Raw genomic sequence first — 144,179 nt, 5'->3', positions numbered from 1 at the left:
TTTGGTGATAATATTTTCAGACACGCCTGTTTGCTGTTGTCTTGTTTTATTGTGCAGCTCATATGTATGCTGCTTACTATAAAGAAACCTATTTCAGCATAGCTTTAACAAAATAAAGATATCTGTTAATTTTTCTTTGCGAAATTACAATCCCTCAAGTGAAGAAGTCATCTGGCTTTTTGTCTACTCATCAGGTCGCTTTTTTTTGTTCCGGTAATATTTGTTGTATCAATGTTTAAGCTGCATAGCTTCTTGCCATGGCTCAGTAGCAAGCCAGCACAGCTACATGATGAACAATTAACTTTGTTGAATTTCAATTCTTTTTGCAATTTGCTTCTTATTTAGCACCCGTTGCAAGGAATTATATAGCTGTGCATGATGAAGGGTTTGTCAGAGCATGTCGTTGTGGCTTTAATTAGACTTGGGCTGGTTTGGGTCACGCAAGGATTTGATGAAAGACCATAGGAGTTGCACGTAATTCGTCACTTTTTGTAGCACTGTCTTCAAAGTACAATCTGGCTGGCGGAGCTGAAGTGAAGCAATGTGAAAATGTGCCATTTGTGACGCCACAACTGCAGGTTAGCCTCTTCCAAATTGGCTGCCAGTTATCTTTGTAGCTTGGTAAGAAACTGCATGAAGAGTCATGTTATCACAGGTTTATCTGCAGAGAATGCCTGTGTCGGACAGTGGGGACATGTCACTTGATTGAGGACAGCATCATTTTTTCTTAGCTGTTCAAAGCTGCTAACACTGTGGGCACGGAAGTAGGGAGGGGCTGCAGGTCTATGTAAAGTGTAGTGTTTTCTTGGGACTGCTGCCTGTGTAAGTTGGCCAGAACTGAAAAAGCTTACAGACCACTAGAACCATAAAAAAAAAAATGGTTTTCTTGAAGGTAAAGTGTCCAGTCTGGTGGCTAGACATGCAAGTCAACATTTAGTTCCTTGCTGATTTCTCTTTGGTTCTCTGTGGTCTGTAGGCCTAGGCAGCTGACAGTGCATTAACCAAAACCACTTGCTCAGGCATGTACCTCACTGATGGTACCCTCTGGTTTCAGAACTATTCTTGTGAACCTCTTCTCATGCTTGAGATTTTCGAGGGAAGATTACAAGGTGCCCTTCTTTTGCTTTCTTTTATCTTTTCATCTAAAGCAGTGCCATGTTACACGCACAACACTAAAAGATTTGGAACAAAATTCGACCGGCATTTTTTAATGCTTCAGTCTCTTACCATTCTGTTGCTTGTTGGCATTGCACTAAATGACAGAACCGGCAAGGCCATTAGATGAAGTGGAGCTGAGGCCGTGAAATGGCTTGTTGCCCATAACCTAATTCTGAACCATTGGGGTTGTCATGGAAAGAGGGATCCAAGGAGAACTGTGTAACATTGTATAGAAGCTCAAGTTTGTGTGTATCCCTCAGTAACAGGCCAGTCTGCACTCTGCACTGGGTCAGGAGATCAGTGCAGCAATTTCGTTTGTGTTGTTTTTGTTATAGTCATTTAACCACCCTCTGGGTCTGGCAAACTGGTTTAAAGCTAGAAGTTGGCTCTCAGTGCTGTGCATACCTGAGCAGTGCCACCTCAACACTGACTGCTTGGCCTAACAACAGTAAACTAGGGAAAAATCTATTTTAGTGATCAACAGATTCTATTTAGATAGATAATGCCAGAAAGAAAACAACAAACACCAAGCTGTTCCAGAAACTAGTTTTTGAAATGTTGTTGAACTAGTTATTCAAAAGAGGACAGTAAGCTCAAGTGTATCACGTTTATTTTGAAAGCAACTCCCTCACTGCACAACTGCACAATACCAGTACCTTCTCGAAGTCAAACAATAAAAGAAAAGAGTTACAGGTGAAGCAATGTTCTACATTTCAGTGGGGGGGCTTTGGTTTCTGGTTTGAATGATATCACTCACAGAAGTTTGTTTACCTTTTCGAAACAAGCTGCAGTATCTGCCTCCTTCATGATTCCAGTGGTTTGTTGCATTCGCTTGGCTTTTCAAAGTCTGTCATGTTTGTTTTCTGCCTCAAATTGAATACTGATAAATAAGCACGGATCCCTTGTAAATAAAAGAACAAATTTTTCCTAGTGTAGTTTAGCTAGATGGCAGGCGTGTCACTTGACAGCCCTAGTTATCCATGTCACATGTAACCAGCACACAAGTTAAGAAAAACACACGGCATGCATGTTTTGCTACGCGTACTGCATGTGTTGAGCATATGCTAACATGATGTTTGTGTATCTGCAGTTTCAATGTGAATCCTCATAGTCCTATGGCAAATTTTGTGCGCAAATATTTCTGGCAGAAAGTTTTAATTGCTTCGTGTCACTGGCCTGTTTTTTATAATCTAATGCCTCTCAGTCTCTTCAGCATCCACCTTCTTTTTTTTAGTGAACTTTTAGTGAAGTGGACGATGGAAGTGTCTCCCAGCTTAAGTATGAAGCTTTTTGCAAACACGGCTCTGGCTCAACTGAGCTCACTTGTACTCTCACCAAGAAACCTGTTAAGACTTGTCTAGCTGCGTCTAGGGACACTAGGGATAGTTGTTTTCAACATTGTACATATGTAATAAACAATGTATTAAGCAGCAGCACACAACTGTTTTCTCACCATTGCTGAAGTGTGCCTGTGTGTGAGTGTTTTTTCTTTCAGGACAGTGTGTGTTTTTGCAGTGTTTAAAGAGTTTCAGTTGTATTTCGGAAAGTTACCGCGGGTAGATTGACTTGGCGCGTTAACTTCAACCCTGGTTTGCAAAAGCAAGAAAAGGAGCTGTATGGTTTGCGGCAGTTTGGTTGTTAGTTGCTGTTACATGTATGTTGGGGACGAAACAGGCCATGTTGAATTTTCAAGTTTTAGAGGTTGCTAATAGTGCTGGGTATCAGCCAGCTGGTATCGGCAAGAGGCAACAGAAAAATGCCATCGGGAGTGCTTTAGTTATGTGTTTACGCACGCTGCTTGGCAGGGCTGGTACGACTTGCAAGAAAACAGTGTAATGCATTGAAAGTCTCTTTCGGAGCTTAAACACATTGCTTGTGTGTGGTAATGTGCCCTGGTTTGCAGTTGTCATTTAACAATAGGTTTGCTGCTTTGTCGGAAGAGGTGCTGTGTGTGCCATCTTCTGTGCAGACAGGCTCAAGCAGCATTTAGTCTAATCTCATTACAACCTTTTATGGGTTTTTTGGCATTTTGTACACGATGTGCAAAATGATATGTGATATGAATCGGACCAAAATTCTGTACAGCCTTCGGCTTTTGTGAAAGCAAATATTTTGTATGTTTGGAGTTTTTAGTTGTGCTTTCGCTGTGGAAGCCACTGTGGATTTTTTTTTTCGCTTGTATCACTTGCAGAGTGTTTGGCTAAACTGGGACTGATTGGTTCTGTTATTAGGAACATTCTCATCTCAGCAGACAGCACCTGCCATACAGGCTTGTTGTTTGAAATCGGCCAGCACTGATTAGGTCTCTTAAATGTGCTTGTGAAATAATACTTGCTAAAGGCTTTTGAAGCTGCAACATTGCTGTAGTTATACTCTGTGCTTGTTACTTTCTTTTGCTGCAGCTTGCGGCAAAATTCTGAAAAATTGCGACTCATGTCATTTCATGAGGGTTGCTGTGTTTGAATCTTTCTGTACTACATGTATGTGTGTGCATGTGTGTACAGTTTGCTAGCTGTGATGTTAGGATTGCTACATTATGGACCTTTCTTAAGTTTTTTATTTTTGAACCCACATATTTTTCAAAGCCCCTGTTGAATGGTGGTGTGAGGAGCCTAAGAGTGGTGTAATAATAAATGAACGCTGAATACAAGCATGAGGTTAAGCTCATGTACACTCTCCTTTGCACTGTCGTTCTTTCTATTTCTTAGGTATGCATGCACACTCTGAAACAGCAGATTCTTGCGGTTTTCATATCACTGGAGCAATCGTACATGTTTGGTTGTGCATGTGTTCATGTAGTCTTGCACGCTGGGCACCTGCAATACTAATGGCAAACAAAACAGTACATCATCTGATTTAAAGCACTGACAACCTGGAATGGATGCAGGTGTTCATATTGCTTGAGAGGCAATTTTTATGTTTGTAAACAAGCTTCCGGCTGAGGAACTTTAGGTGTTGTCGGTGCAACCTCAAGTTGTACCAGTGCAGACAAGGCAGCGTGTGAGGACTTCACAATTTATTTCTTCATCATGTTTGCCCCACTGCCAGGCCCACAAATACATCTGAAAGTTTCCACTGCAAATAAACACTATAGTGCGCACCAGGAGCACAGAGCAGGGGGTGGCACAGCTTTAATCTTGTAGGTCAGCATGCAGCAGTTGTGTGCTGCAAGGTAAACATGGTTTCATTGGGACCAAAAATTTATGCTGAATTTGCCAGTGTAAAATTGCTGCTTTATGTAGGGTAGAGTGGAGCAAAACGAGACGCCAATTAAATGAGACTCAAGTGTCGGAAAATATTACATTTATTTCCTCTTTGTTCGTGTATTGCACTGAACAAGCATGGAAAAGCCAGCTTAAATGATTTACGGTAAAATTTTATGATACAGTAAAACCTGTGTAAGTGGTAGCTCTGCTTAAGACCGCATGAAATCCTCTAATGTGCTTCCGCGAAACCTCATGCACTTGGTACCCGTTTACGGCGCAGTGACTTAATTATTGCAAACGTCTTGGTTGGCTGCTATCGCGTACAGTGCTGAAGCGGTATCTCCTAATGTAACCATGGACTGCGCATCGCAAGGAAGTTTCTTGTAGATTGTGGCGATACATCGACACTGATATGCCGCAGTGCGCGACGTGCTGCTGACGCCTGGAGAGCATCCTTGCAGAACTTGCTCTGGACGTCAGCGTACCCCTTCCACTGCCACCACCCCTTTCACAGGCGCCCATGTCCGAGCGGTCCGACACTGAGCCGCACGGATGTGCCCATGTCACCACAGCTGTTTTATTGACACGTGTCTCAGCTTCTGCGCAGTAACCGCGCAACAAACGTTTGTTACGGCGGTAGCCGTTATACGGAGCCCACCTCGAGAGGTCGTGCGGATGAAGCCTGTCCAAGTTCACTTATCGAAGCGGCCAAAAGATAAAGGTGAGAACGAATTGAGGGGCGGCGATGGGAGAAGGCCGTCACTGTTGCCGACAAACAGAATAAAAGAAAAACGCAGCAATACCACCTGCTGCGAAGGCCATCGGCCACATGAGCCAGTCTGTAGTCGGATACAACTCAATAATGAAGTGGCTTTTCCCTGTGAGCTGCAGCCGCTACTGGAGAGGGGACAACACAGACCGGACTATATCGAATGCAAATTAACAAAGAAGCTTTTCCCCATCAAGGGACCCCTTTCCAGTCAACAGCGTCGGCCGATTCTCGTGACCCTGATATATTGTGAAAATGCAGGGAGGCGACTGAATCCCCTTTCATCTGCCACTCCCTGCTTTGTCGCGCAGCATGGTCATGACGATCGGCTTACGCCATTGGCTGAAAGGAGGCCCCTTGACGGGGAAAAGCTTCTTTGTTAATTTGCATTCGATATAGTCCGGTCTGTGTTGCCCCCTCTACAGTAGCGCCTGCAGCTCAGTGAGAGCTCAGCCAAGATTACCTGTGCGAGCGGCCGCAGAAACAGTCAAATACCAGCTGCTGATAGTGCAGCCTCTGCCCTTTTATTAGTCTTCTCAAGAGAAGAAAGAGAAGCAGAGCAGACCTGCATGAAAAGGACGCTCGCCGCATAGCGCGAAGCCGATCGGTGGCTTAGCCAGACGCAGGAACGGGGGGCGACGAAGACCTCGCAGCAGCGAGAGCGTTCAACTTCCGGAACTGCCATCCAGGACAAGGCTCGTGCCAGGAGGTCTGCTTTGGAAGCCTAAGAGCGGAGCAGCCGCTGCTGGCTCGCGCTGATTGTTTAACTGTGCCCTTGCCTAGTTTGGCATTTTTTTTTAAGTTTATTTATGTGCCCCAGCCGCCATTAAGGCGCGTTTATACTCCGACGTGCTCGGCTCGCGGGCGAACGCCGCTCACGGTCAGTCACGTCAGGCTGGTTACGCCGCGCCAGGCGCAAATCCGGCCTTCCTACAGTCCAACAGCACCGACGCGGCGCAATGGCTGCGCCTGGAGTAGCGCATGCGCAGAGGGTGCCTGGGATGCCTCGATGCGCGCGCTTCCCTCCCTCGCCAAGCAGGAGGGCGCGCGGGCATCGAGGCACCCTAGGCGAAGCAGCGCCACTCGGAGATGCTCCGGAAGGAGGTGTTGGACTGGGATGGCCGTGGAGTCCTCAGTCCAAGACTTCAGTGGCCAGGGCTAATTAACTCGGTTGCGATGGTGATGAGCGCCTACTGGGTCCATGGCGTCGCTGGTCAGCTATACCTCCATGCTGCAATTCCTCGTTGGGCGGTTTTTTTTTATTGCCGTGATTTGCGGGGATTAATGGTCATGCGTGCATGTTGAAGTAGATATGTCTCCGCACGATGGGCATGTGTCCGAATATTGGGTTGAATGCGATGTTAGGTAGAGACTGCCAAGCGCTGCGACTGGCATCAGGATTTCGTATTACCCCAGCTGTTGCTAAAATTCTCATTACCGTGAGGGAAAGCGTTCGTTTTTCTGAACCCTTTTGTATTTATACCTCTGTAACGCTTTGATGCGCTTCTCCGTATTTAATTCATTTTTGTAGCGAGAGCTGCACTGGGCTACCAGTCGAGCATTTCGCGGTACATGGGACAGGAAAGTTGTGCGCATGCGCCATAAACATGGCAACCGAAGAGGAGCAAAGTGCGGCGAGCGCTTTCTGCCTGCTATCCTTTATTTCCACTGCCCCAGCTCAGGTGCTTCAGTATCGGTGGCAGATACCGGGGCTAGCAAGTATCTTTTCCTTCATTTTTATTATTATTTTAAATAAAACCACTTACTACTACGCTTTGGCGTCGCCGCGGCCGCTCCACCGTCAAAGCCGATTGTGACGACACGCAGATGAGCAGTTGTGCGCATGCCTCGATACTATATGGTATCGGGGCATGCGCACAACTGCTCATGGTAACCAGAGATACCCCACAGGTGCACCGCGTTCTTCGTCGGCGCCTCGCCGCTCTGTTACCCGTACCCCGCGTCGCATGCGCAGCATTGCGTATAAAAGGCGAAGATGTAGTGGGCGTCTGTATCGCAACGTTTGACATGGATGCACAAAAGGAGAGTCCAGTAACTGCTAAATGGCGGTATAGACAAGCGAACATTAACTCTTCCGATCCTGAGGCTGTCGCCAGCTGGCACTTGGCTTGAACCAAGAAAGAACGCTGAAGTGTGTGTACGTGAAACAAGGTATCACCGCCGTCAGACATCTCCCTTCGATCGCGGTGAATGGTGAGGCTTGCTGCATGTGTTCGGCTCCTGGAGAGCGGCGTTATCATCCAAGGAGTCTACGTGGCACCGGGAACATCTGTCAAGCAGACGATTGACGTGGTTGGTTGCAGCATGTATCCCAGCCTACGGCACGGTTTCACAGTTGTGTGTGACTTTGGGTGATTTCAACTGAGAACAGTGTTATCTTAGTCAGTATATGAAAGAAAAGTTTGACTTTAATTTAGCTTCGGACCCTCACGTTCAGACTACACAATGGGGAACTATACTATAGAGCTTGTATACTAAAGAGGTTTTACCAAATCGAAATACTGTATTGACAAAATTAAAACCGCTGTATGCTACTTCACAGATCGCCGGGCAGTCTTCGTCTCTGTCAAGCAAAACGAATGTGTACCCAATGTTTCTCATTGCTAAACATACAGTGACGACAACAAGCCCAGCCAGGGAAACGTACCTCTCGCTACGTATATCCTGGCGTAGCCGAGCTAAGCCACTGCAAATTTTTTCGCTCACTATGAGCCCCTTGTACTTCACTGGCGAGGGCTTCCTTCGATTACTTTTGGTTTGTTTTCATAGGATTGGGAGACCATTTATTCGGAAACATATACACTGCTGCGTGCGAGCACAAAGTTTGAAACGCTTTAAGCGCTAACTCGATGGACACTTGCGGCGGGCGTCTAACCGGTCTGCGCATGTGCGCGGCGCGAGCTGCAACGGTCCGATCTGTCCCCGCCAGATATTTGGCGCTCGCGTGCAGTGGGAAGCGGGGCCCGTTTTACAACAATCGGAGGACCGCGGGGCTCTCGGGGACTCTTCGGGGCTTGGAGCTCTTTCAGGTTCCCCCAGATTTTCTTGGGTATCTTTTCAGCTCCCCAACTTCTTTTATTCAGGGCTTGACATTCTTTCAGTCTGCTCGAAAGATGCATGCCCCTTTTCGACGTCCGTCGCGGCGCGGAGCTTGGCGCTCTTAAAATCAAGGGGCTTTTGGAGTTCCTAGGAGCCTCCATACCAACGCGCCCTAGACAGCTGCGCGCGCGCCTGCAGCATCGGGACCATGATATCAGCGTGTGCTCAGCGGCTGTGGGCGGGCTATCGGTACTCCAGTAACGGTAACATATGGTACACGGTACGCTGAAGGTGTTCGACAGCAAGCAGCTTCGGTGGGTGCAGGTGTAATGCACTTCAATAATCGAAGAAAAATGAAAGTAGCTTGAAATGAGTGGCGGCATTACGGTGCAGATGAAGATAATTTAGTAGGCCAAGCTGCAGCTGATAGCCCATTTTAAGAACCGTACTGACGTCACGCATTGACGTCCCAAAAGTACTGCTTTCTACGAACGGCCGAGCACTGAAGTACCCTTCCCGCCGACATCGTTGCAATGCGATGACGAACCCTTTCCACAAGTTGGAAGTGAACAGAAATATTCAGTGATTAATTAACCGTGTGATTCTCCACCTGTAACCTATACATGGTGGAAAACGTGAATAATTTACACGTCTTCTAGCAGAACTGGCTGAATGGCTAGCAGAATCTCAGAAGCAGTATTTTGCTAGATATTTATTAAAGAGAAGTCAAAATGCCAGCTGCCAGGGATGCCTGCTGAAAGGTGAATTCTTGCCAAAGCTAGCCCTAAGATCAAAGCAGCCCAAAATACCTGTAATGCCGCATTGGCAGATTATGGGGAAATTTTAAATTCGATCTTGATTTACTGTCTGCGTCTGCATGTTTCCCCGCGGTGCTATTACCAATTAAAATCGTCAGTATCACGATCATGAGCAGACTGCGCCCACTTCAGGACAAATATCGACCCCTCTATTATCCCTGTCCTGTGCCAGCCGTGGGCGCCCATCTCTGCAAACTTCTTAATCTCATTTGCCCACCTAGCCTTCTGCCGCCCCCTGCTACGCTTGCCTTCTCTTGGAATTCATTCCGTTACTCTTACGGACCATCTGTTATCTTGCCTTCGCATTACATGCACTGCCCAAGCCCATTTCTTCCCTTTGATTCCGACTAGGGTGACATTTACCCGCGTTTGTTCCTCACCCACACTGCTATCTTCCTTCCTCATTAAGATAAAGTTAGGTAAATTTAATATTGGCCTAATGATTGCTTTCATAATAATTTATTATGGGGGGGGGGGGGGGGGGTAACGTCCCAAAGCGACAGAGGCTATGAGGGACGCCATAGTGAAGGGCTCCGGAACTTTCGATCACCTGGGGTTCTTTAACGTGCAGTGACATCGCACAGTACACGGGCCTCTAGAATTTCGCCTCCATCGAAATTCGACCGCCGCGGCCTGTAAATCTGTCAATTTATTTTACATTTTTGCAGCGGAGGGATCTTCGCTAATGAAGGTCATGATTATTTAGTCGCTCGTGGCAGTAAATTATTTGTGTAGCTCTAATTTCGATAATAACCCTTCATGCAATTCCCAATGACGAAGATTTTGTCTGCTAATTAAAAAAATAAATAAAATTCCACAATGGCTGAACACTGTTATGGCACTACTTGGCGCAAAATTTCCAGCGAAAAGCTGTGCTGGTAGCATTGTAGGCTTTGCTTTTCATGAGTGCTTTCGTATGCTTTCATCCTGTTCTTCATTATTCTTTTGTTGTTTCCATTGATTGCTTTCTATTTAAAAATATTTGTTTAGTTTAAAATTTTTATTTCTTGATTTTGCTTTTAAACCTTTACTTCGTTTTGAAATCTAAGGTTTGACGAAATCTCGTCTGGTCGGGTGAATACATGTGTGAAATTAAAGAAGCGCCGACCAAAAAGATATAGTCAAGGATTGGCGCTGCAAGCAGCCGTCTCGAACTGACGCACGTTCGCATCGCTCCGACTTTTCGAAGCTTTTTGGCCCGGACGTTTTTGGGCTAGGCTCGCCATCGTGTTCCTTGTCACCTGTGGACAACAGTTTCAACGCTTCCATGTCGAAGACTACCACAGGAAACCATCCGGATACATCCGATACGCCCACCGCCGATGCCGCCAACATGGCTCCCGGGGAGCCGCAGCAAGCCGCCGAGGCAACATCGCTTCGTAGCGGCACAGATTACGCGGCGCAATCTGTCGCTGTGCTTGACGCCGACGCAAGCATGACGGACGACGAATCCAGACAAGTGGTTGCGGCGATACCTGTCTCCAATCCCTTCTCTGTTCTTTCCACGGAAAACATGCCTGGAAATAACCATTCTCAGGTAGGATCTTGCACTTTTCCATTTTCGAAATTTGCCAAGCAGCCTAGGATGAGGTTAGGCACTTCTCAGATAACTCAAGAAAACGCTCGCTTGGTGAACAAACGACACGGCGTAAAATTTGGCCGCTCGCAGACAGCAATAAATGGTTGCTACGCGGATACGCATTTTCAATCGCGGGGCCCTTCCTCGGCTCCCACGGTCACCACATTCGGCAGAACCGATCACTCGGCTGATAATGACCACTCTGAACAGGATGACTGGCGGCCTGTTAGGCGAAAGAACAAAGCTACAGCTGCCGATCCAACCTGTGTTAAACATACTGTGATAATGAAGCTAACTTCACCTGGACAACTAGGCTCACTCCCCGCACACTGGCTGCACAGAGCCATTGCCGATGAGCTTCAAAAAATCCATTTTCACTCAGGCTTTCAAGTACGGCCTCTTGAAAGAAGCAATCAGTTAGCGGTCGACGTATCGCATACGCATGCCAGGGACCATCTTCTCGGACTGCAGTCTGTCTTAATTTCTGGAAAGCCTACATCTATACAAGCCTATGAAACCATTCGCTCCGGCCAGATCCGCGGGGTCATATATCGGGCCAACGGGTTAACAAGCGAACAGCTCATGGCCAACCTCACGTGCTACTCGTGCAAGGTAATCAGTGCCAGGCCAATTGGCAAGTGTGACGGCCCCAATGAGGGGTCAAAATTCGCAACCCGGTGGGTTGCCGTCTGGGATTCGTGCAGAGGGCGGGAGTGAACGAGTCAACATCACAACTGACTGGTAAGGAAAATCTTTAATCGTCAGCTGTGGTTGCCTGAAGGGGTTCGGCGATCTGCTCACCCGGTGACGAGACGGGGCTTCTTGTGGAGTCGAGGGGCGGCATCAGCTCCACCACGGGACCATGGGAGGGCTCAGCAGCTCAGGGTCGATCGCGACCACCCGGACGGAACTCTCCTCTCCTCCCACTGCCCTCTGGTTTTTGTTCCCTTCGTCTTCCCTAGGCACCTAGCCAGGGAACCCCCGGTCGCTGGTCGAGTCCAAAGTCTTGGGCTTCTTCCTAGGCTCCGCCCTCAGCACGTGACTGCGCACACACCACCGAAACACCCCCCAGGCAAGGGGGGATCATGGCGTCTTTCAGTCGCGAATTCTTTGGCATGCCGCGGGCCTCTCAGGTGCATGCGGGCGGTGGGTTGGCGCCGTCATCCTTCCGCCGTCGCCGCCACTCGGTGTTTCTTCCGTCGGTCCACAGGAATGCGCTGTTCGGGGAATTTCGCCGCACTCAGCTTCCCCGGCAAAGTCGTCACGCCAGTCCCATTCTCGTGAGGCGCATGCCGGCTCCCTACGTTGGGTGCGCTGACCTGTGTTGGGGAGAAGTCTGCAGGCGCGTCAGGGGCAGCGACGGTGCATGCGCTGTTCGGGGAATTTCGCCGCACTCAGCTTCCCCGGCAAAGTCGTCACGCCTGTCCCATTCTCGTGAGGCGCATGCCGGCTCCCTACGTTGGGTGCGCTGACCTGTGTTGGGGAGAAGTCAGCAGGCGCGTCAGGGGCAGCGACGGTGCATGCGCTGTTCGGGGAATTTCGCCGCACTCAGCTTCCCCGGCAAAGTCGTCACGCCTGTCCCATTATCGTGAGGCGCATGCCGGCTCCCTACGTTGGGTGCGCTGACCTGTGTTGGGGAGAAGTCTGCAGGCGCGTCAGGGGCAGCGACGGTGCATGCGCTGTGCGGGGAATTTCGCCGCACTCAGCTTCCCCGGCAAAGTCGTCACGCCTGTCCCATTCTCGTGAGGCACATGCCGGCTCCCTACGTTGGGTGCGCTGACCTGTGTTGGGGAGAAGTCTGCAGGCGCGTCAGGGGCAGCGACGGTGCATGCGCTGTTCGGGGAATTTCGCCGCACTCAGCTTCCCCGGCAAAGTCGTCACGCCTGTCCCATTCTCGTGAGGCGCATGCCGGCTCCCTACGTTGGGTGCGCTGACCTGTGTTGGGGAGAAGTCTGCAGGCGCGTCAGGGGCAGCGACGGTGCATGCGCTGTTCGAGGAATTTCGCCGCACTCAGCTTCCCCGGCAAAGTCGTCACGCCTGTCCCATTCTCGTGAGGCGCATGCCGGCTCCCTACGTTGGGTGCGCTGACCTGTATTGGGGAGAAGTCTGCAGGCGCGTCAGGGGCAGCGACGGTGCATGCGCTGTTCGGGGAATTTCGCCGCACTCAGCTTCCCCGGCAAAGTCGTCACGCCTGTCCCATTCTCGTGAGGCGCATGCCGGCTCCCTACGTTGGGTGCGCTGACCTGTGTTGGGGAGAAGTCTGCAGGCGCGTCAGGGGCAGCGACGGTGCATGCGCTGTTCGGGGAATTTCGCCGCACTCAGCTTCCCCGGCAAAGTCGTCACGCCTGTCCCATTCTCGTGAGGCGCATGCCGGCTCCCTACGTTGGGTGCGCTGACCTGTGTTGGGGAGAAGTCTGCAGGCGTGTCAGGGGCAGCGACGGTGCATGCGCTGTTCGGGGAATTTCGCCGCACTCAGCTTCCCCGGCAAAGTCGTCACGCCTGTCCCATTCTCGTGAGGCGCATGCCGGCTCCCTACGTTGGGTGCGCTGACCTGTGTTGGGGAGAAGTCTGCAGGCGCGTCAGGGGCAGCGACGGTGCATGCGCTGTGCGGGGAATTTCGCCGCACTCAGCTTCCCCGGCAAAGTCGTCACGCCTGTCCCATTCTCGTGAGGCGCATGCCGGCTCCCTACGTTGGGTGCGCTGACCTGTGTTGGGGAGAAGTCTGCAGGCGCGTCAGGGGCAGCGACGGTGCATGCGCTGTTCGGGGAATTTCGCCGCACTCAGCTTCCCCGGCAAAGTCGTCACGCCTGTCCCATTCTCGTGAGGCGCATGCCGGCTCCCTACGTTGGGTGCGCTGACCTGTGTTGGGGAGAAGTCTGCAGGCGCGTCAGGGGCAGCGACGGTGCATGCGCTGTTCGGGGAATTTCGCCGCACTCAGCTTCCCCGGCAAAGTCGTCACGCCTGTCCCATTCTCGTGAGGCGCATGCCGGCTCCCTACGTTGGGTGCGCTGACCTGTGTTGGGGAGAAGTCTGCAGGCGCGTCAGGGGCAGCGACGGTGCATGCGCTGTTCGGGGAATTTCGCCGCACTCAGCTTCCCCGGCAAAGTCGTCACGCCTGTCCCATTCTCGTGAGGCGCATGCCGGCTCCCTACGTTGGGTGCGCTGACCTGTGTTGGGGAGAAGTCTGCAGGCGCGTCAGGGGCAGCGACGGTGCATGCGCTGTTCGGGGAATTTCGCCGCACTCAGCTTCCCCGGCAAAGTCGTCACGCCTGTCCCATTCTCGTGAGGCGCATGCCGGCTCCCTACGTTGGGTGCGCTGACCTGTGTTGGGGAGAAGTCTGCAGGCGCGTCAGGGGCAGCGACGGTGCATGCGCTGTTCGGGGAATTTCGCCGCACTCAGCTTCCCCGGCAAAGTCGTCACGCCTGTCCCATTCTCGTGAGGCGCATGCCGGCTCCCTACGTTGGGTGCGCTGACCTGTGTTGGGGAGAAGTCTGCAGGCGCGTCAGGGGCAGCGACGGTGCATGCGCTGTGCGGGGAATTTCGCCGCACTCAGCTTCCCCGGCAAAGTCGTCACGCCTGTCCCATTCTCGTGAGGCGCATGCCGGCTCCCTACGTTGGGTTAGCTGACCTGTGTTGGGGAGAAGTCTGCAGGCGCGTCAGGGGCAGCGACGGTGCATGCGCTGTTCGGGGAATTTCGCCGCACTCATCTTCCCCGGCAAAGTCGTCACGCCTGTCCCATTCTCGTGAGGCGCATGCCGGCTCCCTACGTTGGGTGCGCTGACCTGTGTTGTGGAGAAGTCTGCAGGCGCGTCAGGGGCAGCGACGGTGCATGCGCTGTTCGGGGAATTTCGCCGCACTCATCTTCCCCGGCAAAGTCGTCACGCCTGTCCCATTCTCGTGAGGCGCATGCCGGCTCCCTACGTTGGGTGCGCTGACCTGTGTTGGGGAGAAGTCTGCAGGCGCGTCAGGGGCAGCGACGGTGCATGCGCTGTTCGGGGAATTTCGCCGCACTCATCTTCCCCGGCAAAGTCGTCACGCCTGTCCCATTCTCGTGAGGCGCATGCCGGCTCCCTACGTTGGGTGCGCTGACCTGTGTTGTGGAGAAGTCTGCAGGCGCGTCAGGGGCAGCGACAGTGCATGCGCTGTTCGGGGAATTTCGCCGCACTCATCTTCCCCGGCAAAGTCGTCACGCCTGTCCCATTCTCGTGAGGCGCATGCCGGCTCCCTACGTTGGGTGCGCTGACCTGTGTTGTGGAGAAGTCTGCAGGCGCGTCAGGGGCAGCGACGGTGCATGCGCTGTTCGGGGAATTTCGCCACACTCATCTTCCCCGGCAAAGTCGTCACGCCTGTCCCATTCTCGTGAGGCGCATGCCGGCTCCCTACGTTGGGTGCGCTGACCTGTGTTGGGGAGAAGTCTGCAGGCGCGTCAGGGGCAGCGACGGTGCATGCGCTGTTCGGCGAATTTCGCCGCACTCATCTTCCCCGGCAAAGTCGTCACGCCTGTCCCATTCTCGTGAGGCGCATGCCGGCTCCCTACGTTGGGTGCGCTGACCTGTGTTGTGGAGAAGTCTGCAGGCGCGTCAGGAGCAGCGACGGTGCATGCGCTGTTCGGGGAATTTCGCCGCACTCATCTTCCCCGGCAAAGTCGTCACGCCTGTCCCATTCTCGTGAGGCGCATGCCGGCTCCCTACGTTGGGTGCGCTGACCTGTGTTGGGGAGAAGTCTGCAGGCGCGTCAGGGGCAGCGACGGTGCATGCGCTGTTCGGCGAATTTCGCCGCACTCATCTTCCCCGGCAAAGTCGTCACGCCTGTCCCATTCTCGTGAGGCGCATGCCGGCTCCCTACGTTGGGTGCGCTGACCTGTGTTGTGGAGAAGTCTGCAGGCGCGTCAGGGGCAGCGACGGTGCATGCGCTGTTCGGGGAATTTCGCCGCACTCATCTTCCCCGGCAAAGTCGTCACGCCTGTCCCATTCTCGTGAGGCGCATGCCGGCTCCCTACGTTGGGTGCGCTGACCTGTGTTGGGGAGAAGTCTGCAGGCGCGTCAGGGGCAGCGACGGTGCATGCGCTGTTCGGGGAATTTCGCCGCACTCATCTTCCCCGGCAAAGTCGTCACGCCTGTCCCATTCTCGTGAGGCGCATGCCGGCTCCCTACGTTGGGTGCGCTGACCTGTGTTGTGGAGAAGTCTGCAGGCGCGTCAGGGGCAGCGACGGTGCATGCGCTGTTCGGGGAATTTCGCCGCACTCATCTTCCCCGGAAAAGTCGTCACGCCTGTCCCATTCTCGTGAGGCGCATGCCGGCTCCCTACGTTGGGTGCGCTGACCTGTGTTGGGGAGAAGTCTGCAGGCGCGTCAGGGGCAGCGACGGTGCATGCGCTGTTCGGGGAATTTCGCCGCACTCATCTTCCCCGGCAAAGTCGTCACGCCTGTCCCATTCTCGTGAGGCGCATGCCGGCTCCCTACGTTGGGTGCGCTGACCTGTGTTGTGGAGAAGTCTGCAGGCGCGTCAGGGGCAGCGACGGTGCATGCGCTGTTCGGGGAATTTCGCCGCACTCATCTTCCCCGGCAAAGTCGTCACGCCTGTCCCATTCTCGTGAGGCGCATGCCGGCTCCCTACGTTGGGTGCGCTGACCTGTGTTGGGGAGAAGTCTGCAGGCGCGTCAGGGGCAGCGACGGTGCATGCGCAGTTCGGGGAATTTCGCCGCACTCATCTTCCCCGGCAAAGTCGTCACGCCTGTCCCATTCTCGTGAGGCGCATGCCGACTCCCTACGTTGGGTGCGCTGACCTGTGTTGGGGAGAAGTCTGCAGGCGCGTCAGGGGCAGCGACGGTGCATGCGCTGTTCGGGGAATTTCGCCGCACTCAGCTTCCCCGGCAAAGTCGTCACGCCTGTCCCATTCTCGTGAGGCGCATGCCGGCTCCCTACGTTGGGTGCGCTGACCTGTGTTGGGGAGAAGTCTGCAGGCGCGTCAGGGGCAGCGACGGTGCATGCGCTGTTCGGGGAATTTCGCCGCACTCAGCTTCCCCGGCAAAGTCGTCACGCCTGTCCCATTCTCGTGAGGCGCATGCCGGCTCCCTACGTTGGGTGCGCTGACCTGTGTTGTGGAGAAGTCTGCAGGCGCGTCAGGGGCAGCGACGGTGCATGCGCTGTTCGGGGAATTTCGCCGCACTCATCTTCCCCGGCAAAGTCGTCACGCCTGTCCCATTCTCGTGAGGCGCATGCCGGCTCCGTACGTTGGGTGCGCTGACCTGTGTTGTGGAGAAGTCTGCAGGCGCGTCAGGGGCAGCGACGGTGCATGCGCTGTTCGGGGAATTTCGCCGCACTCATCTTCCCCGGCAAAGTCGTCACGCCTGTCCCATTCTCGTGAGGCGCATGCCGGCTCCGTACGTTGGGTGCGCTGACCTGTGTTGGGGAGAAGTCTGCAGGCGCGTCAGGGGCAGCGACGGTGCATGCGCTGTTCGGGGAATTTCGCCGCACTCAGCTTCCCCGGCAAAGTCGTCACGCCTGTCCCATTCTCGTGAGGCGCATGCCGGCTCCCTACGTTGGGTGCGCTGACCTGTGTTGGGGAGAAGTCTGCAGGCGCGTCAGGGGCAGCGACGGTGCATGCGCTGTTCGGGGAATTTCGCCGCACTCAGCTTCCCCGGCAAAGTCGTCACGCCTGTCCCATTCTCGTGAGGCGCATGCTGGCTCCCTACGTTGGGTGCGCTGACCTGTGTTGGGGAGAAGTCTGCAGGCGCGTCAGGGGCAGCGACGGTGCATGCGCTGTTCGGGGAATTTCGCCGCACTCAGCTTCCCCGGCAAAGTCGTCACGCCTGTCCCATTCTCGTGAGGCGCATGCCGGCTCCCTACGTTGGGTGCGCTGACCTGTGTTGGGGAGAAGTCTGCAGGCGCGTCAGGGGCAGCGACGGTGCATGCGCTGTTCGGGGAATTTCGCCGCACTCATCTTCCCCGGCAAAGTCGTCACGCCTGTCCCATTCTCGTGAGGCGCATGCCGGCTCCCTACGTTGGGTGCGCTGACCTGTGTTGGGGAGAAGTCTGCAGGCGCGTCAGGGGCAGCGACGGTGCATGCGCTGTTCGGGGAATTTCGCCGCACTCATCTTCCCCGGCAAAGTCGTCACGCCTGTCCCATTCTCGTGAGGCGCATGCCGGCTCCCTACGTTGGGTGCGCTGACCTGTGTTGGGGAGAAGTCTGCAGGCGCGTCAGGGGCAGCGACGGTGCATGCGCTGTTCGGGGAATTTCGCCGCACTCAGCTTCCCCGGCAAAGTCGTCACGCCTGTCCCATTCTCGTGAGGCGCATGCCGGCTCCCTACGTTGGGTGCGCTGACCTGTGTTGGGGAGAAGTCTGCAGGCGCGTCAGGGGCAGCGACGGTGCATGCGCTGTTCGGGGAATTTCGCCGCACTCAGCTTCCCCGGCAAAGTCGTCACGCCTGTCCCATTCTCGTGAGGCGCATGCCGGCTCCCTACGTTGGGTGCGCTGACCTGTGTTGGGGAGAAGTCTGCAGGCGCGTCAGGGGCAGCGACGGTGCATGCGCTGTTCGGGGAATTTCGCCGCACTCAGCTTCCCCGGCAAAGTCGTCACGCCTGTCCCATTCTCGTGAGGCGCATGCCGGCTCCCTACGTTGGGTGCGCTGACCTGTGTTGGGGAGAAGTCTGCAGGCGCGTCAGGGGCAGCGACGGTGCATGCGCTGTTCGGGGAATTTCGCCGCACTCAGCTTCCCCGGCAAAGTCGTCACGCCTGTCCCATTCTCGTGAGGCGCATGCCGGCTCCCTACGTTGGGTGCGCTGACCTGTGTTGGGGAGAAGTCTGCAGGCGCGTCAGGGGCAGCGACGGTGCATGCGCTGTTCGGGGAATTTCGCCGCACTCAGCTTCCCCGGCAAAGTCGTCACGCCTGTCCCATTCTCGTGAGGCGCATGCCGGCTCCCTACGTTGGGTGCGCTGACCTGTGTTGAGGAGAAGTCTGCAGGCGCGTCAGGGGCAGCGACGGTGCATGCGCTGTTCGGGGAATTTCGCCGCACTCATCTTCCCCGGCAAAGTCGTCACGCCTGTCCCATTCTCGTGAGGCGCATGCCGGCTCCCTACGTTGGGTGCGCTGACCTGTGTTGGGGAGAAGTCTGCAGGCGCGTCAGGGGCAGCGACGGTGCTTGCCAGCCGGGTCGGAACACTGCCGCCGGAGGCAAGGCTACAAAGCGTAAGCCATAGCGCGCACATCACACAAGAACGGAGCTGCTCTCATCACATTTGAGGGCTCCAGACTTCCCCGCAAAATCCATCTATACAGCATACTCCTGCCGGTCATACCTTATCACCCGTAATCTGTCATATGTGAGACCTGTCATAAAATCGGACATATGACAAATTCGTGTCCACTTGTCGACCAACGTCGATGCTTGTTCTGCGGTCGCCCCGCACATGGCAACCTCGAGGTATGCCCGACAGAACCACTATGCCGTAATTGCGGAGGTCACCACGTAGCTACAGACCCGAAGTGCCCTGTTCGGCGACAGGCTACCAAAACCCTGAGGAACGGCATTGTCCGCCGAATCCGAGTATCGCGACGAAAGGAGCGCAAGCAACAAGCCGAGCTTCTACATGGCAACGAAACGTTTTCGACGGCTGCGCACAAGAGCCCTGCCAGCGCACAGCGATCACCCTCGGAGCAAATTGTGCTTGTTTAGGAGGACTTCCCTCCAATACAAAGTCAGCCGTTACCAAAGGAACGAGGCAGTGAACATAGAACTAGAGCGAAAAAATGGCCTGGCTTAGCTTATGGTTAAGCCTAGGATGCGAAGCATACGTCGCTTGGCAAGCCGTACTTCTCGTTCTTCTCCCGTTTCCGTGGCTCTTTGTAACTTGCGCTTTGCGGTCTGGCGAGCCGCCCTCTCCCTGGCCGACATCTCGCTGCTCAACTGACTCAACGAGTGCGTCGCCTTTTATACAATTGCGTGACGTCAGTATCTCCTAGCGGTAGGAGCGGGAGTTAGGCCGCCGGCGGAGGCTGCGCGTCCGCAAGCGAGCGCACGAGTTGAGCCCTAGCTTTCACAGCTGTTGTGACGTCATATCACGTGGTGCGCCGATGTAGGTCAAGTGGTAGCTACGCGGCCGCGCGCGGCGCAGCAAGGAAGAGCTCGGTTGTGCGGCTAGTATGCTTCGCATAAAATGCGCACGGCCGCTCTACACAAACTGAGAGCACTAGTCTAAGGAATGTCACACCTCCATCCCTAACGAGATCTCTTGAGCATTCCGCGACGGCGCCAAAGCAAGCACACATACACCGTGCTTATGCTGAAACTCTTCGTGCTACACAGCGCGGCGCAAGATCGCTCACGCACGGTGCACTTAGATGAAGACCAACTCAAGCACATTATCGAAATGGTCACTGCTGAGGTAATCAAGCGCATGCTTCCACTCTTAGGACTGTCGCAGGCTTCTACGAATCAAGAGCCCGGAATCGGGCACACATCATCTTCTCTTCCGCGCACCTTCAGTTTCGAAACGGCGGGCACTAGCCCGAAACCTCACGACATTTTTGCTTCGGACTCTCCTATATGGTTCTTACAATGTAACTGCCGGGGAATCCGTCGTAAACAAGCAGAACTTCAAAGGAGACTGTCCATCACGCCGACGCTTCCTCTAGCTATCCTGCTTCAGGAGACTGGTACTAATAGGCCCAATCTAATAGGGTACAAACCTTACTGCAGCCCTTCCATAGAGCACCGACGTCCTGGGCCAGGATCGCGATCCGCGAATCCAGTAGCCTATGAGCAGGCATGCGTACTTGTTCTCTCTCGCGCTGCCCACACCGAGCTTGATACGTCCGCGTGGTGCACGCAGACGCAAGAGGTAGCGGGAGTGCGCCTTACATTAGAAGGGGACCAACAAGCATTGGTTTTTTCGGTTTATGCCAGATCCTTCGGTACTACGACATATCGAGTAGATATATCTTTTATAGAACACTTCTTAAGGATATATCCCCAGGATCGTGTTATAGTTGGGGGTGATTTTAATGCCATGCACACCAGCTGGGGATATCATCGCTCAGATGCTAGGGGAAGGCATCTATGGCAGCACATTGTCAAAGACAAACTGACCATCGTTAGCGACCTTACGTTGCCCAGTCGCTTTGGCCAGCACAGAGGTCAACAAGATACTTCTCCAGACCTGACACTTGTTTCCCATCCTAATGAGATCATACGGTCACGGGCTGATGATGTCATGGGCAGTGATCACTATCCCGTGGTGGTGTCATGGGCCCCTCGAGGGCGAAAGTCACTAAAGCGGCAACAACGCCATCGAATAGAGGAGCACGTCTCATGGGACGATTTTCGCAGAATGCTCGCTGAGGTGAACGTTCCCACAGAATTTGATTTCATTTCATTTCATTTATTCTGCCCTCAAGGCCCGAGGGCATTGAAGAGGGGAGTGGTTGTATACAAGGGTTTAGTACAAGGCGTTTGATTTCTAATTATACAATGATAGCTAAGGCGGAACAAAAACGCTGATGGTCGATGATGGAGGCTGTACTTCCGGGAAGGTGGTTCCAGTCCTTTGCTGTTCGTGGAAGGAAAGACTCAGCTGCGCATTTTGTTGTAAAGAAAGGAATGCCGACTTTATGCGCATGATCAACTCGTGATGAAACATATGATGGAGGAAGTATAAGATCGCGGTGCAGTCTGGGGTTATGATACATTATTTTATGCATTAGGCAAAGGCGAGCGTGCTTTCGACGGCTAGCAAGAGATGGTAACTGTAATGTATTCTTCATAGAGGTTACGCTAGCGGTACGGTTATATTTCTGAAGGATGAAACGTGCCGAGTTATTCTGAATTAATTCGAGGGAACTGATCAAGTTTTCCGTGAATGGATCCCAAATGGACGCAGCATATTCCAACTTACTACGAACGACAGATTTATAGAGGAGAAGTTTCAAGGAAGTGGGGGCAGAGAGAAAGTTACGGCGAAGGTAGCCGAGGGCACGGTTGGCGTTGTTAATCATTGAATTGATGTGAAAAGACCAAGTTAGATCACTTGCTATGTGAATGCCTAAATAGCGGTATGAAGACACTTGTTCTAGTTCGATGTTATCTAGATGATAAGAGGTGGGGTGTAAAGAAATGCGTGACACACGTAGTACTTTACATTTGGTTTTGTTTAGTTCCATTGACCACGTATTACACCACTCAAGAATTCCATTAATGTCTTTTTGCAAAAGAAGAGAGTCGTTAGGGTCGTTAATTTCACGAAATATTACACAGTCATCTGCAAATAAATGAATGTGGGAGGTAACGGAAATAGGAAGGTCATTAATATATATCAGGAACAAAAGGGGCCGAAGGACAGACCCCTGTGGGACCCCAGAATGCACGGAAGTGAATGGAGAACAAATGGTATTAGCCATTACAAACTGTGTTCTATCACAAAGGAAATATTCTAACCATGCTAAAACATTTGGGAGAAGATTTAGCTTGCTAAGTTTAAAAAGAAGTAATTTGTGACTAACCTTCTCGAAAGCCTTGAAGAAGTCTAGAAAGATACACAGTCCGCGCATGAACGACGATCCAGAATAGCGTGAAGTTTGTGCGTGAAGGTAAGTAACTGCGTCTCGCACGAGAATGATTTGCGAAAGCCGTGTTGAGCGTCAGTGAAGAAGGAGTTATATTCGAGAAAGGTAACTAAGTTAGTGTATAGGATGGGCTCAAAAATTTTGCATGGTATGCTGATTAGTGATATTGGGCGGTAATTAAGAGGGGAATTAGTACTACCTGACTTGTGCAACGGAACCACCTTCCCGATCGTCCAGTCCGCTGGAAGCACTGACGTCTCAAGTGACTGCTGGAAAATTTTGGAAAGGATGATTGAGGAATAAAGTTTAGTACTCTTCAAGAACTTCGCGTTAATTAAATCTGTTCCAGGGCTTGTATAGGTCTTAAGATTTTCTATTAATTTTTCTATTCCTAGGGGCTCGATGGATATTGCATCCATGATTGAGAATTGGCAGTCCTCCACTGCAGGAAACGTGACGTTGGAAGAAAGAACAAAATTGCGACAAAATGTTTCATTTAGAATTTTAGGACAATCAGTATCAGCGATAGTTGAACCGTTTTCATCTAACAATTTAATTGAATAATTTCTATTGGGATTAATGGCACGCCAAAATTTTTTGGGATCATTTGTGAGCATGTTGGGCAGTGTGTGCTGTAGAAAATGATCTTTGGCGTTTTTCATTGCCGACACATACACGCTATTTGCCGCATGATAAGCTTCCCATTTAGAAACGGAGTTACATTTTTTTTGCGTTTCGGTAAAAGCGTTTTTTCCTGTTACAAAGCCTTCTTATGTGAGCGTTGTACCACAGTGCATTTCTATGAGTTGTAATGGTGCGTAGGGGGATATATCTTTCCGTTAGTTCGTTAACCTTAGCAACGAAAATGTTCCAGTTCACCTGCGCCTGCCGGCTATCAAAATCTGTTAAAAATGCATCGAGAAATGAAAATAGTTCTTCTTTGACAGCCTGAAAGTCAGCTCTGCTATAATCACGGATACGCTTGACTTTCTTGTCAGCGTTATTGGAGGGAATGCAGAAATTAAACGAGACTAGGGAGTGGTCACTTATGCCGGGCATGCAGGTCAAGTCTGAAACGAGATCAGAATGGGATGTCAACACTAAGTCTAATATGTTAGCAGTGGTGTCTGATAGACGGGTTGGTAGGGATACTAGCTGAGAGAGGGAAAAGAGTGAACAAAGGTTCAAGAACTCATTGCCTTGCGACGATGGGCATGATTTAGGAGTTATTTCCGAAGACCATGTCAGCTCAGGAAAGCTAAAATCGCCTAACAAAGTAATGGGCGCTGCAGGGTGCCGCGTAACAACAAGGTCAAGCACATCATGCAATTCTGATGTGAACGTGGAAGGATAATTGGGAGGTCGATAACATACACCAAAAACGTATTTGTGATGGTTTAGTTCTACGCAGGCCCAAATGGATTCTAGATTAGTTTGTACAGGAATGTGATAGGACTGTATTGTTTTCGATATAGCAAGCAAGACACCACCGCCTGGTCGCTGAGTGCGATCGCGTCTGTAAACTGAAAAGCGGGATGAATCGTCAAATATCTCACTAACGTGTACGTTAGGATGAAGCCAGGTTTCTGTTATTGCGATGATATCAGCCTCGCACGTGTCGACAGCGGAGTGAAACGATTCGCGTTTATTAAGAATGCTTCTAGCGTTGGCCAGTAGAACGGATGTGCGAGGAGGTGATAAAGCCAGACCACTTCCCCTCGTTCCATGCTATGGATTATCTTCTTCGCTTTCCGAAATATTGCTTACCTCAAGGGGAGCGGGACGGCTCTGCTCGCTTTCGACAAAATATTGGACTTGCAGCTCCTCGATGGTATCGGTATCAGCGTTAAAGATGTAGCACTTGCGATTAACGACCAACTTGTTATATCGCAGGCGGTACTTGGGAGATCGCGGTAGTTTTTTCGCGAATTCTGTTAGTTTTTGCGGGCAAAACGAGTGGCGGGGGAAAAATCTTCAGACACGGAAAGTTGTATGCCACTTAGTTTAGTACGGAGGTCTAACACTTTCATTCTGTCTTTGAAAGAGGAAAATTTGATGATAATAGGGCGATTTTTTGAGGGTGAAAAAGTGCCGAGACGATGAGCACGTTCAATGCTTAGCTGTGTGGAATCGTCGTCAAGTACTTCAGACAACGCAGCAAGCGTTTTCTTTTCAGTCTCATTCCATGATTCGCTTTCATCAGGAATGCCATGCAGGATCAGATTATTCCTTCTCGACAGGTCTTCAGGCTATCTAGACGAGACTGCAGTGCCGCCTGGTGCGATTTTACTCATTACTCAGATCAACGGTGCCAAGAAGAAAGCCACAACGAAGCTTTTAGTTAGATACGATGCCCCGAAGCCGTACTCCCACCTTTTGAGCCTGTGGAATCGTAGGCTTCGTGCTCTCAAGGCGTACCGCCGCTCTGGTCGGACATCCCACCGTAGGCTCGCCCTCACCCGCATTACTCAAGAGGTCGAGCAGTATACTATGCAGCTCGCTCTCCAAGATTGGCAGCTGCTGTGCCACTCGCTCAATGGAACAGTTAACTTGTCGAAGGTCTGGCACATATTTCGAGCTGTCCTTGGACGCAAAAGGCCGATTCCCCCTTCCCAAGGCATGGCCCTGAAATTGAACATCTCCCCGGCTGATCTAGCTATACAAGCAGGGAAGGTCTTTTTCCCCAACCTGAAAAGGTGGATGCCTTGCCTGCGGACCCCGTCTCAGATACATCGAATGATTACGACGTTCCCTTCACATTAGACAAACTGGAGGCAGCCTTGTATGACTCAAACCATAAAAGTGCCCCGGGACCGGATGGTGTACGCTATTCAACACTTCTTAACCTTCCCAAATCACATAAACTTGCCCTGTTGAAAGTATTCAACGAATGTTGGACCAACGGTGCTCTTCCCCCTGCCTGGAAGGAATCAGTTGTCATACCAATTCCAAAACCCGGTAAGCCAAGTCGGACATTACAAGACCTCAGGCCGATATCGCTGACGTCCAACCTTTGTAAAGTCATGTAACGTATGGCTCTGAGAAGACTTGAATGGTACTTAGATAAGTTCAGCGTCCTGTCTCCTATGCAAGTAGGTTTTCGACGAGGACTCTGCGCGCAAGATATTCTCAGAAGGCTTCATAACGACGTTCTCGCATACCCTAGCAGCGCACAGCTCCGGGTGGTTGTTGGGGTTGACGTCAAAAAGGCTTTTGATTCCGTGCCCCACTCTACCATACTTCAACGGCTCCAGGAAGTGGGGATAGGCGGGAACCTCTACCGCTTCGTGAAAGCGTTTCTTGCGGACAGAACTTTCTCGGCAACCTAACCGAACCGGCGTACCCCAAGGCGCCGTCATATCTCCGGCTCTTTTTAATATCGCGATGTCAGGTCTTCCGCCAATTCTCACGTCGATAACCGGTCTTAATTTTGCCGTGTATGCGGACGATATAACGCTCTGGACCAATTCTGGGTCCCCTGCGGAGCAGGAATTAGCCTTGCAGACAGGAATGCCGTCCACGACTACATCAAGAAATGTGGCATGAAAACCTCTCCAGAAAAAACCGAGTACGTGGCTGTCATAAACGGTCCGCGGCTGCGAGCCGAGGCCGAACGAAATCTTATCTCTCTTCATTTAGGGGACTCGGTTATTTGCCGGAAACAAACAATCCGTATACTCGGAATGCTTATTGACGAGGATGGAGCAGCCAAAAGCTGGATTCATAACACGGTGCTTAGTTGCCATCAGGCTTTACATCTTATGCGCCGCGTCTCTGCGCGTGGGTGGGGAATCAAAGAGGTGGGACTCCGTCAGATAGCCCTGGCACTCATAACATCAAAAATACTGTATGCATATTCCTACATGCGGCTTAACGCGACCCAACGCCTTCAGCTTGAGCGAATCAATCGGAAGGCGATGCGCCTTGTTACTGGCCTACCACAGTTCTGCCCAGTAGAGGACCTACACGCATGCAGCAAAATCAATGCCCTACAGGATGTGGCAGAGCAGCAATTGCAAGCCCAGCGTGTCCGTCTCTCCACAACGGCGGCTGGCCGTCAGATCCTGCGGGCATTAGGCTACAACACTGACAAATTAGAGCTGATGTCGTCTCCTGCCCCACCATGGGAACTATCGATTTAGTAGAGGGTATGCCACTACCAAAGAACATGAGTTCAGCTAATCCCCAAAGGCGCAAAGCTGCCGCTAAACGTCACGAGAAGGTGTCATACAAGCTAGCCCAGGAAGGGGCTATCCAACTATATACAGACGCCGCTCAGTTTCAACTTGGCGCCGCAATAGCTTGTCACGACTCTGAGTCAGATACCACAATAGTTGAACGGCTCTCCGAGGAACACACTGTCACTAATCTCGAGCTCATTGCCATACGCCTTGCCATTACTCGAATAGTAGATCGACAGGATCCGGCTCCATGCACCTACCATGTTTACACTGATTCACAAGCAGCGTACACCGCATGCCGCGCGGGGGGAGCAGACTATGCCGTTCTTAGCGCAATTCGAACGGAAGCCCGACGCCTGCGAGAGGAGGGCTACACTATTGTTATTAGATGGATTCCTGCACACGAAGGAATCACTGGAAACGAAAAGGCACACCAGGCAGCGCGCGCTGCAGCTCTTTCCGCCCCTTTGCCTGGATGCACACTCGTTTCCGCTTCTTGGGCCCGTGATGACGTTGCACATCCGTCGTCACCTCTTATGGATAGGGCCGAGACATGGCATCGCGCACAATGCTATCGCCGCCACATCCTCCAGCACGTGGCGAACCCTGAGCAATTATACCGCCGCCCACCTAGAACTTTACGAAGGGTAGAGGCGGTACTCCTCCGCCGCGCCCAGACTGGCCAGCTTCTGTCGCCAACACAGCTCAACCTCATCAACCCGCACTCATACCCGACTCCTCAATGCCCGGCATGTCCGGCCAGGGGCACGGCCGAACACCTTTTGTGGCGCTGCCCTGCTTTTGACGTGGTGCGGGAGCGAGCACTTCAGTCCCTGGGCGGGCACCGACCTGGCACCTTGCAGGAATGGGTCGATCCACCATCACACATCGGATCATCGGACGCACTCCGGCTCTGGCGGGCTTTTCTCCTATACTTCAACCAACTAGCCAGTCACTATGTTTTAAGAAGAAAGGCCTGGCCGTTTCTTCGCAGAGCCGACCACAGGACCGTGAACCCCACTTCGAAGAAGAAGTATAGAGACCGGCCCTCCTCCCCCTCCACCCCCATGAAGCCCCTCATTTCTGCCGCAAGGCTAGGCCTATTTTATGCAGAAATAAAGACGTATAAAAAAAAAGATATAGTCAAGATGACAGAGACGTTTCGACTTCCACACGGAAGCCTTGTTCATTGAAGGAAAGAAATTTCGCACACAAAGCTTAAGTATATTGTACTAATCGTCGCAGGCATCTAGCGTACGAGGGCGGCATAGATTGCCGAAGTTACGGTTGAGCGTGTGATCTTTTGTCTGGATAATCAGACTCCAGATATTGGCGTGGCATCCAGTTTTTCTCACGGTCGGTAATTACCGCTTCTTCCCAAGCGATATCGTGCTTCGCGTTTTCAACGTGTGTAGCAAGTGCATTGGAAGCTGCCTTCTTGTTTCTGACATCATTCTTGTGCTCTTTCAGCAGTCTGTCAAAGTTTCCGCTTTCCCCTACGCAGGATGTGATCGCAGTCTGAGCAAATTACACCGGAAAAATTTTCCTTTTTTTTTAGCTTGTCCCTTACGGCCACCGCCTCGTGACGATCGCTTGCACGCTATATGCGTACAAGCGAAAAACGCGGGCCAATGACTCGCTCACGCCTGGCACATAAGGTATTGCAGCTCGTGCACGCCAAGGTGGGCGAACCGGCTGAGATGCTCTCGCTGCCTGTTGTATTACAGCGTCCACGAAGTGCTTTGGGTGGCCGCATTTGTTGATCTCGCGGCGCACTTGTCGTACGTCAGAGACTTTGTCTTCACGTTTCGAGCATATTCTTTCCGCACGTCGGACGAGGGTAGAAACGACGGAGCGCTTATTGTGGCACGTAGGATGGACCGAATTAAAATGAAGGTACCAGCCTGTGTGCGTGTCCTTTCTGTACAGCTTTAATGATAGGCGGTCATCACGTCGCTCCACCATGACGTCCAGAAAAGGAAGACGGCCAGAAATCTCCTCCTCGATGGTGAACTGGATGGAATCTTCCATGCGCTGTTCAAATGATTCGTGAGAGCAGCCAAGGCATTCTTTTTGATTACACAAAAGCAGTCATCAATGTACCGCAGAAATACCTTCGGGCGCGGCTCGAACGAAGCCAGAGCGAGCTTTCCAGTGCTTCCATTGTCAAGTTTGCGGTTGTGACCGAGATAGATGCTCCCATGGCAGTGCCGTGAACCTGTTTATAAAGAGTGCCCCGAAAGATGAAGCAGGTGTTTTTCGGGCGAAACTGCAGAAGCTTCAAAAGGTTCGGTGGATCGACACCTGACCTGGCACTCAGTCCTTCGTCGTCCTGCAGCGCTGATCGGCATACCTCCACCGCCAGATCCATGGGGCGCTGGTAGTTAGTGATCTGACCTCAAACGACACCATGATCTCGTCGCTGTCAATCGTGACTTTGCGTACTTTCTCAATAAAATCGAAGAAGTTACGTACGAAAGTCGATCCCTTGCCCACGAGTGGCGAAAAAACCTTGTGCAAGTAGCCTGAAAGCCGGTACAAGCGAGAGCGGATAAAATCCACTATTGGTCGCATTGGGACGCTTGGCTTGTGGATCTTCGGGAGGCCATATAAAGCAGGTGCAGATCCAGCAATCTGGTAAACTTCTCTTTGTGTGTGCATGCGCTCACGCTGGCGGGACTGTAGACTATAGCTGCGAAGTTCGCGTGCAACTGGATGCTGGCGAGCTCGTTCGGGCCCTGATATTCAATGTGGCGACGGGCAAGAAAGGCTTGGTTTTGCAGGTACCTTGTTGAGTCCTTGCACTCGAGGATTCTGCATTGAAGCAACTGTCGTTCTGCTCTTGACAGCACGCTGTGACCGAAGGGCGTGTCGACCGGTCGAAGCAAGCGGAGGGATCGCGGGGTTAGGTTCCTGGCTTTGCATATGAGGCTGAATTGCAGATGAGCCTTGAACGCAGAAAGCCGGATGGTTAGCGAAACATACTGGCGCACTTGAGTGATGAAATTGTGGCCATGCGACCGTCGTAGCATGATGAAATCTATAAGGTTTGACGAAATCTCGTCTGGTCGGGTGAATACATGTGCAAAAATAAAGAAGCGCCGACCAAAAAGGTGTAGTCAAGATGACAGAGACGTTTCGACTTCTACGCGGAAGCCTTGTTCAACCTGAGTGAACAATGCTTCCGTGTGCAAATCGAAACGTCTATGTCATCTTGACTACACTTTTTGTAGCGAGAGCTACACTGGGCTACCAGTCGAGCATTTCGCTGTACATGGTCCTGAGAGGCCAGTTGTGCGCATGCGCCGTTACCAAGGCAACCAAAGAGGAGCTAAGTGCGGTGTGCGCTTTGCCGTCGCCGAGCGCCCGCTCCACCGTCAAAGCTGAGCGTGACGTCACGCAGATGAGCACTTGTGCGCATGCGCCGATACCATGGTAATCAGAGCGACTCCACAGGTGCGCCGAGTTCTTCGTCGCCGCCTCGCCTCTCTAACACCCGAACCCCTCGTCGCGTGCGCAGGATTGCGTCTCTCGCCGCCCGTCTCCGAAGGCAGTCCGTCCGTTACCAGCGTCCGCGTCCGGCACCATGGCTCGCACGAAGCACGCCTAGGCCTGTCGTGGAGGTGGTGAGTGAGAGGTGCAGGCATGCCACCGCCTGCACAGCGACTTAGACCGCACACGTTTTTCGGCCGCGTGCCGCAAGGCGTGTGCAATGTCGACATTTGTAAAGTGTTAGTGACTAAGTTTTCGAAGAATGAGCTGAGCGGCGTGCAGGACTTTGGGGGTGGCCGATTCGAGGTCACTTTCAAGTCCAAGCCTGCCGTTCAACGATTTCTGTCGGACCCTGTAATCGAGGTGCGAGGCACCGCGGTGCACTTTGCGTACCGCGGGACGCTGAGCACCGTCGTTCGAGTTTTTGGTTTTCCAGTGGACATCGACGTCGCCGAGCTGCGCGGAGCCCTGGAGAAGTATGGACCCGTGGAGAGCATCGCCCTCGAATACGTGCCTGGTTTTGATGGTGTGCCGAGTGGAACCAGGCGCGTGCGGATGGAAATGAAGTCCGCGCTGCCCAATTTCCTGCAGGTGGCCGAGTTCACGGTGCAGTGCGAGTACGAGGGTGTCGCACGTGTCTGCCGGCGCTGTGGTTCTCGCGACCACGTGCGGGCGGCGTGCGACGTGCCTTTGTGCGCGCGCTGCGGCGTGTTCGGCCACGCCACGTGCGAGCTGCCTTGTCCCCAGTGCGGCGGCGACCACGCTGTCGCGAAATGCGCGACGCGCACCTTCGCGTCTGTTGCGAAGCGCGCGATGGTTGCCGCTGCAGCTTCCGCTGCATCGCAGGTTCCTGTCGCGCCAGAAAAGACTTCGGACCCTGTTCCCGCCACCGAGGATGCTGTCTCCAGCGGCCCAGCAGCTGCAGAGAACAGCCAGGATGATATCGAGGAGCCGACCGGCCTGCCTGAGCCAGCCGGCCTGCCGGGGCAGCACGGGGACGAGGAGAACGAGCCAACGACCCCGCCGGGCGAGGAGGAGGGCTTCACCGTCGTGGCGCGGAGGAAACGACGACGAGGAGGACGTGGAACCAGTCCGGCCGGCGGGACCGCCGCGCCATCTGAGGGCAGCTCCGCGCACTGTGGTGCGCCCGCGAAACTCAAACGGCGCGCCCCGCAGCGCGTCTCTTCTCCTCTCACAGGGGACGATTCCGGGCAGTCCGAGGGCGAGGCGAGCCGTTGGTGCGAGTCCTGCAGTGCCATCACCAACTGCGACTGCAGCATCCTGAGCGACAACACGTACAGCTCGGACTCGGATGAAGACGGGGATAGCGGGGCAACCGCCCCGCGACCGTAACCGCCTTCGTGGCGCGTTGCGGCCCTTGTCCGGGTAGGACCTTCGCCCCAAAACAAAAAACTCTCCCCCCCATTTATGGAGGGGGAGGGGGCCTTGCCGGGGGTGTCGGATGGATGATGATGAGTTGATGGGTTATGTGTGACCCTGGGACGAGGCACTGTACTGTGCCAACTCCCCTTCTCATCTGACAACGGCAAGAAGCGGATATGTGGTCGGCGTCTGTATCACAACGTTTGACGTGCATGCAGAGAAGGAGAGTCCAGCTGCTGCTAAACGGCAGTATAGACAAGAGGAGATTAACTCTTCCGATCCTGATGTTGTCGCATGGCACTTGGCTTGAACCAAGAAAGAACGCTGAAGTCTGTGTGCGTTCGTGAAACAAGTTATCACCGCCGTCAGACATCTCCCTTCGATCGCGGTGAATGGTGAGGCTTGCTGCATGTGTTCGGCTTCTGGAAAGCGGCATATATCATCCAAGGAATCTACGTGGCACCGGGAACATCTGTCAAGCGGACGATTGACGTGGTTGGTTGCCACGTGTATACCAGCCTGCGACACGGTTTCACAGTTGTGTGTGACTTTGGGTGATTTCAACAGGAAACAGGACTCTCTGAGTCAGTGTATGAAAGAAAAGTTTGACTTTAATTTAGCTTCGGACCCTCACGTCCAGACTACACAATGGGGAACTACTAGCTTGTTTACTATAAAGAGGCTTTACCAAATCGAAATACTGTATCGATAAAATTGAAACCGCTGCATGCTACTTCACAGATCAATGGGCAGTCTACGTCTCTGTCAAGCAAAATGAATAAAAGATGTGTATACCCAATGTCTCTCATTGCTAAGCATACAGTGACGACAACAAGCTCAGCCAGGGAAACGTATACCTCTCGCTACGTACGTATATCCTGGCATATCCGAGTTAAGCCACTGCAAATTTTTTGGTCGGCGCTGCTTTATTTTGACGCATGTATTCACACGACCAGACGAGATTTCGTCAAGCCTTATAGATTTCATCATGCTACGACGGTCGCATGGCCACAATTTCATCATTCAAGTGCGGCAGTACGTTTCGCTAACCGCCCGGCTTTCTGCGTTCAAGGTTCATCTGCAATTCAACCTCGTATGCAAAGCCAGGAACCTAACGCCGCGATCCCTCCGCTTGCTTCGACCGGTCGACACGCCCTTCGGTCACAGCGTGCTGTCAAGAGCAGAACGACAGTTGCTTCAATGCAGAATCCTCGAGTGCAAGGACTCAACAAGGTACCTGCAAAACCAAGCCTTTCTTGCCCGTCGCCACATTGAATATCAGGGCCCGAACGAGCTCGCCAGCATCCAGTTGCACGCGAACTTCGCAGCTATAGTCTACAGTCCCGCCAGCGTGAGCGCATGCACACACAAAGAGAAGTTTACCAGATTGCTGGATCTGCACCTGCTTTATATGGCCTCCCGAAGATCCACAAGCCAAGCGTCCCAATGCGACCAATAGTGGATTTTATCCGCTCTCGCTTGTACCGGCTTTCAGGCTACTTGCACAAGGTTTTTTCGCCACTCGTGGGCAAGGGATCGACTTTCGTACGTAACTTCTTCGATTTTATTGAGAAAGTACGCAAAGTCACGATTGACAGCGACGAGATAATGCTGCCGTTTGACGTCGGATCACTGGTTACCAGCGTCCCCGTGGATCTGGCGCTGGAGGTATGCCGATCGGCGCTGCTGGACGACGACGGACAGAGTGCAAGGACACCTATCGATCCACCGGACCTGTTGAAGCTTCTTCAGTTTTGCCTCCAAAACACCTGCTTCATCTTTCGGGGCACTCTTTATAAACAGGTTCACGGCACTGCCATGGGGGCATCTATCTCTGTCACAAGCGCAAACCTGACAATGGAAGCACTATAGAAAGCCGCGCTCTGACTTCGTTCGAGCCGCGCCCGAAGGTCTTTCTGCGGTACATTGATGACTGCTTTTGTGTAATCAAGAAGAATGCCTTGGCTGCTTTCACGAACCATTTGAACAGCGCATGGAAGATTCCATCCAGTTCACCGTCGAGGAGGAGATTTCTGGCCGTCTTCCTTTTCTGGACGTCATGGTGGAGCGACGTACGTGATGACCGCCTATCATTCAAGCTGTACAGAAATGACACGCACACAGGCTGGTACCTTCATTTTAATTCGGTCCATCCTACGGGCCACAATAAGCGCTCCGTCGTTTCTACCGTCGTCCGACGTTCGGAAAGAATATGCTCGATACCTGAAGACAAAGCCTCTGACGCACGCGAAGTGCGCCGCGAGCTCAACAAATGCGGCTACCCAAAGCACTTCGTGGACGCTGTAATACAACAGGCAGCGAGAGCATCTCAGCCGGTTCGCCCACCTTGGCGTGCACGAGCTGCAATACCTTATGTGCCAGGCGTGAGCGAGTCATTGGCCCGCGTTTTTCGCTTGTACGATGTGCATATAGCTCATGTTCCTGCGTGCAAGCTTCGTCACGAGGCGGTGGCCGTAAAGGACAAGCTAAAAAAAAAGGAAAATTTTTCCGCTGTAATTTGCTCAGACTGCGATCACTCCTGCATAGGGGAAAGCGGAAACTTTGAAAGACGGTTTAAGTACCACAAGAATGATGTCAGAAACAAGAAGGCAGCTTCCAATGCACTTGCTGCAAACGTTGAAAACGCGAAGCACGATATCGCTTGGGAAGAAGCGGTAATTACCGGCCGTGAGAAAAACTGGATGTCACGCCAATATCTGGAGTCTGATTATCCAGACAACAGATCACACGCTCAACCGTGGCTTCGGCAATCTATACCGCCCTCGTACGCTAGATGCCTGCGACGATTAGTACAATGTACTTAAGCTTTGTGTGCGAAATTTTTTCCTTCAGTGAACAAGACTTCCGTGTGAAAGTCGTAACGTGTCTGTCATCTTGACTACAGCTTTTTGGTCGGCGCTCCTTCATTTTCACACTTTACCTCGTTTCTTTTTATTTTCATTTGCTTTCTTAAACTGGGTATTACCACTCGCTGCTCGATCCTTGCGTTCGACGTGCCAGCATGTGGCTGGGTACTATTTGCTGGCTACGGCGGTTACATACAAGCTCTCTACAAGCGGTTTTCGGTGTAAACCAGAGAGCACTGCAGAGACTGCATAGGATAAATGTTATAATGACCAATGACTAATGTCTCAATCGATATTGTTTAATCACTGACTGAACGGCCCTGATACTAACGAAATAAACAAATAAATATACTTCACCACACCACTCTTGGTTTTCCATTTTGCGGACAGTCCCGGTGCCGACATAGCCTATAGTAACGCTTTCGCACCAATAAAACACCTGCACACGGCTTTGCCACAGTGTTTGTGGCGAGCGGCGCACAGACACGCTTTTGCAAAGCGAGCGCACGCAGAGAAAGAGGGAGAATTTATTCACAAAACAAATAATGTTCCTCTGGCGCATGTAACTCAACACAGAGCTGTGCGGTATCGCCGCCACTGCGCCAGGCTGTGGTGGCAGAGGTGAGGGTCAACAGAAGGGGAGGGTAACGCGTGAGGGGAGGGGGCGCAAGGCATCGCATGAGCAGTAGGGCTCCTGGTCGGCGGACACGCACTGCATGGACTCCGTAGCGTACCGCGGCGTCTCAAAGTGATCGGCGCGCCGCCGCCGTTTTCACTCGGCGCGCCATAATATATTTTTCTCCGCAAATCTATCTGCGTGTGGGATTTGGTTTTGTCTTGTTTAATTCTTTCCGCTGTTTGAGGCATATAACCACGTCAAGGAGTCATCACGTCAAGTGTGTTTCAATGAATCAACACAAAACAAACAAAAGCAACCCTGCTCTCCGGGCATCTACGCATGCGCATCGTCACCAGACAACAATAACGTGGCACTCCGAAACTTTTTCAAAAGCGCAACGAGAAGAAACAACGGTTTCGGAACGTCGAAAACACGACTTAAGGGTCGCGGGCAATGTGGCTGCGGGTGGAATCAACGACATGTCCCAAAACGGCGTCAACGCATCGTAACGTATCTCAGCTAGAAAAATGTTCACCTGCTGCAAAAAAAAAAAAAGTATTTTTTTTTGCACTTCGGGAAAAGGCCCTTATAAGAGAAGTTACTTTAAACATATGGGGATTAATATTCAGAACAAGTGATTTCACAAACTGTCCAGATGGAAATGTTTGTGTTGTAACATCTACTGTTTGGGTGACACGTAAAGGGCTGAACCAAGCAAAAGTTGGTCATAAAGGTTATGGTTTATGGGGGTTTAACGTCCCAAAGCGACTCAGGCTTTACATGAGAGACGCCGTAGTGAAGGGCTCCGGTCATAGAAAAGGTCTGTTTATTTTTACGTAAAGAATATTGTATAACCACAATCTAATTTAGAACCAGTGGAAGTATGATTAACATATCGAGTGCCACGTGCGTCGGTGCCGGCTTAACGATTCTAGACGAATTGGAAAAATACCTGTTAATCGAAGGATATAGCAAAAAGAAAACAATTGCGACTACGACGCAGAAAACAAGAAAGGTTCTGCACGTTGGTGAGCAAGAAATATATAAGCACAATCAACGTACGCGCTTGTGATATGTGCTTAATTTTTAAAAAATATGGCGCCTAAAAAACAAAAGATTTACAGAACATTTTGCATTTCTTTCACCCTTCAACCAATCTGTATTCAGAGCCCCGAAAAGGCATAGCGAAACAGCTTGGTAAATTTGTGGTTTAGCTTTCCACGCCGCCGTTGAAAAATGGCCTTGCACCACCGCCGATGATTACCAGGCGCCGCGCCGCCGCTAGAAACGACCGCCACGCCGCCGCCGTTCGAAACCGACACGGCGCGCCCCTCCAGTGAAGCGCCTGAGAAGCGACGCACCGGCCACGGCGGCGCAGACATGCGCGCTTCTCGGGAGCTCGACATCGTGGTGTTCGGTGCCACGGGCGTAACGGGCGCGTTCGTGGTCGAGGAGCTGCAGCGGGACTCCGAGGATCTGCGATGGGGCGTCGCCGGCCGGAACGCGGACAGGCTGCGTCAGACGCTACGCATGGCAGCCACCAACCTCGGGCTCGAAGGTGAGTATTCAAGCCTGTGTGTGTATGCGTGATTGTTGCAAGTGTACTCCAGCGGTGGCGCTGGAGTGCGGAAGTGGTTAGGGAGCCTACATGTCAGGCGCCTCCGTCTTTTAGGCCATCGGTCATACCATGCTGAATACGCCGGTTCTCGTCCGATCACCGAAGCTAGGGTGGTGTCGCCTTTTGATCTTCCTCGTGCCGCCGCCAACGTTTGTAGATAAGGACAGCTGGAAAACTTCCCTATAACTTGGCCCCGGGAATCGGCCCCACTTCCGTTGCCGCTTTCATCTCAAAGAGACGTGAGCGCCATCTCTGGGATTTTGACAGTGCCACGTTAGTTTTCTTTGTTTTATCCAACGTTGTCTAAAAACGCTGCACAACGTTTTTAGATAAAAGCAGTTGGGAAAACTGCGGCGGCGCGCCAGGGCGCAGAGCGAACCCAAAACTTGTGCGGCCTAGGCAGTGGCGCTGCGCGCGTCGTCTGCTACTTCCAGCTTGAGGAGCGTCAGCAGACGGTTTCTCGTGTGCGTACGGAAACGGCGTACAGAAACAGAAGGGCTTTAAGTTTCGGCCGAGATCTACGGACAGAAGCTCAACCCCGAGCATCCTGCCTTCTCGTACCGCAGGCGTAGAGTGCACGCGCACTCAGCAATACGTGGAAGCCGCGCCCGGCGCAGACGACGCGACGTGCGAGCTAGCGTAGACCAGGCTTTTATGCTGAAAACTCACTACGTGACCAAGCGCAGCCAATGGGCGTAGCGGCGGCGAAGATAAAACCAAGAAAACTAACGTGGTACTGTCAAAACCCTAGAGATGGCGCTCGCGTCTCTTTGAGATTAAAGCCCCGCAATAGAAAGTAACGACGGTGGCGCCGATCGTGGCGTCACCTAGGCAGGGGGATGCTAGCAGACGCTCCCAACGCTCGCCTTTTGGCGCGCAGCAGACCGCGCGCCCGAATGAAGTTTGTGTGGCGTTTTTTGCCTTGGCTTCGGTCGAAATGACATGATGACAAGGAAGATCGAGAAATAAGTTTCATAAATAACTACCGCGACCGACGTTGCGCTGCTTTATAGAAACTTTTTGTCCTGCGATAGCTTTGATTTCGGAGCATACCTTGGAAGTGGCGTGCGCGAGCGAGTTCGCGGCACTATAGTGAATATACAGTATTGTGCGTTTTTATCGTGAATACTTTCAAATGTTTTCCCGCCTCAACCGCTGGCTCATTTGCGATGAAACTGCACGCAAAGCTTGCGTATTACGGTAACTTTTGTATCGTAGCAAGTCTGACAACGGTACTTACTTAGTTGAGCCATGCATGATGCGAAAACGCAATCGCCTACGTAGAGATCGGCGAACCAAAATAAAAATAATAACCAAAACACGCAAACGACGTTTTTTCGCTGAATGGCGGCAGTGGCGCAATCTGTTTTCGGCTGTCGAAAGCGCCACAAGGCCGCCGAGGCGAGCATTGCAAGAAGCGCGGGCCGTTTCGTCTGCTTCAACTGAAGCGCTTACAAGATTTTCGGCTAATTGAGCGAAAAAAAATCAGAACAACTGATTCAACGAATACCTTTCAAAGAATATTGTTTGCAACGCTCGTCTCGGCGGCCTTTTCGTGACGCTTTGAACTGCCGAAAACAGATAGCGCCACTGCCGCCCTTCGAAAAAACGTCGTCTGTGGGTGTGTGTTCGTCGATCTCTACGTAGACGATTACGTTTTCGCATCATGCACAACTCAACTCAGTAAGTACCGTTGTCAAACTTGCTGCGATACAAAAGTTACCATAATACGCAAGCTCTGTAGGCAGATTCACCGCAAATGAGCCAGCGGTTGAGGCGGGGAAATTTTTGAAAGTCTTCACGATAAAAACGCACAACACTGTACTGTACTCAGCGCGTTGTGTTCCGAACGCTCGCGCTTTGGCGCGCAGCGGACCGCGTCCGAATGAATTTGTTGTTGGATTTTCTTCCTCTTATTCGGCCGCATGGCATGGGAGGTACAAAAATTAGTTGCCCAAATAACTGCCCCGACCCACGTTGCACTGCTTTATCGGATCTTTTCGTACTGTGATCGCTTCGAACGCGGTGCACACGGTGGAAGTGGAGTGAGCGAGCGAGTTCGCGGCACTGTAGTGAATGACCCGCCGCGGTGGCTCAGTGGTTAGGGCGCTCGACTACTGAGCCGGAGTTCCCGGGTTCGAACCCGACCGCGGCGGCTGCGTTTTTATGGAGGAAAAACGCTAAGGCGCCCGTGTGCTGTGCGATGTCAGTGCACGTTAAAGATCCCCAGGTGGTCGAAATTAATCCGGAGCCCTCCACTACGGCACCTATTTCTTCCTTTCTTTCACTCCCTCCCTTATCCCTTCCCATACGGCGCGGTTCAGGTGTCCAACGATATATGAGACAGATACTGCGCCACTTCCTTTCCCCCAAAAACCAATTAAAAAAAAACTGTAGTGAATATCTCGGAGTCGTGTTTTTCAACCGGCGTCTTTTGCCCAATCTTATTAAAAATTTAACTCCGTAAAGAGGAAGTGGACCGACATGCGACTAGATGCGTGGCCTAGGCTTTATTTGAACGGATGACAGTTTAATGCTCCTATAATATATATTCTCTCAAACGCGTGTTCGCTCGTGAAACGGGCTGTGCTATTCAGTGAGTAGGTGATTACTCGTCTGAATTTCAATTATTTTAGCGCAGGAAAGCTTGGAGATTATAATATACCTCGGACATCTCGCAGGTATATTATACCGTCAAAAATTTCCGACTGACGGCAGCCACGTAATGTTTGTTTGTAAATATAGGCGAATACGAAGCCCTAGAGTTGCACACTGTAACACGGTTGTGATCAGAATTTTGATGTAGGGTTAATAGTTTGGGTTGATTAATAGCAACCAAAAAAGGCATTTAAACGCTGTTTCGTGAGCAACTACAGTGCTGCATGAGTCATTCGAATGCTGCTTGTTTAGGTGATTATCATCTTGGGCCACCATATGAATAATGGCTTGTAAGAGAACATTGCCTTCCCTTTTGTAATCTCCATGCCTAACGCGCAGTAGCCAGGACTGCCGCAGTTAATCGCTTTCGGTCGAAGTAGCGTGCAACAGAAAAAAATCCCAAAAACTGAAAATCAAAACTCGAATTTACTCAGTTCTCTCTGAAGCAAACACGTTGGTTCGTTTAGGAATCGCGAGCAGCACGAATTGCGGGGGCTTCAACAGCGATAACCACCCCTTTGGCGTGGAGTTCGCGTGAGCGACAGAGTCCAACTGCAACAAAACAAATATGTCCAGCGATGCGCCAAACATGAAAGATGGACCTGCACCGCGTGCAGCAGGAACAGCGTAGGCTCAAACGCCAAGAACCACCCTTTTATAATCGAATTCATGAGTGAAGGAGCCCATCTGTAACGACCCAAATACGGCAAGCAATGCGCGCAACATAAAAGCTACACATATATTGCGAGCAGCATGTACAGCGGGTATCAGACAGCGGGAACCGCCCCTTTATCATGGGGTTCGTAAGCGAAGGAGTCCAACTGCGACGAAGGTTCAAGCAGCAGTGCGCAAGATGAAAGCTAGACCTCCAACGCGAGCGACGTAAACATGGGAGCTTAAATAATATGAAGCGTAATTAACTTTCGAGTCGAGCCTGCGAACGAGTCTGACTGGTACCAAGTCGACACGCCACGAAATGCGCGCAACATCAAAGCTGCACCTGCAGAATCTAGCAGAGCTGGCACGGTGGGCATAAGAGAACAAGAAGCACAGCTTTCGTAGCCTACGAGTGAACGAATCCATCTACAGCTATGCCAAACAGCATTTACTGCGAAGAAAGGCGGCAGTCGCTCGCGCTTCGCACCAAATCAACCGAAAAAAAAAACACGACTGACAACTGATGAACGGCCACTCAGCTCACAAATAAGTGGCGGATCCAGCACATTATCGAAGTTTGCCCGGCCGATCCTGTGCATCCAAACCTTTCGGCGAGCCGCTTTGCTTTTTCCGGGCGGAATTACAAAAAAATCTTTTCCCGCTGCCTCCTCGGTTGTTGCATCCATACGCGTAACAGAAGCTCGGTATCGCTGCAATGCTAGACGCCGTCAAAGATGGAAAAGCACTTCCCGCCAAAACTGTTGCACAAAAAGAAAACGAAGCGTGACTCCCACCCCCTGCAATGGCGCCGGCGTCTGCTGCGGAGTAAAGCCCTTACTGCGGAGCAAAAAAGCGCGCTAACACGTGACCACGGCGCCTCGGCCAATGGAAGGCTCGATTATCCGGCGGCGCGCTAGGAGATGAGGGAAGCTGGCAAGTTCAAAGCTTTGTGTTACTTTTGCTTCATTGAGGGGCTTTATTTGAGATTAGTGTTCCCTATTTGAGGTGAAAGTGGCAACGGAAGTGGGGCCTATTCCCGGGGGCAAGTTTTCCAACTGTCCTTATATAAAAACTACAGTGCTCTAGAAGGTGTTGTAGTGGCAAGAGCGAAGTGGGTTTCGATGGGAGGCGCTGAAGCAAAAAAAGCGGCCGGCTGCGCGCGGCGCTGCTGTCGAATACTGGAGAGCAAAAGCTGGCCGTCTGCGTTGCTGCGTCTCTGCATTCAGCGAGTTTGAGCATTGTCGTTGGGAAAGGGTGGCGCTTTAAGCTCATTGGGATAATAAAAGCGGATAAGCGCATCCCTCGGAGACGCAAAAATATGCAAGAAGTCTACAAAGCGCGGGTACTACTCCACACCCAGCCAACCGCGAACATGTCGCCTGAACGGGGCACGCTGAGGATGCATGGCCAACCATAGGCACACAGAGCAAAAAACCACCTGGGGCAGGGAAAGTGCACTGCAGAGCAAGTAGGCGGCCAGCGAAAGCGGGCAAAGTTGACGAACAATTACAAGGGGTGAGCAGTGAAGCTCGAGGATGAGGTGGAAGAAGATTGGCTAAATGAAATGGTGGGGAAACCACTCGGAAAAAGTACGAGATGACCGTAAAGCAAGAATGAAAGGCTGTGGACGAAGAGTAAAAGGAACGAACGGAGGTGTTGGAAATGCTAGTTAAGCGTTTGGATCGATTTTATGGGGTTCAACCTGGGGTTCAACCTCGTAACCTAAGTCGCTTTGGGACAATTAAAGTGACTCGGGTTACGAAGGACGCCGTAGCCACTCTGGATAATTTTGAACCCCTGGTGTACATTCTTTAATGTGCTCTGACATCGCACAGTACACGCGTGCCTTTAGAGCACTTCGCCTAAATGCGACCGCTGTGGCTGGGATCCAACCCGAATCTTTCGGGCCAGCAGCCGAGCGCGCACTACAACAACTGATCAGGCATCACGGCGGCGAAAGAAAAGGGAAGCGGATAACAAAATACAATAAAGCAATGCTCATGAAGCAGGAAAAGGAAGACAACAAATAAAACTATGGGAAGAGACAGAGACCTAGATCTACGCCCGCCGACGCGGACAGAAACGACATTTACCTTTCTGTGAGAATGATAGTGGGCTCGCTGATGCGGCAGAAGTAATTTGAACGGTTTCAATTATTTCTTTGGTAAGGCGGCCACTATTTGTGATCACTGAGCAGCTCTCAAAAGACTGGCAGGCAGATCAGTCCCTGCAGTGACACCATTGAGGCGTCCGCCACGGTCCCTCTGAATCACTCTTTCCATCGCTTGAGCACCAGTACAAAGTGGAAACGGGGCAGTTTTCTGCATATATGTACCATATGAACATAACATCTGTTATTTTATTAGTGAATATGTCCCATCTGAGAATGTGCGTCCAAGCTCGAAATGAATGCTCTATTAAAAGCGGAAGTTCGTTGCGTTGTCAACTGTATGCATCAGAATTAGCATTTTATAATTCTAAAATTGCATTTATTTGGCTTGTGGTTACGTTAACGTTAAACTGAAATTTTGAAAAACAGTCATTTCTAAACCCAGGCAGGAGCGACATGGAACTCCATTATAAGGTCAGGATTAATTAATTAGTAGTTAAAACTTAACATTTGAGAGGCGAGTATTAGAAGAACCAGTAACAGTATGGGTTGGTCATTATAATTAATGATGCAACCAATTTAAGTGAAATTGAACACAGAATAAGCACTGACATCATCAGTAGAAAATGGTGCACTGTAAGGCGATTTGCATGAATGGCCTTCATTAAATAGTGGGCGTCCTACTCTCATGCAGCTGATGCTACATCTTCCCATTCCATCAGCCATGAAATGTCCAACAATGGAAGGGTAGCTGTGAAATCTCCTACTAGCGTTATATGAACGCCTTGAGCGCATGCTATTTTAATAGCATTATAAAATTTTCACGAATAAAACTACAATAAGAACGGTGGTGAATTATTGCATAAGAAAAAAAATAAAGGATCCAGTGTCCTGTGCTCTGAACATCAATGACTGTAGCGAAACAGTAGACGGCACTTGTGGATTCATCGTTCAAGCGCTATCCTATTTTGTCGGGAAGATATTTCACCTGATTTTCTTGAAAAAGCAATAACGAAACAAAACCCCGGAAAAACCAAGATAGGCAGTTGCTATTTTTTTCAAATAGACCAAACTTGCAGCCAAAAGTTGTAGGTTATTGTTTTACCATTCCTAGGGCTGCCCAGGATATCCTGCGGGTGTGGCATACGTCGAAGGGGGAGTTAATTTTCGGGCATTGTTCTTCTTCAAGACAAAATAAAAAGAACAAATTGCGGCATTGAGAGAGCAATATATTCGTTGCGCATAACGCAACGCAAGGATTAAGCCACTTGGTGCTTGTGAGCGAACAAAATCAATTCCTCCAGAGACAGAAAGGAGCGCAGGGCAAATTTTCGAGGTAGCGGCCGCCATCTCTTGCCTCCCGTTGGCGCCGTACGTTACTGAAACACGAGCCACTGATTTTCCTTTTAAAAATAATCATCCATTCGTTTTGTGCATATTCATTGGCAGCTAAGTGGGGATGCATTAAAAAAAGTGGGATACTTATGTGATAACGCCATAACAAACAGCATGACTGTCCTGTCGGCCCCTCGTAGCTGCGCGCCGCGCGTACCGACGACGCGCTGTTTCTGCTCCAGCTCTACCCATATTCATGTTTGTAGATTCCCTTACTCCCCCAAAGCAACGCAAGTTTCCTGTGGTGCAGTATCGGCGTATAAACCAGGCCACATTAAATTCCTTTCGGGCAGCACTTGCCGGCGTGGGCTGGCATCTCGTGCTCAGCAATAATGATCCAGAGGACGCATATGGTGCCTTCATTACTACATTTAAGTCTGTCTATGACCAAACATTTCCACTTGTGACTTATAAAAAAACCCCGCAAGGCCCGCAAGCCCTGGATAACAAAAGAATGCCTTGAAATGATAAAACAAAAAATGAATCTTTACAACTGCTTTACCAAAAGCCTATCCCTTGATGACCTAGCGCCTTTTAAGGCGCATCGAAATCAAGTCACTTCTTTTGTTCGCCAAACAAAGCAAGAGTATATGGAAAAATTATTTAATCCAGAAATAATTAACAAGAGTGATCTTGTATGGAAAAAATAACTGAAGTTTTGAACCGAGGTGGACATGCCAGCGGCATGTTTGAGGTGTTGGGTGATAACACACCAGTCAGTGGGAAACTTTTGGCGGAAAAATTTAATGATTTCTTCGCGTCACTGGTAGATGGCAACCATGGCCCCCAGAATATCAAATGCCTCGACTCGCGGGTTTCTTCCACGGCACTCTTGATGCTAACGGACGCCAATGAAATCAAAACTTGCCTTTTGACTCTCCATAACAGCAGGTCACGAGACATAGGCGATCTTAAACTCCAACCAATAAAATATGTAGTCCATGTAATTAGCCGAGTTTTAGAGCGCATTTTTAATTGCTGCCTTGAACATGCGGTGTTTCCCCGACGATTGCAGATTGCCAAAGTAGCCATTGTTCATAAGGGTGGAGATTAAAATGACCTGTCGAATTATCACCCAATTTCTATCCTCCCCATTTTCTCGAAGTGTTTTGAAAAAATATTATAGAAGCGAATGTCCAGTTTCTGCGAAAAATGTAACATACTAATGCCTAGCCAGCATGGCTTCAGGAAGAACTTTTCTACAGAAACTGCACTTCTAACCCAAAAATAACTAATTCTAGAGTCCTTTGAACAAAAACTTTTCTCTCTCGGCATTTTTATTGACTTTTCGAAAGCGTTCGATCGCATCGATCACAACACAATGTTTGCAAAACTCGAACACTATAGTTTTCGCGGAAATTTTCATCAAATAATTATATCATACTTTAGTTGCCATGTCCAACAAGTAACAGTAGACAATGAGTCATCAAATTTTATATACCTGTCTTCTGGTGGGCCAAAACGCAGTATATTGGGACCGCTGCTTTTCCTTCTCTATGCAAATGACATAGTCTGTATAAGTAAACTTGCAACTTTTGTCATATATGCAGATGACACCACTCTATTCTTCCGAGCAGCACATGTGCGAGATCTTGAACAGCAAGCTACAGATTGTTTGCAGAAACTTCACGAATGGTCTGAGTCCAATTCACTGATCATAAAAACAGGAAAAAACAAAGCTGTACTTTTTAGACCTTGTACTAAGGATCCTGCTATCTTACAAATTCATTTAAAAATGGGTTCCTCATTTATTCAAATAGTTCCTACGGTCAAAGGCCTAGGAGTGCTTTTTAATGAAAATTTATTATGGGATGAAAACGTTGAAAAAGTCAGGGACAAATTGTCCAAGGTTGCTGGTATTGTGTCCCAGGTGCGATACCTCTTCCTCCCTGTTGCTAACTATTGTATTTTGGTCTGGGGAACAACATCATTTATGAATATTAAACGGTTTTGATTTACGGCAAAAGAATATTGTTCGAAATGTTGTTAATGCTTCACGTTTTGAACATACATAATCGATTTTAGCACCGCTTCGCATCAACCCCCCCCCCCCCCCCCTTTTCCCCAAGTCTTTGAATCTATACTACTGAGGCGGTATAAAACAAGTATTAGAAAAAATAATCCATTTATGGTGCACCTGTCGAGCTTAAAATGTAAAGAACTGAAGTATGCTGCCCGTACTGGTTTCACATGGTTCGTGCCAAAAACTCGAACGAATTATGGTCGCCAAATGCTTTCATACTCTTCCGTGCTCAGTAAATAAGGCATTTAAATTGATGTACACTTAGGTACCGTCGGCACTTCGTGCAACTGAGATTTGTATTCATTATTTTGTATTTTCTTTCCTGTGTGCTTACTTGCCGTTTTATTTTATGTCCATATTCCCGTAGTGATCCTGTTATGAATGTATGTGACACGCGGTATGCCATTCTGATGCTGCTGTCAAGTCATTGTAGGGTGCCATGCGTCGACCCCTGTCAAGCCTTTTTCCTGGCTTTTTGTCAACACACCCAACATCGTCAAGGTGTCGAATAAATTGAATTGAATTGAATTCATATGAGTGAGTAGCCCTCCACTGTTTCGTTCCTCGAGGAGGTGGGGTGGGGGGGGAGAAGAGGCGGCGCAGCAAGGAGGGTCAAAGAACGCCAACAAGGTAGGTAGGTAAACTCTTTTATTGCGCCCAAAAACAGGGGACCAGTCAAAGGACCGGTTGCGCTGACTTAGAGGAGGTCGGCGGGGATCCTTTGGGATGCCGCAGCCTCCACCGCGCGCTGGATAAGCCAGCGTTGGTCTGCTGGCTTGGAAGTACACAGGAGAGACTCCCACGTCTCTGGGGTGTTTGCGTTGTCTCTGTTGTAATGTGTACAAGTCCACACCATGTGTATGAGTGTGGCCGGAGTTGAGCAGTGTTTACACATGGGGGCTATCCATTCCGGAAAGATCCTGCTGTATAAGAGGGGGTGTGGGAATCTGCCAGTTTGTAGTTTGCGCCATTGGACGGCCTCGCGTCTTGTTAGATCGCGGTGTGCGGGAGGATATGTGCACCTTTGGAGTCTGTAGTGCTGGAGTATGTCCGTGTAAGTGGTGAGTAGAGATAGTGAAGCGCGTGGGATATTAGTGTCAGCGGAAGCAGGGTGGCTGATCATACTCTCGGCTCGGCAGCTGAGATCTCGAGCGAGAGTGTGTGCCTGGGCGTTTCCGCTGAGCGACTCGTGGGCTGGAGCCCAAAGAAGTAAGCGAGATGTGGAAGAGGGTGCTGTAGAACGTAGAATGTGTAACGCCTGGCAAGAGATACGGCCAGCATCGTAATTGCGAATAGCCTGTTGAGAGTCACTGATGACGACTTTGGTATTAGGGTCGGCTAGCGCGAGCGCAATGGCAACCTCCTCAGCTGCGGTGACTGTTTCTGCATTGCGAATGCTGCAGGCTGTGTACCAGCTGCGGTGAGGGGCGAGAGCTACCGCCACCATCGCTGGCCTCGATGGATGGTAAGAGGCGTCCGTATACGTGACGTCTGGACGTCCGCTGAAGCGTTTCGCGAACTGACGAGCCCGGTCGGCCCGTCTCTCGGCGTGGTGTTCCGGGTGCATCCGTTTGGGAATGGGAGGAATGCGGAGATTTAGGCGATATTCCGATGTAAGTTCAGCGTAACTTGGGGCCGATCTCGGCGGGGAGATCCCAACTTGCTGCAGTACCGCTCGGCCAGCGTGTGTGAGTGAGAGCCGCTCATACTGGGCGGTGAGGGTTGCTTCGATCAGTTCGCTCACGGTATTGGAGATTCCGAGAGCCATGAGCTTATGGGTAGCTGTGGACATGGGAAGACCTAGGGCCGGCTTGTATGCTTTTCGAAGTGACGCGTCTAGCCGTTCGCTTTCGGCACGAGTGAGACGTAAGTAGGGTCCAGAGTAGGTGATGCGGGAGCAGACGAAAGCTTGAACGAGGCGCAGGAGGTTGGACTCTCGCATGCCATGATGCTTGTTGGAGATTCGCTTAAGGAGGCGTCCGATCTGAACAACCAACTGGTCGATGCGTTGGATCGTGATGTTGTTGCTGCCGTTGGCCTGTAGATGCAAGCCCAGGATCCTGATGTTGTCTGTTCGAGGAATCGGGTTTCCTTGCACCTGGAGGTTGATGTCCGGAAGTATCTTTGAAGGGCGTCGTCCCGGGGAAGGAATGATGATATACTCGGACTTTGTCGCCGAGCACGTGAGGCCAACTGTACTTAGATAATCTCCGATCCGTTCGATCGCGGTCTGTAAAGTCTCTTCAATCTGGCCGTCACTGCCGCGCGTGATCCAAAGTGTGAGGTCGTCAGCATAAATGCTGTGATGCAGGTGGGGGATGTCGGCCAGTAGCTTCGGCAGGCCTATCAGTGCGACGTTAAAAAGCATCGGCGAAAGTACGGCGCCTTGCGGCGTGCCATGGTTTCCCGGAGAGATGATGGAAGGATCTCCCGTGCCGGCTTTAAGTTGCACTGTGCGGTCGGTGAGAAAGTTTCGGATGTACGCATACATGCGATGTCCGACACCGAGAGCTTGAAGTTGTTGAAGAATCGCTTCATGGAGGACGTTGTCGAATGCCTTGGCAACATCGAGGCCGACGATGACTTTCGTGTCTAGTGTACGTCTCATGACTACCTGATGATGGAGAAGAAGCATAATGTCCGGGGCTGCTAAATGAGGGCGGAAGCCGAACATAGTGTCTGGTAGAAGATGGTTGTCTTCAAGGTATCGTGAGAGTCTGGTCTGGATAACGTGTTCCATCAGCTTCCCAACGCAGGACGTGAGAGAGATGGGACGGAGGTTGGCCAAGGTTGGTGGTTTGCCTGGCTTGGGGATGAGGACTAGATTGGCGCATTTCCACTCTTGAGGGATGGTACCGCTGGCCCAACATTCTTGAAAATAGTCGGTAAGAGCATGAATGGATGCGTCGTCTAGATTCCTAAGCATTTTATTTGAAACGCCAACAAGGACAACGCCCCAGCGCTTTCTTCGGTTAGGACTAGCCTGGAAACAATACATTCGTATGCCCTTCCTGCAGTGGTTCGTGCATTGTGGAACGCAACACTCGGGCATTTTCGGTGCTCACACAACTGTGAACGTGCTCACAGTGCTAGCATGGTGCCATTAAAGGCTTCCTATCGAGAGTGAAAATCACAGTCACTCAACAGCAGCAAGACGACAGCCTTACGCGCACTGCGACGGCAGAGAGATGGCATGCCGACTGGGGACCAAGATGGCGCAGCAACGTCTGCTGGCAACACTGCGGCCAACGTTTCTATTAGTGTTCTAGAAGGTTTTGTAGCGGCAAAAGCGGCGCTCTCCCCGTGAGGCTATAGAAGCGGCTGCCGCGGCGCGGCGCTGGCGTAGACTCGTAGGTCACTTATTTGGGCAATAATGACTCCTCAATTAAGACAGTCATCTAGATAGTTACTAGTGAAGATGTCAATTGCCGCCGCTGCCTGCGGTTGTGTGGGGTTAATTATGACATTAGTAAATCCGTTGCTGTGCAATATGTAGTCAATCTCACGTTTATTTGTAGATTGAGATGGAAAGTCTATGTTAATATCACCGCCTAAAATGAGATTAAGGTTGTTTGCTGTGATCCATTACAGATATTCATCAAGAAAGCCTATGAATTTAGAAATGCTGCCTTTAGAAGGGCAATATATAACGGAAAAGACACTACTTCCGCTTTGCAACGATAGCATTTCGTAGTCCTCGTGGGTTATAGTAAAGTCGGTAAGAATGGTGCATTTGAAAGTTTTTTTTCCGTTGCTATCAGGACACCATCGCCTCGTTTGCCAGTACGATTTTGCACATGCGTGTTGTAGTCAAGTAGGTGCAAAGCTTCGTTACTACTTTCATACCAAGTTTCTGTAATCATTATTACATTGAAACAGAAGCTCAGTGTGCAAAAAAAGTGCTTGTAATTCATCGCCCTTGCTTCACAAAGATTGAGCGTCCAGATGAAAGGACACAGCATTCTTTTTCTGTGCAGATATAAATGAAATGAGATGCTAGGCTGACGCGCTAACTTGCAGAATAACGAGTGCCCTCTACTATTTTTAAACCTACAAACCCTTGTTCGCAAATGGCAATCTCGCATTCTTGTTCGAAAGGGGAGGGGGAGGTGTCCCTTTATCTGTTTGAGATGGAAAGACACAACAGAACAGGGGTGCGAACGCTAGGAGCTGGTCGAGACAGGTATTCGTCAAGAGAATGCAACATTGGAAGCTTTCGACAACTTTTCTTTGCACTCTATCTAGAAAGCTGCTGGTGACCGGCGGGGCTTCAGGTGCACGCAGATTAGGGGGCACCCCCTTCCCCCCCTCACCTCCTCGAAGGAAGATACAGTGGAGGGCTACTCACTCATCTCCCCTCGCGCTAACCCCTTCAGTCAGCAGACATGGAAGAAGGAAAATTGGTTCTTGGTTTTACGTCACCTTGTCACGTGACTCTCTTTTCCATTTTTATTTTCCTAATTAACACCAATTTGCTTTCTTGATTAGCATGAACTAATAAACGATATGACGTGATCATTTTTATCACATATTACATCACTCTATTTTTCATTTTTGTGAATTATCTTTGCTTAATTATCTTAATCAGCATTGACTAATTACATGTCATCATGTTCTTCATCACGACATATTACACCACTCATTAATTTTTTCCGGTCGCTGCGGTCGAATTACAATCGAGGAGAAATTCTAGAGGCTCGTGTACTGTGCGATGCCAGTGCACGTTAAAGGACCCCAGGTGGTTGAAGTATCCAGAGCTCTTCGCTACTAGACTACCTATTCACTACGGTGTCCCTCATAGCCTGAGTCGCTTTGGGATGTTAAACTTCCATAAACCAATTCGTAAACCAAATAATTAATTTACAACTCAATTACATAACACTCATACACAATCAGTCATCTCGTGTGACGTCATCGTGCGGGCACATTTTGCGGGCAGGTTTTACCGACAGGTTTTGCCGACACGACCTTGGCACTGAGCTATATAATGCTTTTGCATCAAAAATTGAAGCACAATTTATGCGCTATTAAAACCTCTATCTCGAAATTGCAGGTCATAAATCCTGTTTCCGTAAAGCTCATTTATTCATTCTGTTAATTTCTACCATACCTATGTTATTTTTCTTCAATCTCCTCCTTGTGTCCATTCCTTGTTGTCCTCATCCTCCTCTTCAACAGAGGCCGACAACAGCAACTCTGTATGCTGGGTCATTATAAAGAGTCGACGTGCGAGAACTGCGCATTTTCTTCTTTATTTTGTAACGTCAGTTGTTAACACGGAAGTTGTGCCCTGATCACGTTGCCCGCGCAAAAAATTCTCAATGCGTTCTTCTGACGGCATAATTACGGCATTCTACAAAAGCGGCGTTTTGACAACACTTACGCCATACTACCCTTACGAATTAGTCCTCTGTTTACGAACACACGCACACATGCAAAGGTAGAGAGACTCCCCTGCTTAATGGCATCGTTCTCATTGCTGATCATGCGAACGCCGGGGTTGTTTTCCCTTTCGTACTGCGATAAGCTGTTTATCTCGGACAATGCTCCATATGGATGCGGTGGTCGTTGTAGAAGAGGAACAGCTTTCGGTGTTTTCATCAAACTCACTTCAGGTATCTCATATCCTGTGGTTTCTTATCAGTTTGGGAAACATGTAGGGTTATTTTTATAATGCGATGAAATTCGAAGCAGTGTTTCTGTATGCGGGTAATTAATTCTACTGACTACAGCCACGCTGGCATTTCCTTTTGCCCTCGCCCAGTGATTGCTTATAGCAAAGAGCACACCGTTAAGGCAGCACGCTGAAGGGTGTTGACGTTGGGATCACTTGTCTCCTGTAATTGTAACTGTATCTTCACATAAATAATAATAATAATAATAATAATAATAATAATAATAATAATAATAATAATAATAATAATAATAATAATAATAATAATAATACGTGGTTTTTGGGGAAAGGAGATGGCGCAGTATATCTGTCTCGTATATTGCGCCGTAAGGGAATGGATAAAGGAGCGAGTGAAAGAAGAAAGGAAGAAAGGGATGCCGTAGTGGAGAGCTCTGGAATAATTTCGACCACCTGGGGATCTTTAACGTGCACTGACATCGCACAGCACATGGGCGCCTTAAGGTTTTGCCTCCATAAAAACGCAGCCGCCGCGGTCGGGTTCGAACCCGGGTGCTCCGGATCAGTGGCCGAGCGTCCTAACCACTGAGCCACCGCGGCGGGTTATTCACATAAACAACAGTTCACTTTAAGGGCCTGCCAAAACCGAACAGGGGCTTGAGCGGCAGTTCCCGGCAGAAAGGAGAGTAATTTTGGTAATAGAAAAATAAAAAAAAATTCGTACCTGCATTAAAGTGTAAAGAACAACTGAACAACATAGTTCATCAAGCTTTCGGCATTAGGCTCTGCAATGAAATATGTAAATGAAACAACATTTCTATGATTTGTTCACATGAATAGGAAGAGAGGTGTCTCAGCCGGCACTTTAGTAAGTGTTAGTGACACGCAGAATGATTCGGAGTGTTCAACGCGCACCCAGTGTACGCAAACCACTCGTGTGCACGTATAGCCAGAAATACTTGAAGCACAACAATCTTTACACCGCACAATATTGAGTACAACAGTGTCAATAAATTAAGCAAATCTGCCAATTCTAGATGCGAACAGAAGTCAGCATTATTGTTTCGTGCCATGCTGTGCAAGACAGAGGCTAAACTAAATTTTAGAGTGCTATAAACTGTGTTCGACCTAAAAAGAATAAGAATGAGAACTTCTGATGATCTCTCCGTTGCGTGTTTTAACACTGTTTTGATAGAATACATTAGACAGTCAGTTTTATGGATATTTTTTTACAAGAAACGCAGCGTGGGTGTACCTAAGCCAGTCAGAAGTACAATGCGTACCTAAATGCTTAATGGGGAAAACATTCAAGAAGAGAACAACTGAAATTATTGCCCAGATAGCACTGAAACATTACAAAAATGTTACCTTTTTGTTTCGGCCGAACGTTAATTAAATGTTCCTAATTTTGCTAGCATTTTTGCAATGTTACAAGCATACACTGGAACAACTGTTTTGTACCATTGCTTAAATATTAACAACTTAGGGGCACTCGTAACCATATTCTTAAAAAAGCAAAGCGACAGATCACACCTCAAAATTACAAAGGACCCCAATTTACCCGCCGTGTTGGCTCGGTGGTTAGCGCGCTCGGATACTGATCCGGAGTACAAGCATACACTGGAACAACTGTTTTGTACCATTGCTTAAATATTAACAACTTAGGGGCACTTGTAACCATATTCTTAACAAAGCAAAGCGACAGATCACACCTCAAAATTCCAAAGGACCCCAATTTACCCGCCGTGTTGGCTCGGTGGTTAGGGCGCTCGGATACTGATCCGGAGTACAAGCATACACTGGAACAACTGTTTTGTACCATTGCTTAAATATTAACAACTTAGGGGCACTCGTAACCATATTCTTAACAAAGCAAAGCGACAGATCACACCTCAAAATTCCAAAGGACCCCAATTTACCCGCCGTGTTGGCTCGGTGGTTAGCGCGCTCGGATACTGATCCGGAGTACAAGCATACACTGGAACAACTGTTTTGTACCATTGCTTAAATATTAACAACTTAGGGGCACTTGTAACCATATTCTTAACAAAGCAAAGCGACAGATCACACCTCAAAATTCCAAAGGACCCCAATTTACCCGCCGTGTTGGCTCGGTGGTTAGGGCGCTCGGGTACTGATCCGGAGTACAAGCATACACTGGAACAACTGTTTTGTACCATTGCTTAAATATTAACAACTTAGGGGCACTCGTAACCATATTCTTAACAAAGCAAAGCGACAGATCACACCTCAAAATTCCAAGGGACCCCAATTTACCTGCCGTGTTGGCTCGGTGGTTAGGGCGCTCGGATACTGATCCGGAGTACAAGCATACACTGGAACAATTGTTTTGTACCATTGCTTAAATATTAACAACTTAGGGGCACTCGTAACCATATTCTTAACAAAGCAAAGCGACAGATCACACCTCAAAATTCCAAAGGACCCCAATTTACCCGCCGTGTTGGCTTGGTGGTTAGGGCGCTCAAATACTGATCCGGAGTACCCGGGTTCGAACCAGACCATGGTGGCCGCGTTTTGATGGAGGCGAAACGCAAAAGGCGCCCGTGTGCTGTTCGATGTCAGTGCACGTCAAATATCTCCATGTGGTCGAAATTATTCCGGAGCCCTCCACTATGGCACCTCCTTCTCTGTCTTCTCTCAGTCCCTCGATATTTATTTATTTATTTATTTATACTTAAAGGACCCCATTATGGGGTATTACATGAGGAGTGGGCGTGGAGTACGGCAATAAAGGCTACAGGTGAGTTTACAGGAGATTTTCGATGGGGGGCTTCCCTTGCGGCGTAGTTCAGGTGTCCGCCAAGATGTGAGGGAGATACTGCTCCATTTCTTTTCCCCAAAAATTTTGGAACTAGGCCCACTCCAGATAATGGATAGATGGATTAGTGGGAGTAGATAGAGCAGATTAGTGGGTCAGATTATTGCTCTCATGATAATCCAATGTAATGTACCCGAACACTCTAGTCCTCAGATTTTCAAATTTGCCGGTGCTGATGACTTCACGATTCTCTAGAACAATCAGGGAATTTCGTGACAGCGAAACCAGACATTCATGGATGAAGACAACCTAAATGTTGTCATATTAGAACAACATAAATGCAACGCTCTAGAAAATGATGGAGCAACTGTGCACGAGCGTGCAGGCCCATGAATTGTGGAGGCATCCAAATTAATGCTTTGCAAAAACCAACGAGGGCTACGCTTGAGCTTCATAGTCCTGCACAACATGCAAGTGATGGGCTCACCTCCGAACAGATACGTTGCGGTCAATCTTGTGTAGCCATTACTGATGAGTGTCCCGTTACTGAGTGTGGCGAATGTGTAACAAGGAAATTTTTCGAACAAAATAATGAGGCTGTGCATGTAGTCGATGGCAAGCACAATTTATTAGTTATCAGTCCATGGCAAGCACAATTTACTAGCAAGCACAAGATTTAGTTGCGAATTACTGCTATATGAGAAACATCTTGCCTGCCGGAATAATGGAGGAAGTTCTTAGATCCAGTGCCTGAAAAGTATTTTGTAATATTGTATTACGCCTGGAATTAAAACACAAAAAAAATGATGGTTGATTTGCCTAGTTAGGCCAAATGTGAATTGGTGAGCTAGCAGTTCGGTTTTCACCTAGGTTCTGTTGTTCAGATCCATTGTTCACGGATCGCAGTCCAGATAGCGATAACGGATTTATGTCTGTATATGCGAAATTGGTCATTGTCTCCATTCATAGGTGTCTGGGTGTCTTGCTACCACTCTTGCAGTGGTGCCCACCACTCGGTGGGAAGGTAAGCAGCCTGCCACGAAACCGGTTTCAGACAAGCAGACAAATAGGCAAACAGACAGACGAACATACAACGGCTAAGTGCGAGGAACAGCCGCTATAGTTGCTAGTGCACTAAGAATGATGTTTTTAGAAAGCTATATGTAAATAAAGTGTGCTCACAATCTTGCACTAGTGTTTATGAAATATAACGTTATATGTTAATAGTTAAAATTACATTAACATTTCAATGTCCTCATTAAAATAATTTTTACTTTGAATGTTAGACTAATGTTTTTCATATAACTTACAACATACTTGTAAATTTTTAACATTAACGTTACTGCAATTTACGTACCATTTTTATAACATTTTAATGTTTGGGGCTACAAGTGTGTAAGTAGGTGAATGAAGCCACAATGAGATGGCAGCTTCAATCTATTTATGATGGTTATTGAAGCATGCCATTTCATTTCAGTAAAACTAAAGCGCCTTGCTGATTATAGTCCTGATGATGTTACACCAACAGCGCGACATCAGTGTAGTTAGAAAACATGACGAGGGATATACAGCTTCCGAGCTCGTAGATGTACTACTTGAATAATAACGGCGCTAAAACTGAACTCTGTGGATCATTACTGCAGAACATTGAAGAATAGAAAAATTGCTGGTGAACCTCTTATGTATCGCTAGTAATTTTGTTGAGCGTTACAGTTTGCGTGCAGTTACTTAAACAGTTGCATAAAAATGGGTGGAAAGAGCCACGAAATCCGCAGTGGTGAGTTTATAGCCTAAACCTTAATCACTCACTGAGTGCAATGTTTTTGTCTAAAAATAAGCCAAATATATATCCTATTTTGATATAATGTACTGTTTGCTAAATCGCAAATGTTATTTATTGCTTGTAAGGCCCCTGCGGGCAGTGTTAAAATCATACGGATTTTTGAAGAATGGTAAGCATAACCTTGCACAGTTGTCTTCTGATATTAGTGCAGTACTCGGCAGTATTGTTTTGTTTGCTTTTTCCCCGTTTTTTTTACAGAGGAATAACGTACACATTTTTTTTCAAACCATGAAGGAGCCACAATTTATGTGGAGATGCTATTATTTATAATAACTAGGAAAACACCTTAACAGTGCTCAGAATCAAAGCAGGATGTCGACGGATATTCTACCAATATCAGGAGGCTTACCTCTGGTAAAACTAACTAAAATGACCTGAATTTCATCCTGGGTGCAGTAGTCAGCCAAAAGTGCGAAATCGAAGACACTCTGAATGCAGGGGATTGAGGAATGGTCGCCTAATTGTAACATCCAGCAGAGGAGACAAGGAACGTACTAAACTGGTAAGCAAGTGCAAAAGAGGAAAGCCAAGAATTTTCAATGATTATCGTAATTTTGGGACTATAGCCCATGCATACTAGATTGTCCGCACTCAGTACACAATCCTCAGGGGCAAGGCTTTCAACTGAAGCATAAAAAGTTGTGTGCAAGTGTTTGTTGCGTTGCACTAACATGAAAAAAAAGTGCGTCATTATCACTCACCTTCATTCGCCATCCACAAGGAAGCATAGAAGCTTATTGTGTATGTCATAGAAGTCAGGTCTCGGTTGATCCTGCATGCTTTATTTGCTTTTAAGGGGGCAGGTAAGAGAGCAATATTTTTTAAAACCGAGATAGCAGTTATCGTCAGGGAACCTCTGGATTGCCACAGAAGCACAACGCAAGTATGAAAAAAAAGTTTTTAGTAATAGTGTTGTGCAAAAGCTGAACGCTCTGAGGCTGCCAGATTTCGCGTTTGCTTACTCGGGACGTGAAAACAGGTGTTTTAGGCCCGTACTCTGACTCACTCTTCGTTGTCACTGCAGCTGGCGAAGCCATCGAAGGACCAAATTCTTACAGTGCCTTGTACTATTGCTTCCCTACTACTTGGGCTCCTACAGCAACCACTACTACAAGTACTCATTCAACAATATTACTACTTCTGATATCTTCTACTACTACTCCTGGCACTGCTAATAAGGGAGTAATTATTCGTTAGCACGTGCTGTTACCCGAAGCAGAAGCAGCAGTAGGTTGTACTGTTGCTAATACTTACTTAGTCCTCTGGCTACTAGAACGTTTGGTTTCTGCAGTCAACTATTTAACAACGCTATTAATACTGCCTTGTGCGTAAAAATGCCGTTTTCGGCTGTCTCGCTTCCGTGACGTAAGGCGGATTCAAAGTGGCGAGTCCCGGAAGTCGCGCGACAGGTTTAAATCGTCTTGCTACGCTCCCTCCCCGCTTTCCTAGTGCTTCCTTCGGAAGCCGGAACTAATTGCTCGAAATCGATCGCACGAGATTTGCGACTCACCAGTGTGAACCCGCCTTTAGGCTTGTGTAACATCAAAACATTTTAAAACATTAAAACAGCACATTTTAAAGCAGCGAAAAGCTCGATGAACAGTGACAGCAACTCTCTCAATTTTCTGAAGCCATCAACAGGTTACGCATGAGTATCAACAAAGAGCGTAAGACAAAATACCTTCCTATAAGCTGCATCTACTCTGAAACCTTGGAAAGTCTTTCAAACGGTACTTTCAGTTTCCGTATATGGTATGAATTTGTTTGATCATCAGTGTTGACTTAGTAACTGCCTAGAAAAACTGACTGGCATGAAAGTTGTGCGAATTCCGTGTGCAAACAGCAACTGACACTTCTCTGACATCAAAAAAGCTGATAGGTCAAGAACCTTTTCGCTTTGGGACTACTAATACGTCGATGATAAAGGCTGGCCCATTACAAAACTTTGCCCTGGAGTATGTAAACGTTCTTGCGAGGCCTGTTGACCAGCGTAAGAGAGAATTTCATCCTGAAGGAAAACCTCACGGTAAACGAAATACGTTTAGTAAACCTCCTTTCGTATTCGTGGAGTACAGAAATAATTAAGTGCCAGCCTTTCCCAAAGTTCTCTCAACATACATTATCCAGGAGGCAGACATCCGTCCCAGCAGTCTCATTCACTTCTAAACACGGAACGGCTTGCAAACCAAAGCTGTTCATTGTAATCCCTGCGCCGGAAAGTTCAAATTGTCTCTCTTCTTATTCGTAAACTTCAGTATCGCATTCATTGCGTTGTGGTATCGGACGACTGCGCAGCATACGCTTGTGCTTGGTTATTTCGCTTTTTTTCATTTTATTTGCGCCGAGTGTTCAAGGCTACAAGGACATACGTTGTCTGGGGATTAAAAAACAGCTTGATTCTTTTCTTTAACGGCCGTTATAGAGACCGCTGAAGCTCTTGGAATGTGGCTGTATAGGGGTGTGCTCCAAGGCTCCACTAATCCGTGACTTTCTCTGGCCCGCAGAAAATGCGCTGGACGGTGTGCCGGTGATTGTGGCCGACGCGGCAGACGAGTCATCCCTGCTGGCAATGGCGCAGAGGACCCGGCTCGTTCTGAACACTGTGGGGCCGGTGAGTGTAGCACTGTGTCCGCTGGTTTCTGTCCACGCCCAATTGCGCGGCAGTTTCCCGGAAAACTGTGCTGCTGTGGTGGTTCCAGCGCAGTTAGCATGTCGCGTATGTTTGGCTTCTGCCCGCCTTTTAGTATAATGCACTAAATACTAATAAACGACTGACACGGTCTCACCTAATTGGCATGCGCGAAGCGAAATTTGTGGGGTAAAAAGCATTCTCAAGATCCATATCTGTTTTATTTTTCTCACCGGCTATGGTAATGACAGCTGTACATAGTTTGACTCCACCACAAGTTCAATGTGTATTAACTCTTTGGATGAACGCAGCGAACGCCCTTAGCAGTGACATTAGACCTTATAACCAGCCAGTACATCTTTTTTCTTCCATAATTCCTGCTACAGGATGTTTCAGGGAAGACTTTAAGCAATTCTCAAAAATAGGTCTTTTGAGGTAAAAATATGGCCTTTTCAACGTAGTGTTATCATTGTTGGCGGACACCAGAAAACCGGTGAATCGTTTTAAGTATAGTAAGCTGGCTAACTAATTTTTGATAATTAACTTTTTAACTATTGCACCTAGGCAGCTGGTTTCAATTAGAGATTTGTGCGTGTTGTTAGTAATAACCATATCAGTTTTTAGAATTTCGAAAACGCGATTATCCTCAGAGTTGTGGCTCGACAAAATAACGCTACATTCTGCCAAAATACATGCGCTTTCGAAAAGCATGCAGGCAAAGCAACCTTTCCAGTGCACGTAACTAGTCAAAAAAAGCCAAACTTTGTCAAGCCACAGGGCCAAGGGCAATCGCGTTTTCGGAATTCTGAAAATTGATATGGCTATTACTAACGACCAGCTACAAATCTCTAATTGCAACTAGGCACCTAACTCTACTAGTCAAAAAGTTAATTATCAAAAATTAGTTAGCCAGCTTACTATACTTAAAACGATTCACCGGTTTTCTGGTGTCCGCCAACAGGATTTAGTTAACCAGCTTTACTTCTTAACACAATTCGCCGGCTGCTGCCAATGCTATGGCACAAAAGGCATTTTTTACCCAAAAAAGCCTATTTTTTAAACATTACTTAGTCTTCCTTGAAACACCCTCTATAGGCTTTTCATGCGGATTGTTCGCTATCGCGATCGATGTTGTCCCTTTTCTACTCCAGTACAGCTTCTATGGGCGCCAGGTGGTGCAGGCGTGCGTAGACAGCGGCACGCATCACATCGACATCAGCGCAGAACCGCAGGTATGTGGCATTTCGTCTTCCACTCTGCGCAGGAAAGAGGGCCGCCGTTTTAATAATAATAATAGTTGGTTTTTTTGTGGGAAAGAAAATGGTGCAGTATCTGTCTCATATATCGTTGGACACCTGAATGGCGCCGTAAGGGAAGGGATAAAGGAGGGAGTGAAAGAAATGAAGAACGAGGTGCCGTAGTGGAGGGCTCCGGAACAATTTTGACCACCTGAGAATCTTTAACGTGCACTGACATCGCACAGCACACGGGCGCCTTAGCGTTTTTCCTCCGCCGTTTTCCTGAATTGTTTTTTTTTTCGTGTGTGATAACTGTGCGTTCCAGTCAGTATACCTAGAAAACATTACATATGGATAGAAATCTAACGACAGGTCGAACCTACGGTGCAGTTACTTTTAATGCACAGTGGAGCATTTGTTCTATACGGAACCTTATTTGTGCAAATTGATCGCAAGTAGACTAAGTCTAATGTGTCTGGCACGCAAATACTGAAATCATAAAACGTGAAATTGAAGACGCCGACCACAAGAAAGAAAAGAACACACAAAAGATCTTTCGGCTCCCATATGGGAGCCTTGTTCACAGTAAAAAACGAGAAGCGGGTGCGCGAGCTTATGTATGCTTGAAAAGGGGGTGCAGGGAGCGTGCGGAAGCAGTTGTCAGATTTCCGCGGTTTTGGTTCAAGGTGTGACAGGCCGTTTGTATAATCAAAGGTTCCAGGTAAAGACGAGGGAATTTCCTCTTTTCTGCCGCAAGAACTTGTACCTTGCCCCAGTCGATAATGGGCTGCTTCGATGTGCAGTATTCAGCGATAGCACTGGAATCCGCTTTTCTGTTTTTAACGTCGTTTCAGTGATCTTTTAGGCGCCTTTCATTAGGCACCTTTCGTGTGTTCTTTTCTTTGTTGTGGTCAGCGTCTTCAATGTCACGTTTTATGATGCAACCTGACAGGACGAGTTTTCGTCACTCTTGATTTCAAATACTGAAATCAAATCCTCGCCGCCAACGGGATGCGAATAAATAGAAAAGTAGCGCTTGACACTCGATTAACTTTTGCATCACGTCTACTACATCTGCCTTGCTCAAGATGTGATACGTTATGGTTCACGGCAGACATCCGTCTCTTACTTTGTTTCTCACAACATTTTTTCTGACTCGGTGCATGCAATTTTTTTTATCCTCTTCGCAAAAAAATACACCAGTGTTGGGAGCCGGGCATCATTAGTTTCTCTTGGCTTGCTCATGATGACGAAGAAATTTTTTTTGATTTCAGTATAATTAAACGACAACATAGGTTGCCTTTCAGTGTTTTCGATAAGGTTGTAGATGAGCGCAGCAGCAAAGTAACTCAAAATACTGCGCACTAAAGATTACATTGAAATTACTCAGTATGAAAGAATATTTTAAGATTTTTATTTGGAAAATAATTTTTTATGCCACTACTTCTCGCATGCGCCCAATTTCACGACAAATGCAGCGATGAAAACTGAAAACAATGCCTGTTTAACTTCACCCTAAACTAGTGCTGACAACGCTCTAACGATTGTGCCGAACATTAGCGATATTCAAATCTAGGGTACAACGAAATCTCTTCTGGTCAGGGAATGGGTTCATTTTGCACCATGAAAGGTTAACGCCGACCAAACCAAAGGTTTGGGTCATTAGATGACGACATTTCGGCTTTCGTGCAGAAGCCGAAATGTCATTAGCCATCTTCAGGGCTACACAACTGCCACGCTTCACACCTTTCATGCTCTTGAGCTGGTCTCAAGTCATCCTTTTCATTCCAAAATGCTGCACGTAACTACAAATTTTTGTGGTTATTGAAAAACTCAGGATGCTGGAAATTGCTTTCGTTTCTCCATTTTTCTCTCCTCATAGTGCCAGCTACGAAAGTGCCCATTGCAAGATCTTCCGTTAGAGACTACGCCCTTACTTGATTGTCATGAATGAATGAATTAATGCATTAGTTTATTTTCCCTCAAGGTGGAGGGGGCTCGAAAAAAGCAGAAATCTTTCTACATGATGGGGTTCGAGCCCCCTTGGTACAACAGCAGACAGTGCGTATTTGCAATAAGCGGTACATTATTCAGGAAGGCACTAATTATACAATATTTATGTGTATGTCACTATCAACCACAGAAAAGTCCTTCAATATGTTATTGCTCACATTTACAAGATAAATATTAAAATCATTGAGTTGATTAAGTTAAGTCGGAAGGCAGCAATGAAGCATTTGTTGACCGTATGAAGACAGATAGAAAGGTACGTTTCAAATTGCAGGCGAACGCGTAGGGTAATCACCTGTCTTCGGCGACAGATTTGCCATCGAATGCAGTAGGTGCTCAGAAGGGATCGTGTTTGTATCTTTTTGCTAAATTAAACAAATAAAGATTGCGCACAGAAAAAAAAATTGAAAATTGATTTTTGGGGAAAGGAAATGGCGCAGTAATTGTCTCACCTATTGGTGGATACCCCAACTGCACCGTAACAGAAGGGACAGAAACCAAACCTAAATTTGGGAAAAACTGACTAGTATGCGCGTTTGCTTCCTTACCACTCCACTCCAGCCTGATCCGTGCAAAGGTTGCATAACATATGCATAGCCAAATGTGCTGTAGGCGTAGGCTGCCAATTGGGTTATGCTCATTGTCGCTGTAAACCTTTTCTTTTTACAGCGAGAGCTGTTAGATGCCCGCTCCTGGGTGTTGCGTCGGTGTAGTAACAGTCAGCGTAACCGCAGGGTGGAAGGATGGCTGCCGCGGAAACCATCCGACGAGTTGTTACTGTAGAAGGAGGTGGGAGAGTATGCCAAGGGCAGAAGAATGTAGTGCGGTCCATCTGCGGTGGCTGCTGCCAAACGGGCTGCCCGAGGACAGGGTCATCGATGGCGCGGCGCGCTTGTATAACGGCGTGCTGTTGATGCGTGCTGGTAGGGGAACAAATGTGTATGGAAAACTATACAGAGTGGTTTATAAATACAAAGATAGATATGAAGTCGCCCTCATATTAACATATTAAATATAATATATCGTGAAATATACTTTAACAGCTGTCGCAGAATCTCGCGTTACAAAGTGGTAGCCGTCCTGTGAGTTTTTTACTCGAGGGTAAGGATACTGGAGTAGCTAAGCACATGGGAAGAGCACGTAAAGTGGTGAGACGCAGGTGTACAGACGAGATCAGGAAGTTAGTGGTAACAAGGTGGCCCCTACTGGTGCTGGACAGTGTTAATCGGAGAGATATTGGATAGTTCTTTGTCTTTAAATCTATGTAGTTGAGGCTGGTGATGGCAGTGAAGAATTTCCAGGAGTGCTTAAAGAGTCAGGACTTCTTAAATTTTGTGTACTTAATTTTGTTACAGCACACTGATCACTGCGACACTTATGCTGTAGTGACCTTGTACTTCGGCGCAATTAATTTTTTTTGCTGTTTGAAGTAAATTTATAAACATAAGTAAGCATCATAGGCACTATGAAGCCAAACTGCTACTGATAAGGTTCGTGGACAGCATTTATTCTTTAGCTATCACCTTCTGCAGCATTGTCATGTTTGCGAATGCTTGATACGCCACCATCTTCGCGGCTCGTACATCCTGTTGGTTGCCTGAATAATGATGCTGCTTAGCGTAGTGATGGCTCAGCGCGTTGGGTTGCTCTGCAAAACAAATGGTGACGCATCGCTTCCTGTGCTGTGCAGTTCATGAAGGAGATTGAAGCCGACTTCGACGACGTGGCTCGCGAGAAGGGCGTCTTGGTCCTGCGCGCGTGCGGCTTCGCTAGCATTCCTGCCGAGATGTGCCTCTCCTTTTTGCGGCAGCACTTCCAAGGTATACTTCTACGCCCGCTGTTGCTGCCGGAAGGCGTCTTGCTTGTGGGAACAAGCACCTTAAAGGGACCCAGAAAGGAGGTCTCAATAAAGGTGCGATATGTCTGGGATGTTAAAAGACTACGGTTCATAATTACCCTACAGCAAGAATTATTTTAATGCGTTTTGTAGAAGCTGAGCTATATGCAGACGAAATCTGAACTTCCGCGTCTTCGCGCCTTTCCCTCTCCTCTCGCACGCCAAAACGGCGGCGCTCCTCCATCGGCCCCACTCATTTGGCCCTTCCATACCTCCGCCGGCTGCGGCGCGCGCGGAGTGGCCGCGGTAGCGCGTGACTTCTTTAAGAAATTGGCGCTGTGAACCAAAGATAAGCCCCGGCTGCTGATGTCATTTGCAAGACATGACTCGTCTGCCAGGTTTTCGTGCCAAAACCCGGCACCGCGTGTCGCCGCGAGGTGCGAAAGCGGGAGTTTTTAAAAATGTATTGTAAATTTCCCGCTCACTTTTGAGGTCTCGTACGCGGCATGGACGCTTGGTGGCCTGTACTCTACATAGTGCATGCGTTTTAAAGCCAAGCTCAGACACCCCTTTCTGTGGCCCTTTAAGGCAGAATACTGTGGGGAGCGGCTTTTTTGTGGTTATGTCGCATTATCATCAGTTAGAAAGTCTCCTCCTTTCCTCTCGGGATAAAAACATCACCCATAACAAAAATAGCCCCTTATGATTTATAACTAGAAAAAGCGGTATGTTCTCTTCTATTCTTCTTTATTTATTTGACATATGAAGTGCCTTCTGCGTGAGGTCTTTGCACTTGGGTGGGCTTACAGTGCGTTATTAATAGAGTGATTCGATGGCTCCAGTAACGAGCTGTTTATGTAAGAAAGGAGTTAAGGTGGCTCATGGTGCAAGTTCCAGGTGGGTTGAATGATGAGCGGGTTGAATAGGAAAGCTTTGAGAAAAAAATCGCTGGTGTTCAACTTGGCTTGAACCTAGTTATACGAGTGAAAGCTGTCAGGCATGGTCTCCACTGTCTCAAATCAAATGTCAAGCTCAGGTGCCCACGGTATCAAATCAAAGGTAAGTTCAAGGTCAGTGGTCAAAGGTCAAGGTCAGGCAATGGGCATTGTCATATGATCGCGTGGTCATACTACCGCTCTGACCATATATACCACCACGCAGTTAATTCGGTTTGACCTTGTGAGGCATTGAAGGTGATCGTCGCATCCATATAGAAACTGCAAGCTGTACCTCAAGGAGGTTAGCTATCGCTCTAAAAACATGATGTATAATGATTGTGGCAGAGCTTTGTGATTTTACTGTGCTTCAGAAGCTTAGACAACCCTGCTCCATTATTAAGGCAAGGAACACTGGTGGAGTATGAGTAATTCGAGGGGATGAAACCTACGGTACGGTTTTGGAACGTTTTAAACAGGATTAGCAATGTTATTTTGAGCAGGATCCCAAGTGGCAGATGCATATTTTATCTTGGGTCGGATGAGTGTTTCATAAGCAAGTAGTTGGGCTGATGGGGCCCTAGATTTTAATTATGCCAAAGGCAGCCAAGAACAAACTTGCATTACCTATCGGCCAGCATAGATAGCCGCTTGTTGGTGAGTCGGCAGCAGCAAGAAGATGGGCTCCATGCGGACAGTTTTCTTTCACGTGCTACAATTAGGTCGTGTGGCAGCTTCGCGTTGTTCGAAACCGCACTTTTTCAAGTAAGCATCACATGACGCGTATCATGTGAACATGCTGTCATGCTTGCTATCGTGGCAGAAAAGATGGGTCACCAGAAGCAGTGTCTGCAAGGAGAACCTCACGGACTCCTCCGCAAACTCGGTAGCAAGCGGCTATTGTGAAGATTCCTGACGTGAAGAGGAGCGGAACCGGACGCGCAAACTTGCAATAGCATAGAGTTGAGGAAACGGCGCCCCAAACAGGAAGTGGGCGCCCGCTAACCTGAGGCCTCCGGACTGCAAAAGACAAGCGAACCACGATGGTGCCACTCTGGAGACTCAGCGTCAGTAGAGGGCCAACCCATCCGAACTGGCGTGTTTCTTCTACGGCGGGCTCAGCAAGATGCTGCGAATTAATGCAATAGCGAGGCCGGGCTAGGCGACTTAGTAGCACTGGAAACGACAGCATCTTTGAAGATGGTCTTGTAATTGTTTTGTTCCGGCGGGATACTTCCTTCCTGTTTTACGTGCCGGAAGTGCAATGATTGCAGTATATTTGCAATTTCGAGCGACTTTATCTCGTGGCCTACATGCACCCAGTCACATAGAAATGTCCCCCGCTTATGTCCTTTCTTCGCATCCGTGCTCTGTGGCCAGGGATTAGGCAGTGAGACATAAATCTTGATCAGACGGGAGGGAGGTGTACATCAACGCAGCTTCGTTTATTTCCACGGCTACGAGAATAGAGCTGAGCACAGGTTGCGCGTCATCCCCGTTTTTCGAGAAGCGTTGTTAGTTGACAGGCACAGCATTAATGCCACGTTTTTTGCCAGCGCCCACTTAATGATCACATTACAACGACGATTACGCTGCCGATACATACAGCGTAGCTATCCTACATACTGTATGATAGCGTAAAAGCCTAAAAGATTGATTGCTTAGTCAAAAATTTATCGGTTGAGTTTTTTTTTTAATGTAATGTCTCTTGATTACTCTTCATGGTGTGTGCTTATTTACCAAAACAATTCATGAATTTTATGGTGTTTAGCACACACGCAGTGGTTACAAACGCTGGATACCGTCTATAAAATTGATTGGACGCTTCTTTGCAGGTGACCTGGACCAAGTGGAGTCCTTCTTGAATATAAATGAAGGTCCGCAGGTAGGTAGTGCTTGCATTCAGAGCACAACTGGCGTGCTGTGGCAAGCCGGAACGTGTTTTTTTTTCTAGAAAAAGGTTATTAGCATGGCTTGAACCATGCCTAGTATCCCAGAAACCTCATCCGAAGCAAGTCGTAATGGGGCATCTCTTATGGCGCCGAAAACCAGGGTGACATTCGAACTCTGGTTCCTTTCCAGAGTTTGTTCGCAGCTGAGGCTTTAGTTATTCACACAGCAGAATTTTTAGATCGCTTTCTCACTTTTTGGTAACATGTTTATAAGAGAGCTGCATGCTACCGAAGTAACGAGCGTAATCTCATTTATTTTTGCTGAGTTATTTGCAGGGAAATTGACAAAATATGCTTCAGGCTCACTGACATATACATATACATATGCTAATGAGGAAAGCTTTGAAATGAATGCTGATAGGAAAAAGATTGATTCATTGCAGGTCTACAGAGAAGCAGTGTGGTAATTAGTATCGATATGCCTACAACTTGCAACCTGGTATACACAGTGCCTTATAGCCTCAAGTTGCTCCAAAACATAGAAGAATGCTATCATTAACTTCTACTGTCATATACATAATGCATTATATGGTTAATTTTTTCCAAATTTTGAGCACGGTTGTTTTGCTGAAAAAAAAGCTCTCCAAATAACTAAATCCGCTGTCTTATGAAAAAAAATGAACCGTGGATAAATCTCTTACATCTAACTGTGGTGACAAGAAAAAAAAATTATGCATGAATCTTGTACGTCTGATTAAGACTCATCACAAAAATAACAGAAAAAAATGGTAATTCTTTTATCAGAACTCGTGAAGCCAGTATATATGTAGCATTAAAAGTATGAAAAGGGAATTGTTAAAAATTAGCCAGAAAACTGCAGCCCTATGAGACATTATTGAATCGCGTCTCAAAGATCCCTAGAAAAATTTGTCCAGACCCATGCCAAAATTAGTCAGGTTATTTCTCTTAGTGACTACATATAGAGTTACCCCGGCACTTATACCCCTTTCATGCACAATAGGATATACACTCCCTCTAGACTGGAGCCCAAACCTGCGAGGGAAAATAGTTTCCTAATATCGCTCAGTATGAGACAGTAATCGAATATAGTTAGAGTGTAATGAAGACAACGGGCATATGCGCGAGCCACATGGCCATCGCCTGGTACACGCTCCTGGCTGGACTAGCTGACCTCGCACTGCTGTTGGGCATGCACCTCCTTAGTTCCCCGCTGAAGCACATTTGACCTTTTCTTTGTAACGAAAGCTGGTGTGGTGACTCAGTGGCTGTGGTGCTCAACTGCTGATCCCGAAACACGCGGGTTCGATACCGGCCGCACCAGTAGCATTTCTATGGAGGCGAAATGCTATAGTCCCGTGTACTGTCGATGTCAGAGCACGTTAAGGAACCCCAGGGGGTCGAAGTTATCCGGGGCTCTCCACTACGGTGTCCTTCATAGCATGAGCCGCTTTGGAACGTTAAACCCCATAAACCATAAACCAATCTTTACAATGTAAGTCGCTTGATCTGAATTTCTCGGCTTGCAACTTTGGCTCTTGCTGAGTTGCATTTGACGGTTCAGGCAGATATTGATCATTGACGCTACCAAATATCTATCGTTTGTGACTTCGGTCAAACAAGCAGTGAGCGTATGGTCTAAAAATACATATGGCGCTCTTTATTAGCACTGCCTAGGGTGCCTTGATGATCGCGCCCCCCTTCACCTCCGAGCAGGGTGGTGACAACCGCGTGGTCTGCTACGGCGTCCGCCATTATGATGCCCACTCTGCAGGCAGCCAGGGCGGCATAGGGGAGTGCGCGCATCGAAGCTTCCTTCCAACGGGCATCGGGCAGCGACACGTAGAGTTTGTTGTGATAAAACTTGCTCCTGTAGCGGCATGACGAGAGCACAAATTTTTCTCATCGGCAGTGCGATCTCAGATTGATATCCTGTAATTTAGCACTCGCCACCTCCTCCGGCTGCCGACGAGCGCGAACCAATGCTAGGAGTCCGCTGCTGACGTAACGAGCTCTATACATGATGTAACGAGCGCGGATGATGACGTAACGAGCGCGGATTCTGGCGAAAGCCCATCACCGCAGGTCGCCGCTATCCGCAGCAGAGGTAGTTTTGAAAATTGAATTGTTAATTATCGCACACCCTGTCTTCAAATCTTGTTTTCAAATCAATCATCTGCCAGCCAATTTACGGAATGAATGCTGCAATGCTGAGTAGCAGGCAATGATCGTGATAAAGAATTACTCTGGTTTAGTGGAGGCTGTGTGTAAGTGACGTTTTACCAATGTTGAATGGCTGTTTCCGGGGTCACGGAAATGCAGTGAAGGTGGCAGTTTATCGTTTGAGGCTGCGTTACCTGCCTTGCATGCTGATTTTTAAACGCGAAGAGTGAGTTGGGATATCTTATTATTAGCCTTCAAGTATGAGGCATGTCGCGAAATACATACAGACACAACGAATATCATTGTTTTTCATTGCGTCTGTGTGTTTCGTGCCTTCAACCAAAGCGTAAAGACCGTATGGTTGCCGGCTGAAAGCCGAATTTGATTAAAGGGCCCCTGAAAAAGGTGTTTGAGGTTGTCTATAAAATGCTCGCATTACGTAGAGTGCAGGCCAACGAGCGTTCATGCCGCGTACAAAACCTCCAAAGCGAGCCGATAATTCTCATTCCAATTTTCAAAACTACCGCTGCTGCGCCTAGCGGCGACCTGCGGTGATGAGTTTTCGCCTGAATCCGCGCTCGTTACGTCATGTATAGCGCTCGTTACGTCAGCAGCGGACTGCTAGCATTGGTTCGCGCTCGTCGGCAGCCGGAGGAGGGGGCGAGCGCGAGGGGCCGGTGGAGGAGCGCCGACATTTCAGCGTGCGAAAAGTGACGAGAGGCGAGGGATAGGTGCGAAGACGGTAGTCAAGTTGTTTTCAAATCAATCATCTGCTAGCCCATTTACGGAATGAATGCTGCAACGCTTAGTAGAAGGCAATGATCGTGATAAAGAATTACTCTGTGGTTTAGTGGAGGCCGCGTATAAGTGACGTTTTACCAATGTTGAATAGCTGTTTCCAGGGTCACGGAAATGCAGTGAAGGTGGCAGTTTCTCATTTGAGGCTGCGTTACCTGCATTGTATGCTGATTTTTAAATGCGAAGAGTGAGTTTGGACATCTTATTAGTAGCCTTCGAGTATGAGGCATGTCACAAACACACCTGCTTACTTTTCTTTTTTCACTTTTAGCTCTACTCGATACTGACTGTGAAGCTCTGCACTGCTCACATTTGAGCTATCTTTAATACTGCATATATCAGCTGATATCACATTCACGGTCCTTCTTTGTGATTTCGCAATTGTGTATGATTTCGCAATTGTGATGGAGGGCATCGGAAATTTCGGCCACCTGACGTTTTATTAACTTGCACCGATATCAAACTAGAATCACAAGAATATTAACGCCGGAAAAAATGCTTCAACGTGCTCCTTATCTTATCACACGAAAGGCAAGCTTAGAGCTCACCTTATGTTCTGCAGCACCTTGCACATGCTCCTTCCACTGGGCACAAAAATAAACTGCACAAGGCGCCAGTAGCAAAGAGCCAACAATGTACGCGTACATCTTTACGCACTCGCAGCCTGTGTACAAGAGATTAGGAAAAAGCATTTCGTGCTTTCAGAAATAAACGAGTTAAACATGCAAGCATATGTGCCAGAAATCAAGGATACAGGACCGACAAATGCTGCAGGAAAAAGCATGCGAATGAATGACTAACTTTACGAATGCAGAAATTACGAACTTACGCTGCATATACACGAATGGTCCGTGGGTTTCCACTTGTCGCGCGTGATCTTTACGAGCCAGAGAAGTTGTTTTTTCGGTTATTTCGGAAATCGGAACACCTTCCAGTCATTTCATGAGTGTTTCGTGCACTGGGGCACGCAACACCTGGGTATTTTTTCCCGGAAAACGTCATGCACGTGTCTCTCTCAACCAGTCGCATCGAAGCGTGGGGAGCGCAATGGCGGCCGCCGGTTGGAAGGCGGCGCTCACGTGACCCTTCGCAGAATGACTACACCCTGCGAGAGGGCGCGCGCATCGAGACACCCTAGGCTCTGCCACACACCATACTCCATCTGTCGGTGACGTGGTAATGCTCATGGACCTGTCGAAAAAGCAACCCACTCTGATCTTGTTCGCAGGGACTGAAAATCAACTTCGGCACCATGCAGAGCATCATGCACTGGCTGCGACACTCGACTGAGGTGGCGGCGGTGCTCAGAGATGTTCGAGACGTGTTGTTCTCCGGGCCGCGTGCACCATGCTACTGGCGACTGCCTGAAAGGTACACTGCTCTTTCACTGTGCTGACTTGCAGGTGCACCACTTTCTTGGCGCTTGCTTTCACTCTACGGCACACGGTGCTCTTATGCATATGTGTTACGCAAAGCCGCAGGTGGAAGATATCGCAGGTGGAAGATACTGTGTTTGCTCTCCACGAAGACTGCAGGGTTGATCATGGTCATGTCTCGCTCATCAAAAACTTCAGAGCCGAAATCAATGTTTTAATTATGCCGAAATGAATTTATATTTATTTATATATTTAAAACATACCGCATTCATTGAAGACCGAACAAGGAGGAAAATACAGGTCACAAGAAAATTCATTTCAGCGCCACCATTGGCAAGCAATCACAAAATATAGAATGGACAGGGTTCAGTGCAATCACATGGTATACTTAAGCGAAAATAGCACTAAAGACAAAGTGAATCAGCAAGAAGTGAAGCAGAAAATCAACCCAGGGCTTTTCATACACCTTCTTCAAAAACTGTTACATTATCATCGGGAGGGGGGGAAACATCTCTTGGAAATGCATTCCACTGGGTGACAGTGCGTGGGAAAAAAGAATTCTTAAATTTGTTAGTACGTGGAAAGATTAGTTTCAGGTTGTGATGGTGGGAGTGGCGAGTTTGACGACCCATGACGACCCAACGTGGATAAATGAAGAATTGTGAATTGATACCAAGTTGGTGATTGTTGAGCAGGTACAGAAACCGCAGCCTGGAAATAATTCTGCTTTCTAACGTCAAAATGTTGCTAGCACTCATAGAGACGATGGTGAATCTCTAATCTGTCATATGAATTGAGTACAAAACGAACTGCTTTTCTCTGTATCATTTCTAGTTTGGTTACGTCTTTTTTGAAGCAAGGGTCCCATACCACACAACCATACTCCAGCCGAGGTTTGATAAGGGTATTGAATGCAAGCAGCTTAACATGGGAAGGGATTGACGTTAATTTAAAACGAAGAAAACCTAGTTTCTTAAAGGCTGATGCACACGTTTTTTTAATGTGGCTGGTCCAGTTCAAGTTATTAGCTATCGTGACAGCTAGGTATTTATACTCGTCGACCTCAACCATTGGATATCCGTTCATTTTGTACAAGAACTTAAACGGAGTTTTCTTGTCAGTTACACGAAGAAGGACAGATTTTTCTCTGTTTAATTCTATATACCAAAGGCTACACCACTGGTGTACAGCATTAAGATTATTGTTTAAAGCAATTTGGTCATCGGTACAACAAATAACTTTGAATAGAAGACAGTCGTCTGCAAATAGCCTTATACTAACAGATGCGATGTCAACTGGGGATATAACCACAGTTCTGCAATACCGTATACCATTGACATGAAGCTTCCACGAACCGCTAAGTGAGAGCTTTGTAGGCTTCCAGTGGTCATCGCGCCGCGGCGCTAGCGGTCGCATGGGGCCAGTAGGGAAGGCGCCGGCCATTGGGAGTGATCTGACACGCTGGGATCTTGACAGATTTACACGCAATTTCTACAGTCAATTCGGTGTAGTACATGGGAAATACTACGGCGGACCATAACAACATACGTTGCAGGTTTGCTATGTGCCACGCGGCCCTGTCAGCTGCACTGGAATAGACAAAAACGTGTCGTTGTTCGCCTCGCCGAGTGACTGCGAACAGCGTGGAGTGCCGTGATAGGCTATACGCTCTCCGAACGCATCTCTCCCGCATCTACAAAATCATTTAGATGTTAGTTATATCATTCGTATCTTCTGGGGTGCCATCTCGTCGCCTCTCTCCAAGAGAAGGTGCAACGCGCTGCTTCCGCTTAGAATACACGACCGACCGATGGTACTATGACTTCTCCGGCCTGTAATCGGAATTTTACAGCTGCATTGCTGACGGTGCTAACACTACGAATACTTCCATCGAGAGCTGTCACCTCACCAAGACACGGTGGAAAGTTTTGCCTATCCTTTGGTTTAGAGTCTCCAACACAGCTGATGTAAACAACGGCTAGTTCGTAGCAGGGGGATAGCAGCTGCGTGCTTCATTGCTCGCCTATCTAATGATTAGCATTGCGCTCTGGAGAAGTGTACTATGTGTGCTTGAGCTTTGCTTTTGTAGCGTGAGCTACACTGGCCGACGTTGAGCAGTTTCGCGTGGCTCCTGGAAAGCCGTGCTGTGCATGCGCGAGGAGTAGTGACGTCACACGGCGCACAGCTGGCATGCCGGAGCCGCCGCCGCCACCGTGCGCGCCTCGCTGGACACAGCTGCGTCATAGCCACGGCAGACGCACTGGTGCCGGCGCGTGCCCAGCTGTGCGCCTCCGTTGCGCAGTAGCCAAGCCTGATGCTGCGCCGAAGCCACTTGATAGCGCCTCTCATTTTGTGCACATGTGCAGAGGTATCAGTGGGGGTATGCATATAGCGGGGCGTTTGCCGGTGTGGTATAGCCATGGAGAAGGGGAGCGAAATTGCTGCTCGGTGGCAGTTGATGCTCAGCGGCTCTGCCTAGGTCACGCTACATATATCCTTGCATAGCCGAGCTAAGCCACTGCTAATTTTTATTGTTGCGGTTATGTACAGGTGAGCACAAGCAGAAATGTAGGCATGGTTTGCAAAATGAAGAAGGCCATGTGCTGGGCCTCGGCACAGCAAAAAGGTATAATGCAACTCTAAACCTGCTATTTTCAATAACAGTGTGCAAGAAGACTCGGGAAAATAGCACGCCTATGTCTGTCACTTCCTCTCCATGGGGGAAGAGCGACGAGTGAGTGGATGAAAACAAATGATTGACTGGCATTTCGTGCATGCGTGCTTGTTTATTTGATAGCCTGTCTCTATTTTTCCAATGGCTGTGTGCTGTGGTGCTGTGGGAGTAAATAATGATTTCCGGTTAGATATAAACTCGCTTGCTTCGCATTTACTGCCAACATTAGCCATGGAACGCTCAAAGAGTGCTCCAGTAACTTCGCTTATACATGCGAGAAAGGAGTTCGAAGCTCGCTGGTAAAATGCTGTTATCCTGGAGGTGGCTCAGCCTGTTTCTGCCTGACTTATTTTCTGTAAGAAACACTTTACAGAGATGAAAAACATGCGAAGCAGTGACCGCTGCGTTTCGCAGCCGCTTTAAGTTATCTCTGACTTCTATGTGCTGGTGGCGTGAGCAGTCGTCTCGTCTATGGTCAGGATCGATACACATTTTCCGGCGAGAGCCGTTTAACGGAGCCAGCCCTCAGCGTAACTCGACGACAGAGCTGGCGTGGCGCCCAACCTATAGCACGATAAGATAGGCTATAACTAAGGCAGAACTAAGACAGAACTAAGCTGAGATAAGACAGAAGTAAGCAGTATCAGGTAGTGGGAGCCAGACTTGGCGCGACGCAAAAAAACATTCGCCCGGCCTTGTGCCAAGGCCACCATGCAGCCTAAGACAAGAAAAAGGAGAATAGTGGGAGCCAGAAATGGCGCCACCCCAGAGCCATCACATGGCTTATGTTAGAAAGGAGGTATGGTAGGGTGCTATGGTAAAGCTGCGATGTCAGAGATAAGAAGCGGAGGCGTTTGCGCCGAGCGTGCATGCTCGCGTGCCAGCTCTATTTCTGTTACTGGTATCTATGGCTGACAAAGAAGACCGCGGCCGCGCATAACAGCTTGAAAGTCGTCGTCTCCGTAGAGGAGACCCTCTCGTGCGCTCAGCGGGAAGACGATCGGCGCGGGAACAAACTGAAGATCGGCATCAGATGAACACTTCCTGTGTCCGCGAATGGCGCAGGCGACAGTGAGAGGAGGCGACGCCGGGGCCTTGAACGACCCCTGGTGGCGGTCTGCCCGCAGCCAAGCGTCTGCAGCCGTACGTGTACGATATGACTTTAAGATAAAAGCAACGTATGAGCACTTCGTAGAAAAGATGCTCGCCTTCGGTCTTGCAGCTCCTTTCAGACACAGCAATGTCAACAGCAAACAGAAGGAGTAATTCTGTCGACTTGGTCTTTCATACTGTCACCAAGTGGTGACTGCGATTCGGAGAGCAGAAAGACTGAACAAAACTATTTATTTGGCCTGACTTGAGCCCACAATGTACTGAATCACTCCGGAGCGGCGTAGCAACAAGCGTGCTCGGCGGTCGTCGAACAGAATGCCCGCCGCTGTCGGCCGCGCTCAATTCAAAGCTGATAGCGAACTTTCGAGATTCGGCGTGCAAAGTTACTAGAACATTCTAGAACGAGGTAGAATCGGCTCTGCCTGGATGCGATCAGTCGAGATAAATCTGGTTGCGTCATGCATCCACAAAGTGATAAAGCGGTGTGGCGGCAGCTTTGAAGAATGAACAAACACTACAAAGGTTCGCGGCAATATTCACTGTTTGTACGGGACATGAAGCTGATTAGTATGCACTTTAACAACCACAAGGCCATACTTGCGCATTGTGAAAAAGCTGTGCAGAAAAAAAAAGAAGCTGCAAATTATCGCCTGACTTTTTGTACGTGTTTCCCATAGCACACCACGCCTTATTTTACGCCAGCTTTTCTGCACTGTGTATGCAATAAACCAAAGCAGTACAGCACAGCGCGCATTAAGCTGGCTCTCACCGGAAATTTATTCGGTAATCAATGAAGTTTAGTGCTGCCTGGTGTTTTTTTTAAAAATCGCACTCTTTTTCCAGCAGCTTAACGCCTTCTCCTTTCAACTTGAGTGCGTAACTCCTGCAACTTGATTATGCACTTTATTAACACCCAAGTCATGCACACCATTTTTACAGCCTGACATTTGGTGAACTCTGAAAGTTTGCTTCCGTGCTTTGTGCATTTGCTGCCCGATTCTTGTTCTACCGGTACTGCGGCGCCAGAACTGTGTTCTGCAATGTATGTTGTCTAAAGTGAGATAACAGTCAATTAGTGTTACTCAAATAGTCGACAGAGAGCTCTTATATGTGACACCCTCATAATTACTGCCAGTTTGCCTAATAGTTACGTGAAATTATTAGATCAAATAATTTTGTTTATTTAGCATGGTAGCTATACCGCATCATTTTATAGTCTGCAATTTTTATTTTAAAAATTGTCAGATTCATCGGTACAGTCTGTACAAGTGGGTTGTACAACAAGGCGTCCGTATACACTTGTCTGGAGGGCTGGAACAATGCACTGGGGTGTACACTTATGTCATTTACGAATGGCCTGGGGCTTGAAGCAACTTATCCTGCATTAACATCGGTACAGTCATCAACCAGAAATTGCTTATCACGTCTCAAAAACTTCTGTCCAGCCTGGCAGGCAGCGGCGAATGTCACAAACAAACAGAGCGCGCTGTTCGAACGCTGTAGACAGCTATGTGGAAGTCTCTATGGGATAAAGTTCAAAGACGATTAGCTCACTTACATTAACTAGTGAACATTAAAAGTTTTGGTTTTATGGCTCTAAATTATACTGGCTAATTGTAGCTCGTCAGCGATCAATGTGAGCCCAGTTTTCGAGTTTTCTGGGTCGCACAGTGGTTAGAAATATTCAGCGTCAAAGGTGTGCTTTCGAAAACTTGTTGAGTTATCTTTACTGCATTGTCCATTAATAAAATGGCGTCACTGCGCACGGTATCGTCGCCGAAATGTTATTTCCTTTGCAACAAAAACTGCGTGTGCATTTCCTGCCTTATAAATTCCAGCGACGCCATTTTATCAATGATCAGCGCTGGAAGGCCAAATAAACGGGCATTCAAAGCCGCATTTTTCACCTTCTATATTTCGAAGCGCTATGCTGATTCATGAAATTTGAAGCCTGGCCTTGCCTTTGAAGCTGATGACCTTCAATTTCGCATTATAACTTTGCGTCGTAATCTAAACTCTTTGACGTACAGAATTTAACCTTGCTGTATATTTCACACCCACAGACCGCGTCGACGCATCTCTCACGGTTCTCAAAATAAAAATATGTATAGAGCAACAACATCGCCCGGTATTCTTTAAAAAATCGTTGATACCGTAGCTTATTGGTCATTGTCTGGAAGACGTTCACAAAGGCAATTTTCAGTGGAGCTGAAGAAGCTTTAGACTTCAGTCAACCAAGGGAATAAGACAGTTTTTGCTAAGTTACTCGATAAATTTAGCCGGTTGTGGCACGCGTTTCAGGTGCATCCTGTTCCGGAGCGAGGTGGCGGGGGGCTGGTGCCTGCCATACCCGTGCTGCGACCGATACGTGATGCATCGCGGCGATATGCTCCGACAGCACCTTTTCGACATCAAGCCCGTAGGTGCCTTTGCTTTCCGCGCAGTCATCGTAGAAAACTGCTGTCAGATAGTAGCTTTCAGTGTTGCTGTGACTGTCTCATGTAGACCCTATTGATTCCTTTTCACCTTCGGGTGGCAAAATCCCAATTGCCTTCGGGCCTAATCTCATATATTACAATTGGGATTATACCCGCAATACAGCAGTGATTCGGGCGAAGCACCTTTCTTTATTCTTTTAAAAGCCTCAAATGATGTCCTGCCCTGTCATGTCTCATGTGGAGCGAGGAGTACTTCTCCATCGGACTCTACTGTGTGTCTGCCAGGGAACATTCATTACTTGCTATCGCAGAGCTTTTGGCAAAACCTTAATGCTTCGGTTTCTGGTGAAAAGCCACTCAGGTTTCATAACTTCATGTCCATCACCCTTTTCCTTTTTATTTTCTCATTCAGCGGTGAGCTAGAGGTCTCGCGATTCACCGGTTACTTACAGCTGTATGAAAAAAAAGGGCGGGGTGTTCTGGTCGTGTTCGTTACTTGGCACTCCTATAAAAATGAAAGCTGCCAACTTCCCCGGGGGCTGTATTTGGTGGAGATTCTTTTAACAGTAAATCTTTTCTCTTTGCCAGCTACTCCGCCCTGCAAGTTATGTAACTGTGTGACTGACTCCTGTCCCTTGCTGGTTGTCACCAGGTTGACCGCCTCGTTTGCCAACGCAAAAGTTGTTCAGCGCTCCGTCCTGTCGCCCTTCTTGTTCTTTTGCTTCGTTTTTTGCGCTGAGTGCTGCAAGCATGTCACCAGCTAACTGTGGCTAGAAAGCAACTGTGGCTAGAAAGCACCATAGCCGAGAAAGTTAACTGGAGCGGCATTCGACCTGAAATATCCGGTACGCACAGTTCCAGTAATATTATAAGATCCCGAAAATGTTGCTCCACTCTTTTTAGGAACATGTGGATCACAGTTCCAGCTACATAGGTGGAACTTTTTGCAAAAAGTGTCAGCTACTATGTGGGTCCATAGGCAGAACTAGACTAAGAGTGTACCATTGTAAAAGGGGATGAACAACTGAGTCAGCAAAATAACTTTGCCCAGATGCAGTTTCATGGCACTTATCATCGTCATCATCTGCAGCAGTCTAACTACATCTACTGAAGGCTAAAGGCCCCTATTATACCCCTCCAGTTAATCCTGTCCTGTGCCAGCTGCAGTCACAATATTGCCGCAAACTTTGCAATCTTATCTGCTCACCCTCCCAACGTTCTGTCTAACCCTGCTGGGCTTGCGCACTCTCAGATTCCACTCCGTTACATCAAGGGAGCAGCGATTATTTCACCTTCGCATTACATGCCCCTCTAATGTGAATTTCACCTTCTTCATTCGAACATGGACATCATTAACTCGCGCTAGTTCCCCGGACCACTCTGCTCTATTTTTTCTTTCACTCGCTACTCTTTTAATAAGCACACTCTAGGTCAAAATTCTTTAGGTCACACGCTTTAAATGTCAAGCATGTAGCTGCAAGTTTCTGCATCCTTCCAGTTGTAAATCTCTCTAGGGCGAGAACGGTCACCCTCAGCTCTTTTAGCTTCAGGACTGTAGCGATAGCTCAACTACTGTGCCCAGAAGCAAACCGTGTGGTCCGAAGACATTTCGCGAAGGCTGTACCTTCCCTCACACAGTTAAGCGGGACACTATGGACGAATAAACGTTCGCCACTATCGATAAGGTACCGTGTTCGAATCAGAAACAGACGGCTATCACAGATAATGGAGCTTTTACAAGCTAGAAAAGCAAAACAAAAGAGAGGTAAACACGTGCCACCATTACCGGTCCATTTTGCAAGTGAAATATGTGCATCGATACCGATTTTTAGCGCGAATCACGGAGCCTTCGCTATACTGCCATTCACTTTAAAACACTGGCGGCCCGTTTTTTTTTTTGGCAATGACGTCAAAAAGTTTAATCGACGGAAAGGGAGGTTTTTAAATATAATTTACCCGCCTATAAATGAGTCTTTTGTATAAATGCGTTAAGAGAGGCCGAAAGAGCTTGATAATCAATTTTTACTGCGAATAACAATTGAGTAGAGTTGCCCTAAGTGTCCCTTTAATGTCTGGATAGATGAGATAAGCTGCACATGTAAAATGAATGCATGGTTATCCATCACGCTGTCTGCATAGTTATGGCTTATGATTTATGGTGTTTAACTTCCCAAAGTGACTCAGACTATCAGTTCAGAAGCGTTGCATTTTGGTCGAGTTGGTACTTGACACTTTTGAAAAGAATTGTGCACACACAAGACAGGACACGCGCCTGCGTGTGTTCCTTTTCATGTCCTGTCCTGTGTGTGCGTAATTGTTTCCAAAAGTATCAAGCTTGTGGAAAACCTGTTCCCCCCTCTGTGTCGCCGTGCATCAGGACAGCGCCGGCTGGGCGAGGAGGGAAGCCTCCCTCATGGGGGAACTGGTGAATGGATGGATGGATGGATGGATGGATGGATGGATGGATGGATGGATGGATGGAGATGGATGGATGGATGGATGGATGGGTGGGTGGGTGGATGGGTGGGTGGGTGGGTGGATGGATGGATGGATGGATGGATGGATGGATGGAACTCCTGCATTATATGCTCGCCACTCTCATCACTAAATATCATGACTGCAGATTTTTCCTTACTGAACTTGAATCCTAATCTATCTCTCTCTGTACCACAAATGTCTATCAACTTCTTCAAATCTTCCTTGTTGTCAGCCATCAGCACTATATCATCCGCATACATTAGTCCCGGTAATGACTGTTTAATCCTTTCTCCTTGCTTGAAAAAAGAAAGGTTGCAGCCTAGTCCGCTCCTCTCTAGTTCGGTCTCTAACCCTTGCAGGGGGGGGGGGGGGGGGGGCGATACGCGCGGGCTGCCGAGATTTCGGCTTGTACCCGGTGTGCTTCCACAGCTAGCTCGTTCAAGTCTCCGCAGCGATTTCCCCGCAGGTAGAGAGCAAACGTGGGGTGGCTTTGTCGGATTACCCTTTCCACTAGCTCCGCATTCAAAGCTCCGGGATCGGCGTAGTCGTATAGCACCTGCATCGCCCTGACGTACTCGTTCAGAGATTCATCAGGGGCTTGCGTGTGCAGCTCCAACTCCCGCCGCATCCGCAGCTGGTAGTCGTAAGGCAGGAACTCTTCCCTGAATATCCTGTGGAAATCGGCCATCGTGCTCGCAGTGTAGCCGACCAACCGGTGCCACCGAGCAGCCTGATCGACGAGCATAGCGGGGATCACTCTCCGAAGCATATCACTCTCACATGTGCCTCTTGTCTGACCGTGCTGGTCGAGAGCCGCCAAAAAGTGGTTGGCACTCATTTGATCGCTGTAGCCACTGTACTTGGGGATTGGAGTTCCGATCCGCAGGCTGGGCTGTGCGGATTGTAGTGCTTGATGCAACGCGCTAGCCAGAACTTCAGAGAGATTTGTCGCGTTTGCGAGTGTCTCGGTGTCAGGAGCCGTGATGAGCGGTGAACTCGTCGCATGTGGTGCGGTCTTGTTTGTGTCGTTTGGCAGCTGTGAGACGAAGGGCGGTGTGCCTGCCTGTGCCCAGGTGGCACGCGCTGATGGTGAATGAATGCCAATGCTTGGCGTGCTGGTACCGTGTTGTCTGGCGGAGCTTTCCGGCGTCCATGATGTTGCGTACGTTGCACCTTCGGCGGTGTATCGTCCCGTCCGTTGAGCTGAGTCCGCTGCTGGAGTGCCTGGGGCAGGGCGTTCCCTAGACCCCTGGCCGAGCTCTGTGAGCCACTCGGATCAGGCATGTGAGCACTGCGGATCCGCTATGTTTGCCGGGAGCGAGTTGCTCGAGCGCATCTGCATGTCCACGTTGAGGCGCCATGTTGTGGGGGTTATTACTAGGCCGTTGAGCCTCCTTTGAGGCCTAGGCCGTGAACTCCGAGCTCCTGGTATCGCCACCACGCGCGGCCGTTCTCACGGCAGCGCAGCGTAAATGCGAAATAAGAACACAACACGGAACAGAACGCTTTGCCCGGGGCCCAAACGTTTATTGGGCTCTCCCAAAATCGCTGGCTGCTTGATCTGCGACCCTTGTCATCTGGCCTGGTCATGCGGCTAACGGGGCAGGATGGCAACAACTAAGAGGGAAGAAGGGAGGTAATTACCTGACGTCCTCTCGACGTCACAGCTCGCTGTCGTCCCCCTCAGCCACGGCCGATCTCGGCGCACTTGCCCGTTGTCAGTTTGGGCCAATCAGCGACCGCTCCGGCGGTGCCTGGCGGTGCGCGCTTGCGACCGATCTAAGGAAGGAGGCGGAGCAGCTCTCTCGAGCTGACCTTCTGGCTACTTGCCCGTGGGGAAGGAGGAAAGCGTCCGCTTTCCTGCGTCTCCACGGCGCGCCTCGCCAGTCAGGGAAGGATCCGGCATTCTTGAATTTCCACAAGCTATGAAGGGCGCCGTAGTGGAGCACTCCAGATTTCGACTACCTGGGGTTCATTAACGTGTTCTGACATCGCACAGTATGCGAACCTCTAGCATTTGGCCTCCACCGAAATGCGACCGCTGCGGCCGGGATCGAATCCGCGCCTTACAGTTATGGGCGACTTTCCTGATTGCAGGTGCAAGTGCGCACATATATGCGGGCACCGGGATTCTTCACCGGTCTTGGGCTCGTCCTCCTAGGAACCATATTTGGTTTGCTCAGCTTGTTCAGCGCTGGCCGCTGGCTCCTCGAACGGGTGAGTACCTTTGCACTCTTGGCACATGGAACGTGAGCACGAATTTTGGCGGGAAATATGCAGGAAACTATTGAAGTAGGTAGCAATTTTCTTCAAATGCACTTGATGCCATGCTCACTGTGGTGATCAACTCTCTATCATCACGTGCGCTAACGTTGAATGGCTCATATTGAAGGATAAAGAAATCATCTATTGCTCCAAATTGTGAACAAGCTGTTTATTGTACTTACAATGATTTGATAGCTGCAAAAGCACTGTCGAGTATGGCGAAGGGCATACAGTTAAGCTTGGGGCTATACTTCGCCTGACTGTGTTATTTGCGAAGCCCGCATAAGCTTGCACGTAACGGCTTTGAGCCATTGCAGTTACTTTTGAAAAGAGTCTTATGTGTTAGGTTACATTTAAGGTAACCGTGATCAGTACTAGGTAAAACATGTGTACCTTTTACATGGTTTTCAGGTGGGGTACTCCATTTTTCAGAATGAAGTCTGTTTAAGGTTAGCGTGCAATATGGTTGGTGATCGTTGCGTGCTCGAATGAATTTTCAGGAAAACTCAAAAGGTGGTATGTTTTTTCAGATTAAGAGTACTGTGCCCGCCTTCTTCATCGGATGTGTGTAAACTTGTGGGAAGAGTACATGCACGGCATAATACGCGTGCCAGGAAGCGCGAGGATGTGTACACGAGTCCCATGTTTCTACTTTAATCGGGTACAGGATAGCAGCGGCGCAAGGAATTACAGCTAATGAATGGCATTCAAACTAGAACATGCGGTGGTTTCCGTCATTGTGCTCACCATTCATCTTGACAAAATAGTAAAATATGCTGAAAGTACTCACGTCATTACAAATGCAAATGCCTGCATCACAGAATCGTTTCGGTGCTTTGGAAAACAGTGTTGGCAACTGCACAATGACCTGCGGCAAGCCTACTTCTGCGCCAGTGATACGGTGTATTAAAAGGAGTGATTACGTTTAGTGCCTCTGATTCCTTTTCTATCGGCTCAGTTTTCACATCACCATGTCAGAGATATACAATGGATTGTTTCACCGGGCAATAGTTTTTATCCTATAGCAGTTTTAGAGATTGAAACCTTTTTTTAACAGGGGCAAACAATTTGTTCACAGTAACAGGGTGAGCTGCAACATAAGCTGTATGCGATTCGGAGCTGTTTCACGGCACCAATCCTGAAAAAGTGCCGCTGGTGCCATCACGATGCAGAACCAGTTCTGTGGTGCAGGTTCAGCGCGTCAGCAGCACCGCACCTCATAGAGCGCGTGCAGGCAGGTCTTGTCGTCTGCTTGCCGTGGAGGTAAACAGTGGTTCAGTTCTCGTGTGTATTTTTTGTGTGCGGTCGCTTTCGTGCCTAACGAGACTTGCATCGGCCATGGTCGACGACGAAGACATCGCATAGTTCCTTGTTATGGAGTAGTTCTACTCTTCCGACAGTGAATGTGAGGAAACCGACTCAGTGCTGTCTTTTGACGCAACTCACTTATTGGGACCGATCATAGCTGAATTCCGAAGTACTATAAAAGCGTACGTTGCAATTGCTACTTCAATTTAGAATTAACAAGGCTCTTCAGACTCTCTAGAGAGCCGTTCGAAGAACTTTCGGTGCGCTTCAAGGCCCTATATTTTCCGATGCCTAGGGGAGGCACCCACAAATCACCGTCGAAAGCCCGCATCGCTCATTCATCTTTTTATAAGCAGTTCAAAGAAAAAAAAACACTCCTTCGGCAGCACCACGGGGATTCCTCGCTGCTTAGCGCGAGCCCCAGTGTTTCCGTAGCCACAGTAGAATGACCAGGCAGCGCCGGATCAGCAGCATCTGCTTGCATGCTTAGCGCAGGAGGCAAAACACGACGGATTCGCACTGCCTGTGTTTTGCCGACAGCCCACACACCATTGTTGCACTCTATGAAATAAAAAAAAAATGCTTTGTGTGAACTCGCACGAAAACGGACGGCCTGTTACAACATAGCAGGTAGAACACAAAACAGAGAAAATTACCTGCTGTCGCATATATTTCAGCGCCATTTTCCTGCAAAATGACATAGGACGCCAGCGAAGACCTCCCTCAATTCACCTTCAATTTTTACGAGCATGTTAGCGTCATCTTTTTTTCTTTTTTAGAGAAGTGTGCCATGAGGCACAAGTTGAGAAAGGGGAAGGAATGCAGGAGGTAGAAAGTTAAAAGAGGGAATGAACACCCGTGGTGCTGAGGTAGTCGCCGAGGTTGCCGATGAAATGATTGTTCATAGTCCACTTCACATAGTCACGTTCGCGGTTCCACCGCATGCCCACCTTCCTGAGGAGCCGTTTCCAAATAGCAGCTGGCCGTCGCTGGGCACGTCCACAAGTGCCGCACATCACAAATGCCCGGTGCAGCGCCACAGTGAGGGCACCTGTCAGTTGCTGGCAGAACTTTTGCACGCCACTTATGACGGACAGATGGTGTCAGAGCCGCCCCTGCCCGAATCCGGCGCACGGATACCTCCTCCTGCCGAGTAAGACTGCAGGGGAAAGGGTGCGAAAACGGAGGAATTAGAGCGCGTGTTCGCTGGCGCAGAACTTCGTAATCGGAAACATAGCACAGGAACGGATCTGAGGGAAGGGGGGAAGGTGACGGGTCGTCTGATGTGTCAAGATGAGTCATAGCATCTGCTTGAATGTTGTGTGGATCCTGAGCATGGCCACGAATCCAGTGTATGCGCACAGGACATGGGCACTTTGCGCAGAGCACATGAATTGATTGTGTAATCTGGAATGTGCATTAAACAGCCTTAAGCTGTTTAAGGGCGGCAAGGGAGTCGGCGTTAATATGAACTGTATTGAATGTGGCAACGAGCGGAAGGGGAGCAATGGCACTGTAAACGGCTTGAAGTTCCAATGCCAGGGGAGTGCACACATCCACGGTATATGTAGCGCGAGAGCTGAGATGCGGATGGGAGGGACTATATACACAGCAGTAACTCCCCTCTCTGCAGAATGTGATGCATCAGTGTACAATATGCACCCTTCAGGCAGATACGCGGCTGCTACCGGCGGGGAAACAGGGGCGATTTTCTGTGAGCTGACAGTACGACCACTGAGGAAGTGTCCTTAAACGATGAAGTTGTAGAGACTGTTCGCGAGCTCTGTTTGCCACCCGTTGGCCGATGAGTTCACCGAGTGTATTAAGTTGGGCGAACTCCTGAAGCACGGGTATGGGTGTTAAACGAGGCAGATATGTTACGGTGCGCATAGCCTCACTGTTGATAGCTTCAAGGGAGTACCGGTACTGTCTGCAGGTGAGAGGTTGAAATTGTGCCTTATATAGTATCCGTGGCTGAAGGATAGAGCGCACAAGCTGGCGGGCCGTATGAGCACGTGCGCCACCAGAGTGCATAGCTATGCGATGAATCAGACCTAGAGTAGCGTGAGCCAATTTACGGGTGGCTGTCAGCCACGGGGATGACAGTCCCAGATGTATGAAGGAGACGGCCAAGAATGCGAACAGTTTCTACCTGAGTAATCAAAGAATTATGTATCGTAAAATTTAAAAGGGGAGCTTTCCGTAAGCCGGCTTTATTTTTAATGCGAATGAAACATGATTTGGTAGGAGAGAGTGTTAGACCTAGAGGTGGGAGTCGAGATGTCAATACATACTCACTGATCGATAGACGCATCTGGATGACAGCACCACAAGGTTATATCATCAACATATGCAAGCACACGGATAGAAGGGATGGTCTCTAGGGCTCGAATAAGAGCAATAAAAGCCGCATTAAATAATTTGGGGGCGAGAACGGAGGCCTGGGGCACTCCTCTATTGGAAGTGAAGTTACCAAATGGCTTTTCGTGGACATGCACACTGAAGGTCCGATTTGCTAAGAAGGCGTGAATTGAGAGGAGAAACCGGTGAGGGAGTCCAAGAGTTTGAAGGGAGGCAAGAATGGCAGAGTGAAGGATGTTATCATGTGCCTTTGTTATGTCTAGCGATCACGGTTCGAACAAGGTCACTCTGAGGAGAGTGGTGAAGTACGTCAGCAGCCAAAGTAGCAAGACTGTCCTCTGTTCCAATTTGTGGGCGGAAGCCAATTTGGGAATCTGGGTAACAATCATGGGATTCCATCCACCACGACAAGCGTGCAGCGAGAATGTTTTCATAGAGCTTGCAGATGGTAGACGTGAAGGAAATTGGATGAAGCGCCGGGAGAGACACTGGAGGCTGGCCTGACTTGGGTATTGGAACCAGAATAGGATGTTTCCACTCTCTTGGCATGACGCCAGAACGCCACTCTTCATTGAAAGCATCAAGTAGAATTTGCAAAGCCGTCCCTTCCAAGTTACGGAATAAGGAGTTAGGTGCCCAGGAGTAGTTGAAGTTTTTAGGCGTTCGATGGAGGCCACCAGCTCTGCCATGGTTAGGTCAGAAATAATCCCATCCGAGGGCTTTGTAACCGATAAGTCAGGACGAGATGTGAAGGTGCAGTCATGGCATGGAAAAAACTAACGGGCCGTTCGTTATGCAAATGTGTCCTCATCCACATTCAGCCCGAGGCGAATGCTCTCTGTGCAATCTGCAACCTGAGAAGGGTGTTCCATGGCGTGAAACACTCTCCAAAGATGTCGATTGCCCTGCATAGAGGACAGGTTGGCACACCATGCAGCCCAGTGTTGCCTGCCTAGCCGCTTTGCATAGCGCCGCGCACGTGCGGTGAAGAGTGGGAAGAGCCGATGGGTCATCGGGGTGACGAGAAGCATAAACATCTGCCTGGCTACGAAGAGCCCACAGATTCAGGAGGTGTAGGTCCGGGTTTGGGTCGTCTTCATTTATATTAGTGATAATAGTGTGATTCGTGAGAACAGAAGAGTAGACGGTGCTGAAGACGGGTTGACTGTAGATAAACGATTGTCTGCGCCTACAAAGTCCCATGATGTTATGCGTACGCTGCGGCGTATTTTCCATAGACGTGAAGGAGTGAGGGACATAAAAGTAGGGCTGTGATCAGTACCCCAAGTATCTGAATCAACAGCCCAACTAGGGTTACGAGGACATAACCACCAAGTCAAATCAGGTGAATACAGGCCACCTCGTAGGCGGGTAGAGGTATTTGGGTGGCTTAAAAGTTGAAAGGAATAATCTGAAAAGCTGCCTTGGACGTGTGCACCCCTTGAGGAATCCGATGGGTAACCCCACGAAGTGTGTGCGCCGTTGAAGTCACCACCAACTAGATAGGGATACCCATGTTGGTAGAACTTAGAAAACGAACCCATCCCAGATTGGGAGATGTGGAGCCCGGACGGCCGTAAAAAGTAACTAAAATAAGGGGTGTGCTTGCTAGTTTAACAAGGGCGACAACCTCTTGAAGTGTGTTGCACCATCGTGAAAGGTCGAGCGGTGTATGCGGAACTGAAGTGTAATTATAAATTGCAGATTTATCTGGGCTGAAGGAGGAGGCGATGCAACAGCGATCAGGGATAGAGGGTGAATGGTATGCGCAGAAACCTGAAAGGCATGGAAGTGAATTATGCTCTTGCAGTAGGAACGCCCATGCCTTCAGCTTTCCATCGCGAAGGCGGATGTACACTTCAGAGGCCTTATTAGCGAAGCCTCGACAGTTCCACTGCACCACCACAGATGATGCGCTATCCATGACGAGGCCGAATAACTTCTCCAATGGGGGATGTCACCTGCTTCATGAGCGCTAATATCTTATCCACTGTCTGGGTTGCCACGGCTAACAGGTGGTCGGAATATGATTGTGGCCCAGTGCTTATTCGAGGTGATTCCTGTGATGATTGCTCGCGAGTTTTTAGAATTCTTCAAGAAGAGTGAGAACGACGCTGTTCCCGGAGCTGCGTGATTTCTTCTAAATGGTGGCGAGCCTATGCGATGGCATTGCCTAAAGCTGTGTCTTCATTTTTGATATCCACATGTGATGGATGTACTAATCATTTTCGCGTACCATTTGATCCGGAAAGGTGAGCCGCTTGTGCATATGAACGCTGGTGAGGAGACGTAAGGTGAGCAGCGCGATCAGATGAAGGAAGTTCAGGGAAGTCGTCATCACATGCGAGAGCAGCAAAGTGATTACTTGTAGGAATATGCACTTTTGCAGGCAACTTGTGAAACTTCTTCGCTTGCTTCTTCTTTGGACTAGCGCGGGAGCGAATCTCATGGCTCGGCGATTTGCATAGGGCACAAAGATTTGTTTGTTCATTCATGTTGGCCACAGCTGCAGGATTAGGGCAGGTATTTTGCATATGTCCTTCTTTATGGCAATGATAACAAAAATACGATGAAGACGCAAGGGCTGTGGTTTGACGGGCCTTGCAGGATGAGCAGGTATGAGCCCCGGCGCCCAATAGGCCGTGCTTGCAGTACTACGTGAGTTGAGCAACGAATGTTTCCACGCACCTCCTCGGGAGGACTTGTGCTGTTGACGCGATCAACCATGCAGCGGAGGGTGTCAGGGCCAGATGCAAAATATATTTGCACCGGGACATGCTTGCTGTGGTCCAGGGGGATGCTGTCGTCAACCAAGGATGGCAAGTTTACTGTGATGGTGTTCGATGGGCGATGGACGACAGACACGCAGTAGTTCGAAGAGCCAAGAACGTGGTCAAGTGTGGCTTGAACATACCGGGCAGGGATGGCAATTCATATCAAAGCGCAATGTAGCCTTTATGGTGACGCGGAACGAGTTAGCAGTAGGTGGAAGCGAGGCTTGACTCACGGGAGGCATCTTTGGAGGTGGAAGGGGCTCAGACGCTGGTGTCGGCCCTTGATGGGAATACTTAACCGGCGCGACGGGCACTGTTTCTTGAGGGAGAGTCACAAGCACAGAGGAGGTGGAGCAGTCCATGTCAGGCCAAAGTCGTTGCATCGAAAGATGTAGCAGGCTGGAGGCCCGGAGGCGCCTCCAGCCTCGTCTGCACGCCGTCTGCTGAAAGCACGTGCACAACTTTTTTGCACCTCGTTGGCGGCTGGTGCCACGGTTCCTTGTACCAAAGCTGCACCACGGCTGCACCCGAGTCATTCGCGGACAGCGGTGCAGGGGGCGCTGTGAATCGAGGGCTTTGATGCAGCACACCATGAACCGGTGCAGGCGGTGCAGTGAACCACAGCTGAATCGAATGCAGCTACCGTTGGTTGTCGCGGTGCAGCTGCGCTGATATCCTGCCTGACACTTGTCATAGCCTGACACTTGCCAAACCTCAAGAAAACTGCTTTTCTCTCTTGTGTTCGACCTATCATTGAATATGCCTGTATTGTATGGGACCCTGCACATCGGGTGTTAATTGAAAAACTTGAAAAAATTCATAACAGAGCAGCAAGGTTCGTCTTGGGCAGGTACGGGCGAAGGGATAGTTGTACAGCAATGAAAAAAGAATTGCAATGGGAACCACTCGCTTCCCGTAGAAGAAAATTGATGCTAAAATTGCTGTACTTAATAGTTCACGGAAAAACGGGGATTGATTTTGAAAATTACTTAAAACAGCCCTTTTACGTTTCTCAACGACATGACCATTCCCGTAAAATTAGAGAGTACCGTACCAGGACGAACTTGTTTGCAAATTCATTTTTTGTTAAAACAGTGCAACAGTGGAACCGGCTTTCCGAGGAGCAAGTGTGCTCTGCAAGTGAAGATGTATTTTTTGCCAATCTGTAACCCCCCTGCTATAACGCCTTCGGGCAAATGCGGGGTAACTCTTGAATAAAGAAAAAAAAAATAGCAGGCGTGCCTCTCATAAACATAGGTGAAAGCCCCCCTGCACGCGTAACCGTTGCAGAGTTTCCAAGCATCTGTGCACAAACTTCGTTTCAGGTTTTGGGGAACAGTAAGAGCCCACAGAAAATACTTTCTCCTAGATTTTTTTAAGTTGATGTTGTTTTAGAGCCGAACCACATCATTAATAGAAAATTATGAATTTTTCTCACATTTGATGGTGGTTTCGTTTCGTTCTTCGAATAATTTTGTTTACACCATAAAGATATGTGTAGACTCGAGCGTAAAGCGAACCATTCCGCTTTAGTGAAGCCCCGAATTCCTCTTGCGCATGGCACATAGTGAACATACAACATACAAAATTGTCTACATATAAGATCATTCTTGGTGCACTGCATTCAGTCAACGTAGAGCGAAGAAGAAAATGGTTGAGGGTTTAGCATTGCTAATCATGAAATATTGTGCGAAAGCACAGATTTTTTGCAGGTGGACTCCACCACCATGTGCCACAAAACGCTAATGAAGTGTCAGTTATGCACCTTCTCTTTCCTCAGAGTTGATGGAGTCTAAACCTTCCGGTGGTTTAGAGAAAAAGGAACGTGCATAACTGCCTCAATTTGTACGTGGGCGCCACCGCCAAATCACAGCGCGATTGAGGTGTCCACTGACCCAATGAGCCAGTTACACTTGCTACTCAGAGGCTTTCATATACAGACACCAGTGAAACCTGGACAGTGTGGCTAGGTGTGCTTTCTCCCCGCACCCCCAGCCTACGATTCCTTGGCCCTTACCGGAAGTATTCCGGATGCAGTGATGATACCCTTAAAACACTTAAGGCCTCCATGCAATCCGTGTTACAGCTTTTAAGCTGCGTATCCACCCTGCACAAGGGTTTAGACGAAGTGGACAACATAAGAGTTCTACATGCTTTCACACTTAACGCATTCTATGCGCCTCCCCACATCTCAAGCTTAACCGCACGGAAACTGAGTGCGTGAATGATATAATCTGCCTTGCAACTAAAGAAGCCCTAAACCTACCTCGTAGCACTATAACGGTCAAACTTCTTGCACTAGGCACGCATAACACCCTTCAGGAACTAGGTGACGTGCACCTTTAGGCACAGTACCGAAGACTTGCCGCGACCGCCACTGACCGCCATACCCTCGCCTCCCTTCAAACCAACATAACCGCTGATCGGTCAACCATTATAACCATCCGTCGACATATCCATACCCTCTCGTTGTTAAACTCATTCCTTGAAACGTCTACCCCCCGAATCACATCCCTTGCTGCGCAACTCACGCTAATGCCCTTCACGAGTATTACGGATAGGCCCAAGACGCCATTTGGGTAGACGCCACATGCACAACGCGTGAAGCTGTAGCAGCTGTTTGCAATCCAACCCTGCCCCACCCCCTAAAACTCACTATCTTCTCTCGGGCCCTACGCCTGAGACCGCCGTCGCCCTAGTCGTTGCACATCTAATACTAAACACATCTTTATCGATTCCAAAATGGCTCTGTACAACTTTGCCAGAGGCAGGGCACCTTTCCCTGCTTAGCACGTGTTAAACATCCCAACCCCAAAATTTGCCACGCAGGGTAGAGCTGCGGTGGGTGCCGACTCACTGTGGAAGCACAGGAAATGAGGCTGCCGATAAACTAGCCGGGCTCAGGACAGCCTCGATTCGGGCTTCTCGAGGGAGCGGGTGCAAGCCTTTGCAGAGCTCACGCAAATACCCCGTTTGGACCGTCGGACTTGCCCTCCCCCAATCCCTACTTTACCCACTCCTAACAGATCCTCTGGAGAGGCCTCCAGACCTGCTTTCTCTAATCCCCTCAGCTGTTATCGCATTATCGGGCACCTTCCCTGCATGCTCCCTTTGCGGTGACCCTCACGCCACACTCTCCCAGATCCTTTTCGGCGGCCCTGCTGATCCTCCCCCGCAGGCATAGAGTTTCTTACTATTAACTAGAGGGAAAGCTGGTGCCCGCCTATGAGAGTTTGCATGGAGCTTCCTCGAGACCACCTCAGCCACCACGGGCGCTCTAAGCATCATGGGGCGGAGAGCTACCAAATGCAGAACCACATGTTTTGGCCAAAAAATAATGAAAAAACAAACGTTGTTCGATAATCAAGAATGTCCTAACATTCAATGTCTTGTCTATAAATTGCAACAAACGAGCAGAAAAGCAAGTAAATGTAAGGTTTGCCCAAAATAGGTGATGGCTTGCTATCATACTGGCCAAGTATTGCAGACCATGAAAGCTAACACTTCATGCTTAACAAGCGCTTTTTTAAAAAGAAATATGTTTTAGAAAAAAAATTTGTCATCTCAACACTTTAACAGGTTTTGTAATGGCACTCCGGAAATCAAAAACCTTTTATTGGCGTCATGTGCTGTTGCGTTTTCACTACTATGGCTTTTGCGCACTACATTGGCCCCAAAGTCATCTGCGCCGTGGACGAAACGGGACATCTCAGCAACGCCACTCTCTGTTCCTGAAAAAACCGACTGTCCCACACCAAGTTGCTCATCTCCCCATGATTCTTTGAACGCCCATGGTGGCTCAGGTGCAGCGCCGCCAGATTTCTCTCTGGTTAATAGTAAGAAACTCTATGCCCGCAGGGACAGGCTTCAAGTTGGGAGGACTGGGAGGTCCTGCTGTCGTCTCGAGATCCGACATCGCAGCTAGTTGTGGTGACTACTCGGGCTGCCGATGCCATGAACAAAAAGGGACATGAAAGTTTCGACGTAGAGTGGAACTGCGCGATGGACCAGGGGCCCGAGGGGTCCTAACTCACTGTCGTCATTAAAGTTTTTTTGTCTCTCAGTCTTTTCGCACTAAAATATTCGAACATCTACCCTCTGCTTTCAAATTTAATGAGCTATAAGAAAAATCTACACTAAATGGAAAGCAGACTGTATTTCCAACCTGTACGTTCCTGGCAGATAAAGCATTTGAAAATCGTGGCCGAGTGTGACACAACACCTAGCTTAGAGCAGGGCTGTTTACCTTGGAACGTACCAAAATTCTTGCTTTTGAAATAGATAACTAGCAGAAAGCATTGGCAATTGAAATCAGCTAACTGCAAAAACACGTGCTGATAATTATTAAAGGCCTTGATCATTTTGAGGTATGACAAAGCTAGATGTAATCTTGTCATATAAACGCTTCATGGGCTTGAAAACTAGCTTGACTATAAAACTAGAGGGGCTATGTAAAAGATGTGAAAGACAGAAAGAAAGGCCAGCATGTCCTTTCTATCTTCTGTCTTTGTTGCATCACCCCTTGTAGTTGGCGTCCACCATGAGAACCTACCAACTCGCCCAGTACGCAGTGTTGTTAACTACGGACACGCGCGTACGAGTATGTAAGTTTGGATGCGTTTGATTTCCAGCGATATTACAAGTTCATGCTACTGTTAGCGCGGCAGCTGAATATAAAGTTTCAAGGTGCGGTGAGGCTACGTTTTGTGAATAAAAAAAACTAATATTTAGATTTTGCAACCGAGGTTTTTTTAGGTATTAGAAAAAAAATATTACAGTTGGCTTTTCGTGGCTTCAAAAATTTTCCTTCAACCTTTTTCATGGTTACGTCAAGCTGAAAGGTGCGAGTTTTCATATGATTTATGCACATTTTTTTTTTTAAAAAAGCATTTTTGAGTGTATGTACATCTTCCTCAGGAACTGTGAGGCATAAGCAAACAAAATTTTCCCCGAATTCCACCCATTACCTTTTACATGACTAGTACCAGAAACAAAAGCTTTCGACCTTTCTGTTTTTATAATAAAAAAATAATTTGATGGGTTGCAATATTATTGCACTGAAAAACAACAAAAAACATAGAAAATCTGTTTAGTTCAAATTGCATGCTTCTGGGTAGCAGCTGTCTAAGAGAACAGTTTCTACTCCCGCGCAAAATTTGAACACTCTGCATTCTTTACATAATAAGAAAAAGAGATTAACTAGAACAAAAAAAAGCTGTACAAAACCTGAGTCCAGTTTTTATACATACTGCAAGCTGCATCTATTTAGAAGATTGCTAGCAAATTTCATGGTCATAGTATTTTATTACAACTGCTTTATCGCCAATTTTCAAAAACCATTTCAGAAGTCTCGCCCAACCTTAACGGGTCTTCTGGCTTGGCTTTAAAAGAATTAGTCTGACTTAAATGTTTGTTTTGGCTACGACAGTCTGTGATGTAGGAAATATTGCTATACATTATTTGTCTATGTATTTGATGCTTGTGCAGTCTGCCAGAAGAACCTTTGAGAGGTAATCCACCGTACTCATTTTATGGAAGTCATTTCATTAGTAGATTTTCTCGCTTGTAACGGCATCAAATAGATTCATGCTGACAACTAGATGTATATGACAAATGGATGCATATGAAGGAAGAGTGCTCTCTGGTAGCAGGTAAGTGCTATTAAAACCCTGTTCTTATTGATCTATAAATTGATGGCGTGTACTTTTGATGAAGACGAAAAATGGTGCTTCTTGAAGTCGCTAAGAGCCAGTAGCTCCTAATTGTTAAGAACGTTCTGATTTTTATGCCGATTCTGCAACAATATTTAGCAAGTGCACAGCTCTGCAGTATTAAAGTAATTACCCACTGGCATCCACCCATGTGCAGCCATACGGCTACAAAGGAAAGCTATACAGCTTTCTGAGAAACTTCGCAGATAAGGAAAAATTCGTCCTGGTCCTGGGTATAATCCAGGACCACCGCTTCACCGGAGCAGTTGCTCTACTAACTGAGCTAACCGGTACGGCAAGCTTATGGTAGGGCGAGAGCGAATTGAGCTTTAACGGCAAGTAGGAACAGTTATGGTCAAATGTTTGAGGGAATCCCTCAATGTGGAGTCGATTTGTAATAAGGGAGTAGAGCGACTGCTTCAGTGAAGCGGTGGTCCCGGGTTCAAACCCCGGACCAGGACGAATTTTTCCTTAACTGCAGACTTTCTGAGAAAGCTGCATAGCTTTCTTTTGTAGCTATATGGCGGCGCTCGGGTGGATGCCAATGAGTAATTACTTCCTTATTACAAATCTTCTCCACCCTGGGGGATTCCCCTAAAACATTTGACCAGCTCTGCACTATGTCCTGATATTCCCGTCAGTTCTCCTATCAATCGGTGCCAAATTTGTGGTCTCCTTTTGCTTGCAGTTCCCAGAATTCTTCTCTGCAGGCAAGGTGAAGCGAGGTGCACCCACGAGGGAGCAGGTACGCGCGTCTACTCTGCAGTCTCATTGCTTTGATGGGGTGTGAACGCATTAGGTTAGGGGCAAGTTGAAATGCAGCAAGACAGCATAAAACAAAAACTCAAAGGTCCACTGATGTCTCACATGCCAGCTTGTTCGTTCTGCCTCTGCTTGGAAGAGGGTAACGAAGGTGCTGTGCCAGGGAAAGGTCGTTGCCTAGTTGTTGGAGTGCTTCTATGGGTGCCAGAGCTTGTAATAGTAAACATTAAGATTTGTAACAATAAAAGTGCACTTGTTTTAACAGGTGCGATAACTACTGTTGTATGTAAACCAGTATATAGGCATGCAGTAGGCCATTTATACAAGGTGTATGAGCATTGAAGTGCCACCGATTACTCTGTCATGCAGTATTTGTCACGTTATTTACCTTTGGCGTTTTGCGCGTAAATAGACAAGGATAAAGACATCTTCAAATGCAAATGTTGCAAGCAAAATACTAGTTTAACGAAATGAGTTACTCAGAACTCTGCATGAATCATGGAACACGATTCAGCCGAGAGCCTTGCTCAAATTGTTATGCCTCGTTTATGCTGTAAGTATTGAAGCTGTTGGGTCTTGTTTCATCAACCCAACTGAACTGAACAATGAGTCTGATCTGTACACATTTCACAACTCCTGCGGATATGCGGAAAAGAAAGGCATTATAATGGGCAGATCCTTAAAGAGTATACGGCAACCGCATGCAGGCACTGGTACTTGTATGCCCTCTGTAGTCCAGGATTTTTTCGCAAATGTGCGCTAACGTTTTACATATGGTAACGCGTAATAAGCGTGTGCTGCATTGAAAACATATTTTGTCTGGTACAATGTGTTTAAACATGCTAACTCTTCCCGATATTTAAGATGGAGTGTATTTAAGAACTTCTTAACTACATGTCGTGGGGATTGTTAGTAACTTCGCTTTCAATAAAATTGTAGTTGGTGGAGTTCAGCCACGAGGAGGTGCATGATTTTTCTTTACTTATGCTTCCACAGGTGTTACTTCCGCAGTTTTCACAATGCTGAAGCGTTTGTGGGCAAGTCTGTGGCCTCTCACGGAAGCAATACACACAAAAAAAGGTCGCTGGCTCATTTTTTTTTTCGGCAATAATGACCGAAACTCAGCATTCGTGCCTCTCGCTTTCATTCTCTCTAAAGAAATATTTCACTTATATCGCGTAGACAGGAGAAGAGGTACTGTAAAAGCATCACAAATCAGTAGGTTGTACGCCTAAAGTGACACAGGCACACCAACAATAAAGAGGGAATGTAAGAACTCACAGGAATTTTTATGCACCCATGGAACGCTTACATTTGAAGACTGGTTCAGGACAAATGTGGGTAGACAAGAAACAGGACCTGCAGCATCTTTAAAAAGATGCTGCACCCTTCTTATTTGCACGGACGAGTCGCTCTTGAACAGAGAATCCGATTTCCTCGCTCAGATGCTGCATTACCGCTTGTTGCAGGTCCTGTCTTGTTCATTTACCATGACCATGCACGGCTCTGGATGGAAGGAGAATCATGCATTGCCCGGTGAACGTGAAGTGGGGCGGACGAATCACTCCGTCACCATCCGTCTGGACGGACCGGGTATGTAATCAGCCAAGACACTAAGGGCCTGCGCTTTCAAGATGCAATGGTATTGAGACAAACAGATTTGAAAAAAGGGGGAGGGGAGTAGTCTTTAGTCTTAAAGCTATTTATTGCACGTAGTATCGACGCTATTTGACAAAACTCTACAATCAAATATTTCTGGAGCGGGGAGGCTCAGGCGTGCGACCATGCCAAGGCTGTTGTGTTAACAGTGCGGTTCAATGAATTCATGTGCAAACATTCCATGTATAGAAGCGAACAGAACTAACCGGAGCATACGGCAGCCTTCTGATCTTATTAATGTGTGTTCTGATGGATTTCGGAGGTAAGCCGTGTACAGTGGGCAGTGGTCGCTTTTGCGCTTCCTCATGACTACGCAATGATTTCTGATTGTGGCTAGAACAGATACGATTAATCTTTGACGAAGACTACGAGCGCCATTAAACTGCCCGCACCTTCACTTGGCGTGGGAACTACTGCTTGAGAATACGGCTTGATTTTGTCAGTGTGAACTGAAATTATTTTTTGTTCTACGCCTTGAACACTTAGCTCATCGTAAGTGGATAACGAGTAGGCTATCAGGCCAAATATTTCTGAATGTTTCCATTCGAGTGTATTTCAGCCGTTGTGCATGATACTGGTGCTTACAAGTATAGCTTTGCATGTGTTTAGTTGTAGTGCAGGTAATTATGTATTCACTTTTTTGAAATGAAGAACATAGGAAACAGTATATTGTGACATTCTGCAACCTAAAAACACTTGTTCCAGAAAGCTGTCCTGAGTGCGTACTTTTAGTTTAGAACACTACTGAGCTCTTCTGGTTGCCATTGAATTGAATTGAATTGACCTTTATTGCGGAACATCTACACAAAGCTTATTTGAAACATCTGGATCCCTAGCTAAAAGCTAGCGGGGATCCATGCAAATCATATCTAGTGAAACTCAGTGCAGGCATCAGAACAAACTATTTACAATACACATGATGAAGGCTCTTGCATCCATATAGAAAGTTGAATTCTACTTAACCAACAAAGGTATAAACTAAAAAATATGTATACACATACAATTACGAAGTCTCTACACAATCCAGTATACAACCTTGGTCTGTAAAGTTTTGAGACTGATTTATTTTCTTCTCTAGAAATGATTCCCCAAAACAAATGTTGGTGTGCATGTGTAGCGCCATCTTTTCGGGCTAACCTCAGCTATTTATGTTGATTGCTGTGGCTGCCGCTAGATGGCACTACATGTAAAAAAATACGTTGTCACTAGTCGTCTATGCATTCTACTATGCGTGAATGTGGAGAGAAGGACGTCCACCTCGAACAACGTGTAAACAATATTCTGTGTGAAGCTTGGCAAGACAGCCACACAGACGTATGAGCTCTTTCGTGACGCTTGCGGCAACGAGACATTATCGCAGGCGCGAGTTTTCGAGTGGCACAAGAGTTTCGTTTCGGGGAGAACGTCGGTGGAAGACGACGCAAAGCAGGGGCGCCCTTCAACCTCCTGGAATGAAAACAATGTGGCTCGGATCACGAAAATCGTACAGCAAGACCGCACCATTACAGTCCGCATGCTATCAGATTCCCCCAACATTAGTAAGACAACATGCCACGAAATTTTGTGTAAGAACCTGGGGAAACGAAAGCTGAATGCCAGACTTGTGCCGCACTCCCTCACACAGGACCAGAAGGACACGTGGGCATCAGTGAGCGCTGATTTGCTCTCCGAGGCAGAGAAGGATGCTGCATTCGTTGACAGCATCATTGCTGAAGAAGAAACATGGTGTTTTCAATACGATCCTCAAACAAAGAGGCAGAGCGCCGAATGGCGGTCCACAAGCTCTCCGGCGTCGAGAAATGTGCGCTGACAGAAGACCAAAACAAAGACGATACTGATAGTTTTTTTCGATGCTAGAGGTGTCATACACCACGAGTTCGTCCCACAAAGGTAAACGGTGAATCAGGAGTTGTATATCCGCGTGCTCCAACTCATGCGTGATGCACTGTGATGCTGTTGCCCTGACTTATGGCCATCTGGACAATGGAGCTTTCTCCACGATAACGCAAAGCCACACACTGCTCTCAGCGTGACTTCCCCATCCGCCATACTCGCCTGACCTCTCCTCATGCGGTTTTTTCTCGTTTCCTCATGTGAAGAGAGCCCTAAAAGGTCGCTGGATGGGGAGCGTGTGGGCCATTCAAGACGCCACGACAAAGGAGCTGGGAGCCCTGCCAAAAGAAGCATTGGAAGCTGTGTATAGACTGCAAGGGAGACTATTTCGAACGGGTGCTGCAGAAATGATTTCAATGTTAAATGCATTTTTTTTAATGGACTCAGTCTCGGAAGTTTACGGACAAAGGTTGTACAAAGAAAAAACAAACTGCGGAGAAAATACACTCTCATCAATCTGACTTATAATAATTTTTTAACAAGAGTGGAAAATTTCAGCTTTGCTTCACATCATTAATACCACTTGCCCTATTTCAAAGTCAGAATGAGCATACCATTCATCCTACCTGCATTAAAACTACCTTGTGAACGATCTTTAAGCTTTATCAAGGAGCTTTGAAAAATTCTCCCGCTTCAACCGGAGGCTTGTTTGCGGTGAAACCGCGCACTGAGCTACGTATTGAGGTAAAATTTGTCTCGTACCAAGCTTGGCAACGATACTTGCCTGGTTCAGCCGTGCATGATGTAAACACGTAATCTTCTGCGCTGAGGTCGAGAAACCGAAAGCTGCCGCCGCCGGGTTTCCGCGAAGGGCGGTGGTGGCACTATCAAAAGCGTGAATTTTCATTTTTGAAGCGAAAAGGTCCACTACGCTAGGTGAAGACCTCGTCGCGTAGGCACGAGAGTGACCTTGAACGACTTTGAGTCCAACCACGTTAGCCGTGTATGACCATATGTGGTACAGTTATGGTGTCCAACCCTTGACCCCTGACCTTGACCCATGACCTTTAGCTGAAATTTGACCTTAAGAACATCCGATGGCATGATGTAAAGCCACAGGATGACATCCGACGGGGGTGTAGGTCGTAAGACCATGTGATACACTTCATAGCCACGTGGTCGTGTGGTTATATTTAGAATGGTTGTCGCGAGCCTGTAGCGGAGCTGCCATGAATGAGCCTTAGACGCTTAGCAAGCATGCTTGCTTTTCGCTGAATTCCAGGGTTAGCCAAGTTAACGCACTGCCATTTTTTCGTTATCATGTTTTCACCTGGCAATAAGACAATGGAATGCCCTCCCTCATTCTGTATTTAACACTATTGATTGCGACAAATTTCTTTCACTACTAATAGATAGTCTGCCAGATTAGGTGTGCAAGGTTTGTCGTTTGACCGGTTTGTTTTGCATTCTTGGCGCTTTGGTTTTTTATTTTTCTTCAAAAGTCGAGTAAGTTGTATTCCATGCTTGCATGTTTTAATACGGGCATATTGTATTTCTTGTTGTTGACTACTTAAGCCTTTGTTATGATGTGTTCCTGCATACTCTTTAAGGGTCGTTATTTTACTATCGTATTTTGTTCATTGTATTTTTCGCTTGATGTTCACCCCCCCCCCCCCCGTAATGCCAACATGAGCCTTCAGGGTAAATAAATGAAAAAAATGCCGGGCGGTTTGGTTATTTGTGTTCCATCAAAAAAAAACGTTTTTTTGCTAGAACATGGCGCTATCAAAGGACACGAACACCTAGCAATGCTCGCCTCGGCACTTTTAGCGTCATGGCACTTTCACCTGCAGACAACGGATGGCGCAATCAATGCCGTTTGGCGGAAACAAGGCATTGGCGGTTTTCGGTCTCTCGCTCTTGTCGCAGATGATTCGGGTTTATTATTATTAATACTGTTAATGCTCGCTTGAGCATCGTTACAGGGTGGGCTTGCAGTAGAATGCATAAAGTACAAAACTGACATCTCATAACGTCAAATTGAATGCCGTCGACAGAAAGTATCAATGGAACATTGGAATTTATGCACATCCGATTGTTCGACAGCCTCAACAAGGAGAGCATTCCAAATTTAGATCACATGCAGGGAAAAAAGAGTAACGAAAAATGTCGACATGTTTGCCGTAAGGCTTGATTCATCGAGTGTGGTTTGTTCTCTCACTCCGTTTTCCCGGGGTTGAACATATTTATCTTCTTTTTATCTTTAAGTGCTCTTGAGTAATCTGAAAGAAAACCTTTAATCTGGATTTTTGCCTTCGATTTTCAAGTAACTCGATCCCACATGAATTTAGTATTTAAATCACTGAGTCATTTCTCTCTCTCTCTCTTGACGAGATAAGACGAGCGGCCATTTTTTGAATTCGTTCCAGTTTATCATTCAAAACTTTTGGCAGGGGTTCACATTATGCACAGCCGAACCCCGTAAATATATTTATTAGATGTTGTTGCAACATAAAGATCAGCTGAGTACGCAAGCTTTGTTTAACCGAATACAAGCCTCCGGTCAAGACGGGAAAATTTTTCAACGACAAAGTTGCAGAACACTGCATATGTATTTTTCTGGAGGCACTCAAGACATGCACAGCAGTTGCCGCAGTTGTGTTTGATGTGCGCAGACCCGGCATATGTGACGACCGCTATGTGCATGGTTCAGGTAGCAATGGTGGTGCTGAAGGAGCTCGACAAGATGGCCATCAAGTGAGTTTAGTGGTTGCTGGTAAACTTTTTGGGATTATGCAGAGAGTTCCTCATTATTAACTAGACAGAAAAAGTGGCACTGCGACAGCTCATCCACCATGGAAAGACGCAGGAATGTTGGAAGGGTGCGGTTTTGTATTTGGCGTGGATATTGTTTGGCGCAAAACATTGATTCAGTTGTAACAGTATGGTTCTTCTCAAGGCAGACCTCAAGGAAATATTGTGAAAGTTTTTATTCCAGCCTAACACCGAACTTTCACTTGCATTAAATTTGTTGAAGTAGAAAACGTAGTGTTAAAATAATTTAATCTGAGCACAGAGGAAAGTATCGCGGTGCAGCTAACAGGGCCAAGACAAACTCTACCTTTTTGGCCCAACACTAGCCAAACCACGAATAAAACTTCATCTTCCCGGCATTCGTGTGGTGGATGAAGTGCTTTTTAAGGAATTCGCATAGACGGTGGCGCCACTTTTCCTTCTAGGTAATCTTCAGAAGCTATATAGGATGTGGATAATCAAATGATTCTTTCCATGGTGACGTTACGTTTGGCCTGTATGCTACTCATCTCTTGCCGCGTGAACAATGTCACAATCTTAGCCTCAGTTTCTCAGAGAGCCAAGTTCTTAATTGCTCACTTTTTAGAAACTATGCGCAGTCTTTTCGATAGCTTCAGTTGAGATTAGGGAACTGGCCCATCACAGCGTAGTTTTGTTTGCATGGCAAGCTGTCGCACTGGCAGTGTAAGCTGAATTAAGAAGTTCCGAATGTCAAGGACCGAAGGTCTGGAGATACTGCTTGTCTATTACAACACGTTGTGCGTTTAGCGTCTTCCTCCAAAACGAGTGCCTTTTAAGCACAATTTTTGGAGTCTGAGAGACAATCCTTGCACATGAGCCCCTGAAAGGATAATAATAACAATGTCACAAATGCATTTCACAAATGCTGATTTCGCACTAAAGGACCATTGAACAATTCATGGACTTGTTGCATCTGAAAAAATAAATTAGGTTAGAAATTGAAACCTGTCATTGTACATGCTTTGCCATCACTCCCGATGTCAGCCATAAGGTAATTTGATTTTCATTTCTTTGCGCCTTCTAAATAACTGTCTTTTTCTTTGTAGATGATTAAGAAATTTTCATCATTAAAAAACACCCCAAGCAACCACAGATATCCACTGGACGGCCGACGGAGGTCTGTTTCGGATGTTCTGGGCGTCCACTGAACATCCGCAAACAGCCGGTGTACATCCGTCGGCCGTCCGATGGGAGTCCAAAGGTATACGTTTGTCTCGCCGTCAGACGTTAGTTTGAGGACGTCTGTTGCCGAATCTTTCTCGGATATTTGCATATATAGTGCATGCATGCTTTTTTCACTCCTGCGAGGCAATAAAACGGAAAACAGTTTAATGTACAGCAGGCATATTTTATTGTCGTTGATGTACATAAGCCGACGAGTGACTTATATTCGTAAAATATCTGAATTCAGGTATGGCAAGCTTGGAAAGCACGTCCATAATCTTCCCACCCACAGAATTTCTGAAAAGACAAAACAACAAACATCAGTCTTGTCAAACTCGTTCAAAAATGCAGCAGCCTAAGGAAACATCAACCAATTAACAGAAGTGTTTACAGAGCACTCCTATTACAGATCAAGTCGTCAAGCAAGCATTTCACATCATAATTTATAGCCTTTAAATGAATGTAGAAAGAATAAGTATACTGACATTAAAATTTAGGTGTGTAGTATAACTTTTATATCATGCATGTTTTCTTACTGATACTGCTATCACTAGACCATGACACTGTTTTACCAGATAACACCAAAGGAAGCTGAATGGCACTTCATGTACTGAGAAGAACCGACAACTGAGCTAGTTGGTGCATCTTTAAGCCGTGGTAAAAACAGCGCAGCGACGACAGACACAGAGAAGACAGAAGAAGACGGACAAGCGCTGACTAACAACTAAAGTTTATTGGAAAAAACACAGGTATTAATACACTCCTAAAACAACCAGGGAACACGCCCCTCTTAACATCCTTCTAATCGTGCGAATCTAGATACTTAATCTCACATTCATGAAGAAGCACTGACGGTGTGCTGACGCATGCATCATCCCTGTGCCTGCAAAGTTGTTTGCAGGCACAGGGATAAATTGACAAGGGAACTGTGTGAGGCGTATCGCATCCACGCGAATGGTGATGCATGCGTCAGCACACCGTCAGTGCTTCTTCACGAATGTGAGATTAAGTATCTAGATTCGCACGATTAGAAGGATGTTAAGAGGGGCGTGTTCCCTGGTTGTTTTAGGAGTGTATTAATACCTGTGTTTTTTCCAATAAACTTTAGTTGTTAGTCAGCGCTTGTCCGTCTTCTTCTGTCTTCTCTGTGTCTGTCGTCGCTGCGCTGTTTTTACCACGGCTTATTCATGTACTGAATGCCAACTGTTTCAAATCCAGTGTGACACAAATGCATTTCTGTATTCAACAAATCTTGGAGCACAGCCAGTAGCAATAATGCTATCTTCACGTCACACAGATCACACAGGACATAGTGAAATAGCACTCATTTTTCAACACATAAAACATGACATGAAAATTATAGATGAATGAAGTATAAAAAAACTGTGAAACTGATTATGATGAAAAGATTTTGAGGAAAAAGTGCACCTAAATCAGATTATCTTTAGCGATGGTAGAAAGTGAACTGGCACAGTATATCACACATTTTGTGATGTTCGCGGCTAACAAAGAAGCCATCACCTTGTGCTTTCAACCCCAGACTTTACGAACAAATGCTATATGATCCTGCTGCATTGCCCAAAAGTAATTTTCAAGCAGTGTACTACTCACCTTCACAGGCAACCACCTATGGCATTCACACTAAGCCTTCTTTCATCCAAAGTCGGCACAGTACAGCATTCCAGCGTTTCAGAAGAGCTTCAGGCGCTTCCTGCGTCTTTTGAATTGCTCAAGTGCCACACCACTTTTGTCCGCAGACCAAACAAAACTACACTTTGGTAATAACAAAGTTCTAAAGCAGCACCACGCTTCACAACAAAATGACAACGGCGCCGCAATGTTGACTGTTGGATTGGATTGGACTGGCCGCAAACTGACATGCATGATGACGATGACAGGAGTACTTGGTGGGAGTTTTGAATTTACGAATGCTTTCAATTGCAAGTTTAACGGACAAAGTGGACATGATGTTGCACAATTTCGATCATTTGTAGAGGTATTTTAAACTTAGAATTAGTAACTGAGATGCTTCAAAATTGTGCAACACCTGCTTCCACCCTTAAATTATTTTGGGTCATTGGCAGCCCTTGCACTACAGAAAGGATTGTGGAATCGATCCAATTTACGAACGTATTCACGTCAAACCCTGTAGCTGATGCAAAAAATTTCATAGAAGCAGATATGCACTTTGAATTAATGCGATTTCGAGCCAACTTGAACATAAAATAATAATAATAATAATAATAATTGGTTTTTGGGGGAAAGGAAATGACGCAGTATCTGTCTCATATATCGTTGGACACCTGAACCGTGCCGTAAGGGAAGGGATAAAGGAGGGAGTGAAAGAAGAAAGGAGGAGAGAGGTGCCATAGTGGAGGGCTCCGGAATAATTCACAAAATTTATTTTCGGGATAAGTCTTTCTCGATAAAAAGAATACGAAATATACATACACGAAAGGCGCAATTTTTCTGTGCGAAAAAATAAAAAACGTCCATACTAATGTCCTGGGAAAATACTCTGCCGTACATACCTCGGACGTACACTTCGTCTCTCATGCGGATATACAAAACCGGACACTGTTCGTACGTCCGATAAACGTACGGATAGGTATGTCTGAAACTGGATTCTGTTCGTATGTCCGATGGACGTCCAATCTCGTCACAGGACGTTCGGATCTAGTTCGGACGTCCGACGGATATCTGTGGTTGCTTGGGAGTTTTTGTAAGTGAGCAGAAGATCACTACATTTCGTTTGAATACTTATTTGGCGTCAATGACCATAGGTTTCGTTTTAGTAGTCAGCTGCAGCACATACGTGTTTATGCTGTGTAAGCTGCTGGCGATTATCATTTACGAATTGGAAACTCAACTTGGGCAACTGGCGGTCTCAATGTGCAGGGGTGGTGTACTGAGCCCCGGAGTGGTCCTGGACGGGACATCTTACATGGACAGGATACAGAAACGTGGCATCCGCATGGCTATTGTCTGACAGGATCTGAAAGTTGCGTATTCAAGCGTGGTCAGGTACGTGTCAGGCTTGGGACTCGGCACACTTATGGACCTCGTGTGGTTCTTTGTTTAGCTTAACCCCTTACGTCAGCTGGCCGCTCTACACCTAGGCGCTGGACATGCCATTGTTTCCTGCGAGGCAGCTCAAATGGCATTTGCGGTTTAAGCCTTGTTTCTTGCTGCTATCTTGAGGCCCGATTCTATGGGGCCGCTGCTGAATAAGGACCAACATAATCGTAATGATGTGGTGCACACGAGTGTTGGTTTCTTACTTTTGTTTCATTCATAAACAGCTTGCTAACTCTTCCAGGAGCTGCTAAGCAGTAAATTATTTGCTGCTTTATTATGCTGCACGTGTTGACGCTTGTGTTTGAAATGAACTCAGGGTGACGTAGATAAACAGATTTTATTCCAATTTATTTTCATTCTTCGTTATTGACTGAAGCGCCAACATACTCTCGTCATTCCCAGGTTTAGCCAGAAATCTCATCAAATCATGAAAAGGAATAGAATCGAGTGAAAAGGATTTTTTAAATATGCTGGTGACATTGTTGGGTTCATTCGCTGCAAAGTGCTAAACTGAAACCCGTCTTAAAGGTGCGCCGAAGTGCCTTTTGTCAAAATTCTAAAATCTGTTGTGTAGGCAGTGGTAGCACTTGTGGAATTATATGCTGGGCGATTTTTCTAATATTCACTAATTTTTATTTTAGAAACGGTGAGAGGTACGTCAGCGGTCAATGTGCAGGTGGAATCAAAAGACGAATATTCTGCTAAAATTACCAAAAACAGTGAGAGGTACGTCAGTGGTGAATGCGCAGGTGGAATCAAAAGACGAATAGTCTGCTAAAATTAAATAATAAACTTTTTAATTTTTGGTTCGAGGACAGAACATTATGTTGTGAAATTGAAAGCGGTCAGCTTTCGAAAAGAACTCAGTTTCGAAAGTTTCTGATCCGGCTTCGTGTTTCAAAATATGCGCTTTCGCTAGCTTGTTAAATTGGCTTTTCCCGTGGCACACTGATAGAGTGGCGTCGCTTTGTTTTCTACTGCAGCGAATGCAGACAAGATTTGTGTATTTTATGATGCAGATGAAGTTAACATGATATCGCAAAGATGTGCAATGTGAAAATGCTGCATTTTCATGAAAACAAAATCTAAAAACGTCTGTGTATTAAGGTTTCGGTGCATGTCAAAGAACCCCAGCAAATATATCCGGATTTTAAAAATGTTCTGATATGTGGATAATTTTTTTTCTGATTTTAACCCTTCTTAATCAGGATGAGCTCGTTGGCATCAGTGATTTGCTTTTAAAATATTTTAGCAGGTGCCTCAGTCGCGTTGTTAGTGTCTGATTTCAAGAACTCGTGTTCAGAAGCCGACCGCAATAGCAGCTAAGCAACCACTGCCTGCATTTTTGAAGCTAGGCGTCTTTCAGAGCTCATGTGATGTGTCCGTAAAAACTGTTAAGAACCTGTGTTTAACCTTTGTTTAATGATTGTGTTTAATGCTTAACCTTTGCGACATGCATGGTTCATATCATTTATTAAGATACATAGTTAGTAGTTACACTTTTAGCAAGATATGACGCCACATCTGCAGAGCCGTTCAAACTGCTATGCTAGATTCGCAACAGCGGCTCTGACATAATATTTGATGTGAGTTGCCTACAATTCCAGCTATGCTCGTTAGTGCATAACTGCACCACTCTGCCGAGCTCGATTGTCTTAATTAACTTAAGAATATGCCGAGGTCATGCTATTATATGTTTCTAACTTTGCTTTACGCACCCGCATCTAAAAGTAATTCTTCAGTATTGCTTGCTATACTACCCCGAAAATGCGCTTCTGATTTCATGCATAATCTTTAAAGGGTCGCATTTTTTTTTCAGCAATTACCACCAGTTCAGGATTTCACAGTATTTTAAAGTTATTCCAGCACCTGCCCTGAAAAGGGGAATTTTAGGAACTTGGGTGGTATTGCTGCCAGGGGCGCTTTGCTACTAAAGGCTGATTCACTAAGACTGTGCTTGTTGAGGATTGTTTTTGTGACAGAGATGTTCTTATGAAAAAAGGTCACCTGGCAGCAAAGAACATGCATTTTTTTTTCTGCGCGAATGGAAGTGCAGTGCAAATGAGAAATAAAGATGATGTATTTTTTTCGCACTAGTTTTGGAGTTTCACTGTTATGTGTTTTCAGCTGTTTTGTGTTTAAACGTGTTTGAAAATATGCTGGCAAAATTCTCTTTTGGTCCTGCTTGCAGTGTAGCCAAGTTGGTGGCAAGATGTTCAATGAACAGTCACTGCCGCCGAGTTCAACCATTCTGACTGTGGTATGCGGGACTGGCTTTCGGGAACAGCATGTCACGAAGCAAGATTGCAGGGCCAAAAGATGATATGTCTTCTCTACTCAGAAGCAGAATACCCCGGCATGCCACTGAGGGCTTCATGATAAGCATTTAAAAAGTGCCTCTATCTCATTTTTTATTAATTTACCTTCAAACTCTTAGGATACTGCGTAGATCATAATAAACTTGTTTCAAGGAAATGTCCTATTCGTCTCACTTGCCCAGCGGGCCTTTAAAACTCTCACATGCACTGGAAATGCCTTGATGCAATTAGGCAATGTGTATTAGGACCATGCGGCATCTAATGAGGGCACAGGGCACCACGGTGGCCGAGCCCCCAACAGCAGTGCCACAGTCGCAGATGTGATTGAGTGCAGATCGCTCCTGCCTGTTTGGCATCCGCTGGCACATGTTAGAAGTCGGGGTAGCTAGCTTTTGAAGCAGTGGCAATATCCAGCTTTTCCAAGTGTCAGCAAAGATAAAAGGACAAATTTATGGAGATGTTAAAGACGTCGTCGGCTTGTCAGAAGAAACAACAAACTTGGACAGCAGCGTGGGAAAGAGACGGTGCCTACAGCCGCAGGAGAATGTGGATGTTGAAGCAGTAAAATGCAGAATTCTGAATTTTATGTCCGGCTAGCTAAGCGAGTGGACGTGCTATAGCAGCCAGCCTATTTAGGTTGCGCACATTTGCCTGAAGATCTGCTGCTCAGGAGTGCAATGTGTGCAGACTGCCGAAGGCAACCGAACGAAAAGCAAATTAGGAAGAAGACTTGTATATTCTGTGACTGTTGCCAACAACGAATGAATAACACTATAAGGAATCCTTTTCCTATATCCAGATGAATGTACAGGCGATAGCGGGGCTAACGTGTCTTCATGTTGTCTTAATTAACATGCGTAACTCTGTGAGCATTTATAGGACATAACACTCAATTAGAGCTACGTTTACCAGACTGAAGGAGGCCTTGAACAATGTGTACAGCCATATAGCATATGTCTGTTAGGTTGGAGGCTAGCTCCGAAAAACTATCTGAACCTTTGTGGATTCAACGTTTGTAGAGCCAGCGTTCGGAGGCGCATCTTCGTTTCATTTCTCAGTGCGCAACCTGAGCACTGTCAGCGTCTTCGTCGCAGTCCTGTGACCTTTTAAGTGGCAGCACACCCTTTTAAATGATATGTTCGTTTGTAGACGGAACGTTTGAGAGCACTGCATTCGCGACGCGCAAGCAGCATGTCACGTGGTATTACCTGTACTACGCGGAGATTTGCAGTGAGCAGAAAAAACTAATACGTAATAAATGGAAAGTTAGGAACTGTTCACTCGGACGTTTTGCAGACCGTTCTACAACTTTCTCATTGAAATTTTAGCATAACTTCTTTGCCTGCGAAGTTGGCTAAATAATCTCAACTAATTATGCAATCAAGCACAATACAAAAAAATATTGTGACTTGCAGCACACAACAGTCAAAAATGCATCTGGTGGTGTCGTCTTAGAGTGCCTAAGAATATTTTAAAACCCGGACTAAAATAAGCTGGGTACTTCCGAGTAAAACACGTTAGGAACACCAGCCAGTGACTAACATATAACCAATAATGCTTGACGCTCGTGGACACATCAGTGATTCATCGTTTCCACCCTGCTTTGCGCCCCCACTTTGCTAAATATGTGGGGCTGCCATGGCCACCCTCATACACTAGCTGCGGGAATGCCCCACCTATGGCAGTTCCCCCCCCCCACGCACACCCAACCCGTCCCCCTCTTAATGGGAGCCCTCTTTGCGAGTAAGTGAACCTGCTGTTCAATCATAGCTAGTGGACAGAGCTCTCCGTGAAGACCAGGTCTGTGGCCTGTGGACTCTTGTATAAGTAGGAGCCCACCCTTGAAGACATTTTCTTGCTTTGTTAAAATAAAGTTGTTCGTCCCCCCCCCCCCCCCATCTATGCTGAGGCCCTGCTGATACTTTGAGTATTAGCATTTCGTGACGGCCTGCAATGTACTGTCTCGCGCTTAAGTCAATAATTTTATTGAGAAACCCAATAAATGCAACTGAATTTTTGCGGAAAGCATATTTTTTTTCCGCCTTACTCATTTCTGCTGCTTATCATGTGTGCAGGCTGTGTATTTGGTGAAAGATTGAATTCGAATTAGTTCCCTAAAACTTTTTGATGGGGATTGTCATTCCAACCTAATGACTATAATTGTTGCCATACAGCTGGTTATTAATCACAATAGGTGCTTTTATTCGAAACAAATTAAATCTTCCAGTATGACATTAGGACATCAAACACATAATCTCCTTCAGCGATCACAAGGTTGTTACCGCTGAGCCAAATAATGATCTTTCCTTTTACTGAGCCTCATGTACTGAAATTCCTCCTTTCCCCCTGCTCCAGTTGACGCTAAAAAATTCACGTCATTTGTTTCGTGTAATTCGGGCGAGCAGTCTGGTTCACTTGTTTGGTCCCGATGCAGCGAATGGCTCTAAACTAACGGCAGCATTTTCTTAGGGAAAACAAAAACTCGCTTGCAGCGGAGTTTCGATGAGAGAACATCTTTAAACCCGTCGTACGATCCTTTTTTGAGCGGATTTCGCACGCGTGCGGACCGCCCGTTTTCGGCCTCCGGGCGGACGTGGGACGGAAAGGTGCTGTATGATCACTTTTCTGCTTGCGAACGAGCAGGATGGTTCCACCGTTCTGATTGGAGCGCCCGCCAGTGCCTCTCGTCTAATCGTAAGTTGGCTATTATTGCAGGAATGTTTTCTAAAAGCTTGCCAGTTTCGATGAAACAGCTTAATGGGCCAAAACCTAGCAGGGCAAGAGTATAGAATGTGTTTGCTGATTTGCAGCACATGACAATGGGATAAAAAGGGCCATAGGTGCTGGGTAATTATGGGTAAGAAACATAAAGAGGCCAAGCTATGATGAGGCAAGAAGTTATCTGCACAGCATGCACTAGATACGCGTACACCTTGCCTCCTCTCCTGATATGATGCTTTCTGCAAATTTCACAAAACTTGATCCGAGTGAATTGTCGGGTGAACAGGTGGTGAGTTGGCATGTTGAATTGCTACCCTGTGCAGAGGTGTTGTTTCCCATTGTATTTGTTCCTAACGTAGCATTACCAGCTCCACAGGGCTCATTTTGCAGTCTGCTTTTTAAAAGTGGTGTCAGGAAAAAGACAATCGCTATTCTTCAACAAACAAACTGCCGTGCCATACAACACATCCTTCTAATCATTTTCATAATTTGCAAGACGAATGTACTTCTTTAGTCACATAGTTAAATAAAGTGTATTAAGGCGAAAGTCTAATGGCTCATAGTACTCGCGCGTCCAGTGTAGTGCTGTCTTCCACGAATAATGTGGAGGGTAGCAGAAAATGAATGGTAGGATCAGATAGAGGAGACAAAATTTAACCCCCAAGTTTTGTTTTATCTGATTAGTTAATTATTTATAGCGAATTATAGCAAAAAAACAAAACCACAAAATGTATGATATATAGCGACCAGAGAGGGTGACGTCGCACCAGAGATCGTCATGGTAACGGCACGCACTGGTGGTTCCACCTGTGCGCCACCACCAGAGAAGCCAGAGAAGAAGCAAAGAAGAAGAAGGAGGCCAGAGAAGCAGACCGCAAGCGCCAACAACGTCGTCTAGATCGAAAGTGTGGCGCATGGGAAGTGCCACTGGTATAGGAACCAGCGAAGCTAGAATCGCAGTCGGCAAGGCCAAAGGCTCTCGCTTTGCCGCGCTTTAGATTGGCAAAGAACACCGATACTTTCCTAATTGCTTCTGTCATCATCAAAAGCAAAAAAAAATACCATAATTACATATATACATCCATGCCTCATTAGTACAGGCCTCGTGAATATGGACTGAAAGTATTGACAGTGTTTCTGGGGAAAATTTTTTTTCAATACACTTACGCTTAACATGCACTTAGCATGGAAACTTGGTGATCAGATGGACAGAGTGAAAATGCATACAGCCCTTTGTCGCATGTGTTCTTGTCACATTAATGTGCAGAGTGGAAAGACTTAAAACTTTGGAATTGAGCAGATAAATCAAACGCTGCCTGAATCATACCCTTCTTATACACTGGAATTACCATCACACTGCTTGCTCCACTGTCTGCACAGAGAGAGAGAGAAAGACGAATGGAAAGGCAGGGAGCTTAACTAGGCTACGCGTGGTATGCTACCCTTCACATGGGAAGGGGAATGGAGGGAGAGATAGAAAGGGGTGAAAGAAAAGGGAGATGATCACTTTTCCACGTGCACGTTGGCCATTACTTGCAGGGTACACAGGGCACACACTGATAGTTCACAACCTTTCACTCAGTCCTGAGTCCTTTAAAAACTTGAGAAGTGCCTTCAAAGCTGTCCTCTGCGATGAAGGCTCACTCCAAGGACCCAGAATCTTGGCTTCAGGAAGGGGCTGAGGGTCTAAGCGGCGGAGTGTTGCAGACAAGATGGCATGCTCAGGCTGAAGCCGAGGGCAGTTACAAAGAAGGTGTTCTATCGTTTCATCGCACCCACAGATCTCACACGCAGGAGAGTCTGCCATTGCGATTAAGTGGCAGTAGGCATTTGTAAATGCCACTCCCAGCCACGGGCGACACAACAGCGTAGCATTGCAGCGGGAGAGGCCGGACAGAAGACTGAGTTGAAGTAAGGGGTATAGGCAGTGCAGACGGCATGCAGAGTTTCCAGGAGAAGACCATGACGCTAAAATCTCATTTCGGCTAAGCACTCGCAGATGTCTTGCTGCGTCGGCTCTTTTCTACACAGAATTTTATGCTAACCCGTGAACTGCCAGGCACACCGACTTCTCCAGCTCATGCACTTTCTAATTGCCAAAGCACTTATCTTTCTAATGTAAAAATCACTGTCGAGGCTCGACGACTCACACCCTGGCGTAGATTGCTCACTGCACAAAAAGAATTAAGCTACTTAAAAATAAAACAACAGAATAGCTTGCTTATATTACAAACTCACAGATGCCTACCAGCAGCCCACAATGCTAGGTTAGCACTTTTTATACAGAGTACACCGCAGAAGAAACGAAAAATGCAATGCTCCTGTTTCAGGCATGCGCGGCAGGCAAGAGCGGAACTAGGCGCCGGTACAAAGTGGGGCATCTGCTAATGCAAGCAGCAACAGCCATTTCTTTCAATTCGCGAGAGTTAAGGCAATGGGTACTAATTAAATGTGTCTCTACCTCGACAGGTCAGCGGTTCCATTGATATTATAGGTCTCAGAAACGGGGCAACATCGGCATTGCAGAGCCAACCACCATGCAACAGTGCTTAGCAAATTTCAAAGAACTGAAATTAGCCTTGATCTTGTAGCTTTGAACGTGTGCAGGAATGGTACTATCGTGACCACACACACGTGAATGGATAAGTGTGCCAGGAAACCTAGCCATTCACGGAGGGAGGAGAAAATATGCATCTATATGTGAACAATTAAATTTTTCCACGTGTAAAATTCAAGGAGGATTAAAGAAATCTGGGAAGCGTTCTACACTGCCGACACAGCTGATTGTGCTTCACATCGCTGTCACTCAGCAGACAGGTAATCATGTCTGTAGCAAGCAGTTGCAGGGAAACGACGGTAGCAGACAGGCGTGTGCATGTGCATCGATGGCATCTCCTTCTCAAGGCTTCGATGATGTGTTGTTAAACAAACTGGTGCGGCTGTCCCAGGGAGTGCTGCTGATCAACCGCTTAACACCAGTAAAGCCGAGTTCGCGAGCAGCTCTGAAACAACAGCATTGTGCACACATCATCCACTTTCGTACCGCTGACCTCCCAGTCAAAAGGGACCGTGAGCAAAATCAACAACAAACAGTGTCATGGCCCATGAGGCACTTCAAGATTACCGCATTTTTCTTATTACAATGGAAGCCAAGATCCCACTTCAACTTCATATTGCCAAGCACTTGTCAAAGCAAAAAGAAAAAAAAGCAATGTGAAAGATTTTTTAAAATGTGTATTTATTTCTTTTTCACCAAGACTCGTTATGCCCAACTTGCTCTGTGGACAGTTTTGATCCCCATATGCTCATGACAGTTTTTTTTGCGTAACTTAGAGTGAAATGCTCATTGAAAAGAAGACTCATGAGTTAACTCCTATTAGAGATTCTACACTGTGAACTAGCCACAATTTAAATGCGGCAATGATTCTTTTTGGTAATCGCGTAATATTATAAACAAAAACGTAGCATATGGACGGGACGTAGAAGGGCGAAGACAGGACGGTTGCTACACTTACAACTGGAATGAAATGCGACAGTAAACCACACCCCATCGCAGAGCAACAACACGCATTCGCATAACATAAAACAAGGTAAAAACAAACTGATAATCTTAAAACGTGTGGAAAAAGATAAACAAGGAGAGAAGAGAAAGAGCGATAGATAATAAAAGGTGCTAAGAAAACTCAAGTGCGTTTTAAAAACTTCAAATCCTTCTCCATCAGATACACAGATGGGGTACTAATGCACGTGCCTTCACTACATTTCGAAATTTCCTGGGCTTCCAAGATTTCCCTAGCCAATTGGGTTTTACCACGCCCTACAAACTTAGTACTATTAAGCAGGGGAAAACAACCATTGCACTTCTTGCAATGCACTCGTACACGTTCTCCAGTTTGTTGGCGAAGTAAAGAGGCATGTTCACCCAGCCTCATATTTAGACACCTGCCCGTCTGCCCAACGTACACAGACCCACATCCGAGAGGGAACTGATAAACAATATCTGTTGCGCATGAGGCGTACGGTTTTCTCTGTTTTGTGCCACAATCTGGTTCTCTTTCCCTCTCTCGATCTGCTAAAGCACATAGCATTGCCAGCTTGAGGGGCGTAGAAAACACGACGTCAACCCCAAATTTCGCTGCCACTCTCTTCAAGTTGTGGGAGAGCCTGTGTACATATGGCATAACTTCAAAACTTCCTATTCTTTTGGTCACCTGGTGTGATATGACGTAAGAGGAGCTCTTGTTTTTCTTTTAGCAGTTTCTTTCTGAGAGCATCTGCAACTGCCACAAGATCATCAGCAGGGAAGCCTGCTTCCTTAAGTCTCTCGACCTGAATGTCAAAACTTCTTCCCACTCTGTGAGGGCATGACTTTAGAAGTGCTGACCTAAAACATGTAGCTGCTATGCCTCGCTTTATGAGCTTTGAATGGGAAGAGTCGTAAGGCAGAAGCGCTTTTTTGGATCGAGGTTCTTAAGCCCAGCAAATTTGTCCACCAGTATTAAAATACAGGTGAATATCTAAAAACTGAATGGAATCATGAGCCGGTAGTTCAATGGAAAAGTTCAATGAAGTCATGATTCCTTTGAAACGAGTTAGGATGGAGTCTGCTACTAAAACCAAGCCATCTCTAGGAGAAAGTTTGAGGACAACAAGAAAATCATTGACATATCTAAAAATACGCACAATGTGCTCGTCACTCAACTGAGACTGAAGCAATCGTCCAAACTTAGCCAGAAAAATTTCGCAAAGCACAGGGGCGACACTTGACCCAATACAAATTCCACGTTTCTGAATGTAGAAATGCTGTCTATGGTTAACAATCGTGGAATTTAGGTACATAGACAGGAGTTCCAAAAAAGAATCAATGCTGACACCATAAGAATTCTGAAAGGACACCGGTCCCTCCTCTTCAATGCACTCCCTCACCGCAATAAACAGTTCGTCGTGCGGCACCGCACAGTCGTGATTTTTCGCATGGTCATTGCACACATGTAATATAAGAGTATAATGTACATCACGTTTTAATAGGGCTAAACGCTACACTGCAGGAACGTCACAAAAAGCAATTTAAGCAGCGAATTCTTACGCGGTGTTTAAAATCCTTTCTGGCACAAGCCTAAATAGAAAAACTGTTTTGGACTAATTAAGGTGACTGTTTCACGATGCCAAGTACTTCCCCTGTCTGAGCTTCGTTGCAACTGTTTTCACCTATCCTTCTTTGTCGGAAGTTCACTGGCGATTGGCCATCGTAAAAAAATGAGCATTGCGCTAAATACGGCGCTTATGATAATAAATGCGAAAGCCTTCCTTTTCCGTTCTTTCGCGCTGCATTTTTATTTTTGACTCATTTAATTTTTATTATTTTATCGTTAAGTTTCATTCTTTTAATTTTTCCGTTTTTGTTTCTGTCTTCTTTTTTAATCATATACTTGTTTGAATTTTATTACTTTTTCATGCAGGATGCTGGTTGCTCGCAGCCTCCATACATGTTGCCCGCGAGCTTGGCAACGCGGTGCGGTGGTGGTGAAAATAATTTATTCAAGGTACAGTGCGCTTCAAGGCTATTTACAGGAGAGAGTGGGCACTGGCCTCAAGGGCTAGCCCCTTACAAACCCTGCCGTGCCGTGATAACATTAAAAAAACTTCGCACAACCGCGGCGAAAAAAATAAAATAAGGCGCGGTGTTAAACGACTGGAGTTGACGTCGCATTCTTAACAGTACGGAAAATTTCGGATCGTCTTCACCGGTGACCTTAATGGTAACACATTTTTGGACACTTGGTTCATGACGTTGATGGCCACAGAGTTTTGACTACGTCTGCACTGCGACTATGCTCTTTAGTTGTAGAAAACTAGGCCCGCAGTATGGACACCATCATTGGCAGCAACAGACATGATGATGTGCACTGCGTTGACTTCGCATTTCATCGACCACCAGGGAGTGCAGCACTTTTTTTGATACGTAAGCATTCCGAATAGCAGACGCAATCTACAAAGTAACAAAACATTCATCTTAGTGTACTTATCTGGCACACAAATACGCCAACACACGCACAGATCATACTGACGAACAGGGTGCAAAAGACCAGGACATTTCCAACAAGACATTCGGACGTGCAACCTGGTCACTAATGTGATTACATCTCAAAAGAACTTCATCACAAAACTATGTCTCTGACATCCTCCGAAGTTCCTAACGACATAAGGGCTTTCAGGGTCGCTGGTTCTCCAGCTGTCCTCTTTCCTTTCACTTCTTTCGGTCGCTCCATGTAGATGGCTGGGTCCAGAGCACATTCCTGGCCCTCGGGCTCCATTACTACGGCTCCCTTTTATGGGCGGGAAAGGGATATGCCTTGGCATCAGGGACAGTGTTCTCGTGGCTGAGCTTCCTGGCCTCGAAGCTGACCGCAATCGTATTAACGTACGACGATCTCTTGACTCCCCTCGGCGGCCTCTTCGGACGTTTCCTCGATTCTGTGCCATCTTTTGTTGACTCTTCATCAGCTCTACGCGAATTGACCGCCTCCTCAGGGCAGCTTTCTTCAGTCCCTGAAGCATGTCTCCGCCTCTTTCCTTTGCCTCCTCGCTGGGAGTCCGTTTCACTTATCTGAAGCTCTTGCAGAGTTCTAACCATGTGGATTTCTTCCAGCTTCAATGCCGCCTTTCTCGGGAATTGCGGACTTCCCGCATCCATCGTAGAGCCGTCGGCCTCTGGTCTTCCCATCAGTAATATAAGTAGCGCTTTCCGACGCTACTGACCAACTAGCTTGTTCCCGTGAGTGGTCGATTTCAACAGCACCAGCCTACCAGCAAGTTCTTCTTGAGCGTCTCGTGACCTACAGAATAGCAGTTACCGGGTGCGCGTAGAAGCGTCTGGGAAATCAAGGCACTTATGGTGAAGAGCTGGTCAGGGAGTCGACTGCAGAACTATGATGCATTGCTCCAACGGCGGCTTCGGCTTTCGATTAGATGAGTAGACCCTCTTGAAAGCTCCGTGTAGGTGTCGAAAAGGGCCGGTACGGTGGAGGCGTCTACTCATAACACGGTTGAGAGTCCACGGTACGGCGGTAGCAAAAGCGAGGCTTCTTAAAGTGGGAGCTTATGGGCCCATTTTCCTGACCTCTGCGCTTCTTTACTTCTTCTCCTTAGTAAGCATGGCACATACCCACACAAGGGAATTGACCAAGGTTCTTTTCTTCCTGCTGGTCTTCTTCTAGTTACATAACAAGCACGTGCGCCCAATTATCAATCTTACATGGTAATTGCGCATGTATGTAATATTATACATCACGTTGTCATAGGGCTCAATGTACAGGAACATCACAGAAAACAAGTTTAGCAGTGAAATATGACGTAGTGATCAAAAGGCTTTGTGTCGCAATCTTAAAAACATCTTTTTTGGGGTATGGCAGGGAGATTGGACCACAATGTCAAGTGCTTTTCCCTGTCTGTGATTTGTTACAGCACTTTTTGACTATCTTTGTCCGAAGATCACTGGTGATTCAACATCATCATCATCATCAGCCTGACTACGCCCACTGCAGTTCAAATCCCTCTGTCCAATTAACCGTTGATATGCTAGGGTATCGGGACCGAGGTCTTCACCGCATGACGATGAACTCTGCAGACGACGGAGGGAAGCCTTCAGGAGGGTTGGTAAACTTGAAGGTTTAATTACATATTTACAACAGAAGCAGGGAGACCAAAAGTCAGAGATGAAGTGCTGTGAAACCAGCCAAATTGCGGCTTAAATACGGTGGATATTCCCTAGGCACCTAGCTAGGGAAACCGGTGGCTGATCAAGCGTCCAATGGGCAGACACACTCTTCATAGTCTCCGCCCTAACCCCGTGACCGCTTCGCCCTCACAAACACGTGCACAGGCGATAAGGAATCCTGGCGCCTTGAGGTCCTAGAATGCTGTTTCCGACGGGTTGACCAGGTGCATAAGGTCGTTGGCTTTGCAGGCGGTGATCCCCTCCTTGGGAAAGATGCGTCCTGATGGCCCCGTGAATTCCAGAGGGTGAGATGAATCAGCCGTGTCCGCCCCCGCTTTGTCTGGCCGCGCATGTGCAAGCGAGCGAGGCGGGTCCGGCGCCTTTGCTCGGGTCTTTCTGCCGGTCCACGTGAGGGCGCAGTTCGGGAGAAATGCCGCATTCCATACTCCGGACGAAGGGATGAGAGGCCTTTCGTCATAGCTCACCGTCACCAGGAGCCGTTCCTAATCCTCTTCTCAGGACGACAGCACCTTTGGTCAAACATAGTTCGATGGCGCCTGCCGGGCTCGTCTGTTCCGGCTGTCGGGGCCTCCGATCACAACAATCCGTCCGCCGCCAATAATACGCCACGAAGTGGTTACAGCTGGTCGGTGCACCACGAATGGGCGTCAGAGTCCCAGTCGGCCTCGTAGTAGTCAGTCCACTTGACCTGCACAGCTGGCAAGGGTCCTCAACGGAGCATTAGCGATCCGATCTGAGCTCAGCCCCTACCTCCGGCTAGGCAGTACGCGGCCAGCCTCAGAACATTGCCAGGTCTTTAATACGGAGAAATATAGCTGCAAATTTTGGATGACTTAACCCTCGCAACAGCTCACGCCCGGAAGTGTGCTGAACCAAAACTAGTTCCTCTTTTTGTTTTTCCTTTTTTCGCAAGGACATGCGTCGAAATCTGGGGTGGCTCCTGGGAACTTTACAGTGCAAGGGTGTTGGACAGGGCCGCTTCCACCTCTCTCTCTTTCTTGCATGTTGTGTCCTCCTCCGACACCCGCGCGTTCTGTGGCGCCCTTTTGTGTGGCAGCTGCGCGCCCTTCTGCGCAGCACGCCGCACGCGTAATCTGTCTCGCGACAATTCCTGTCGTGGTCCCACAATGGAACAGGTGGCTTTCGTCCTGCACGCTTAGTTGGTTGGTATTGCACGCGACGCCTTTCTGATTTCCTGTGCCGCGGCGAAGATGTCGGGCCGTTACACTGCTGATTAGTTTCCACACTTCCGGTGCTTTTGACCCGCACATCTTTATTTGCCTGCAGCCGGCTTCGTGAAACTACCATTGTTGTTTTTCGCTTTCTGCCATCAGTTCTCGCGGTGTCGTCGCGTGTTGTTAAGCTGCCGGCCTTCGCCTCAACACCAGCAGCCGACGTAGCATTTGGCAAATGCTTGTCGCGTTCTCTGTTTTTCTCGCGCAGCGAAGCCACTCGCGCTTTGCTCTCAGTACCAGGGGACGGTTTCCCTGACGAGCCGGTCGCTGCTCTTTCTTCTAAACAAGATAGCTCATTTTCTTGCGGCCGGTCACTAGCCGCTGTGATTTCCTCATCACTGAGCTTCTCTTTGTTTCGATGCAGCGCTGAGCCGCATTCTGCGCTTACAATCGAACTGTCAGCGGGCGCTATCCGTGGGCCACTACCCGTCGGCAACTCAAAACAGTCTGCCCGCATTTGCATCTCCGCAGAGCGTAACACTTCGCTGTCCATAATTCTGGATATCGGAGCAGCGTCATTGCCAATCCGGGTTACAGTGACATCGCACTTTTCAACTAACGCTGCGCTCTGTCTGGGCGCTTCAACGCTGCTGTCAAGTGACTCTGCGTTACGCTCTTCGACGGAAAGCTCTCTTTCCGTGCGGTGACATACAAGTTCGCCGCAGTCTTTCTGGCGCGGAATCTGCGCTTCATTTGCCATAGCGGCATCTGTATCAGGGCTATAACCGGCCCTTTCTCTGCTCTTCCGAGCAACAATTGTGTGCCTAGTTGACCAAGCGGGGTTCGTGGGCTGGTCGCTGACACCCTGATGGGAGCGCGGCCCGCTGCCATCACTACGATCTTTAGAGTGCGCCTCTGTACGTATGCCGAAAAAGTGGAAGAGGGCTCTTTTTGCCATTTCGTAGTTGTCGGCATCCTCGTCGGACAGCCGCGCTAATACGGCGCCGACATCACAAGGAAGGATGGCCGTCAACATCCGTGGCCAGTCGCCCTGGTCTACCTGCTCATCTGCGCAAATGTTTTCAAAATTTACGAGAAAATTTTGTTAATTTCTCCTCGTCTAAAAATTCTCAGACGCGCTCTCGCTCTTTGCCATCTGAGCAATTTAACTTTACGCCTGAGCTCTTCCAGTTCTCGTTCGCATTGCTTCTCTATCTCTGCCTGTCTTGCCACTGTGTTCGGTACCTGTAGCCTAGTGCGTTCTGCCTGTGCAGCCTGAGCTATCTGTAGATCGAGCCGTTTTTTCTCGATCTCTCTTTCATGCTCTTCGCGCTTCCTCTCGCGCTCTTCGAGCTTCCTTTCGTGCTCCCTTTCCTGCTCTTCGCGCTTCCTTTCGTGCTCCCTTTCCTGCTCTTCGCGCTTTCTTTCGTGCTCTTCGCGCTTCCTTTTTTCTTCATCCTCTCGCTTCTTTTGTTCAGTTTCCTTCTCCAACTCCTCCTTAATTAGCTCCCAACATTCTACTATCTCCTCCTCGTCCACACCGAAATCCTCAATTGCCCTAATCAATTCAGGTTTTCTACGGATCGACCCACAATCAATGCCCAATTCCCCGCATACGAGAACTAGGTCTGGTTTACGCAGCTTCTTCCAGTCCATGACTATTTAAGCAACGGCAAGCCTCTACTCACGTGGTCAGAGGAGCCCCGGCTGCCTCTTATACCAACCTTCGATTACCTAGGCTAACAAATTTCCAAAGTTGTAAAACCTGGCAATGCTCCAAGAGAAAGACCGCGCACTTACCATACCAGAGTCAGGACCAGGCGCAGACCATCCCACCGCTGCCAACCAGTTGATATACTTGGGTATCGGGACCGAGGTCTTCACCGCATGACGATGAACTCTGCAGACGACGGAGGGAAGCCTTCAGGAGGGTTGGTAAACTTGAAGGTTTAATTACATATTTACAACAGAAGCAGGGAGACCAAAAGTCAGAGATGAAGTGCTGTGAAACCAGCCAAATTGAGGCTTAAATACAGTGGATATTCCCTAGGCACCTAGCTAGGGAAACCGGTGGCTGATCAAGCGTCCAATGGGCAGACACACTCTTCATAGTCTCCGCCCTAACCCCGTGACCGCTTCGCCCTCACAAACACGTGCACAGGCGATAAGGAATCCTGGCGCCTTGAGGTCCTGGAATGCTATTTCCGACGGGTTGACCAGGTGCATAAGGTCGTTGGCTTTGCAGGCGGTGATCCCCTCCGTGGGAAAGATGCGTCCTGACGGCCCCGTGAATTCCAGAGGGTAAGATGAATCAGCCGTGTCCGCCCCCGCTTTGTCTGGCCGCGCAGTTGCAAGCGAGCGAGGCGGGTCCGGCGCCTTTGTTCGGGTCTTTCTGCCGGTCCACGCGAGGGCGCAGTTCAGGAGAAATGCCGCATTCCATACTCCGGACGAAGGGATGAGAGGCCTTTCATCACAGCCCACCGTCGCCAGGAGCCGTTCCTAATCCTCTTCTCAGGACGACAGCACCTTTGGTCAAACATAGTTCGATGGCGCCTGCCGGGTTCGTCTGTTCCCGCTGTCGGGGCCTCCGATCACAACACCGTCTTTTGCTAGTTTCGCCCACCCTATACCGCGCTCTCTATTTTTCATTTTTTGAATCCTTTTGAATTTAAATAATTCGTATTAATTGTTTTTATATTTTTATTTTTTATTTACTTGTTAGGATTTTATCAATTTTTATGTGGATGATTGTGTTTGCTTGCAGCCGCTATAGATGTTCGCGCGAGCTGGGCGCACAGAATACCGTCCACTGTGCCATGATAACAATAAATAAAACGGCACCAATGCAGCGAAATTATTAAACTAAAACTCACAGTTAGAGCAGCTGGAGTTGACATACTTGAGAAATTATTAGTGGTGAAGCCGGGCCTACACAAGCATGGGAATTCACGTCAATAAACCCTCTCTCTCTCAAAGCAGCAACAGGACGGTGGTTAAATCGATAGTTTCTCCTCCCTCCTTTGGTATCAGATTTGTAAATGTTCGAAAAATTCCCCCTTGTCATCGCCGGTGACATTAATATGAACAACTTTTTGAAAACTTGGTTACTGAAATCGATGATCACAGAGTTTTGACTTCGTCCGCTTTTCGATTATGCTCTAACGATGATGAAAATTCGGTCCGATATATGGACACGATCACTGGAAGGAACGTAGACAATAACGTCCATTGCGTTGACTTCGCATTTCATGAATTGTAAAGGAAACTAGTGCTTTTTTATATGTAAGCACACCGAACAGCACACGCATTCTGCAGCGTAACAAAACATTCATCATAGTTTCGCGAGATGTCTTTTCAATGTGTGTTTATCTGACAAATATTCCCATACATAAGCATGGTTGATAAACGCTGATAAACACGAGGCCAAGAAAAAGACATCTGTCAACAAGGCATTCGGACATGCAACCTGTCACATATGCTATTAAAGCACAAAATAGTTGCATCACTACACATAACTCTGTAACATACGAAGATGTATGTTTAATTCCTAATCCCAGAAGGGCTTTCAGGGTCCCTGGTCGCCCAGCTGTCCATAATTCTTTTACTTCTTCCGGTCACTCCAAGGGGATGACTTGGTCCAGATCCCATTCTTGGCCCTCTCGTTTCATGACCACGGCTTCCTTTTAGGAACCGGAAAGAGATTGCATTTGGAATCAGTGGCAGTGTTCTCCTCGGTTATCTTCTTGGTCTCAACACGGACCACAATCGTATCCGCAGTCGATGATCCTTTGTCTCCCCTCGGCGGTCTCTTCGGATGCTTCCTCTCTTCTGCGCCATCTTGCATTTCTTCAGCTTTACGAGAAGTGAGGTCGGCCTCTTCATGGCAGCCTTCTTCCTTCGCTGAAGCATGTCTCCGCCTCTCTCTTTTGTCCCCTCGCTGCGAGTCCGTTTCATTTATCTGAAGTTCTTGCAGAGTTAGAACCGATTGGATTTCTTCCAGCTTCAGTGTCGCCTTTCTCGGAAATTGTGAACCTCCCGCATCCATCGCAGTGCCGTCGGCCGCTGGTCTTCCCATCAGTCAGATAATTGGCGCTTTTCGACGCTACTGAAACGCTTGTTTGTTCCCGTGAGCGGTCGATCTCAATAGCACCAGTCTACCAGCAAGTTCTTCGTAAGCATCTCGTGTCTTACAGAATGGTAGTTGCCAGGTGTGCATGGAAGCGTCTGGGAGATCAAGGCTGTTGTGGCGAGGTGCTGGCCAGGGAGTCGACTGCAGAAATATGATGCACTGCTCCAGCGGCGGCCTCGGCTTTCCGTCAGGTGAATAGGCCCTCTTGAGAGCTCCGTGGAGGCGTGGAAAAGGTTAAGCACGGTGGATGCGTCTAGCCCTAACACAGTGTAAGAGTCCACGGTGCCGCGGTAACAGAAACGAGACTTCCTAAAGCGGGAGCTTACGCGGCCTTGAGCGTGACCTCAGTGCTTCTTTTCTTGTTCTTCTTCTACGTCTTTTGCTCCTGCCAGGTTCCTTCTTGTAGCAGAACAAGCACGTGTGCACAGTGATGAATTTTGCATGGTCATTATACATATGTAATGCAAGAGTATATTATACATCACATGGAAATAGAACTAAACTATTCAGGAACATCACGAAAAACAATTTTACCAGTAAAATCTTACGAGATGTGTAAAGGCCTTTCTGTCACAAGCCTAGAATAAAATCTTTTTTTGGACTATAGCTAGATGCCGGCAAGTCCCCGAAATTTAGGTGCGAAAGAACACCGTCAGTAGGTCTAACCACGTATATAAAATTTTCCGGTGCCAGCACCACCGAGTGGTAGAAGCTGCAAACTCCGGCTACCAACTTTGAAATGGGAGCCGAACTCACCGGGAACCGGATTTGGCAGAACAGTATCTGAAGCCTCCTGACAGGAATTCGCCGGAGGTGGCTATTCGGGACCCGAGTCAGAGGCGCTACTCTGTTAGGCCTTGCAGGAACGTCCATGCGGCTTGGTTATCAAGCACGGCTTTATATCTGTCGCTCCTGCCAACTAGGACAGCATGGAACACAGTCCTCCGCACACTGGCAGTTGGCACATGGTTGGCGACATGGCCGGGTGGGCCATAGGATGAGACAAAATTGAAATTTCGGCGGCCAACCCCCAAACTGAGGCCGGAAAGCCGTTAAATGTGGTTGGATGCGCACTCAAGATTTCAAACCGTTCGCAAAATCCCGCGTTTTTTACGAAGTCAAACCGTCTCTGATTTTTTTCAGGTCCCAGCTATACTCGCACAGATTTTAAAACAACCGCCACATCAATCTCCACAATTTGCAGCTATTCGCAGATGTTCGCCAAGGCTTTGGAAGCGATCACTAATCGGGCCGCTAGCTTTCAGAAAACAACAATGTTAATGTGAATACTAAATTAACTCACTTCAAACTTTTGGGTTTTAATAACAGCGGATAAATCACACTTTGGCATAACTGAGGGACGATAACAAAAGCAGGGGCTATATTCGACAGACAAGATTACACGCGTCTTCCGACGATTTTTCGTGGCGCACTGGCCACTCTGTCCACTGTCCTTTTCACACACTCACTCACACGCCAAAGCTATTTCTCCCCTCGCCCTTGCCTGACACTGTCCGCGTCCAGAGCCCACATGTGCACCTTGGCCGGCGTCCCCGGGCTCGGAGAGAGGGTACGAGTACCGGCTTGTACTTGCAGAGTAGGCCGTGGTGTTGACCGCGTGGCTACCTTTTGTGTCGTTGCCGATAAAGAACTCCGTGACTATGAACCATTTGAGCGAGTGGCACAGCTCACATGCCCACCAGACAAACTTTATTTGATTCACTCTTGCATAGTAAAAGTCCTCCTCACCCTGAGTATTGAAAAAAAAATTGGGGGGTTTCGCTGCCCCCCCCCCTCCCCCTCGAAAATAAATCCTGGCTACGTGCCTAGTTAGGTGATTGGACCGTGATGCCAAGTACTTTCTCCTTTCTGAGCTTCATTGCAACTCTTTTCAACTATCTTTCTATGTCATAAGTTCACTGGTCATTGATCATGTTAAAAAAATACATGGGGTTCGCTCTTGACCCACAGCGGTGGCTCAGTGGTTAGGACGCTTGGCTACTGATCCGGAGTATCCGCATTCGAACCCGACCGCGGCGGCCGCGTATCCATGGAGGCGAAATGCAAAGCCGCCCGTGGACAGTGCGATGTCAATGTACGTTAAAGATATCCAGGTGGTTGAAATTACTCCGGAGCCCTCCAGTACGGCACCTCCATCTTCATTTCTCCTCTCAGTCCCACCTTTATTCCTTCCCTTAACGCGCGGTTCAGGTGTCCGCCGATATGGGAGACATACTGCGCTATTTTCCTTAATAATAATAATAATAATAATAATAATAATAATAATAATAATAATAATAATAATAATAATAATAATAATAATAATAATAATAATAATAATAATAATAATAATAATAATAATAATAATAATAATAATAATAATAATAATAATAATAATAATAATAATATTAATAATAATAATAATAATAATGGGCTTTTGGGGAAATGGAATGGCGCAGTATCTGTCTCATATATCGTTGGACACCTGAACCGCGTCGTAAGAGAAGGGATAAAGGAGGAAATGAAAGAAGGAAGGAAGGAAGAGGTGCCGCAGCGGAGGGCTCCAGGATAATTTCGACCACCCGGGGATCTTTAACGTGCACTGACATCGCACAGCACAGGGGTGCCTTAGCGTTTTTCCTCCATAAAAACGCAGCCGCCGTGGCCGGGTTCGAACGCGGGAACTCCGGATCAGTAGCCGAGCGCCCTAACCACTGAGCCGCCGCGTGGGGTAAAAGAGAGCGCCATTCAAAATTTCCCCAAAACTCGGTAAGCGCGCTCGCAATGCGAATTCTGCGCAACCGAACTCTCGATCGCAACATCAGTCTCGTATGTGTTCCCGCTCACGCGGGTAACTCCGGAAAGGAGGAGGTCGACCGTCTAGCTCGAGGTTTAACAAACCGGGGAACGGGAGACCTCTCGGCAACGGAAGCCCCCGCCGAGGCAGCTCGCTCGTACGCGGAGATTACAAACTTCTATTGTGAGCTAAGATGCTCGCATCCCGCCCCTCCCGTCGACCTGGGCAGGGCGCAAGCCACGACACTCAGACGCCTACAGTCAAAGGCAATTCTTAGCCGCTACCGATTATGTTTAATCACAAACGGTGAATATGACCCTGCATGCCCGCACTGCGGTGATGGGACGCAAGCCACCCACGACCGTATATTATGGGAATGCTCTAGCAAACACCCTGCGACGACACTCTTGCCAGCTCCCTCGGCGGAGGAGTGGGACAAGCTCTTGGCCAGTTCAAGAAAAACAACACAGCTGGTCCTCATCATGCGAGCTCAAGTGGTCACCCCCGACTGGAGGCCACCGTGAACTCGCCCCAGTCCCAACTAATTCCTTCCATTTTGTGGCAATAAAGTTGTAACCACTACCACCCATACATAATTCGTATTTAGGGAAGGAAAGGCGCAGTAACTGCCTCGGCCTCAGCAGAGTAACTGCCTCTTCTTTCCAGCTCCTGCTGCGTCTTCTAATTGGTAGTCTCACGTGATAATGTTGTTGTTGTCAGTGGCTATTTATTAATAACAATGAAAGAAAATGATGTTGCTAGCCGCGGCATCAGCCATCGGAGCCTGAAGCGCCCGAGCTGCGACTAGCGGGAATAAAAGGACAGGGAGAGGAAAAGAAAGGGGAGAGTGATAGTGAGAAAGGTATGGGTATGGAGATATTGTACACATACTGCGTACCAATAAAGAATATGAAAATAAGGAAATACGACAATGGCTCCAAACTGGTCGTCTTCGTGAACTTTGGCGGCGCGTTAGATTCGCGCTTCCAACTGTTCGGCGGCAGCACTGTTGCCGTTATTCAGTGAGCAGGATAAGCCCAGAGATAGGAAGGCTTGCCTGTGCTCTTACAAGAATTTCTTTGGCAGCCTGTAGTCAGAGACTTTTGCCAATAATGTCTATTGACTTTCTATGAACAAATCCTACAGACTAGACTGTAGGCAATGCAATTCTTACAGACAATCTGTAGACAATATATAGAATTAAGACCGTACTCTCTTTAGTACACTTTTTCTATAGACTATGTATAGACTATGAACAGAGAAAATGAAACTTCTATTGGAAGGCAATATAGTCTGTAAAGGTCTATAAACAGTCTCTATATTTATGATATTGCCGCCAACGGCAGCTTTACATATCCGTACACCATGGTGAGAAGGCAACTAAAATGGCAGAACGCGTCGCTAAGACCGATGAAAAGTGGGTGAGCGCTGCGGTCTGTCAAACAGCTAAAGCAGCGACGGACTACAGGCGCTCTGACCAGCACGAAAAAGGGGAGTGACATAACGCGGCTGCTTGAAAGGACGAAAAGTGGCGACGGAAAGCTGGAGAACTCTTCAACTGACAAAGTGGCTGATGGGCCTGGCTCCCGAAACCGCTAGAGCAGAAGAAAAGTAGGCAATTAGGCAGGGCAAGTAGCAGCTGGTTTGATTTGGGCAAAAGCCATGTGTGGGTATTCCTTAAACAAGAATACACCTATGTAAGAGTAGGAAGGCAGTAGGCTGTCCTCTAGCGGACTCTCTTTTATAACACCCTGTAGCGAACGCCCTTTCATAAAAGATTTTACTCTTTTTTGTTAGGAGTCAACCATGCACTGTGAGCCATTTCGGAACGAGGTACACATTTAGAGCAGTGCATTTATTCCTCACGACTACTCCTGTCTACAAATGAAGTGCAACATTTTTCTACTGCTCTGCCAATATTTTCAGTGTTACGAAAGTAATGCCAATACTATTACCTGGCGGCGCCCAGCTACAAGAATGCTGTTCTAACTCAATTCTTATTGCCACATGCAGCGTTTCGTTAGCCAAATAAAATGCGCTGAATTTTTGTCGCAGTGTTCTAAGCTGCGAGATGCATTTCACCAGGTTAAGAACACCACGTGACATTGGTGACAGCTATGCATTATTCCGCCGCGACGCATGCCGCTAGCGCCCCCAGCGCTTCACCGATGACGCTGCGCAGAAGTTGCAAATAACAAGCTTTGCATCCATGCATATTGTGTGCAACCATGTGGGAAGCACCACAAGGAACGTTTACTTATTCCATTGTTTGCGCTGTTTTTTGTTACGCGTCCTTAAATCCGCCACAGCTGCTGGGGCCTCACTATTCCGTCATTTCTGTGGCATCCTTTACTTATGCGTTATCTCTTCAGACATCAGATAGACGATGTCGTCAGAGCCTCTTGTGCAGAAAGAGAATGTATACAGTGTTTTTCTTGCACTGCCGAGCACTTATTAGAGGCGCACGCTGCCGAATGCTCGCCAACACAAAAAGAGATATGTTCTAAGAGGACCTTGGTGTGGGCTGGTTGGTTCATACTGCTACGACACAGACTGACAAAGCGCAACGGAACTAGGACGAGTAGAAGAAACACGAAACACAGGCGCGGTTCCTGCATGTTAACCACATCTAGGCATCCTGACAAAGGGTTTTTCCTCGCACCTTACCTGTTTGTTTGTGCTTTTATATTTTGATCTTAGTGTTTTTTGCCGTGTTGACTGTTGGCCTTAAGCGGATCTTTTCTCTTTTTCTCTTTCTTTTACTTTAACTTTCATTTTGCTGACGGTTACTTTTTATTGTACCTTTTTTTTTGCTGACGCTGCCTTTTGCATAGAAAGTTGTCATTCTTTTTATTCATACTCCAGCTGATTGTACACATCCCTTTCATCGCCTTTCCCTTGTTATTTGCTTCGCCGCGCTTCTTCTACTCGTTAATGCTCCTGGCACCACCGATGTGTATATCAGAGGCACAAGCGCAACTATAATGTTTCTGTTATCCGGTTATCTTTAGATTAGTAGTGTCTTTGCGTGTTACTGATTGCACGTGTCTTGAGTGCTTTTTCACTACGTAATGATCGCCAGCGTTGGGAGGCGTTTTCCTTCGCAATTTCCACTGGCTGACAGTGTATCACGTGGTCCATGTGAATGGTATAAATTGTGCTGGTTTTTTATGACGCAACAAAAGTTGGTAGTAGCGCCTGTCCTGTGTTTCGTGTTTCTTCTACTCGTCCTAGTTCCGTTGCGCTTTGTCAGTCTGTGTCGTAACAAAGAGAGAGAAGCCAAGCGTACACGCTTGCTGGCAATTACGAAAGAACGGTGGACATAGTTTTTTTACGTAGTAGCTTATACAGCCGTCGAAAAGCCGTCGGCGTAGTCATAGTCGACACCACGTGTCGAAAATAATTGGGGGCTGCGTAAAAAAAATCCGTATCATGGTAATTTTTGGTTCTAGTGACTGATGATTGATTGGTGTGTGATAGGCGATGACGGGTTAATTATATCATCCTTATTAATTAATTAAAGAAATGAGAAATCTGAAAGGGGCCATTAAAGATGTCAAACAACTCAGAATGGAAAGCCAATGCTTGATGATGATAAGTAAGAAAATGCAGAGTGTGTTATTGATCAATAGTTTAATTTATGCAATTTAAAAGAATAACAAATTCGTTCAAAGATGTCAATCAGAATGGAAAGCCAATGCTTGATGACGCAAATTATCTGTGTATATCGTCGTCACAATGGAAGAACCTTGCCAAAACAAATTCTAAACAGTCGCATCAGCGTCAGATGACACACCAAACGGCGTACGCTATTGCGTCAACTCGTAAGCGCAGCATAGGAGTCTTCCAACGTTTGTTTTAGTCGGGGTAAGTATCATAAGCTAGGGTCGATCCAGCATGCTCCGCTTGCTCGAGTGCATCAGAAGCCCGCTGAATTAACACAAGTCGCCGACGCTTACGAGCAAGCAGAGAAGCAGGGTGATTGGCGAAAAATGCAGAGGTATGGAAGGTGAATGTGGTTGAAAGGAGGGCGCTAGGTTATGTGCTAATCTGTTCTGCGAACAACGCACATGCTTTAGAATAATAAGAAAGTGGTTGTGGCTGTTTCCAGCAGCATTTCTGAGTTTCGCTTCTGATCTAAACCCGGAGGCCTTGATGCGCAGAAACACGTCATCGCTGCGCGCTCGTTGATGCCTTCAGCTCTTTGTCCATTGCCCCCGTGCCGAGCACGACACCAAGACTAATGACAACACGCGCTGTCCTTATCCTTCCTCCAGTCTCCATCGCCGCCCTCATTTGGTAGTACTGGGAAGCTTTGCAGCTTGACTAAAAAATTAATGTGGATTAGTTCAGCTAATCGAGGATATACAAAGCGAAAGCTGCCGGCGTCCTTTGTGTTTATTGGCGTTATCCTTGACAACGCTCTAGACTCCGATGATTTTGAGGAAAGGAAGGGCGCATAACTCGCTTCCTGGGTCAGTGAACGCCTCAGTCGTGATTTGAGGTAGGTGGCGGGAGTGAGAGAGAGAGAGATGTGGGCTGCATGCATTAGCGCTAACAACGTTGTGGCAGAGACGCGGCAATGCAGCAATAAGCCGCACCGTTGATTGGGCGACCAACCTCTCGCGATAAACCATTAATTTAACTGGCACCTGCCAGGATGGCAAGCTGTGCGCGCCACTGCCTGTCCAGTGTGCGGAACAACATGCAACGTGCAAGCCGGGTCTTCTGGGCTAGATCACGTGGTCAGCAAGCAGTCGCTCCTCGGCTGTGGAGCCCCGGCGCAGCGACGGCGAAGACTCAGCTCCGCGGCGCGGCTAAGTCACGCGATGCGTTGCTATGGCAGCGGTGCATAAAGGACGTTCAAGGTCAAACTGCAGCGAAATCGGCGCCGCTAAACCAGTAAAGCTTTCGCTTTGAAAGAGCCTTATCCCAGAGGGCGCTCGCTCTCGAGGTGGCACGATCATTCAAGGTATGCTCTCGGCTCTAGAAACACTAATAAAATTCCACACAGATCAAGGTATGCAAAGAAAACAGCAGCACTAGAGTGCAGACTGAATGCAGGATTCCTACTTACAAATGGTACCAAATCCCTTCAAGCAAATTTGTGGGGCACGCATAATAGAACCTAACCTGGACAGAAACATTGATACCAAGCCATGCCTAATACGCCACAGGCAAAGGTAAGGCATCTACGTGAGCTGCGAAAGCAAAGTGTGTGTGACTCTCTATTAGCGTTGCGCCATTCAGCAAACCAATAGCTACCGCCGTGGCGGTCAACGATTTAATCGCACCATGTCGCTGGCAAAAACGACTACCCGTGCGATAATATCTTCAGTGCCCTCCTCTCAGAGTGCCTGGTGTCACGTGTACCATCGAAGTCATCGCTGGCTGTCCCATGTGACGTGTACATGGCTATTAAGAGCAGTTAACATTTTACGCGAATGAAGCGCCTAATTCTTTGCACTTAAAATGTAGATTTAATGGCATCCTCTGCAAAAGTACTTAGTAACCGGGCTGTCAAAAAAGCATGCGTTACTTTGCTTGTACGTTAAAAAAGTGCGCAGACTATCGTTCCCTGTAAGATAACAAAGGTATGTTTATTGACGTGAAATGCACGGGCCAATTCTGGGCGCATAAGGAATACGAAAATTACTCTGAGAGAGAATTCCGCCAGCCGGTGATTCTAATCATCTCGAGAAAATATTGCAAGGGGAGACCTTGCTTTTCACTGAGTGTGAATAACAAGTGCATAGTAAAACCAAGCAGAGAAATTACGTGTATGTATTAGTGAAAACTATCGCACCAACAACAGACTGGTTAATGATGTCACCATGGTGAGTATTCTATATTAACATATTTCGTCTTCGGAAGAAGACGAAATATATCTACGGAGAAAGAACCATAGCCCATGCGGGGACAAAGCTGCGGATTGCCCTTACAGATAACATGAAGCAAAGTAGTAATTTTCCAGTCATGTTAAAAAATATTATAAATCAGTGACGAGAGTGTACTTTCTCTGCAATTTGTTTTTCTTTGTATGCCGGATTGTGTAGAAACTTCGATTTGCGTGTATATACATATTTGTTTACTTTATACCTTTGTTGGTTCAACTTTCTATTTGATTGCAAGAGCTTTCATCATGTGTAATGTAAATAGTTTGTTCTTATGCCTGCACTTACTTTCACCAGATATGATTTGCATGTATCCCAACTAGCTTTTAGCTAGGGATCCAGATGTTATTTCAAACATGCTTTGTATAGATGTTCAGAAATAAAATTAAATTCAATTCAATTAACCTGCGCGTAAGAGCCCCTTAGAATTATTTTCATATTTTTGGACATGAATGGCCACACATTTGATGCGTGAAAATTGCCACAATCCCAGCAGCTGAAATCAAAACGCGGCATGACGAAAAAGCAAAATGCTCATTCTGGTATTAAAAACACTTGATTATTTTCCCTGAAGTACTAAAAAGTAATGATTCGCCGCGGTGTCTCGACGGCTCTGGCGTTCGAGCGCCGAACCGGGAGTCACGAGTTTGACCTCTGGCTTGCTGGCAACCCTTCGGATGGGACTCTGCGTATCGAGATTGTGTTGCACGCTAAGGCAACCCAGACGGTCAAAGTTTATCAAGACCCTTCTCTTACAGGGTGCCTAGCAGCTCACGGGTGCTTGCTTGGCCCGTAAAGGGAATCTAATCATTTCAATACCTATCAGATAGTGGGAGATACACGCGCCTCATTTTCCGCGGGCATTTTGCTCATGTGACATAAATATTTGTATTTATGTCGCGTTTGTGACCAACTAAATGTCTGCAACAAATAGGCGAATATGTAGGCACATTTTTTTAAAAATTCCAAAGCAATTTTAGGCCACTCACTTGTGAATAAGGGGTGGCTGGCATCTGACAAAAACGGATAAACGGTTCAATTCAAGACGCTTTCACCAGTGGGACGCTAAAGTACGGCGTTGCTTTGAAATTCTGGAAGCAATATTTACTGCAGAATTTGTGCAAAAGTTAAGCTGAATTCCGTGGAATGCATTGCGGCGGTTTTTCATAAGTTATCAAATATTGGTCTCCTCTTCCTTGCCGGTCGTGGCTGTAATAACCCATCTCGCCGATATCCTGAGGCCTCGCTTTTTTCTGGCAGTATCCAGTCTTGTATTCCGCCCATCCACCCGCGCAGTGGTATGATTTGAACTTGCATCCATGGTTTGTTAACGACTCCGTAAACATGCCAGGACCCTTGTCGTGACTGCATGTTTTGAGCCGTAAAATACCTAAAAAAAAGAGAGCAAATTATGCGTTGTTTTAGTTGCAACCGCATGCTTTTTCTTTTTTCGCACTGTTGTAAAATCTTCACAATTAGTAATAAGCACTTGAAGGTAACGAGGAGACGGTAAGATATTCTTTTAAACAATGTGGAACAAGGATTAAATGAGGTTTGTTTAATTTCTTCACAATGAAGTGGTTGAACAAGAACTTGAGCTTTGCTTGATTACTTCACAATGATGTGGGTTTGAATAACTTTTAAAAACTACCGACTACGTTAATGTCTCCGGCCACAAAAAAATGCTACTCAAATTATAAAAGATTATTTTGAACAAACTAACAGTCCTCGTGCTTTTTACAGAAATAGTGCGCACTGGTCACTGCAGTAAACTCTGCTGCAAATTATGAAAAAAATTTCTGTTGGAAATTTTTAGAAGCCTGTCATATAAACCACCTAATCTTTAGTTAGTGCCGACTACTTCCTACAGGCAGCACAAAGATTAATGTTTGCCGGCATCAAACTCTACTCTAATCGTTTATCTTTGATATTAAGTAAAAAAGAGTCCGACAATTTTCTTCTGCGCCTAAAAAAACCAAGTCGTAGTGAGATAAGGATTGTTGCAGAGCGCTGCGATTTTGCTTTGAGTCTATTCGAAATGTAGGCGACCCTATTCGTATTGTTCTATTCGCACTGAAAGAGCACGGCCCTGTTGCTCGAAGCCCAATTAGAAATGAAGATAATACTATCACTGTGCTATATGCGAAGTGAGGAGCGTTTTTGGAAACAAGCAGCCATTAATTATTAAAAGAAAACGACATAGCCTGTGGAGAACCTGTTTGCCCCCTCCGTTTCGATGCGGCCCATCTTCATCGTCGGCCGTCGGGACGTACAGCCCCGGCTGGGCGAGGAGGGAAGTCTCCCTCATGGGGGAAAGGGAACGGCGACGGGAGCGCCACCTCGTAGGTTACGCGGAATTCTGCGGAACCGGAGAGAGGCCCTCCGGGATCCGGCCAGCGTGGTGAGCGGTTGGAGCCGCACGCTCTCGTCACCTTCCGCGGCAGGCGCACGGGGATCCGTTGTGCCTTGCCGCTGGACTTCTGGTTCCAGGCCGCGAAGCGAGCGCAGCAAACGCGCGCTCTGACCGCCTTCCCCAGCAAATGCTAGGGAATGGCTTTGCCTCAAGAATGCGGCGCGCACGGGAAAACCCGGCCGCCATTATCGGCGCATACAAACGTTCGCGCCGATACCTCCGAAGTCGCGCCCCCGCCCCAGCCGGTAAGTCGGAAGTCCTTCTTACGTAGCCTTCTACTTCCGAGGAACGCCTCGTTGATGTTTTGTAGCTAGCTGGCCCGCTCTGTGTATTAATTGCAAGTGTAATAAATAGCATATGAGTGTTCACGCTGTGTCGTCCCTTCCCTTTGTCCCTCGAGCACGAACCCCATCCGCGGTTAGCGAGCGGGAACGCTGCATCCGCGGAGTGGGAGTGCGGGCGGGGCGAAAGGCTTTGTTCCCCCATATTTCCACAATGGCGTCCCAACGTGTGGCAAGCTCCTGGGACGAGGGACGGCAGTCAGTTCGGTTCGTGGAATGCCCGCCCGGATTTGGAACAGCGTTAGGCCTGAACCGAACTCGGAGTTGCTAGCAAGGCGAAGATGCTTTCTTGACAGCGAGATGAGCGTAATAGCAGCATGGGAGGATTGCCGTGCATGCTAAGCTTTTGATGAGCACTTCATCGGTACACCTGTGGAAGGTGAACCTACGAGGTCCGCTCATGGAGAGCGAGACCGAGACGTCTACGGAGAACAGCAAGCCAGAAGCGAGTGAATGCGGAAGCCTGGAGGGTGGCCCGATTTTTTCTTGTACATAGTTGTAAATATTCTCTGTTCTGTCTCTTTGGCTCTGGGAGCCGGGTGCCGTAGTCAGCTGTTTTGGATTGCAGTCGTGATTACAGGAAAAGCACCGGGGCGCTGCGACACCGCGGGAAGCGGTAGGCGCCGTTCGCGTTAGGGTCACCTTGGCAGAAACGTATCTCCTCGTGGCGTTGTGTTCTAGCTATTGTCCTTGGCCCTTTGTTGGCACCCGGAAGTGTAAGAGCGAGTAGGCCTAAGGCTCTTCGGGAGCTGCCTGTCGCTTTTGGGAGGACACAGTCGTACCGTGGCACAAGCACGCGCAAACGGGCTTGCTTGTTGTATATTTAACCTCGCTAGAGCCGAGAGGTCTCGCTCAACTACAGAAAGCTGACTTTGTTCGAACGAACTTACTTTTTTGGCTGCGAAGCGAATTTATAATTTCGCGGAACCAGAGACGCTAACGCAGCTCAAGTGAGCTTAACATCACCATGCCGGAAAGCGAACCGCGAATGTGCTTCGTCCGAAGACAGCCAGCTACGTTCAAATGAACCGAGCGTTTGGGCGGTGCCGGATAGGATTGTTTGGCACTTGCATTGCTCCGCACTTTACCAAATGGTGAGTTTACGCGGTCTCCATTGTTTTTAATGCAAACTTTTGGAGATCCTAGGAGCGATATGCAGAGTCCAAGAGAAGCTGCCCCGGCCTGCTGTCCATTGTATGGGTCTCTGCCTGCTGCCTTGCGGCCATGAGTCATCGAGGTGCAGAGTCTCCGGCGAGCAGTTTGGAGCGGCTACGAGAGGGGGGGCCAGCCCCTCTACCTTCCAACAAAGGCGCGTCGGCGCGAACAACACGCTCCCGACACGCTAATTTTGGATGCCTGCCGCGGGACAAGGACGGGTGCCTGGTGACCTTGCTGCTCATCGGATGACCCCGGCACCCCGCCTGTACGAGCTGTCTTGCAGTCATCATCGCAACGCTCGTGGCCCCTTCGTCGATGGCATCCATGGACGGGTTCAACCGTAGGCCGACATTTAAGGAGGGAGGGATGTGGAGAACCTGTTTCCCCCCTCCGTTTCGATGCGGCCCATCTTCATCGTCGGCCGTCGGGACGTACAGCCCCGGCTGGGCGAGGAGGGAAGTCTCCCTCATGGGGGAAAGGGAACGGCGACGGGAGCGCCACCTCGTAGGTTACGCGGAATTCTGCGGAACCGGAGAGTGGCCCTCCGGGATCCGGCCAGCGTGGTGAGCGGTTGGAGCCGCACGCTCTCGTCACCTTCCGCGGCAGGCGCACGGGGATCCGTTGTGCCTTGCCGCTGGACTTCTGGTTCCAGGCAGCGAAGCGAGCGCAGCAAACGCGCGCTCTGACCGCCTTCCCCAGCAAATGCTAGGGAATGGCTTTGCCTCAAGAATGCGGCGCGCACGGGAAAACCCGGCCGCCATTATCGGCGCATACAAACGTTCGCGCCGATACCTCCGAAGTCGCGCCCCCGCCCCAGCCGGTAAGTCGGAAGTCCTTCTTACGTAGCCTTCTACTTCCGAGGAACGCCTCGTTGATGTTTTGTAGCTAGCTGGCCCGCTCTGTGTATTAAATGCAAGTGTAATAAATAGCATATGAGTGTTCACGCTGTGTCGTCCCTTCCCTTTGTCCCTCGAGCACGAACCCCATCCGCGGTTAGCGAGCGGGAACGCTGCATCCGCGGAGTGGGAGTGCGGGCGGGGCGAAAGGCTTTGTTCCCCCATATTTCCACAAGCCATCAATTTTTTACTGTGTTTAACTTCACTTAATATGTCTTACGCTAATCTTTGACCTCTGGAAAATCTTATTATGCAAAACATTGGGATTGCAGGTTGCTATGCAGAAGACCATAAGAACACCTGTGTAACCTGCGTGTTCAAAACAGTTTTTTCAAGGCACAGTATAGTATCATTGCATTTTTTTTAATATTTAGAAGAAAATCGCGCCGCTTTCACAGCCGCTCAAGGTTTTCTCAGTACTTTTTGGCCGTCGCCTCTTCCCACGCTATACCGTAACCGGTGCAACCTATCAGCTAAGCTGGTTTAAATGACACAATTCCAGAGACGTGTACACATACCCGAAGTGCAACCAGGCTGGTCAGATCCCCCGTTTGGCCAGAAGTCAGCATGCCCGGCAGCTTTGTTCAGCCCATATCTGAAGCTGAGAAGTTTCCCGGCGTTGGTGTGAATTACGTCTACGAATTCCGCATCATTCTTCGACAGGCAAGCCTGGCTGTTGTCAAAAAGAGGTCCTGCAGGATCGAGACCTGAAATACAAGCAAAACCTTCCGCCGTCTTTCTCACACAAGGAATTGATGCCATTCAGTAAAATAACAATTTAGAAGACGGCAGGAATGAACAGCATTAGATTTAATGTTGGCATTTTCTCCTGCATGTTTTTTTTAGAATATCGCAAATATTGCCCAGCTTTCGTGTGATTTAAATTCGAGACAGAGTTTTTGTTCAAGACGGACATAGCCAGCTTTCTTGACCCAACTTCATGAACCCTACGTTTTTGAAAGGGCCATTAACTAGAAAACACTGTCCGTATGCGGAAAAAAAAACGCCATAGGGAAAGAGAGATAGGTTAGACGCAAATACTTATACACATACGTGAAATACCGATTAGAAAAAACTGCCAGTAACGAGATTCGAACCAACTATCTCCGAGTCAGACTGCGGAAAAAAAGTCGCCGGACAGACTAGTGGACGGGTTGAATCATCCTATTTATCAGGAAAATTATATCTGCACGGCTCTAAACAGAATATTTGCTATCAGCCTACGTCACATCTCTTCAGGTAGAACACGTAACCTTAATAACTCGGCACGCAAACGGGGGGCCTGAACAGAGATCCTATGACGGCGACGCCATCGTATTAACCTACACGCTCATGCGTCACAAACCAAAACGCTTTGTGTGTCACAATATTGGATTTCTTGCCATTTTATTTCTGATTTGTGGCCTAATCAAGGCACATCACGCCATCATTAAACAAAATAAGCTTAGCTGGAGGGCAGCCCTCGTCTCGTTGGGTGTTTGTGCTATAGATTATTCTCAGGAAGCGCTTCTTTTATGGCCTAGCATATCTCTTTTATCCTTTAACATTCATTTATAGGTTCTGTTATTGGGAGTGCTCGCTAGGTCCCTATAAAATATATGACTTAGGAACATCTTTGGCAGGTGTCAAGGAAAGAACCAGTTTTTGGTGCCGATTAGATGAAAGAGATCAATTAAAACACACAAAGCCCACTTTAATATCAAGAAAGAGATTGTGTATGTCCGCGCCACATCGACAAACCTTTCAGATTGAAAAATCTGCTCTCTAAGTAACTGTGACAGCATCTAAGAACACATGGCTAAATAGAGCTATCTCCAAGTGTCAACAGCATTGCTTTTGGTTGTATTTGCTGCTTTCGAGATCTAGAACTATTTGCATGCATGCAGAGTTTGCAAAAAACTTTGTATCTTATCGCAATCCAATGGGTTACGTGAAATGTACAGGTTGGTTTGGTTTTGTTTAAGGCTTTAAGTTCCAAAGCGACTGAGACTATGAGGGATGCTTATTGGAGGTCTCTGAATAATTTTGACCACCAGGGGTTCACTGACATGCACTGACATCGCGCAGTACACGTGCCTCAAGCGTTTCGCCTCCGTCGAAGTGTTATACCGTTGGCTATCTGAGCCGGGATGAAGTCGGGAACTAATGAATATAATTGATGTTTACAACCAGCACCCACAAGTCAGTTTGCACTGTAGAATGCAAGCGCCTGCTTTTTTGTCATTATTTCCACGCACACTTTTTTTCTTTAAGAAGATAAGAAAAATACTGTAAATCCATTTGTCCCAAGAGAAGACTGGATGTGATAGACTTGTGCTTTGTATGATATGCTGCACAGCACCTTTGCGCAGGATGTTACTGCGTTTGGCATAAATCAAGGTTACAACGTAGCATGAACTTATGAGACAGTGTAGAGCGACTTATAACGTTTAGTGGCCTTAGTTATAGGGCGAAAAGCCAGAGCAGCCGTAACTTTATTCGTCCTGCATAATACACGCCGCTTCCTTCCACCCATCGCGCTTGCATCGCGTGAATACACCGCCTATTTCAAGAAGCTGCGCAAGACTGCGGCACCTGTGATTCTTCCAATCTTCGTCTTGGTGGATAGGAGAAAATGGCGGCCGCAAAACCCAGCCACTTGAGCGCCCAGGCTGAATCCCACGACGTGAACTTTCTGCCGCTCAAGTGCGCGCTTTGACGACTGGATCATTTTTTGCAGCAGCATTGAGAGCAGAACGCCAGGCATTGGTGCATTTCTGGCCGCCGTCAGGTAGCGAGGTTGCGCGGCGCCCTTCTTCCAGTCAACAACGATTACGTTGGCGTCGATCTGAGAGAGAATGAGCAACTTCATTAAAATTTTTGTGGTAACGTCTTTTTTGCAGAAATTTGAGGGTTCTGCGAAGCTATTACTAAAGATTCGCGTTCTCATGAAGCATGTCTACAATTGACTGTGGGCACAATTTTCTTTTCTGAAAATAACGAGCTAGCAAGGGAACATTGCTAGCCAGAGTCAGCTTTTCGCTGTTGCCTGCACTGCATATATGTTTTATAAAGAAAATTCGCTGCACAAGCCGTGGATTTCCTTGGAAGCCGAATGCATGCCGGTAGACTATAATGGGTGTTTCACCTAAGACGCAATTTTTTAAAATAAGCTTTTTGAGCTATAAGAGCGCTTTCTCAGCAAAGAATTATCAGTGGGGAAGCACATCAGAATGCAGCAAAGCCATGCTGACCGGCAGGCTGGTCAACTAATATTAAAGAGCTAACTTTTTAACTATTACTGTTAGACTCCTTAACTATGCAGAGACGTATATCCCGCTGTAAGTATTATCCGTATCAATTTTCGGAATTTCTAAATCTTTGTTACCTTTGTTGCTCCAACAAATTTTCGCTACATCGCGCCAAAATACCTGCGCTTTCGAGAATCTTGCAGGCAAAGCAACCTCTCCAGTGTTTATATGTAACTGCTCGAAATAGTCGAAATTTGTTCGGCCACAGCGCCTAAGGTAACAGCGTTTTGGAAATTCTGCAAACTGATATGGTGTTAATTACGGTGTGCTACACGCCTCCCAATATTTAAAGAGCCTAACAGTTATAGTTAAAAAGTTAACTGTTCAATGTTAGTTAACGAGCCTGTCTAGTGAGCACGCCTTTGCTGCACTCTTATGTACTGCACCGCTGACAATGGTATGCCGAAAAAAGCGCTCTTCTGAGAGAGCTTATTTATAAAAGTTGTATAGAGTCTTATGTGAAGCATCCTGTATAGGCAATAGACCGCAAATTTGAGTATTAGCCGTACCGCATGCATCCGACCTATCCTTTTTGACAGCTTGCAAAATGTTTGCCGTGAAATGGTAATAATATTCTTACCTTGAGAAGGGCATCCTTCATTAGCAGCACCCATTTTCTTCGACCCGATTCAGTAAATCCATGTATTATGCCAACTAGTCGCTTTCGAAGGTCCCATCCTTTCTTCGCATAAATTGAATCCCAAGTGTGAACGCTCACTTCCTCTCCTTCTGGGGTGTTTGTTGAGTAAAAAATAAACTTGGTTCCAACTTTTTCCGGAGACTGTGGACCGCCGACGTACAGCCTCATATGATCGGTCGTGTTAAAGCATCCTACGCCATCGTAGCAAGTCGCTGAATTTCCTCCAGATATAACCACCTGCAAGTGAGTCATAGAAAAGCGAAGGCGTTAGGTAAAAGAGCTTTTCCTATTATTGTTTTTCGCTTCCTTCGCGATTTCCTTTGGCGTAAAAGCTAAAGCAATATTCTGAGTGAGTAGTCACCAACAGATACCGAAGAAATGTATATAAGGTATTCCTTCAATTGCCTGTCATACTGTAGCCCCTCACTAAACACCTCTGATTATAATGTTTCAACCGCCGCCGCAAGAACAAAATATCTGTTGTTGAAGTTTAAAAACCTCTTGAGTTTCAAAAAATTATATAAACATTTTCCCTTTAGCGCAACTTGCGTAACCAAGTATGTTCCTTTCGCTCAGGCGCAAAAGCTCCAAAGTGTTCTGGCCTCACAGCTTCTTTAATGTATTGGCTGAATTTCATAAATCTACTAGCGGCACGGATGACTTTAATGGGCTTAATAGGCTGTGCAAAAGCACCATTCAAAAGCCCCACAACCCCTTGAGTCTCAGGCAAAATTTCTGTTGAGTCCGTATTTATTCCCGTTATTTACCTACAAATAAATATCATATCCAGCAGCAAAAGCCAGGTTAGCGTTAGCTTGCGATGGAAGTGCGATTGAGCATGAGAGATTTCTTTCGCCATTAGTCGCTCGTGTAGATCCGAGCTCGGTGCAAGGGGTGCAAAAAACTTACCAGCAAGAATTAAAAACATAGATATGCCGTCCGAAAATCCAAAGTTCAACAAAACCCTCGCTAACGTAATGCAATGCACCCTGCCAGCCTTTCCTTCATTTTTTTTCCTGGCCTCTTCAAACTAAAGCTGAAACAACCAATAGAGTGCTGATAGCACTGCGCCCGTTAGGCGCATACCCCACTTTGCCGACAAACACAACGAATCGTTGCACTTACAAACGGCAGGTGGTGACCATGCATGTTGCATCTGAAGAGGACCAATCATGTCTAGAAATATCGAGGATCCCGTTTTTGAAGAGTTGGTTACAGTCACTCACGTCCTTTTTTTTTTGCCCTAGCTCGGCAGATTTCCGCTGAACAAGTAAAAGCTTTCAAGTTTTTCTGAGTGCCTCCTTCCTCCACTCCAGACGGCTGGATTCGTAAGGAGTTTGGCTGCCGCTGCATTTCAACTACAGGTGACCGCGGTACTTAATTCGTATGCTTCAGCGTTTTCTGCCCCGTTGTGGCCGGCAATATATGTATATGCCAGCGTAGTCGCTAAAGAAGGCTTGAGCTGTACCGTCCAAAACAGTCCGCAAGGAAACAAGAAAACTGTTGCAACTAATCTGAACCTCTTCTTCAACGTATACATTTTGCAAATCTGCAATGAATCATTGGAGAAACCGTGCTCCTGTGACGCTTGCAGGAAACTTGGTGCTCAATGTGTTGGCAACGTTACACTGCCACACGCATACATTTTCAAAGGTTGGCGCCGCGTTGAAAAACAATGTGGCACGCTTAAGACATTATCACTGGCCTGGCGTCAGATGTGTGATGTGCGGAATATGTCGTGCGCACTGCGACTGTCTTTAATTGTGCGCCTGTGTCAGTCATGCTGTTCATGTTGACAGTTTTCATTTACCGCGGGTATCTAACGTAGCATCTGTTCAGGCGGTTTTCATGTTTCAAAATTTCGCATCGGACTAGGATACGTACAGCCTTTGTCAAAAGTTTAGAGGCCAAGCGATTTCATGTCGGGCCATAGTGCGTGGTTCCTTATGCATCACGAGCATTTGAAATCTCTTGAAGGGGAGAGAAATTCACCTTCGCTGTTTTGAACCTTAAGAATTCCGCAGGTGCTACACGAGCCTCACAAAACTTTCGGGAGAAAATCCTTTAGGCTCTTAACTTTCGGCAGGGACTGTCCATTTCTTTCGGAAAAAATGCGTCATAGAGCGACAGTGTGTCGACCATATTTTTTGTGATGGTGTACCTTTGCTGCTAGTCTGCTTAGGTCATCAATAGCAGACGTCAGCGTATGAATACTGATGTACTATTATGAAATTAGCAGGCGCAACTGGCCTGTCATAAGCATTCATCATTCTTTTTAGAAACTCATTGTGAATCCAAATAGGTCATGCATTGAATTTCTTTTCTTATTTTTTAAACCACATACGGCGTAGCGCTGCTTGCATAGAAGCACATACGTTCAAAACATGACGGCTTATGGTGCGAAGCCAGCGCCCCCTTCAAAGTGTGCGGATTACTAAATAATGATTTCTTATTTTAGAAAATAAACAACGTGGCATCATAGTCACATTATTTTTGGCGGGAGAAATAAATTCTCGAACCTCTCGAATTTCAGCGCGACACACGCGACAAAAATAAAGAAGGAGATACGACGAGCGCAGAATACCGACAATATTGTTGTTGCTGTTTGCCTCACAAATGACATTTTAGTTGTCTGCGCTCACTGTGTCTTCTTCCTCCCTCTTTGCCTCGTGTATTGCGTTGAAGTTTAATGTGCCAACTTTCCAACAGGCCCAACGATTTTTCTTTTTGGCCGAGAGGTACAGTCACAGGGGCAGTTATATCTCCTCGTTTGAGAGCCGTTCTTGAGCACCCCATTTTGCAAGCAATGTTTTGTGACGGAATAGCGCCAATTGAGTTTAGTTCACAGAATAGGAGACAACAGTGCAAGTTTTTAACCGAGGTCAAATTACTAGCTGAAACCCATAGCACACACGGCTCAGAATAGTGGCACGCGAAGTAGTTGCTGCACTAACCCACGAGACAAGTTCATACTTTCCACGAGCACAGAACGAGATAGTTGCCTGCTGTGCATAAATGGCATAAGAGCGCTATAAACTGAGCTGCATTTCCCCGATGAAGTTAGGGCTTCCTTTTACAACTCATGGAGGGTGGACATTTATGGCTGGTATAGGCAGTCAGGGGAAACAATATACCACCACTGGAACACCCTACCGTTGCAATGTGATGCTAGCACAGCAGTTCTCATTTCGCCACCGAGCACCAGTTTTTCTGTTTGTCTCAAACAACATCGTCTTTCTAAAGGCAGCGGCGTGAAAACTGCACTAGAAGTGTGGCTGGAATGGCAAAAAAAAAAAGCGCGCACACGTAGCCGGCGAGAAAGTAGCACGAGGACAAAAATGGCACTTGAGATCGACGCTGATGAAAGGCGAACAGCGCCCGCAAAGAAGTCACGAGATGACCAGATACGCCGGCCAAGGTCGGGAGCAGTCGGGAGCTAGCTGCAAGCAAGCTGCAGAACAGTCAATGTGTAGGGCATAAGAGCCGCTGGCCTTTGAGGGAACGCGGACATGCATAGTATTTTGTAACAAAATCGCTGTACTTTCCAATCAAATGCACACTGTTAAAGAATCTTTTTTTAGACCGGTAAATAAAATTGTGTTTGAAACGGTTATCAACTACAAATTTGTAACCAATTATTTTTCTTTTATTGTGTTTGTCCGCACACTTCATTTTGGCGCTTCAGTTCCGCAGCCTTACTAATATAGCTGTCGCTTGATTCTAGGCCGAATTCAAGCTTTGTTTTCGCGACCTGTGTAAACTGGCCTTGGCTTTTCTAAGAATATGGCCTGTTCTTTGCCTTCTATGCTTTTTGAAATGCAGAGAACAAATGAAAAAGGCCAGTTTTATTCCCCGCACTGTTTCCGCTTGAAGCCAGACGGACCCAGGCACATCACCATCGTCATGATA

The 144,179-nt window shown here is 47.7% G+C and overlaps 3 protein-coding genes across 27 annotated transcripts in view; 2 read left to right on the top strand and 1 right to left on the bottom strand.

Moving 5' to 3' along the window:
- hppy (MAP4K3-like protein hppy) overlaps positions 1-3,831 on the top strand; it is a 161,918-nt gene extending 158,087 nt beyond the window's left edge. For all 24 annotated transcript variants that reach the window (XM_077665118.1, XM_077665115.1, XM_077665125.1 and 21 more), the window contains one exon: positions 1-3,831. This exon is cut by the window's left edge and continues 2,577 nt beyond it. The gene's annotated coding sequence lies outside the window, so the exon portion shown is untranslated.
- A 32,141-nt stretch (positions 3,832-35,972) lies between these two features.
- LOC144132594 (saccharopine dehydrogenase-like oxidoreductase) lies at positions 35,973-107,235 on the top strand. Of its 2 annotated transcripts, XM_077665100.1 has the most exons (13): positions 35,973-36,251; positions 57,916-58,022; positions 59,192-59,272; positions 62,979-63,108; positions 65,896-65,945; positions 70,160-70,302; positions 76,396-76,513; positions 81,108-81,227; positions 94,118-94,174; positions 95,661-95,784; positions 100,359-100,440; positions 104,581-104,706; positions 106,952-107,235. In XM_077665100.1, exons 1-12 carry the CDS (start codon positions 36,074-36,076, stop codon positions 104,669-104,671), a joined length of 1,281 nt encoding a protein of 426 aa, XP_077521226.1. In that variant the 5' UTR covers positions 35,973-36,073; the 3' UTR covers positions 104,672-104,706; positions 106,952-107,235. The 2 variants fall into 2 exon arrangements, 1 of the variants encoding a protein (XP_077521226.1); XR_013314873.1 differs by lacking the exon at positions 100,359-100,440 and having other exon boundaries at positions 106,952-107,088.
- Positions 107,236-132,646: 25,411 nt separating this feature from the next.
- LOC144134899 (inactive pancreatic lipase-related protein 1-like) overlaps positions 132,647-144,179 on the bottom strand; it is a 12,709-nt gene continuing 1,176 nt past the window's right edge. The window contains exons 2-5 of the mRNA XM_077667707.1: positions 140,211-140,507; positions 138,915-139,167; positions 136,859-137,047; positions 132,647-132,922 (exon numbers count right to left, since the gene is read on the bottom strand). Of these exons, the coding sequence (XP_077523833.1) occupies positions 132,660-132,922; positions 136,859-137,047; positions 138,915-139,167; positions 140,211-140,507 (1,002 nt within the window). The 3' untranslated portion in view covers positions 132,647-132,659. The remainder of the gene's footprint in view (positions 132,923-136,858; positions 137,048-138,914; positions 139,168-140,210; positions 140,508-144,179) is intronic.

This window comes from Amblyomma americanum, chromosome 5 (assembly GCF_052857255.1).
Source record: "Amblyomma americanum isolate KBUSLIRL-KWMA chromosome 5, ASM5285725v1, whole genome shotgun sequence".
In the NCBI taxonomy this organism is placed as follows: Eukaryota; Metazoa; Arthropoda; class Arachnida; order Ixodida; family Ixodidae; genus Amblyomma; species Amblyomma americanum.
Note: the sequence above shows the minus strand (reverse complement) of the source record. Positions and strands in the feature narration are given on the sequence as shown.

What these genes read in the sequence shown, in the direction of transcription:
- LOC144132594 (XM_077665100.1), top strand. Translation starts at nt 36,074, where the DNA reads ATGCGCGCTTCTCGGGAGCTCGACATCGTGGTGTTCGGTGCCACGGGC. An exon ending in ACCTTTTCGACATCAAGCCC is followed by an intron (nt 76,514 to 81,107) that starts GTAGGTGCCTTT and finishes TCCTGATTGCAG; the next exon opens with GTGCAAGTGCGCACATATAT. An exon ending in GCCGCTGGCTCCTCGAACGG is followed by an intron (nt 81,228 to 94,117) that starts GTGAGTACCTTT and finishes TTTTGCTTGCAG; the next exon opens with TTCCCAGAATTCTTCTCTGC.